Here is a 144,179-nt window from a genome sequence, read left to right on the forward strand (position 1 = left end):
GGAAAAGGATACGAAATTGAACGACGTGGCGTACCTTTTTTGACGCGGTCATCATGGCGGAGGTGAAGCGTCGCCTGCTTCGCCTGCCAAAGGTGTCGCATGTCCTGCCACAGAGTTAATGCGACAGGACGAGTGGTTCGCGGGGCAGCCGTTGTGCATGCGCGAACCATTCGAGGAACGGGCGTTTCGCCTTCGAGTTTTGAATTTCACGGCGGGTTCAGGCGAAATGTTGAATGGGTCTCGCCCGGGCCTTTATATATTCGGAAGAGGGACCGGTGGTGGTTCTTTACTCTGCTGCTCGCCTCCCGCTTAGGTTTCCGCGACCTGAGGGAATAGCCAGAGAAAGAAAACCGCACACCTTGTCTGCTCTGCCACCACCTCCTTTGCTTGGTGATGGCCGAATGGGTAACCGTCGTTCCGCCGCGCGACCCGTGGCCTTTCTCCACCGTCACGGTGGACGATCTAGAGGCCCTTGTTGCCGATGGTTTGCTTTGTCCCCTCTTCGGTGACCCGTAGCCGGAGTGGATGGCCCCTCCGAGCGGAGCCGCCCCGTCCCCGCCGTCGGGGTATGTGCTGAGTTTCGTCTCTTTCCATGAGCGGGGGTTCGGAGTGCCAGCAAGTCGCTTCATGTGGGCGATTCTGCATTTCTACGGGGTGGAGCTGCACAATCTCAGCCCCAACTCCATCGCGCAAGCAGCCATCTTCGCGGCGGTTTGCGAAGGGTTTTTGGGGATTGACCCCCACTGGGATCTGTGGACCCATCTCTTCTCCGTGGAGCCTTTTGCCTTGACGACGGGAGAAAGGAGAGTTCGCATGGCGGTGCGGGTCGGCGGCTGCATCCTCTAGTTGAGGCAGGCGCGTGCGCAACAGTACATCCACGCCATCCTTGTGTCTTCGAACAAGGGGTGGCAGCGCTGGTGGTTTTACCTTCGGAACGACGATGGGAGGCTCCCGTCGTTTTCTCAACGAGTGGTGACCGCCGCCAGCAGCAACTGGCGCTATGGGGCCCCGCGCGACAGACAGAAGAATCTCCAGCCTCTTCTGGAGGCCTTGCAGGAGTTGCGAGATGGAGGGCTTACCGCCACGGGGGTGGTCGCCGCCATCCATCGCCGGAGGGTGCTCCCCTTGACGGAGCGGCGGCTGCTGCTTTCGGAGATGACGCTGGGGGTCGGCTTGGAGGGTTCACAGATGTCCTCGGTCCCCCTCCCCACCGATGACCTCCACAAGCGGGTAGCCGGCACGGTAGGAAAGCTGGATGCCGGTGCTCTTACCCAGCCCTCGATGCGTCCCGAGCGCGGGTGCATATCCCTGGTGAGTGTCCGCTCCTTCTTCCTTCTTGTGTCAGATTGCCCTTGGTTCTCACAGCCGAGATTTCCGTCCGTCTCCAAGAGTTGGGGTTTCATAAACCTTTTCTGCCACCGGTCCCGGAGGACGCGGTGGACCGAGCCGCGCAGAGGGTTGCTGCGAAAAAGAAGAAGGAGAAGAAGGACGCAAAAAAGGCTCGGGCCCGCGAGCGGATGCGGGCTTGGGACGCCTTGGAGAGGCGTCGTCGGAAGTAGGAGAGGGACGGGCTCCCGAGGGAGCCGTTGCCGGAGACGCCTGACGACGACGACGACGATGACGATGACGACGAGGACGACGACATGGCGGCCCGCCTCGGCCTTAGCCCAGATCTGCGGCTAGGCCCGGGGTCGTCGAGCCAGCCCCCGAGTGGGCTGGCGCCGTCATTATCCAGGGCGGAGGCATCAGGGTCCCGGTCCGAAGAACAGGGGCAGACCAAGGGGGCACTTGACCCCTTGGCCAAGGTGGTTGAGGTGACCCCGGGGAGTTAGGCCGACCCGCCTGTCCCTGAAGAGCCGTTGCTCGTGCCGGCAGCACAGGAGGCTGATCCTCAGGTCGCCGTGTCTGCGCCTGGGCGGACCGTCCCTTCGGCGCCCCGGGCGCCCGAGGCAGGGATGGTGCCGAAGCCGGCAGCGGGGCAAACCTTGGTGGTGCCCACGGGGACCGAGGCTCGGGGGGCCTCCCCGCAGGCACGATTGGTCGTGGCCCAGAGTGGGTGAGTATCTGAGGATACCTCTGTCCCGGTTCCTTCTTCGTATGTCCTGATCCTGCCTTTCCTTTTTCCTCCTAGCAAATGGAGGCACGGCTCGACCGGTCTGGCTCCCCGGAAGGTCCTCAAGACGGCGTCGGCTTCCGCAGCCAGTGCCGCATCGGGCCTCGCCGACCGGCTGACCTCCTCACAAGATGCCCCAAAGCGGGGGGCTCAGGCGGTGCGAGTCGCCGTAGGGCGGGCTCCTCAGGTTGACCCCTCTTCTGAGGCGGCCGTCGTGCCGGGGGAGACTACTGGTGCGGCCGCGGCCTTCACACCACCCGACGTGTTGCCGACGCCGGCACCAGCCTCGGCCGAGGCTATTGCCGTTCTGCCCGTGGGGCCATCCGTCGCCGCTGATGCTGAGATGGCTGAGGCGTTGCTACCCGAGGCTGGTGATCGGAGGCCTGCCCCCTTAGTCGAGGAGGTACTTGATGTGCCAACCGCAGGGGGTGCCGACGCCTTGGAGGAGGGGGCACAGAACCACGGCCCGTCCTGGGGAGCGGTGACCTCATCCTCGTGTGGCGAGGTCCCAATGAATGGCGTGGGGAGAGGCTCCGGTTCTGGACCCGTGGTGCCTCGAAACCCCTCTTTGTTCTTGACGATGAGTGAGAGGAGCAGGCTTGGGACGAGCTTCGTGAGTGTGCCGAGGCAACGGTGGGGTCGCTTCGGTCGATCTTGGAGGTCCTTTCTAGGGACGTTCCCAGGATCCTCCAGGTAAGGATTCCAGGCATACCTTTCATGTGATCAAGGCATTCTTTGTGACGCCCTGCTTCCCTTCCTCAGGATCTGAGCACCGCCAAGTCGTCGTTTATCCGCCGCGAGGCCGACGTCTGGGGTTCGCTGCGGTTCCTGAGGACCACGCTTGCCGAGGCCACTGAGCGCCTCTCCCAACGGAGCGCCGAGGCGACGGACCTTCGGTTGCTCTGTGACGAGCTAGGGGCAGAGGCAGCGGCGGCGCGCGTAGAGGCGCAGCGGCGGCAGTTGGAGCTTGGCCAGGTCATCGGTGAGCGGGACCGATCTCGGGGCCGGGCCGCCGAGGCTGAAAGCCGTGCTGAGGCCCTTGGAGGCCAGCTAGCTGAGGCGTCTGCTTGGGCCGGAGCCCTTGCGGTGGACCTGGCCGTGGCCGTTGGGTCTGCTCAGTCCACCCAAGCCGCAGCCTCGGAGCAGCGTGCCCGGGCCGAAGGTATGTCTTGGCTGTTTTGAGATTTTGATTCAGCTTCATTCTTCAACTCGTGTTTGAAGACTTTGCTTTGGTTGTTTGCAGAGCTTGAGTCTGCCCTCAACGAGTCCGCCAAGGCACTTGCCCAGGCGGCTGAGCAGAAGGAGGCCGACCGCGTGTGTAATGCCCGAATTTCGAGTTGAATTTTTTCTTTTCTCTATCGCTCGCTAAATTCGGGTGTTACCCCTCCTTCCCATTTCTTTTCGCTAAAACCTCACCCGTCTTCAAAACTTTAAGTCATGTGATAATGGTAAACCCTAGAGTTAATTTCTTTGATTTGCTGCACCATGCCAAACCATGCATTTTTTGATTGTTGAAAATGTGAAAAAGGGAAAATAGATATCAAAAAAGGGAAAATCTTTTCTTTTCTCTCCCCTCCATCTCCTCCCCTTTTTGGCCCATCCGCCCCCCTGGGCGCGTGGCCCAGCTGGCCGGCCGGCCCAACCGACCACGCCCCCTCTCCCTTCCCCCCCCCCCTTCGCGTCGTGGGCCGGCGGTGTGGTGTACTGTTTGTTTCCTAATTTTTTCTATTCTATGCATGTTTAATCTACTTGTTCTCATGTATGGTGTACTGTTTGTTTCCTAATTTGAATGGATGGATGTATGTATGTCTGCACTTGCATAGAGAACGATCCGGTTGAAGAGCCCGAAGAACTCGCAGGAGAAGCCCCTGAGCAGCAGTCGGTTGGTGGAGGCAAGTGTCCCTTGACCTATCTTTGTCCTATACATTCTTTAATTCACCTCCCGCATTACACATTTATGCCTAAGGATTGACTAGCTTTGTTATCCATATCCTTGTTTACCTATTTGGGTTGGATTATTATTGCTTAGTCTTATGCTATTGCTCCACTCTAATCAATGAACATGATGAGAATGATCAATGATACGTTGTTTTCCCTCTTCTTATTATGATGTTATACTTGTGGCCTTTAAGGGGGCTCGAGCGGTTTCTCGAGTGCCTCTCCATAAGGACTTGTTCGTTGGATGACCGCCCGGGAAAACAGTGCAACCATGAGGGCGGAATGGGGCTCAGTGTATGTGGCTCGCTCTGCCAAGGTTGATTTGTCCCTTGGGGAGGAGTGCGGTACATTTAGGAAACCTAACGGGCGACTACAGCCCCGGGGAATCTTTGTAAAGGCTACGTAGTGAAACCCTGCTGGGTCACCTTGGTAGTGATCAATGGAGAGTCATGATCTCCGGGCAGAAAGGGAATCACGGCTTGTGGGTAAAGTGCACAACCTCTGCAGAGTGTTTGAAACTGATATATCAGTCGTGCTCGCGGTTATGAGCGGCCAAGGGAGCTCCAGTGATTAGTGGTACTTGATCAGAGATGGTCAGATTACAGGTGGCAACGAGGTTGATGGTTCTTGGTTTTGACTCTGGTAATGGTAAGTGGTACTCTTTCCGTTTGGAAAGGAGTACGTTTGGGTTAATAACGTGGGTTAACTCTAAAACTTGGCTTTCTCTACTAGTAATAATAATCTGACCAACTAAAAGCAACTGCTCGACTTACCCCCACATAAAGCTAGTCCACTACAACCAGACAGGACACTTGCTGAGTATGTTGATGTGTACTCACCCTTGCTCTACACACCAAACCCCCCCATCCCCAGGTTGTCAGCATTGCAACCCCTGCTCAGGAGAAGATGAAGCTGTGGAAGGAGACCATCAGGAGTTCCAAGACTACGACGAGTTCTAGGCGTGGGTTAGCGGCAACCCCCAGTCGGCTGCCTGTGAAGGCCGCGTTTATCTACGTTTCTTTTCCGCACTTTGATGATTTGTAAAGACTATGTGGATGTCTCAGACATATGATGTAATCGACTACTATTTCCCTTTTTAATACTATTTGAGCACTGTGTGATGATGTCCATGTTATGTAACTGCTGAGTACACGAATTGCTGATCCTGGCACGTACATGGTTCGCATTCGGTTTGCCTTCTAAAACCGGGTGTGACATAGGTGGTATCAAAGCCGTGCTGACTGTAGGACCGCTAACCTAGAGTAGAATGGTCGTTCTAAGGATTATAGACCTCTGCCCCTGCCTTGACTTTGGTATCCCTTCAAAAGTTGGTCATATCGACCAAAATCTACGCTCTACTGTATATTATACCTTGCTGAAAATTGTGTTTTATTCTAATCCTTCATTTATTTGTGGTTCATTACTTGCTGGTCATACTAGTTCTGTTCTCACTCTTTTGCTTGCGGTGTCTTTTGTAGATGACTTGTCTTAGACACACCGCACGGAAGTCTGTCATCCCCTTCTTACCCTCTCGTCTCGCGGAGCGTCCGCTTCGCCGTCCCGTGGCCGGTCAGTCCAGTCACTTGGAGAGGCTGCACCACCGCCTACATGAGGAGCAAGAGCGTCGACGACAGGAGCAGGGGCAGCAGGGCTCTTCTTTCTCACTCCAGCAGGAGATAGAGTCTGTGAGGAGTTGCTCCCCCGTGCTTCCTCTGGAGGCGCCCCCTGCACCACCACTGGGCGCCCCAGCCTTTGGAGTAGCTGCTGGAGGAGGCCCAGACGACAGAGGTGGCGACGACAGCTCGAGCCACGACACCGACTTTTCTGCTGACCAGGAGCCGGAATGATGGGTTGCTCGACCCATCACTCGCGACGCTGCTCGCGGGTGTCACTTCCACGATGCGCTCGACACCCTGCTACGTTGGGCACTTGACCGACGTATTTGGTCCATCGAGTATCGTTGTGTGGTCTACCAGCATAGTCGCGGGGTCTACCCGGACCGCTGGGAGGTGACCTGCTTGGTGCGCCGTCCGAAGAACAGTCTCCAGGGTGCGGAGGCCTGCTCAGAGCACTATTCTATCTCTGAGCGGGACTCAGCTGAGGCGGCCATGCATGATGCTGCACGGCGTGCGCTTTCGCACTACTGCTCGGTTCTCGGTGGGGTAGCTGACGGTCTCAACCTGAAGTATTACCCCCGCCGTCCATCTGGCAGCACAGGAGGCGTGATTGTTTCACCTGTCGGTGAGGACAATCCTAGGTTGAGCAGCACAGTCAACCTAGCCGTCGTGCTAAACACGGAGCTGGACCATGCGCTAGACGAGCTGAGTAGGGCTCGTGCTGAGATCGCCCTGCTGCGGGCTAAGCGCGCGGAGCATCGTCACCTGGATGATGGTTCCCCCGCTCCCGTTGGGACTCAGCGCCCGTACCGCTCACCTCGGCGTGGACACCAGCCTTATGGCAATCCCGACTGCAAGACCAAGATAGACTTGGAACCATAGATCGTCAGTGTGGAGTCTTGTGATAAATGCTTAATATAGAAGTTTTAGTCTTAGTCTTAATCTCAGTCTTAGCGTTAGTCTCGCTCTTAGTTAGTCTTAGTTAGACAGGGTAGTTTGCTATATCCTGTGCATTTATGGTTGTCATGATGAACTATGTTTGGTTTGGATCTTTGTAATGTCTGTCACCAGAGTGTGGGTATCCCCTGCATTTCGGTTTACCTGTTATGTTAATGGAGTTAGTTATCTAGTTGGGAAGCCTTTTATTCCACTTTCCTCTTTATCTGAGAAGCTGTGTGGTCTGTGTTGGAGATCAGTGAAGATGCTCATCTGTTCAGTGTTGTTGAAGAATTCTACTCTTTTCTTATGCTGCAAGATTCGCAAGATCAGTTCTGATGTGTGGTTGCATTCTGCAGATGTCAGAGAACAGGCGCAGAGGAGGAAGGCATGCTCAGCAGGAGCAAGCCGCTCAGCAGGATGAGGTGCCTCAGCAACAGCAACTGCCGCCCCCGCCCCCGATGTCCATCGAGCAGATGTTCCTAATGCAGACTCAGGCAGTTCAAGCCATCGGTCAGACTCTGGCCGCCATTCAGCAGCAGCAACAGCAGCAGGCCCCACCTCAGCCTCAGATGCCTTAGATGCCCAGGGACAAGCGTGCTGAATTCATGAGAGGTCATCCACCAACATTTGCTCATTCTTCTGACCCCATGGATGCTGAAGACTGGCTGCGCACTATGGAGCGGGAGTTGCATACCGCTCAGTGTGACGACAGGGAGAAAGTCATGTATGGTCCCCGTCTGTTGAGAGGAGCAGCTCAGTCATGGTGGGAGTCTTATCTCGCCACCCACGCCAACCCCGACACCATCACCTGGGAAGAGTTCAGAGGTAGCTTTCGTCAGTACCATGTTCCTGTAGGTCTGATGACAGTGAAGAAGGAGGAGTTCCTGGCCCTCAAGCAAGGGTCATCGTCTGTTAGTGAGTACTGGGACAGGATTCTGCAGTTGTCTCGCTATGCTCCTGAAGATGTCAACACCGACGCCAAGAGATAGTATCGTTTCCTGAGAGGCTTGGTTGACCCTCTTCAGTACCAACTGATGAATCACACCTTCCCGACATTCCAGCACTTGATTGACAGAGCAATCATGACAGAGAGGAAGCGTAAGGAGATGGAGGATCGTAAGCGCAAGATCAGTGGACCCCAGCCTGGAAGCAGCAATCGTCCTCGTTTCTCAGGCAATCAACCTCAGCAGTTCAGGCAGAACCAGCGTCCACCTCGGCAGCAGCAGTTTCAAAGGCAGTTTCCTCAGCACCAGTATCAGAATCGTTAGAACAATCAGTCAGGAGGAGGTCAGTTCCAGAGGCAGAATCAGCAGGCACCTCGTCTTCCTGCCCTAGCAAACCAGCAGAACAGTCAGGCAGCACCAGCTCAGGTTGGAAACAGAGCATGTTTCCACTGTGGAGAGCAAGGCCACTGGGTGATGCAATGTTCGAAGAAGGCAGCCCAGCAGCAATCAGGCCCCAATGCCCCGACAAAGCAGAATGTGTCTCAGCCTAGAGCAGGCAACCGCTCTATAATCACGGGAGACTGAACCACTTGGAGGCTGAAGCAGTTTAGGAGACCCCCGGCATGATAGTAGGTATGTTCCCAGTCGACTCCCATATTGCAGAAGTGTTATTTGATACTGGAGCAACGCATTCTTTCATTACTGCTTCATGAGTAGAAGCACATAATCTTCCAATTACTACCATGTCAACCCCCATTCAAATTGACTCAGCCGGTGGTAGAATTCGAGCCGACAGCATTTGTTTGAATGTAAGTGTGGAAATAAGGGGGATAGCGTTTCCCGCTAACCTTATAGTAATGGGTACTCAGGGAATAGATGTCATCCTAGGGATGAATTGGCTAGATAGGTATCAGGCAGTTATCAGTTGTGATAAGAGGACAATCAAGTTGGTGTCCCCACTAGGAGAGGAAGTGGTGACCGAGTTAGTCCCGCCTGAGCCGAAGAAAGGAAGTTGTTATCAGATGGCTGTCGTTAGCAGTGAAGCAGACCTAATTGAGAGTATCAAGGTTGTGTTCGAGTTCCCGGATGTGTTTCCAAAGGACTTACCGGGTATGCCACCAGAGCGGAAAGTTGAGTTTGCCATAGAGCTTCTTCCTGGCACCGCCTCTATCTTTAAGAGAGCTTACAAAATATCTGGGCCAGAGTTGGTTGAGCTTAAGAAGCAGATCGATGAGTTGCCAGAGAAAGGTTACATCTGGCCAAGCACCTCACCTTGGGCCGCCCCTGTCCTATTCGTGGAAAAGAAAGATGGCACCAAAAGGATGTGTATCGATTATCAAGCTCTAAATGAAGTCACAATCAAGAACAAGTACCCCTTGCCCAGAATAGAAGACTTGTTCGACCAGTTGAGAGGAGCTAGTGTGTTCTCCAAGATAGATCTGAGGTCAGGTTATCATCAGCTCAGGATCCGACCTTCAGACATCCCAAAGACGGCATTCATTACCAAGCATGGGTTGTATGAGTTCACAGTGATGTCTTTCGGTCTAACCAATGCACCGGCCTTCTTCATGAACCTGATGAACAGTATATTCATGGACTATCTCGATAAGTTTGTGGTGGTATTCATCGATGACATTCTGATTTATTCTCAAAGCAAAGAAGAGCATGCAAGTCATTTGAGGATGGTATTGCAGAGATTGCGAGAGCACCAGTTGTATGCAAAGTTGAGCAAGTGCGAGTTCTGGATCAGTGAAGTCCTGTTCTTGGGTCACATAATCAACAAAGAAGGATTGGCTGTGGATCCGAAGAAAGTGGCAGACATTCTGAACTGGAAGGCGTCAACAGATGCTCGAGGAATCAAGAGTTTCATTGGAATGGCTGGATATTATCGGCGGTGATTCATTGAAGGGTTTTTGAAGATTGCGAAACCAATGACAATGTTGCTAAGCAACAAGGTCGAGTTCAAGTGGACCCAGAAATGTCAAGAGGCCTTTGAAGCGCTGAAAGAGAAGTTGACTACAGCACCTGTCTTAGTCTTGCCTGATGTGCACAAGCCCTTCTCGGTGTTTTGTGATGCTTGTTACACTGGTTTGGGATGCGTGTTGATGCAAGAGGGAAGAGTTGTGGCTTACTCGTCCCGACAGCTGAAAGTTCATGAGAAGAATTACCCAATCCATGACCTAGAGTTGGCAGCAGTGGTTCACGCATTGAAGACATGGAGGCACTACCTGTATGGACAGAAATGCGATGTTTACACAGACCACAAGAGTCTGAAGTACATATTCACTCAGTCAGAGCTGAATATGAGGCAACAAAGATGGTTAGAGCTGATCAAAGACTACGAATTGGAGATTCATTACCATCCAGGCAAAGCGAACATGGTGGCAGATGCTTTGAGCAGGAAGAGTCAAGTCAATCTGATGGTCGCTCGTTCGATGCCTTATGAGTTGGCCAAAGAGTTTGACAGGTTGAGTCTTGGGTTTCTGAACAACACGCAAGGAGTCACAATTGAGTTGGAACCTACCCTGGAGCGGGAAATCAAAGAAGCGCAGAAGAACGATGAGAAGATCAGTGAGATCCGACGACTGATTCTAGATGGCAGAGGCAAAGATTTTCGGGAAGACGCAGGAGGTGTGATATGGTTCAAAGACCGCTTGTGTGTTCCCAATGTCCAGTCTATTCGGGAGTTGGTCCTCAAGGAAGCTCATGAGACAGCCTATTCGATTCACCCTGGTAGTGAGAAGATGTTTCAGGATCTGAAGAAGAAATTCTGGTGGTACGGAATGAAGAGAGAAATCGCAGAGTATGTGGCTATGTGTGATAGTTGTCGGCGGATCAAGGCAGAGCACCAGAGGCCAGCTGGATTGTTGCAACCGTTGCAAATCCCTCAGTGGAAATGGGATGAAATCGGCATGGATTTCATAGTCGGATTGCCTCGTACTCGAGCCGGCTACGATTCCATTTGGGTAGTGGTGGATTGCTTAACCAAGTCAGCCCACTTCATACCTGTCAAGACCAACTACAGCAGTGCAGTATTGGCAGAGTTGTACATGTCTCGGATCGTCTGTCTTCATGGTGTGCCAAAGAAGATAGTGTCAGACCGAGGAACGTAGTTCACCTCTCATTTCTGGCAGCAGTTGCATGAAGCCTTGGGCACACATCTGAATATCAGTTCAGCTTATCATACGTAGACAGATGGTCAGACCGAAAGGACCAATCAAATTCTTGAAGACATGTTGAGAGCCTGTGCGTTGCAAGATCAGTCCGGATGGGACAAGCGATTGCCTTATGCAGAGTTCTCCTATAACAACAGTTACCAGGCCAGTTTGAAGATGTCACCTTTTCAGGCGCTTTATGGAAGGAGTTGTAGAACTCCATTGCAATGGGATTAGCCTGGGGAAAAGCAAGTGTTTGGGCCAGACATTCTGCTTGAAGCCGAAGAGAACATCAAGATGGTCCGAGAGAATCTGAAGATAGCGCAATCAAGGCAGCGAAGCTATGCAGATACAAGAATAAGAGAGCTGAGTTTTGAAGTCGGAGATTTTGTCTATCTGAAAGTGTCACCGACCAGAGGAGTCAGAAGATTCGGAGTCAAGGGCAAGCTAGCACCCCGCTACATTGGTCCATATCAGATTCTCGCAAGGCGTGGAGAAGTGGCCTATCAGCTCAGCCTACCAGAAAATTTGTCTGTTGTGCATGATGTCTTTCATGTGTCTCAATTGAAGAAGTGCTTGCGTGTGCCAGAAGAGCAGTTGCCAGTTGAAGGTCTTGAAGTCCAGGAGGACTTGACCTACGTTGAGAAGCCAACGCAAATCCTTGAGACCGCAGACAGAGTCACCCGAAGGAAGACCATCAGAATGTGCAAGGTCAGATGGAATCATCACTCTGAGGAAGAGGCAACCTGGGAGCGTGAAGATGATCTGATGGCCAAATACCCTGAGCTCTTTGCTAGCCAACCCTGAATCTCGAGGGCGAGATTCTTTTAAGGGGGATAGGTTTGTAACGCCCCGAATTTCGAGTTGAATTTTTTCTTTTCTCTATCGCTCGCTAAATTCGGGCGTTACCCCTCCTTCCCATTTCTTTTCGTTAAAACCTCACCCGTCTTCAAAACTTTAAGTCATGTGATAATGGTAAACCCTAGAGTTAATTTCTTTGATTTGTTGCACCATGCCGAACCATGCATTTTTTGATTGTTGAAAATGTGAAAGCATTCATATAGAAAATAGATATCAAAAAAAGGGAAAATCTTTTCTTTTCTCTCCCCTCCCTATCCTCCCCTTTTTGGCCCAGCCGCCCCCTGGGCGCGCGGCCTAGCTGGCCGGCCGGCCCAACCGACCACGCCCCCTCTCCCTTCCCCCCCCCTTTGTGCCGTGGGCCGGCGGTGTGGCGGCCCAACCGGCCTCGCCCCCCCTCTCCCCCCCCGCTTTGGGCCCAGGAGCGGCCTAGTCGCGCCCCCTCCCCTCCCCCCAAATCTCTCTCCCCTCCCATGCGGGCCCCGCCTGTCATCCCCCTCCCCCCCAAATCTCTCTCCCCTCCCCTGCCCAGCCGCCCCAATCCCCTGCTCGCCCGAAACCGCCGTCGCCGCCGATCCCTGCCCGCGGTGAGCCCCTCCCTCCCCCTCTCTTCTTCCCTCTCCCCTCCCTCCTCCTTCCCCATGCCCGCCGGCGCTCTCCCCGCGGCGTGGCCGCGCCCGCACCGGCTGCGCCCCGTCCCGAGCTCGCCCGCCCTCGGCTCGCCGTCCCCGGCCGCGCCCGCCCCGAGCTCGCCGGCCATGGCGGCCCGGGGTCCCGGCGCGAGCGTCCCTGCCCCTCCCCTCGGCGTGGTCGGCCGCGGCGCCGCCCGTCCCGCCCCCCCTGGCGCCCCTCGACGCGTGCGCCCGCTCTGCTTCGGTCCCCTGCCCCGGCGTGGTGGTCGGTCGTGGCCTCGCCGGCCATGACGCCCGCACAGCGTGCCCCGCCCCGCCCGCACGCGCTCCCCTGCCCGTGGCGCCGCCCGTCCCGCCCCGGCATGCTCGCCCGCCCGCCCGCCCCGACGTGTCCTGCTCGCGTCGTGATGGCCCCGACGCGGTCTCGAGCTCGGCCCAGCGTGCCTTTGGCGCGCTGCCTTGAGCTCGGCCAGCGCGCGGCCCCGACGTGTGCACGGCTAGTTCGCGGCGCGTGTGTGCGGCCTTGCGCGTGCGCTGCTCGCGTGGTGCGCGCGGTGCCTTGGCACGGCTCGCCGTGCCCTCGTCTACCCCTTAGACGTGCCCGTCTACCCCCCCCCCGTATATTTTATGCGCGCTAATCACGTTGTTCATGTTAATGAAATAGGAAACTCAATTTGGAAATTGGTTACGTTAGTTAATTCATATAGTTAATCGTCTAGCTCATTTAATGTTGATCAACTAAAAGTGGTCATGTTTCTATTAGTGCATGTAGCTAATCCTTATTATTGGAGCTAAGTAGAACTAGAGCACGTAACGTCCAGTTATTCGTCTACCCGTAACGCGCCTCGAGCATAAGCTTTAACCCCTGCGAGACCTTCCCCCGTTTCTTTCTAACCATGGTAAATGTAATATCATATGTCATATTCTATGCATGTTTAATCTACTTGTTCTCTTGTATGGTGTACTGTTTGTTTCCTAATTTGAATGGATGGATGTATGTATGTCTGCACTCGCATAGAGAACGATCTGGTTGAAGAGCCCGAAGAACTCGCAGGAGAAGCCCCAGAGCAGCAGTCGGTTGGTGGAGGCAAGTGTCCCTTGACCTATCTTTGTCCTATACATTCTTTAATTCACCTCCCGCATTACACATTTATGCCTAAGGATTGACTAGCTTTGTTATCCATATCCTTGTTTACCTATTTGGGTTGGATTATTATTGCTTAGTCTTATGCTATTGCTCCACTCTAATCAATGAACATGATGAGAATGATCAATGATACGTTGTTTTCCCTCTTCTTATTATGATGTTATACTTGTGGCCTTTAAGGGGGCTCGAGCGGTTTCTCGAGTGCCTCTCCGTAAGGACTTGTTCGTTGGATGACCGCCCGGGAAAACAGTGCAACCATGAGGGCGGAATGGGGCGCCCTTAGCTGAATAATTAGAGGATCCGGGGTGTAGTTCGCTTCGCCGTCGTAACGTCAGTGGGGCTCGGTGTATGCGGCTCGCTCTGCCAAGGTTGATTTGTCCCTTGGGGAGGAGTGTGGTACATTTAGGAAACCTAATGGGCGACTACAGCCCTGGGGAATCTTTGTAAAGGCTACATAGTGAAACCCTGCTGGGTCACCTTGGTAGTGATCAATGGAGAGTCATGATCTCCGGGCAGAAAGGGAATCATGGCTTGTGGGTAAAGTGCACAACCTCTGCAGAGTGTTTGAAACTGATATATCAGCTGTGCTCGCGGTTATGAGCGGCCAAGGGAGCTCCAGTGATTAGTGGTACTTGATCAGAGATGGTCGGATTACAGGTGGCAACGAGGTTGATGGTTCTTGGTTTTGACTCTGGTAATGGTAAGTGGTACTCTTTCCGTTTGGAAAGGAGTACGTTTGGGTTAGTAACGTGGGTTAACTCTAAAACTTGGCTTTCTCTACTAGTAATAATAATCTGACCAACTAAAAGCAACTGCTCGACTTACCCCCACATAAAGCTAGTCCACTAAAACCAGACAGGACACTTGCTGAGTATGTTGATGTGTACTCACCCTTGCTCTACACACCAAACCCCCCCCCCCATCCCCAGGTTGTCAGCATTGCAACCCCTGCTCAGGAGAAGATGAAGCTGTGGAAGGAGACCATCAGGAGTTCCAAGACTACGACGAGTTCTAGGCGTGGGTTAGCGGCAACCCCCAGTCGGCTGCCTGTGAAGGCCGCGTTTATCTACGTTTCTTTTCTGCACTTTGATGATTTGTAAAGACTATGTGGATGTCTCAGACATATGATGTAATCGACTACTATTTCCCTTTTTAATACTATTTGAGCACTGTGTGATGATGTCCATGTTATGTAACTGTTGTGTACGTGAATTATTGATCCTGGCACGTACATGGTTCGCATTCGGTTTGCCTTCTCAAACCGGGTGTGACAGCGTGGCCATGTCCGAGGTTGTCTCGGCCTTCTGCCAGATCTTTGGACTTGACGACGTCCCCACGGGGAGCTCCCCCCAGAGTCGCCTGCAGGCCTTGGGTGACCACGCGCGCGACAGACTCCGCGAGGCGCTGCGTCACGGCGTTAGGCGGGCCTTCGCCGTGCTCGCTTCCCACTACGACGTGGATCTGGAGCGGGTCAGCGAGGGGTACTGCCTTCCCGACGAAGATGAAGCTGCCCTAGCCGAAGTTTAGAGGCTTGATGCAGTCGCCGCGGGCCCAAGCGTGGTGTTGGCGTCCACTTTCGAGGCGGAGATCCTTCCGCTTGCGCCACCGTCCGAGGGTGGGGTGGATCTCGCCGAGGGTGGAAACGAAGCCGAGGGTGCAGCTCCTCCCCCGGGCGATGCCTGATTCTGCCGGAGCAGTTTATTTCGAATATGTATGTGTCTTTCGTGGCCGCCGAGGCCTGAACACTTCGTCGTCGTGATATAAAGTTGTGTCTCTTTTCCTCCCATTTCGCGTATTCGGACTCGTTCGTCAGTAGCAGGATTGCTTACCCAAGTAAGAGTTATTTTTCGCGGTAGGTGACAAGTGAGGTATCCGTATCCCGGAGGCGTAGGAATCCCTCGGCTCGTTCGGCCTTGCCACTTACATGCACTCTTATTCGTTTCTCGGGGTTCTGTTACTGATATAGCCGGGAAACACGAAAGTCGCTTTGGTGGAAGACTTTTTTCGAAGAAAATTTTGACGCAGAGGGGGTTCCCCCCTTCTAGCCCCCGAGGGAGGGTCGGGCTTTGCTGAGGCAAGGCTGACCCTTCCTTGATGGTTAGACTTTATTTGTGTATGTAAACGAGGTGTATGAACGACTTGAAATCATCTTAAGGGTAGAAGCGACGTAGTTGTCGAATGTTCCAAGCGTTGCTGTAGACCTCGCCTTGACTGTTGGCCAGCTTGTATGTTCCGGGCTTCAAATTCTTGGCGATGATGAACGGCCCTTCCCAAGGAGGCGTGAGCTTGTGGCGCCCTCGGGCGTCTTGTCGTAGCCGAAGCACCAAGTCGCCCACCTGGAGGTTTCGGGACCGAACCCCTCGGGCATGGTAGCGTCGCAGGGACTGCTGATACCGTGTCGAGTGGAGTAAGGTCATGTCCCGAGCCTCTTCCAGCTGGTCCAGTGAGTCTTCTCGGTTGGTCCGGTTGCTTCGGTCGTCGTACGCCCTCGTCCTCGGGAATCCGTATTCTAAGTCTGTGGGCAATATAGCCTCGGCCCCATAGACTAGAAAGAACGGCGTGAAGCCCGTGGCTCGGCTTAGCGTCGTTCTCAGACTCCAGACCACCGAGGGGAGTTCCTTCATCCATCGCCTGCCGAACTTGTTGAGGTCGTTGTAGATCTGTGGCTTGAGTCCTTGCAGAATCATGCCGTTGGCACGCTCTACTTGCCCATTCGTCATGGGGTGAGCTACGGCGGCCCAGTCCACTCGGATGTGGTGGTCCTCGCAGAAGTCGAGGAACTTCCTGCCGGTGAACTGGGTGCCGTTGTCGGTGATGATGGAGTTCGGGACTCCAAAGCGATGGATGATGTTGGTGAAGAACGCCACCGCCTGTTCGGACCTGATGTTGTTTAGGGGTCTGACCTCGATCCACTTGGAGAACTTGTCGATGGTGACCAGCAGGTGCGTGTAGCCCCCGGGTGCCTTCTGTAAGGGATCGACGAGGTCCAGACTGAAAGGGAATCAGGCTTACACCTAGTCCCTAATTAATTTTTGGTGGTTGAATTGCCCAACACAAATATTTGGACTAACTAGTTTGCTCTAGTGCATAAGTTATATAGGTGCCAAAGGTTCACACTTAGCCAATAAAAAGACCAAGTATTGGGTTCAACCAAAGAGCAAAGGGACAACCGAAGGTACCTCCGGTCTGGCGCACCGGACTGTCCGGTGTGGCACCGGACATGTCCGGTGCACCAGAGGACTCCAACTCCGAACTGCTCACCTTCGGGAAATTCCAGAGGCAACTCCGCTATAATTCACCGGACTGTCCGGTGTACACCGGACATGTCCGGTGCTCCACGGAAGAGCTGCCTCCGGAACTCGCCAGCCTCGGGAATTCACTTCGGCCACTCCGCTATAATTCACCGGACTGTCCGGTGTACACCGGACTGTCCGGTGTAACAGCGGGGCAACGACTACTACGGCGCCAACGGCTACCTGCAGGCGCAATTAATGCGCGCCAGCGCGCGTAGAGGTCAGACACGCCCATGCTGGCGCACCGGACAGTCTACAGTACATGTCCGGTGCGCCACCGGACATCCAGGCGGGCCCAGAAGACAGAACTCCAACGGTCGAACCCAACGGCTTTTTGGTGACGTGGCTGTCGCACCGGACATGTCCGGTGTGCACCATACTGTCCGGTGCGCCATCGATCAGACAGCCTCACCAAACGGCTAGTTTGGTGGTTGGGGCTATAAATACCCCCAACCACCCCACATTCAATTCATCCAAGTTTTCCACTTCTCAACTACTTACAAGAGCTCTAGGATTCAATTCTAGACACACCAAAGAGATCAAATCCTCTCCAACTTCCACACAATGCCCTAGTGATTAGAGAGAGAGATTTGCTTGTGTTCTTTCGAGCTCTTGCGCTTGGATTGCTTTCTTCCTTCTTGATTCTTTCTTGCGATCAAACTCACTTGTAATTGAGGCAAGAGACTCCAATCTTGTGGTGGTCCTTGTAGGAACTTCGTGTTCCAAGTGATTGAGAAGAGAAAGCTCACTCGGTCCGAGGGACCGTTTGAGAGAGGGTAAGGGTTGAAAGAGACCCAGCCTTTGTGGCCTCCTCAACGGGGAGTAGGTTTGAGAGAACCGAACCTCGGTAAAACAAATCCGCGTGTCTCACTTCATTATTCGCTTGCGATTTGTTTTGCACCCTCTCTCGCGGACTCTATTATATTTCTAACGCTAACCCGGCTTGTAGTTGTGTTTATATTTGTAAATTTCAGTTTCGCCCTATTCACCCCCCCTCTAGGCGACTTTCAATTGGTATCAAAGCCTGGTGCTTCATTAGAGCCTAACCGCTCGAAGTGATGTCGGGAGATAACACCAAGAGGGAGATGGAGACCGGCGACAAGCCCACTACAAGCCAAGGGAGCACTTCATCGGAAGAGTCCCGCACCAAGAGGAAGGAGAAGAAGAAGGACTCCTCCAAACGGAAGGAGAAAAGATCTTCTTCCTCACACCACAAAGAGAAGAAAGAAAAATCTTCTTCCCACAAGTCGCATCGAAAAGGCGACAAGCACAAGAGGATGAGGAAGGTGGTCTACTACGAGACCGACACTTCATCAACATCGACCTCCGACTCCGATGCGCCGTCCGTAACTTCTAAGCGCCAAGAGCGCAAGAAGTTTAGTAAGATCCCCTTACACTATCCTCGTACATCTAGACATACTCCATTACTTTCCGTTCCATTAGGCAAACCGCCAACCTTTAATGGCGAAGATTATGCTATGTGGAGTGATTTAATGAAATTTCATCTAACCTCACTCCACAAAAGTATATGGAATGTTGTTGAGTTTGGAGCACAGGTACCATCCATAGGGGATGAAGATTATGACACGGACGAAGTGGCCCAAATCGAGCACTTCAACTCCCAAGCTACAACCATACTCCTCGCCTCTCTAAGCAAGGAGGAATATAACAAGGTGCAAGGGTTGAAGAATGCAAAGGAAATTTGGGACCTACTAAAGACCGCGCACAAAGGTGATGAACTCACCAAGATCACAAAGCGGGAAACGATCGAGGGGGAGCTCGGTCGCTTTCGTCTTCGCCAAGGGGAGGAGCCACAAGATATGTACAACCGGCTCAAAACCTTGGTGAACCAAGTGCGCAACCTCGGGAGCAAGAAGTGGGACGATCACGAGGTGGTTAAGGTTATTCTAAGATCTCTCATTTTCCTTAACCCCACTCAAGTTCAATTAATTCGTGGTAATCCTAGATACACACTAATGACCCCCGAGCAAGTAATCGGGAATTTTGTGAGCTTTGAATGTATGATCAAGGGCTCAAAGAAGATCAACGAGCTTGATGAACCCTCCACGTCCGAAGCACAACCGGTGGCATTCAAGGCAACGGAGGAGAAGAAGGAGGAGTCTACACCGAGTAGACAACCAATTGACGCCTCCAAGCTCGACAATGAGGAAATGGCTTTAATCATCAAAAGCTTTCGCCAAATCCTCAAGCAACGGAAGGGGAAGGATTACAAATCCCGTTCCAAGAAGGTTTGCTACAAGTGTGGTAAGCCCGGTCACTTCATTGCTAAATGTCCATTATCAAGTGACAGTGACAGGGATAACGACAAGAAGGGCAAGAGGAGAGAAAAGAAGAGGTACCACAAGAAGAGGGGCGGCGATGCCCATGTGTGCCGCGAGTGGAACTCCGACGAGAGCTCCACCGACTCCTCCTCCGACGACGAGGACGCCGCCAACATCGCCGTCACCAAGGGACTCCTCTTCCCCAACGTCGGCCACAAGTGCCTCATGGCAAAGGACGGCAAAAGGAAGAAGGTTAAATCTAAATCCTCCACTAAATATGAGTCCTCTAGTGATGATAATGCTAGTGATGAGGAAAATAATTTGTGTACTCTTTTTGCCAACCTTAACATGGAACAAAAGGAAAAATTGAATGAGCTAATTAGTGCCATCCATGAAAAGGATGATCTCTTGGACTCCCAAGAGGACTTCCTAATCAAGGAAAATAAGAAACATGTTAAGGTTAAGAATGCTTATGCTCTAGAGGTAGAAAAATGTGAAAATTTGTCTAGTGAGCTAAGCACTTGCCATGAGACCATTGACAACCTTAGAAATGAAAATGCTAGATTAATTGCTAAGGTTGATTCTCATGTATGTGATGTCTCAATTCCCAATCTTAGAAATGATAATGATTTGCTTGCTAAGATTAAGGAATTGAATGATTCTCTTGCTAGCCTTAGAGTAGAAAATGAAAATTTGATTGCTAAGGCTAAAGATTTTGATGTTTGCAATGTTACTATTTCTAATCTTAAAAATGAGAATGATATACTACATGCTAAGGTTGTAGAATTAAAATCTTGCAAACCCTCTACATCTACCGTTGAGCATGTTTCTATTTGCACTAGATGTAGAGATGTTGATATCAATGCTATTCATGATCACATGGCTTTAATTAAACAACAAAATGATCATATAGCAATATTAGATGCTAAAATTGCCGAGCATAACTTAGAAAATGAAAAGTTTAAATTTGCTAGAAGTATGCTCTATAATGGGAGACGCCCTGGCATCAAGGATGGCATTGGCTTCCAAAGGGGAGACAATGTCAAACTTAATGCCCCTCCTAAGAACTTGTCTAACTTTGTTAAGGGCAAGGCTCCCATGCCTCAGGATAACGAGGGTTACATTTTGTACCCTGCCGGCTATCCTGAGAACAAAATTAGGAGAGTTAATTCTAGGAAGTCTCACTCTGGCCCTAACCATGCTTTTATGTATAAGGGTGAGACATCTAGCTCTAGGCAACCAACCCGTGCCAAATTGCCTAGAAAGAAAACTCCTAATGCATCAAATGATCATAGCATTTCATTTAAAACTTTTGATGCATCTTATGTTTTGACTAACAAATCCGACAAGATAGTTGCCAAGTTTGTTGGGGGCAAACACAAGGGTTCCAAGACTTGTGTTTGGGTACCCAAAGTTCTTGTTTCTAATGCCAAAGGACCCAAAACCGTTTGGGTACCTAAAGTCAAGAACTAAAATTGTCTTGTAGGTTTATGCATCCAGGGGCTCAAGTTGGATACTCGACAGCGGGTGCACAAACCACATGACAGGGGAGAAGAAGATGTTCTCCTCATATGAGAAAAACCAAGATCCCCAACGAGCTATCACATTCGGGGATGGAAATCAAGGTTTGGTCAAAGGATTGGGTAAAATTGCTATATCACCTGACCATACTATTTCCAATGTTTTTCTTGTAGATTCTTTAGATTACAATTTGCTTTCTGTATCTCAATTATGTCAAATGGGCTACAACTGTCTCTTTACTGATGTAGGTGTCACTGTCTTTAGAAGAAGTGATGATTCAATAGCATTTAAGGGTGTGTTAGAGGGTCAGCTATACTTGGTGGATTTTGATAGAGCTGAACTCGACACATGCTTAATTGCTAAGACTAACATGGGTTGGCTCTGGCATCGCCGACTAGCCCACGTTGGGATGAAGAATCTTCATAAGCTTCTAAAGGGAGAGCACATTTTGGGACTAACAAATGTTCATTTTGAGAAAGACAGGATTTGTAGCGCATGCCAAGGAGGAAAGCAAGTTGGGTCTCATCATCCACACAAGAACATCATGACTAGTGACAGGCCACTGGAGCTCCTACACATGGACCTATTCGGCCCGATCGCTTACATAAGCATCGGCGGGAGTAAGTACTGTCTAGTTATTGTGGATGATTATTCTCGCTTCACTTGGGTATTCTTTTTACAGGAAAAATCTCATACCCAAGAAACCTTAAAGGGATTCTTGAGACGGGCTCAAAATAAGTTCGGCTTGAGGATCAAGAAAATTAGAAGCGACAACGGGACGGAGTTCAAGAACTCTCAAATTGAAGGCTTCCTTAAGGAGGAGGGCATCAAGCATGAGTTCTCCTCTCCCTACACGCCACAACAAAATGGTGTAGTGGAAAGGAAGAATCGAACTCTATTGGACATGGTAAGAACCATGCTTGATGAGTACAAAACACCGGATCGGTTTTGGGCCGAGGCGGTCAACACCGCTTGCTACGCCATCAACCGGTTATATCTACACCGAATCCTCAAGAAGACATCCTATGAACTCCTAACCGGTAAAAAGCCCAATATTTCATATTTTAGAGTTTTTGGTAGCAAATGCTTTATTCTTGTTAAAAGAGGTAGAAAATCTAAATTTGCTCCTAAAACTGTAGAAGGCTTTTTACTAGGATATGACTCAAACACAAGGGCATATAGAGTCTTTAACAAGTCCTCAGGACTTGTTGAAGTTTCTTGTGACGTTGTGTTTGATGAGACTAACGGCTCTCAAGTAGAGCAAGTTGATCTTGATGAGATAGGTGAAGAACAGGCTCCGTGCATCGCGCTAAGGAACATGTCCATTGGGGATGTGTGTCCTAAGGAATCCGAAGAGCCTCCACATGCACAAGATAAATCATCTTCCTCCACGCAAGCATCTCCACCAACCCAAAATGAGGACGAGGCTCAAGTTGATGAAGGAGAGGATCAAAGAGATGAGCCACCTCAAGATGACGACAATGATCAAGGGGGAGATGTGAATAATCAAGACAAGGAGGATGAACAACCAAGGCCGCCACACCCAAGAGTCCACCAAGCAATCCAACGAGATCACCCCGTCGACACCATCCTCGGCGACATTCATAAGGGGGTAACCACTCGATATTGGGTTGCACATTTTTGTGAGCATTACTCTTTTGTTTCCTCTATTGAGCCACACAGGGTAGAGGAAGCACTCCAAGATTCGGATTGGGTGATGGCGATGCAAGAGGAGCTCAACAACTTCACTAGGAACGAGGTGTGGCACTTAGTTCCACGTCCTAACCAAAATGTTGTAGGAACCAAGTGGGTCTTCCGCAACAAGCAAGACGAGCATGGTGTGGTGACTAGGAACAAAGCTCGACTCGTGGCCAAGGGGTACTCACAAATTGAAGGTTTGGATTTTGGTGAAACCTATGCACCCGTAGCTAGGCTTGAGTCAATTCGCATATTATTGGCCTATGCTACTTACCATGGCTTCAAGCTTTACCAAATGGACGTGAAGAGTGCCTTCCTCAACGGACCAATCAAGGAGGAGGTCTATGTTGAGCAACCTCCCGGCTTTGAAGATAGTAAGTACCCTAACCATGTCTATAGGCTCTCTAAGGCGCTTTATGGGCTCAAGCAAGCCCCAAGAGCATGGTATGAATGCCTTAGAGATTTCCTTATTGCTAATGGCTTCAAAGTCGGCAAGGCCGATCCTACTTTGTTCACTAAAACTCTTGACAATGATTTGTTCGTATGCCAAATTTATGTTGATGATATCATATTTGGGTCTACTAACGAATCTACATGTGAAGAATTTAGTAGGATCATGACACAAAAATTCGAGATGTCTATGATGGGGGAGTTGAAGTATTTTCTAGGATTCCAAGTCAAGCAACTCCAAGAGGGCACCTTCATTAGCCAAACGAAGTATACTCAAGACATTCTAAGCAAGTTTGGAATGAAGGATGCCAAGCCCATCAAGACACCCATGGGAACCAATGGGCATCTCGACCTCGACACGGGAGGTAAGTCCGTGGATCAAAAGGTATACCGGTCGATGATTGGTTCATTGCTTTATTTATGTGCATCTCGACCGGACATTATGCTTTCCGTATGCATGTGTGCAAGATTCCAAGCCGACCCTAAGGAATCACACCTTACGGCCGTAAAACGAATCTTGAGATATTTAGCTTATACACCTAAGTTTGGGCTTTGGTACCCTCGGGGATCCACATTTGATTTGATTGGTTATTCGGATGCCGATTGGGCGGGGTGTAAAATCAATAGAAAGAGCACATCGGGGACTTGCCAGTTCTTGGGAAGATCCTTGGTGTCTTGGGCTTCAAAAAGGCAAAATTCGGTTGCTCTTTCTACCGCCGAAGCCGAGTATATTGCCGCAGGCCACTGTTGCGCGCAATTGCTTTGGATGAGGCAAACCCTGCGGGACTACGGTTACAAACTAACCAAAGTTCCTCTTCTATGTGATAATGAGAGTGCAATCCGCATGGCGGAAAATCCCGTTGAGCATAGCCGCACTAAACACATAGCCATTCGGTATCATTTTCTTAGGGATCACCAACAAAAGGGGGATATCGAGATTTCATATATTAACACTAAAGATCAATTAGCCGATATCTTTACCAAGCCACTTGATGAACAATCTTTTACCAGACTTAGGCATGAGCTCAATATTCTTGATTCTAGGAATTTCTTTTGCTAATTTGCACGCATAGCACACAAGTATACCTTTGATCATGTCTCTTTTATATATGCTATGACTAATATGTTTTCAAGTGTATTTCAAACCAAGTCATAGGTATATTGAAAGGGAATTGGAGTCTTCGGCGAAGACAAAGGCTTCCACTCCACTCTACTACTCATTCTTCGCCGTCACTCCGAGCATCTCTCCAACTTTGGTATAATCTTCACTCATTTATTTTATGACCAAAGGAGGAGAAAGTACTTCGTTGGGCTCTAATGATTCCGTTTTTGGCGATTCATGCCGAAGGGGGAGAAAATATGAGCCCAAAGCAAAAGGACCGCACCACCACCTAATTTTTTAAATTTGGAGATTTTCAATTGGTCAATTTCAAATTGGTATCTTATTATGTTCTAAAGGGGGAGGAAGTAGTGTTTCAAAAAATGATAAATCAAAACCCTCTTGAACACTAAGAGGAGGATCTCATTTAGGGGGAGTTTTGTATAGTCAAAGGAAAAGCATTTGAAACAAGGGGAGAAAATTTTTAAACTAGAAAATGCTTTGCAAAAATCTTATTCATCTACCTTTGACTATGTTACAAAAAGAATTTGCAAAAACAAAACATGTGGTGCAAATGTGGTCCAATATGTTAAAAACAAAGAAACAATCCATGCACATCTAGTAAGTAACATTCATTGGCTCAATTCCAAGCAACCTTTGCACTTACATTATGCAAACTAGTTCAATTATGCACCTTTATATTTGCTTTGGTTTGTGTTGGCATCAATCACCAAAAAGGGGGAGATTGAAAGGGAATTAGGCTTACACCTAGTCCCTAATTAATTTTTGGTGGTTGAATTGCCCAACACAAATATTTGGACTAACTAGTTTGCTCTAGTGCATAAGTTATACAGGTGCCAAAGGTTCACACTTAGCCAATAAAAAGACCAAGTATTGGGTTCAACCAAAGAGCAAAGGGACAACCGAAGGTACCTCCGGTCTGGCGCACCGGACTGTCTGGTGTGGCACCGGACATGTCCGGTGCACTAGAGGACTCCAACTCCGAACTGCTCACCTTCGGGAAATTCCAGAGGCAACTCCGCTATAATTCACCGGACTGTCCGGTGTACACCGGACATGTCCGGTGCTCCACGGAAGAGCTGCCTCCGGAACTCGCCAGCCTCGGGAATTCACTTCGGCCACTCTGCTATAATTCACCGGACAGTCCGGTGTACACCGGACAGTCCGGTGTAACAGCGGGGCAACGGCTACTACGGCGCCAACGGCTACCTGCAGGCGCAATTAATGCGCGCCAGCGCGCGCAGAGGTCAGACACGCCCATGCTGGCGCACCGGACAGTCTACAGTACATGTCCGGTGCGCCACCGGACATCCAGGCGGGCCCAGAAGACAGAACTCCAACGGTCGAACCCAACGGCTTTTTGGTGACGTGGCTGTCGCACCGGACATGTCCGGTGTGCACCAGACTGTCCGATGCGCCATCGATCAGACAACCTCACCAAACGGCTAGTTTGGTGGTTGGGGCTATAAATACCCCCAACCACCCCACATTCAATTCATCCAAGTTTTCCACTTCTCAACTACTTACAAGAGCTCTAGGATTCAATTCTAGACACACCAAAGAGATCAAATCCTCTCCAACTTCCACACAACGCCCTAGTGATTAGAGAGAGAGATTTGCTTGTGTTCTTTCGAGCTCTTGCGCTTGGATTGCTTTCTTCCTTCTTGATTCTTTCTTGCGATCAAACTCACTTGTAATTGAGGCAAGAGACACCAATCTTGTGGTGGTCCTTGTAAGAACTTCGTGTTCCAAGTGATTGAGAAGAGAAAGCTCACTCGGTCCGAGGGACCGTTTGAGAGAGGGTAAGGGTTGAAAGAGACCCGGCCTTTGTGGCCTCCTCAACGGGGAGTAGGTTTGAGAGAACCGAACCTCGGTAAAACAAATCCGCGTGTCTCACTTCATTATTCGCTTGCGATTTGTTTTGCACCCTCTCTCGCGGACTCTATTATATTTCTAACGCTAACCCGGCTTGTAGTTGTGTTTATATTTGTAAATTTCAGTTTCGCCCTATTCACCCCCCCTCTAGGCGACTTTCACAGACCCCACACAGCAAATGCCCAGGTGATGGGTATTGTTTGCAAGGCCTGAGCGGGTAGGCGCGTCTGCCTTGCGTAGAATTGACACCCTTGGCAGGTGCGTACAATCCTAGTGGCGTCGGCCACCGCGGTTGGCCAGTAGAAACCCTGTCGGAAGGCGTTTCCAACAAGGGCTCGAGGCGCTGCGTGATGGCCGCAAGCCCCGAGTGTATTTCTTGCAATAACTCCTGACCTTCAGCGATGGATATGCATCGCTGGAGGATGCCTGAGGGGCTGCGGTGGTAGAGCTCCTTTCCGTCACCCAGCAAAACGAACGACTTGGCGTGCCGCGCCAGTCGCCGAGCTTTGGCTCTATCGAGGGGTAGCTCTCCTCGGTGGAGATATTGCAGGTACGGGGTCTGCCAGTTTCGATTAGGTGTGACCCCATTCCGCTCTTCCTCGACGCGCAGTGCCTCACCCTCAGGGGCCGAGGGTGCCTCAGGCCCAGCCGAGGGTGCCTCGGGCTGAACCGAGGCCTTCTCGGGCTCGGGCGTGTCGTCGGTCTTGACTGAGGGTTGATGTAGGTCTCGGGAGAAGATGTCCGGAGGAACCGTTGTCCGCCCTGAGGCTATCTTAGCCAGTTCGTCCGCAGTCTCGTTGTATCGTCGGGCGATGTGGTTGAGCTCAAGCCCGTAGAACTTGTCCTCCAGGCGCCGAACCTCATCGTAGTAGGCTTCCATCTTCGGGTCGCGGCAATGGGAGTTCTTCATGACTTGGTCGATGACAAGCTGCGAGTCGCCCCGAGCGTCGAGGCGCCGGACCCCTAGCTCGATGGCGATGCACAACCCGTTAACCAGAGCCTCGTACTCGGCCACGTTGTTGGACGCCGGGAAATGGAGGCGCAGCACGTAGTGGAGGTGCTTCCCGAGGGGTGAGATGAAGAGCAGGCCCCCTGTTTTCATCAACGATCCGTCGAAAAACATGGTCCAGAGTTCCGGTTGGATCGGGGCTGCTGGAAGCTGGGTGTCGACCCATTCAGCCACAAAGTCTGCCAAAACTTGGGACTTGATGGCCTTCCGAGGGGCGAACGAGATTGTCTCGCCCATGATCTCCACCGCCCACTTTGCAATCCTACCCGAGGCCTCTCGACACTGGATGATCTCCCCCAGAGGGAAGGATGACACCACAGTCACCGGATGAGACTCGAAGTAGTGTCGCAACTTTCGCCGCATCAGAATTACCGCGTACAGTAGCTTTTGAATTTGCGGGTAGCGGATTTTGGTTTCGGACAGTACTTCACTGATGAAGTAGACCGGCCTCTGGACGGGCAATGCGTGCCCCTCTTCTCGTCTCTCGACCACGATCGCGGCGCTGACCACCTGAGTGGTAGCGGCGACATAGATCAAGAGGGCTTCTCCGGCAGCGGGGGCACCAAGATGGGCGCGCTTGTAAGGAGCGCCTTTAGGTTCCCGAGGGCTTCCCCGGCCTCGGGGGTCCAAGTGAAGCGCTCGGTTTTCCTTAAGAGGCGGTACAGAGGTAGGCCTCTTTCGCCGAGGCGCGAGATGAAACGGCTCAGAGCCGCAAGGCATCCCATGACCCTCTATACTCCTTTCAAGTCCTTGATGGGGCCCACGTTGGTGATGGCCGCGATTTTCTCCGGGTTGGCCTCGATGCCCCGCTCGGAGACGATGAACCCTAAGAGCATGCCTCGGGGGACTCCGAAGACACACTTCTCAAGATTGAGTTTTACGCCTTTCGCCTTGAGACACTTGAATGTCGTTTCGAGGTCGGAGAGGAGGTCGGAGGCTTTCCTCGTCTTGACTACGATGTCATCGACGTAAGCCTCGACCGTTCGACCAATATGCTCTCCGACCACATGGTTCATGCACCTTTGGTATGTCGCACCCGCATTCCTCAAACCGAATGACATAGTAATGTAGCAGTACATGCCAAAAGGTGTGATGAAAGAAGTCGCGAGCTGGTCAGACTCTTTCATCCTGATTTGGTGATACCCTGAGTAGGCATCGAGGAAAGACAGGGTTTCGCACCCAGCAGTGGAATCCACGATTTGATCGATGCGAGGCAGAGGGTAGGGAACTTTCGGACATGCTTTGTTTAGACCAGTGTAGTCTACACACATCCGCCATTTCCCGCCTTTCTTTCTCACAAGCACAGGGTTGGCTAGCCATTCGGGATGGAATACCTCTTTGATGAACCCTGTAGCCATCAGCTTGTGGATCTCCTCGCCTATGGCTCTGCGCTTTTCTTCGTCGAATCGGCGCAGAGGCTGCTTCACGGGTTGGGCTCCAGCTCGGATATCCAGCGAGTGCTCGGCGACATCCCTCGGTATGCCAGGCATGTCCGAGGGACTCCACGCAAAAACCTCGGCGTTCACGCGGAGAAAGTCGACGAGCACTGCTTCCTATTTGGGGGTCGAGCTCGGAGCCGATCCGGACTTGCTTGGAGGCGTCGTTGCTGGGGTCGAGAAGGACGGACTTAACCGCCTCTGCTGGCTCGAAGTTGCCGGCGTGGCGCTTCGCATCTGGCGCCTCCTTGGAAAGGCTCTCCAGGTCGGCGATGAGGGCCTCAGATTCGGCAAGGGCCTCGGCGTACTCCACGCATTCCACGTCGCATTCGTACGCGTGTCGGTACGTGGAGCCGACGGTGATGACCCCGTTGGGGCCCGACATCTTGAGCTTGAGGTAGGTGTAGTTGGGGACGGCCATGAACTTGGCATAGCATGGTCTCCCCAACACTGCGTGGTAGGTTCCTCGGAACCCGACCACCTCGAACGTGAGGGTTTCCTTACGGAAGTTGGAGGGAGTCCCGAAGCAGACAGGCAGATCGAGTTGCCCAAGGGGCTGGACGCGCTTCCCGGGGATGATCCCGTGAAAGGGCGTCGCGCCGGCCCGAATCATGGACAGATCGATCTGCAGGAGCCCGAGGGTCTCGGCGTAGATGATGTTGAGGCTGCTGCCTCCGTCCATGAGGACCTTGGTAAGCCTGACGTTGCCGATGACGGGATCGACAACGAGCGGGTACTTTCCCGGGCTCGGCACGCGGTCGGGGTGGTCGCCCTGGTCGAAGGTGATGGGCTTGTCGGACCAGTCTAGGTAGACTGGCGCCGCCACCTTCACCGAGCAGACCTCCCGGCGCTCTTGCTTGCGGTGCCGAGCCGAGGCGTTCGCCACTTGCCCACCGTAGATCATAAAGCAGTCATGGACCTCGGGGAACTCTTCTGCCTTGTGGCCCTCCTTCTTGTCGTCATCGTGGGCTCTGCCACCTTCCGCCGGTGGCCCGTCCTTGTGGAAGTAGCGCCGAAGCATGACACACTCCTCAAGGGTGTGCTTGACAGGACCCTGATGATAGGGGCACGACTCCTTGAGCATCTTGTCGAACAGGTTGGCGCCTCCGGGAGGCTTCCGAGGGTTCCTGTGTTCGGCGGCGGCGACAAGGTCTGCGTCGGCGGCGTCGCGTTTCGCTTGCGACTTCTTCTTGCCCTTCTTCTTGGTGCCACGCTGAGCGGACGCCTCGGGGACGTCTTCCGGTTGGCGCCCCTGAGGCTGCTTGTCCTTCCGGAAGATGGCCTCGACCGCCTCCCGACCAGAGGCGAACTTGGTGGTGATGTCCATCAGCTCGCTCGCCTTGGTGGGAGTCTTGCGACCCAACTTGCTCACCAGGCCGCGGCAAGTGGTGCCGGCGAGGAACGCGCCGATGACATCCGAGTCGGTGATGTTGGGCAGTAGGGGTGAAAACGGGCAGGGTACCCGAAACGGGTACCGGATACGGGTACTGATTCGGGACCATTTTTCGGATACGGATACGGGTATTTTTATATTCGGGACGGATACGGGTAATACCCGGATAGTACAGCTTCGGATTCGGGTCGGATACGGAGCGAGTACTACCCGGTAAATACCCGGATATTCGGGTCGGATACGGGTACCCGGAATTCGGGTACCCGTTTTTTCTTTTTCTGCATAATAATATAGTTATAAAATCATAACTTTTACATATGAAATCGGATGAAGATAAAGTTTATATGAAAATTGTAGAGCTCGAAGAGATCTATAACTTTGTAGTACAACACATTTTTGTTTAAACATATATTTAGGCCAAAATTATTGAAATAATGTTTAAATTTATATCAAAATAATAGACTTTATCATTTTCTTGTGTGAACTTAAGATTATATTCATGTGGGAACTTAGGATTATCTTTTTATAAACTATTTATTAATATTGGTAACTTATTTGCAATTTTCGGTCGACGCTACAATGTTTTTATGAATTTAATTGTATTTTGATGATTTTCTACAATAAGAAATTAATAATACACCAAATAGCCTAAAAAAATCATGAATTTTTACGAGGACACAACATATATCCACATATAGTTCTCAAAAACATTTGGACTATAAAATCCACAAGATGTTGGTGTTTCTTCCATTCCACTCTCACTTATTGCGTGAGTTACACGTGAAATCATTTTATGTATCGAAGTTTCAACATAATTAATATTTCACTTATCATTTTCATGTGGCGACTTGAGGTTTTATTTGAATAGAATGTTTATTTGTTTTGGTAAGATTTTTGCAATTTTAGATCAAAACTAGTGTATTTATGAATTTTAATTATATTTTGATGATTTTATGTAGAAAGAAATTAATAATGTATAAATAGCCTCAGAAATCTATGAAATTATACGAAAATACAACATATGGCCACATATAGTCATAAAAAATAATGGGACCATAAAATCCACAGGATGTCAACGTTTTTTCTATTTTATTTTCACTTATTGCGTGAGTTACACGTGAAATCACTCTAAGTATCCAAGTTTCAACATAATCAATACTTCACTTTACCATTTTTATGTGGGAACTTGAGATTATCTTCTATTAAATGTTTATTAGTATTAATTTACTTGCAATTTCGTGGTCGAACAAGAATATTTTTTGATAACCAATTAATGCATTATCCGACAAGTATCCGATATCCGATCAAATAATATCCGTATCCGTCACTTATCCGCCCGGATAAGTATCCGGTCCCTGTATCCGTATCCGTCCCATTTCTAACTATCCGTATCCGATCCCGAATCCGTTTTAAATACATTAGGGTAGGATACAGGATGAGCTAATATCCGTCCGTATCCGCCCGTTTTCACCCCTATTGTGCAGCTCGGTGCGCTCCTTCGAGAATCGCCGGATGTAGTCCCGGAGGGATTCTCCCGGCTGCTGGCGGCAGCTTCGGAGATCCCAGGAGTTCCTAGGGCGCACGTATGTGCCCTGGAAGTTGCCGGCGAAAGCTTTGACCAGGTCGTCCCAGTTGGAGATCTGCGCAGGTGGCAGATGCTCCAGCCAGGCTCGGGCGGCGTCGGAGAGGAACAGGGGGAGGTTGCAGATGATGAGGTTGTCATCGTCCATTCCACCCAGCTGGCAGGCCAGCCGGTAGTCCGCGAGCCACAGTTTCGGCCTTGTCTCCCCCGAGTACTTGGTGATGGTAGTCGGGGTTCGGAACCGGGTCGGGAACGACGCTCGTCGTATGGCCCGGCTGAAGGCTTGCAGACCGAGTGGTTCGGGCGAGGGGCTCCGATCCTCCCTGCTGTCGTAGCGTCCCCCACGCCTGGGGTGGTAGCCTCGGTGCACCTTATCGTCGAGGTGGGTTTGACGGTCGCAGCGGTGGTGCTCGTTGCCGAGGCGACCCGGGGCCGTAGGCGCTGTGTTCCGCGTGCGCCCGGTGTGGACCGAGGCTTCCCGCATGAATCGGGAAGTCGCGGCGCGATGCTCCGGGGGGTACCACTGCCTTCGGGAGGCAGAGCTTTCGGCTCGTCGGACCACGGCATCCTCCAGGAGATTCTTGAGCTCTCCCTGGATACGCCGCCCCTCGGTGGTGGATGGTTCTGGCATCGCTCGGAGTAGTATTACTGATGCAGCCAGGTTCTGGCCGACCCCACTGGAAGCCGGGGGCAGCCTTGCCCTGGCATCGTCGGCGATGCGGTGCTGGACGTCCTGGGCCAGATGACGCGCTTCTCCGGCCGGTGCTCGGCCTGCCCCCTCCTGCCCGATATTTCGCCGAAGCTGCACAAGTTGTCCTGCTTCCTCGTCGAGCCTGGCCTGCATCTCGCAGATTTGCTCGAGCTATGCGTCCTGACCCCCCGCAGGGACTGGGACCACAGCTAGCTCCCGAAGGATGTCAACGCGAGGCGCAGGCCTAGGGGGATCGCCATCCTCCGGCATACCAAGATGGTTGCCTTCGTCGAGACCCCCTAGATCGACGTGGAAACATTCGCGACTTGGGCCACAGTCCTCGTCGCCGAGGCTGTGGCTGCTATCGGAGCAATCGGAGAGGCAGTAGTCACATGCGGTCATGAAGTCCCGCATGGCACTGGGGTTATCGAGCCCGGAGAAATCCCAACCAGAGTCGGGCTCGTCATTTTCCTCGGAACCCGGGGGCCCGTAGGTCGAGACGGTCGTCAGCCGGTCCCAGGTTGACCACATATGATACCCCGGAAGGTTCGGATATGCCTTTATGAAAGCTTCCACCGAAGCGGGGTCGCTTGGTTGTTCGAAGCTGAATCTAAAAGGCACAGGATGAAAAACGGACGGTACCTCTTGATCGACGGATGGTGACGAAGCCGTGTCAGGGACGGACTGCACCGTCATCTCAGGTACGAGGCTAACGCCCAGCAAGTCCTTCGCGAGTGTGCTGGCGTCGTCCGTCTGCTTGGGATTGGCGTGTTGCAGGGAAATGACGCCCGTCTTCGTCTCAGACGCGAGGTCAACGCCCGACGTGTCCCCCGCTGGGGCGCCGGCGCCGTCGACTCGCTCGACAGCCGACGAGGTGCCGCCTCCTGCTTGGCCATGCCTGCCTCGCCTCCTCCTCCGTCAGCGAGGAAGGTGACGGGACAGACCCGGATGTTGCTCTTCCGTCACGCGGGGAAGACTTCGTCGATTCCGCCGCTGGCGGGCGAGCTGACGGTCGCCATTGTCGTTGTCGCGCAGCGGAGGAAGGAGTATCATGTCGTAGCTGCCGTCGAGGGACATGAACTCAAGACTCCCGAAACGGAGCATCGTCCCGGGCTGGAGAGGTCGTTGGAGACTACCCATCTGGAGCTTGATGGGAAGCTGTTCGTCAACACGCAGCAGGCCCCTACCTGGCGCGCCAACTGTCGGCGTTTCGACCCCGGGGGGTCCCTGGACCGACGAGTAAATTGTTGCTGCATGTCCCAGCCCAGATGGGTCGGCGCGAGACGGAACACAAGGGGGGAAAACAGTAAGGGGAAACTGCGGCCTCGTGTTGTTCTGCGCCCAGGGCGGATGCGCTTGCAGTAGGGGGTTACAAGCGTTCGCGAGGGAGAGAGAGAGAGAGCGAGAGCCTCGTGCGTCGGCCCGTTCTCCCGCGTGGCCACCTTCTCGTATGAGGGCCCTGGACCTTCCTTTTATAGATGTAAGGAGAGGGTCCAGGTGTACAACGGGGAGCGTAGCAATGTGCTAACGTGTCTAGCGGGGAGGAGCCAGAGCCCTGTGTACATGCCGACGTGGCTGTTGGAGAGGTGTTGCTGCCCTGTTCATCTGATGTCGTGGCCGTCGGAGGAGTGCTTGAGCCCTGTGGAAGCATAGCTGTCGGGGCTGTCGGATCCTTGCTGACGTCTCCTTGCTTCCGTAAGGGGCTGAGAACCGCCGTCGTCATGGAGCACGCAGGGTGCCATCATTACTTGTTTTACCGGGGCGAGCCAGATGGGACGCCGGTCTTGTTCCCCGTAGCCTGAGCTAGCTAGGGGTAGGGCGAGGCGGAGACCGTCTTCCGAGGTCGAGGCTGAGTCTGAGCCCTAGGGTCGGGCGAGGCGGAGTCCGTCTTCCGAGGTCAAGGTTGAGTCTGAGCCCTGGGGGTCGGGCGAGGCGGAGTTCGTCTTCTGAGGTCGAGGCTGAGTCCGAGCCCTAGGGTCGGGCGAGGCGGAGACCGTCTTCCGAGGACGAGACGGGGGGCCGAGCCCTGGGGTCGGGCGAGGCGGAGCTTCCTATGGCGCCCGAGGTTGGACTTAGCTGCTGTCGGCCTCACTCTGGCGAGTGGCACAACAGTCGAAGCAGGGCAGGCGGCGCTGTTTTCCTGTCAGGTCAGTTAGTGGAGCGGCGAAGTGACTACGATCACTGCGGCCTTGTCGACTGAGGAGCGTGCGTCGGGATAAGGTGTCAGGCAATCCTTGCATTGATTGCTCCTGCGATACTGTCGGTTGGCATGGCGATCTGGCCAAGGTTGCTTCTCCGCGAAGCCTGCCCGAGTTGGGCCTCGGGCGAGTCGAAGGTGCGCCCGTTGCTTGAGGAGACCCTCGGGCGAGGCGTGAATCTGCCTTGGTCTACTGTTCCTGCCCGAGGCTGGGCTCGAGCGAGACGAGATCGTGTCCCTTGAGTGGACAGAGCCTTGACCGGAATCGCGCTCATCAGACCTTTGCAGCTTTGTGCTGATGGGGGTTACCAGCTGAGATTAGGAGTCTTGTGGGTACCCCTAATTATGGTCCCCGACAATGTGGCTCACGGTGAAGATACCCCTTCGCCCGTGGTCTTTTTCATAAGAGCCCATGTGTTTATTTAATATACACTCGTCGTCTTGTTTTATTAAAGGAGCCCTCAAGATTAACTTTTTACATTGCAAACAAGTCCCTGAACTTTTCATATAGATCCTTGGAAGCTATTTTAGCTATTATTCAGATATAATTGAATATTTGTTAAATAACGTTGCAATTATAATTGAATATGTGTATTATATATTATTACATTTTCTTTAGTAAATGTGTAGTTTTGACGAAGAAGCGAAGTCTTATAAGGATCCTAGCGTGATGGAGTTGGCAGAAACATTAAATAATTGGCCTCAAATGAATTATTACATCACTCTTTGCAAATTTGTAAGTCAGGATTTCGTTGATTTATATAGTTAAATGGTACAAACATATAATGTTAATGTTTCATGGGTTGTAGGTTCTAATGTCATGGAGATACTCTACACGATATGCACTTTTCGTTATTAATCATGCAAACAAATCTGTGTCTGTGTTTAATTTCACACCGACGCAAAGATATAGCACTAAAAAGATTTTGGAAAGCTATTCTTCTTATTTCGAAGAAATATAAGGTCGTATACAGTGTCAAACACACTAGATGGTCACATAACATTTATATGTGGCGACATTCAATTCGATCTGATGCTCCAATCGACTTAAAAGGGTAATTACTTAAAATTATTATGTCATATATATAAATGTTATGTTTATAATTTATAATATAACAAAGTTGGTAACTTTTTCAGTCTTAATATTGGCCATTTTGCTTTGCACATTATGGCGTGGTAGGACAGTGATTTAAAAGCGCAACTTAGTATGGTGAGAATAATAGCATATATATAATTTGTAGTTGAGGGTGATATTATTTATAGCATTTTTTACAGGATGGTGTGACTCTACGCAGGAATTTATTTATTGATCTATTGGCATACGAGGGGAACACATATCGATTTAATATTCTTGAAAATATACAAGAGTACCTTAACCATATTATGGAAAAAATAAATTAAATAGACATTTATGATTATGTTTATTTTATATTTATGATTTGAATGTCTAAACTAGACGTTCGAAAGATCATTCTTAATTTTTTGCCATTAAATTTTCTTGTTAAATCTTATATAATACACTACTAGGCGAGTGCTCGTGCGTCGCAGGCCCGAGTTTCTCTTCGACATCATCCCAGATAACTCGTGGATGTCGCCCTCCATCTCATAATAGTATAACATACATTTGTATATATAAGTTATCGAATATTTTCTGTTGCAACACACGGTCACTACCTAGTAAGCAGTAGAGATTTAGAGAGTGAAATTTAGAAAATAAACTCTTAGATATTCTATTACCCATATGGAGGTGTTTGAATGCACTAGAAATAATAGTTATCTAATTAGCTGATGGCATCCAAACAAGCTAGCTAATAGTTTTAGTAAATTAGCTAATATCTCGTTTGGATGTAGATATTGGAGTTCAGAATTGGGAATTAGAATCAACTTTTTGTTTGATTGCACATGGAATTGAGATTTGAATTAGAGCCCAATTTTCCAGAATTTGACTATAACTAGAAACCCCTCTCCCAAAACAAAGCCCCACCTCTCGGTATTGCGTGGAATTAGACCCCACAATTCCAAACTTCAATTTAGTGGTATTAAAAAAATGAAATTACATCTCATTTTGATACCATACTTGATTTGGTATTCAACACAATTAAATTCCATCATCTCTAATATCGACATCCAATGGAAGCACGATAGTTAGGCCCTGTTTCAATCCTACTAGATAAACTCTAACAGCTTTTTAGCTACTTTTAGCCATTTAGTGATCTAAACAGGAGAGCTAATGATGGTATGATAAAATTTAGCACCTATTATCTTATAAGCTACTTGTTAAAAGTAGCTAAACGTGGGCCAGAGAACCCTATTTTCCAACCATACCCTCCAACCTCATTCTCTCTCTCCGCATTAGGGGCATATGTGTCTTTTTATTCCAATGTGCTAAACTTTATTAGAGTAGTCCAAACACCCGAAGGAGCTAATCTTTAGCACTTCAATTTATATGGCTAAAGTTTAGCTGGAAGCTAAAAATTATCATGTGAGATTTAAACAGGGTCTTAGTTAGATATTTGGTAGCTAGCTAATTGTGTTATCAATTTTTTAGTTAATAACTATTGGATCTAGTGTATTAAACACCCGTAAGCTTGGCTCTGGCTCAAAATCCAGTCTTAGAATCGATAAAATGAAAAAAGTTGGGAAAGAAACCCAGAACCCTTTCCCCCCAACCTAGCCGGCACCCACCAATGGCGAGGCCGCCGCCTGCGGCGCCCGCCCCGGTGAGGCTTCGTCTGCTTTTCGAAAACAGTCGCCTCCTCCAGCGTGTACAGAGGGATGAAGGCCTTCGGCGCTGCTGGCTTCTCCTTAGCCCGGAGCTCGACACCGTCGCCGACCTTGCCGCTCATGTCGCAGCCCGTTTCCGCCTCCGCCGCACCTGCCCGCGCGGCGTTGTGCTCTCGGTATGTCGCCTGTTCATCTCCCCTCCTTCATTGTTCCCGTTTCTCTCTTTTATCCATCCCCACTTATGCATGGGATCCTTCCCCACTCCGAAACCTGATTAGTTCATCATTGCGGTTTCTCTCCAAAATCGATGGTTTCGTACCACAATGTTTGATGGTTGTCCGTGTGGACCATTAATGCTTCATTCCTGATTTTCCTTCCATTTTTTTGTTATTTATATCTATATTCTTTACAAATACAAGCTTTGTGCATAAATTATGAATGAATGGTCTCTTGTGTGCAGATGGACGGGTTTACCTTGCCACCATTCGAGTCAACCTGCATCTTCAGGGATAACGATATTATAAGGTAACTGTTGCCTTTGGTGAACTATTCTGGTCTTTCCATATCTTTTCTCATTCCTTTTTCCCACTATATTATTACCTTGATATTTCAGTACTTGGCTTAGAGGAAAGGTTGGGGTGTGGTATTGTGTCTACCCAGAGATTTATGTGAAATGCACTGTGCATGTGGGCTTCAAGCCCAGACAAGTTTGGCTTTGATGCGCATCCTCAGGTGTCTGATTTCGGTAGCCTGAGGTGCAGATCGATGCCTGCGAATCTATTTGCCTGAGTGCTCCAGGGTGCTAGGTTTCATTACCACGATTCTGTACCATTCACATCTTGGTAAATAAGTAACCAAACAGATATAAACGCTAGTGAATCTATTACTCCCTCCATTCTGGTATGTAAGGACTAAGGCGTAATCACTTTTTATTTTAGTCCCATAATATAAGGTACTCCCTCTCTATACGTGCGCACATCAATGCGGTAGTATAGAGAGAACTAAATACATTTCTTGGTCGTTGAACCAGAGATAGTTATGTCTTATATACTAGGGTGGAGGGAGTATGTCCCAGAATAATAGTTGCTTGGAAAATGAGGGACATCCATATGGCAAGCAATATTGTACATCGGATCATATGCTTAAAATCTACGTTATCACCTATAGCTCTGTTTTGGCTCCATTAGCTGCTAATAGTTAGCTTAGCTAGCTAGCTAGCTAGCTAACTATAAGCTGGTTTGGCTGAACTAGTGAGATAGTTGTTAGTTGTGTATTTAGCTAACAATTAGCTAGATTATTAACTGGACCCCTTTGGATCCAAAGGAGCTAATTATTAGGAGCTAACTATTAGCTCTATGGATTCAAACAGGGGCTTACATGAAGCCCACCTACTTGTACGGAAATGGTAGTAGGGTTGTCGAACCATTGTAGCGAGCGAGGTGCTGAGGTATGTTGATGGCGATTGTGTGTTAAAGTCGATGGCGAAGAAGAAAATGGCTTATTGGGAAGAGGGGATAGTATAGTAGGAGCTTAGGAGGTTTGATTGATTTCATTCTTGGCTATTATCTTGCATTCCGTCATTACTTGTAATGTGAGTCATTGTGTATTATAGAAGAGCAGATAATGTTTAGTGGTAACATAGAATTGCAGTATCGAATGAGTGATGGTATATTTGAATTAGCAATACTGTCTTGGCTTATAAAAAAGGTTACACTGAAAGGCCCTGTTACTTTTTAGCTAACAGAAAAATCCTCCCTTATATTTGATTTAATATTTCTTTGCATCATGCATCTCTTTAATACAGAGCAGTGGGCTACTTCTCACAGAAGTGATGACAACAATCCCCAATTTTCTTTTGTATTGCTAGGGTTAAACAAAAATCCTGCAGGAAGCAGGTAGGGCACAATGATGTGCACTGTATTCGAGATCATGATATAATAGAGAAGATGCCGCTTCCAGTTGATGACAAAATCCTTGCCATCCAGGATCAAAGGGATGGCCGTAAACACCAAGAAGAAGAGGCACATGATGATCACCAGCTTGAAGAAAATGTCACTGCTAGCCATAGCATAGAAAACAATGGTACAAGCTCTAAGAGGAAGTGGAACGATGGGGTTGCAGAAATACCTGAGAGCTCAAAGTATGCTTCTATATGTTTGTTGTAGAATTAGCATTTTTCTTTTCCAACTATGGAATATCACCTTGGTCGGATACTCGGATGTCTTCTCCATTTTTCTGGTTTAATGGGTTATATGAGTTTTTGAATCCCCCAAACCAGCTTTGCCCACCCAAATAATCTGACTTACAGTCTTATGAAAGTTTCCTGTTAGAATCATGAAGCAATTATTGATGTCTGAGCCTATGTTCTGTTAAGTGATATGTCTCCTTTTTTGTGCTTTGATGCAGGGGAAAAAGGCCGAAGGTGAAAAATTCTGGAAAACATATAGATTGCAGCAAGGAAGAACAGCGTGGATCTAAAAAGTTGAAGTTGTCAGTTATTGATATTGAAGATAAGAAAGCAACTCTAAATCATGAAACTACCACTACCTTGGTGGATCAGCAAAAAGCAGAGGGGTATTATCTCAAGGCATATGCTAGTTACTGCTTTTAAATTTTAAGGCACTTTGGTTTGAGAAATAGTTCTAGTTTTGTTCCCAATGACCATAACCAATTTGAATTGTATTCCCGTGCTGTTTACCTTTATGTTGTTATGTCATGTACGGTAAGCCGTACACAAGGCACAGGCGCGCACGCGACATCCGGCGGGCAGCAGAGCGCGCCAAAAGTGCAGCAGCGCCACAGATGGCAGGCACTCAAGTTTAGGAAAGCAGCAGCCACTTATGGCAAGGGATAAATAGGAAAGTATCAATTTAGCTCTTATGGCAAGGAATAAGTAGGAAAGTAGCAATTTGGCACTTATGGCAAGGAATAAGTAGGAAAGTAGTATTTTGGCAGGGAGGATAATTAGGGAGCTTGCTCCATTTGTGTGGCCGCCGGCCCTATATATCCCCAGGTGCGCAGCACTGTTGAGGGCAATAAAGTATCAAGTCATTTCCCACCTCTCTCTCTCAAGCCTGCGGTTAGGAGGAATACTCCTACCGGAGAAGACGGCCGAAGGCTACGAGTTACGTAGCCGAGGCCCGACGAGTCAAGGGTTCGACGCTCTTGACAGCTTGGTATCCCGAGTCCGGAGATCCTTGCCTCACCTAGTCCCGCCCACCGATCCACTCACCACACCACCATCCCCGACCACGCCCACTAGCGGTTCGCCATCCTCCATCCACATGGCCGAGCCCACTTTAGCCGACGTCATCGAGATGATGAAGGCCATGCAGGCCGACATCACCAGGCTGAAGGAGAAGTCCGATTCCTCCTCCTCAAGCGGCGCCCAGCCCGAGCGTCATCGCGACATCGATCGCCCGCCAAGGTTCCAGAAATGGGACTTTCCACGGTTTGATGGCAAGACCGATCCACTCCTCTTCATCAACAAATGTGAGTCGTATTTTCGACAGCAGCGTACGATGGTGGAGGAGCAAGTGTGGATGGCCTCGTATAACCTCGAGGGCATCGCACAGCACTGGTACATACAACTACAGGAAGACGAGGGCACCCCATCCTGGAGCAGATTCAGGGAACTGCTCAACCTGCGCTTCGGGCCAGCCCTCCGTTCAGCGCCGTTCTTCGAGCTCACCGAGTGCCGACGCACCGGCACGGTCGAGGAGTACTCCAACCGATTCCAGGAGCTCCTACCCCGTGCTGGCAGGATGGCGGAGGAGCAACGCGTCCAACTCTACACCGGCGGCCTGCTGCCACCGCTCAGCCACGCAGTACGGATACTCAACCCCGGCAACCTCAACACTGCTATGAGCCTAGCGCGGCAGGTGGAGCAGATGGAGCTAGCCAAGATCCCGGCACCAGCCAAGACAGTGCCGCGCGGCATCCTACCGCCGCCACCACCGCGGCCAGCGACCCAGGCGCTACCGGCGCCACAGGCCCCCTTGGCGCTGCCAGCACCGCCACTGGGCGCAGCAACGGGCCGTGGCGACGGCTCCAGGCGCTTATCTCCAGAGGAGATGGCGGATCGGCGCCGCCAAGGCCTGTGTTTTAATTGTAACGAGAAATATTCTCGTGGCCACAACCGTTTTTGCAGGCGCATTTTCTTCTTGGATGGCGTCGAAATTGAGGAGGCCGAGGCGGAAACGGGTGCCGCGGAGACCGACGCTCCCTGTTTCTCCCTCCAGGCCGTGGCCGGGGTCGCGCCAGGGGACACCATGCAGATCGCCGTCACCCTCGGTTCGGTCTCCCTGGTGGCACTGCTCGACTCGGGAAGCACCCACAATTTTATATCCGCAGCGGCGGCGCACCAGTCGGGCATCCCCATCCAGCGCCGACCCCGCCTCACGGCCATGGTGGCCAATGGCGAACAGATCACCTGCGCGGGCGTCCTTCGCAATGCGCCGCTCCACGTCAAGGGCGAAATCTACCCGGCTGACCTCTTCGTCATGCCATTGGCCGGGTACGACGTCGTCCTCGGCACACGATGGCTTGGGGCATTGGGGCCAATCGTGTGGAACCTCGCCAATCGCCGCATGACGTTCCAGCGCCAGGGGCGCTCCATCTTTTGGACGGGCACGCCCAGCCCCAAGGAGCCCGCGCTGTGCGCCACCAACGGGACGGACGCCCTACTGGAGGCCCTTCTCGCCTCGTTCGGGGGGCTCTTCGCAGCTCCGATGGGTTTGCCCCCCAAGCGCGCCCACGATCATCGCATCCTCCTCAAGCCCGATGCGTCACCGGTGGCTGTCCGGCCGTACCGCTACCCGGCTGCCCACAAGGACGAGCTGGAGCGGCAGTGCAACGCCATGATTGACCAGGGGATCGTGCGACGCAGCGACTCCCCATTCTCATCGCCCGTGCTCCTGGTCAAGAAGCCCGATGGCTCGTGGCGCTTCTGCGTCGACTACCGGGCCCTGAACGCCCTCACCATCAAAGACGCGTTCCCCATCCCGGTCGTGGAGGAGCTTCTCGACGAGCTCCACGGCGCCAAATTCTTCACCAAACTGGATCTACGGTCGGGCTATCACCAGGTCCGGATGCGGCCAGAAGACGTGCACAAGACCGCGTTCCGCACACACGATGGCTTGTACGAGTTCCTCGTGATGGCGTTCGGGCTCTGCAACGCCCCCGCCACGTTCCAGGCACTGATGAATGACGTGCTCCGGCCATTCCTCCGAAGGTTCGTCCTGGTATTCTTTGATGACATCCTAATTTACAGCAGCACGTGGGCCGATCACCTCCGCCATCTACGGGCCGTCCTCGATGAGCTACAACGCCATCAGTTGTTCATCAAGCGTTCGAAGTGTTCTTTCGGAGCACCATCTGTCGCCTACCTCGGCCACATCATCTCGGGCTCTCGGCCGCAGGGGTGGCTATGGACCCAGCCAAGGTGGCTGCCATTCACGACTGGCCGCCGCCGCGCACGGTCCGGGCCGTTCGAGGGTTCCTCGGCCTCACCGGGTACTACCGCCGCTTCGTCCACAACTACGGCACGGTGGCTGCCCCCTTAACGGCCCTCCTCAAAAAGGATGGCTTCGTCTGGGATGACGCGGCCATGGCTGCCTTTACGGCGCTCAAGGCAGCCGTGTCGTCCGCCCCTGTCCTCGCCATGCCAGACTTCGGCAAGCGGTTCGTGGTGGAGTGCGATGCGTCCTCCGCAGGTTTCGGTGGGGTGCTCGTCCAGGAGGGACACCCGGTCGCGTTCTTCAGCCGACCTATTGCACCCCGCCACCGCGACCTCGCCGCCTACGAGCGCGAACTTATCGGCCTGGTCCAGGCCGTCCGGCACTGGCGGCCGTACCTATGGGGACGGCACTTCATCGTCAAGACGGATCACTTCAGTCTCAAGTATCTCCTCGACCAGCGGTTGGCCACGATTCCCCAACACCATTGGGTGGGCAAACTTCTGGGAGTCGACTTTACGGTCGAATACCGCTCGGGCGCCACGAACACCGTCGCCGACGCACTATCCAGGAGGGACCCCGACGAGGGCACGCTGATGGCCATTTCAGCACCCCGTTTCGACTTCATCGAGCGCCTGCGCCAGGCACAGGCTACGGATCCGGCCCTCGTCGCCATCTACGAAGAGATCCGCGCAGGCACGCGCGCAGCACCATGGTCCATCATCGGTGGGATGGTCGCCATGGAGGGGCGCCTCTATATCCCAGCCACTTCACCCCTACTACGGGAGATCGTGGCCACTGTACACGATGACGGCCACGAAGGCGTCCACCGCACCCTGCATCGACTACGGCGCGACTTTCATTTTCCCAACATGCGTCGTATTGTGCAGGAATTCGTCAGGGCGTGCGGAACGTGCCAAACATACAAGTCAGATCACCTACGTCCGGCTGGTCTCCTACAACCCCTGCCAATCCCAGATGGGGTGTGGTCGGACATCGGCATAGACTTCATCGAAGCTCTGCCCCGCGTGCAAGGCAAGACGGTCATTCTCACCGTCGTCGACCGTTTCAGCAAGTACTGCCACTTCATCCCGCTGGCGCACCCATACACGGCGGAGCCAGGCGACCCACCGACCATCCGGTCCTACGAGCCGGGTGACGCACGCGTGCCCGCGGTGGCGCAGGAGATGGACGAACGGGCCGCCTTCCTCGACGACGTTCGCTACCGTCTCCATCAGGCGCAAGTATCCCAGAAACGCGCCTACGATCAACATCACAGGCAGGTCGTCTACAACGTCGGTGACTGGGCCCTTCTTCGTCTCCGTCAACGACCATCGGCATCCCTGCCACGTTCCACCACAGGCAAGTTGAAGCCCCGTTATGTCGGCCCCTACCGTGTCAAGGAGATCATCAACGAGGCGGCCGTACGCCTACAGCTTCCATCCGACGCCAAAATCCACGACGTCTTCCATGTGGGCATCCTTAAGAAGTTCGTTGGGGCGCCACCAACGGAACCACCTGCGCTCCCGGCCACACTCAACGGCGCAGTGGTGTCCACACCTTCCCGTGTCTTGGCGGGTCGCCTGGCTCGCGGCATTCGGCAAATTTTGATACAGTGGCACGGTGAACCAGTGACGTCTGCGACCTGGGAGGATTTCGAGGATTTCCGGGCAACCTTCCCCACTTTCCAGCTCGAGGACGAGCTGACTTTCGAGGCCGGGAGAGATGTCATGTACGGTAAGCCGTACACAAGGCGCAGGCGCGCACGCGACATCCGGCGGGCAGCAGAGCGCGCCAAAAGTGCAGCAGCGCCACAGATGGCAGGCACTCAAGTTTAGGAAAGCAGCAGCCACTTATGGCAAGGGATAAATAGGAAAGTATCAATTTAGCTCTTATGGCAAGGAATAAGTAGGAAAGTAGCAATTTGGCACTTATGGCAAGGAATAAGTAGGAAAGTAGTATTTTGGCAGGGAGGATAATTAGGGAGCTTGCTCCATTTGTGTGGCCGTCGGCCCTATATATCCCCAGGTGCGCAGCACTGTTGAGGGCAATAAAGTATCAAGTCATTTCCCACCTCTCTCTCTCAAGCCTGCGGTTAGGAGGAATACTCCTACCGGAGAAGACGGCCGAAGGCTACGAGTTACGTAGCCGAGGCCCGACGAGTCAAGGGTTCGACGCTCTTGACATGTTATGTGTTGTTTTTAAAACATGTAGCAATTTGTTTGTAGCGAGTTTAACCCTAGTCCCTACTAATATAAAGGAGTTTCTCCATGCGTCTTTGGTAATTTTGAGAACCCTCCTCAATTTTTCTTCATTCAACCCGTGGTTCTCTGCTCCGCTTGCCTTGTGCCGATCTGTCGTTCCCCTTCCTATCTCCTCCCAGTGCCTCCTTCTCTCGCCCTCTTCTTGCAGGATTGAGAGCACCTAGAGGGGGTGGGGGTGAATAGGTGATCCTGCAAAATATGACTTAAGACACACAAACTTGGTCTAAAAGTTAGAGTTAGTGCAAATTAAACCAAGTTTGAGAGGAGAGAAGAGAGAGGTTCCCTTCACTTGATTGCTCTATCAAGATATGAATTAGACTTAGAGCAATATCACAAGTGAGAATAGAGAACTTTAGGAAGATGGAAAATCACAGTAAAGTAATTGACACAAGAGACACGACGATTTTTATCCCGTAGTTTGGTCAAGCGTAATATGCTTGCCTACTGCACGTTGTGGTGTCCCAATGGACGAGTGTTGCACTCAACCCCTCTCAAGTGATCCAAGATCAAACTTGAGTACCACAGTTCTTCCTTATATCTCAAAATCCTGTTTGTGAGGAATCTCTAGAATCTGGAGTCTCTCACAGCCTTACACAATGATCACAATCAAAACCGGAGTAAGGAAGGGAGAGATAACACACACAAGAGCAAATCACAACAACACACACAAGAGATGCAATGACAAGAGCGCAAGAACAGACTGACGGAGTTAGAACTCAAAAATAGCGCTCAAATACCTCTAGAATCACTTGGAGGCGTGGTGTTGTGCAACTCTTGAGGTGCTTGGTACTGCTCCAAGGCGCCTAGGGGTCCCTTTTATAGCCCCAAGTGGCCTAGGAGCCATTGGCTTCTCCAAATGGAAGCCACAAACTTGCCTTGTCTGCGGGCGCACCGGACAGTCCGACAGTAACGGTCGGCTGACGATCTGATTGTTCCGGGCGCAGCACCGGACAGTCCGGTGTGCACCGGACACCCGCCATGTCAGCTAGCCGTTGGCGCGCGTTGGGGGGGGGCAACCGTTGGAGCCGATGTCCGGTGCACCGGTAGTGCACTGTTCACTGTCCGGTGAATTTTATAATTAAAATTCCCGAGACCAGCGAGTTCGTCCGTACGCGGCACTGGACAGTCCGGTGGGTCCCAGACTGGCCTCCAACTTCTTTTGACTCTTCTTGAGAGGTTCCCTAGCACTTAGACAAACATAGTTAGCACATAAAACAATTGACTAAGTGTTGGGACCATACCTTTTTCACTCATTTCCTCTAGGATTTGTAATATACCTCAACCAAGCCTAAAAAGCACTTTTCTTGCAAAACTGAGTTAGTAGCCAAAACAAAGTGCTAGAAATATATAGTAGGGTATGTGTAACTTATCCAAACACTTAAACCTCATGTTTATGTTGGTTTGCTCAAAGTTGCACTTTTGGCCCTCCAATTCAACTCATTTGGAATTGGTGTCTTCAATTTGCCTTTTCTAAACCTGTGCTCATGCTCATATAAATGGAGTTAGCTCAAGGTGGTGTGTTGAGCATTTAATCACCAAAACAACTAGAAATGGCCCAAGGGCACATTTCCCTTTCAAGGATACGATCGCCATGGCCCTCCTCGGCGGTGATCTCGAATGCGGTCTCAGTCTTCCTAGCCATGTCGCGCACCATGGCCGTGCTGGCCACACCGTGCGATACGAGACCCGCGACCGCCTCGTTGTCGTGCCACGCCACGACGTGGAGTGCGGTGGCACCGTCGTGCCGCACCTTGCGTTGGCCCTCGCACCCCCCGTTAGAAGCGCCTTGACTGTGTCTTGCTGCCCCGCCTCCGCCTCTACCCGTAGAGGAGTCTTGTCGTCCCTCCTTGCCACGTCGATACATGTTAAAGAAGACAAAAAGGACGCAGATGTGGACGAGGCGGGAGAAGCAGAGGCGGGCTTGCCAAGAAGTAGCTTCATGATGTCATTGTGGCTGGCGGCAGTGGCCACGTGGATGGCGTTGGAGCCGACGGGCATCGCGCCGTTGGCGAGGAGCTGAACGATGAGGCACTCGCCAGAGGCGGTGGCGGTCTCGAGGGGTGTCCGACTATGACTCGGTTTGTTAGCATCGACACCGTACTCAAGTAGCACCTGAACGATGTCGGCACGGCCCAGACTGGCGGCTAGGTCGAACAGTGTGTGGCCAGACTCGTTCGTGGCGTCCACAGCATGCCACTCGGGCTCATTGAGCGCCTCGACCGTGCCGACCTCAACAAGCCACGCGGCCATGGATGTTCCCACGAAGCTCGCCCTGATTCTCCTGTCCACGAACACCTGCTTCCTCCTCGCAGAGAACCATTTCGGGTTGATCGAGTCCAGTGCCTTCACAGGCTCCTTCACCGCGACGTCGGGCGCGACCACGATGTGTAGCAGACACGCGTCCTCGTCCTAGCTCGCTCCTGACCTGTTGGGCTTCTATGGAGGCGCGGAGGCCAGGTACAACACCTCCATGGTGAGCGCCGTGAGCAGCGCCATGGGCTTCTATGTGGGCGAACCACTAAGCGCCCACACACCACTGGGCAATGGCTACAGCCTGAATGCCACCGACATGGTGTGCATCACATTCCTCAGCATCAGCTCCCCCCTCGCCTGCCTCCTGGGCTCCACTCGAACCATCACCTCGTTCACGGCTCAGGTATGACCAACCGATCCATGCCGTCCTGCTTTGTTGTCTTCTTGTCTTCTCACGCCAAAGCTTGCCGAGCGAGAGTCCCAACAGCTGAGCAAAGTGCCCGGACATCTGCGCCAACGTCATCACCAGCTACTCTCCCACCATCCTTTGCATCTAGCAAGGTAACTGGTGGTGATATAAATCATGGGATTCTGGGATATCGCGTCTGTTATACTCAATTGATTGGTAGGAAAGCGCAAGTAACTGCTGATTTTGTGTGTTTTCTTGTTAGATGTAAGTAGCTAATGGTTACAACAGGAATATGTCGACTTATGATTGCAACTAAAATATGTTGACTTATCTTCAGGTTAATAGTTTGTTGGGTTGGTTACTTCCTACTTTGTTCCAGTGGCTCTCCTTTAATGTTTTCTTTCTTCTAAATTCTGGTTCAAAACTTGATATTTCTGTTTTTGAAATGCAAATTAGTAGCAAGTTTCCAGCACCAGAAACATGTGGCGATACACTTTGTTGGTTATACTTGTATCTACAAGATCCTTGATTGTAACTGTTTTAATATAAACACGGTTTTAATGGAAAGCCACGCCAACATAATATATTTTTATCTTGCAAATCACATAGTTGATCTCAGTGACACACTGGTACTTTTATCATGATTTTGCATTGTATTTGATTCTATTTTGATCATCAACCTTGTTAATCTTAAGAACAATTCGATAAACCACAGTATTGTTCAAAAAATTGGCATAACAATAAGTAAAATTTGTGTAAATTAGAATGTTGTAAATCAGTAAACCTTTTTAAATTGTGGGTCTCATGGCTTCCCAGTATAGCTTCAGAAAAGCTATTGCCTGCTATATGCAGAAGTTTAGAAATTTAGGGTTCCTGTTGTTTTTCCCGCTTCACAAGGACCGTAAAAATCTATAGATGGCTGCTTAGAACCCTGTTTATAAGTCCCTGCTTAGAACCCTGGTTCATGGGTGAACTTTGCCAAGTTCAAATTAAGACAGGTTTGACTTTTTTAGGCAGCGGCCCACTGTTATATCTGTAGCAATCCTACGCACTAGAGGCTTCTTTTTCCGCTCTAAAAAAGTGTAAAAGGTTCCAGTTTATTTCTCAAATTTGCATCGATTGCCGTGATGATTTCTTTGCTTCAAAAGTGTTTTGCGCTGTGCTCGTTAAGTATAGTGGTTGTAAGATCAGTCTTGAACCAGACATGCTCATGAAAAAAAGACAACATGCAGGATAGTCTTCAAAGTAACACAAGGTCATGTCAGGAGTGAGTGAATATGACAGGGGTGGCAAATAAAATCGCATGTGAAGTTTTTTTTGTCATTTTATTGAGTTGGAGAGTGTTTGTACATGGCGTGGTCCATAAACAAAAATGAGGATGTACTGACCACAACAAAGATCTATAAGGGCTTATATAATGTATCGGTCCTTGTTTGATCTATCATATAACTGCATGCATTGCATATTATGTTTTGTAGGAACAATAAAACCGAATTGAAATGTGAGGCAAATGTGGCAGACTACAATGCTCAAAGTGATACAAAAAAGGTATGCATGACTCATAATGCGTCTCTTGATATGTTGAGTATTTGATTCTGCTTGATCATATCTAGTTTCTTGATTGTGCGCTATGCTCACTAATTTGTATTCATGGATGGTGATTATCCTGAGATATAATCCATTGTGATGCTGATGGCTAATCTATTTTACCTCATTGCAACAGTTGTATCATGTCAACTATCTTTAATGTCTACCTTTCAATGCTATCTTTTCATGTGTGCCTTTTTTTTCTCGTATCGAGTAGTTCGGTATTTTTTTCATTCTGCTGTTTTATTTAGAAAACGAAATGCAAGCAATGGGCAGCTCCTGCCGGAGTCCTACTTTTCTGGGCTTGTCAAGCAGGTCTGCTTGATATACTGGTATAAATGGTGTCCCAAATGTGTGCATAATAGGAATTAGGAATGAACATTATATTATACTAATAATAAAACATGTTTTGGGCCTTTTTATTAGGCTTTCAATCCTTTTATATTTGTTGCCTTCATTTATATCAAAAGTTTGTTGCTAGTATGCCCTTTCTTAATCAGGGTGAAAACTAACATTGAAGGGCGGGCCTGGTGCAGTGGTAGAGCCTACCGTCTGTAACCGGAAGGTCCCGGGTTCGAGCCCCAGCCTCTGCATATTATGCGGGTAAGGCTTGACGCTTAAAGATACCCTTCCCCAGACCCCGCACAGTGCGGGAAGCCTACGGCACTGGCTACGCCCAACTGTTTGTTGGTCTGCTGGGATTAGTTCATTAAAAGAGGTTTTCACTTAGCAGAAGTACAAAATGAAGTACAACAGATGTTCTTGAAAATTGTCGGAGAAACATCAAGTCCGTCTTTGTTTTACAATTAGTTTAGTGAAACACAGTTATATTAATATTACTTTAAAAAATGTAGTGGAACTGTGTGCATGTAATCTATGAGGTAGTCGTAGTCTGCTATTGCTAACTATCCAATACCTCCAAAAAGACTGCCATAAATGTGTTTCTAATTAAGCTAATATAAAACGCGATGCCAGACAAAACTAAGTTAGTAGTCATGTGTTACTGCAATAATTCTTGAATCTGCTCTTAGCCCATGTCTTTTAACACTTAAGATGTTACCTATCTATGCACTATGCACTTCTGTTGTTCCAGAACCCTTTCACATATACTTGATTCAGGTTATCCTTTGTGGTTTTGTTTATTGTATTGGTAAGGCTAAGAATTTGGTTATCTTTTGTAGTTATGTTTATTGTATTTGTAAGGCTAAGTTTTTTCTTCTCATAGTCCTATCTTGTTCATTCCTGCATGCTGAACCCCATGTGTCCAGCTTCACTAAGATTTGATTCTGGGCTTACCTCTGTTCACAGTTGTGCCAAAATATTTTAATTTTGTTAACATATGCATCTCTCTTTGCTTTGTATTTTTTCCTTGTCAGTTGGAGAGTAGAAGTGCTCGTCGCAAGAAAATTAAAAGGCTGATGAGACAGAGAGGAAAATTACAAACAGATAAGGTATTTTTTCCTCGAACGGCGCAGGAGAGTTTTGTCCTTTTGTCAAGGAATACTGATTCATTTTGTCAATAAATACTGAAATGCACTACACTCAAAACACACACAACCCACACCGAAGTAAGTTCACTTTAATAATACCAATGGTACACAATTTCGTTGGGACAAGGTTCCAAAAAGCGCTAGGTGCTAATCAAGCGGTGACCTTCTGCCTAGAGCTTAAGTGTGCTTGGGTGTTCCTAGGCCCACGACCTAAGTGTTTTGTACCATAACACAAGTTCAGAACTCAAAGCATTCTGTCAAAAGATATTAGACAGTTTTTGGTGGACAAGGTGGGATGTGACGTGACTGGTTCTGTCCTAGTTTTCTGGGTTAGGATGATCCCATCTGTGCTTGGTTGAGGGATGGAGAGTGCGAGGATGGATGGACCGTTTTGGATTCGTTGGTTGCCGTCAATGTGGGCCGCAGATATCAGCCACCTTTTACTTCTTCCTCCCTTCCTTTGTTCGTACACACCAGCCCGCCTCCATCTGCTATGGGCGTCTCAGCCTGCCCTAGCTGCTTCCACCTGGTGGTGCACCTCCCACCCACCTGCCCATAGTGACGACGGCCCTCCTCAGCATTGACCTGTATCTGTGCTGTTCGCTGCCCCTGCCTAGGCGCCACCTCCCTACTGCGCCACTGCATTGCCCACCTGCTCCCTGTTCACATGTCTAGAGGATGCCCAATTGCCCACACAGATGGACTCAAAGAGCATCGGGAGTGGACACACGCGTCCTCTAGATTTTGAGGTACAGGGATGTTCCCCATCTGGATGGAGTTTTCTCTTTGCTGGTGTCCCCCTAGGCCCCTACATACCTTATTCCCTTAGCGAAGGAGACACTATGGTGGGGTGTCTGATGATTGGTGAAGTTGTAGGAGTTGCACATGTGGACATGCAGGGGTTGAGGTTTAGAATCTTGGTTTATGTGAAAATCTTGGTGGAAAAAATTACTGCTGTTTATGGCAAAACATTATTCTCTATTGTATTCCGGTTGTTGGATGCATTGACTTTCATGGTTTGCACTTGGGACACCATTCCAATAGCCGACCGAATGTCCCTTTTTTTTGCAATTTAGCCCTTTTGCAAAAGATTTTTACAAATATACCCTTTTTGGTTTGAATTTAGGAAATGGACCCTTACCTCGGCGCTGTGATCATTGGCGCCAAGGTTACATGGCTCGACACCAATATCTGTGGCGCCGAGGTCTCGGTCCCGTGCGCTGATCTGGCGCTTACGTGGCAGGGGTCGCCGCCGTGATTATTGGCGCTGAGCTCGGCGCCGAGGTCGGCGTCAAAGATCTTGGCGCCGTCGAGAGAACGAATGAAGAAGTACGACCGAGCTAATACATACGTAGCTCATGCCCATATAGATATATTTAGATACAATTTGTTAACGAATATTTATCTTGTGAAGATAGAACAATTTATTTTGATGAGTAGATGCAATGTTCTAGATTTAGGAAACCCTGTTTTACCTCCAAAAGAAATATATTCTCAGTTCGTGAGAACAATTTGTATTATAATATTTGTGAAAATAGAAGAGTACATCATATGCATACTACGTTAAGGTCACATGTATATCATATAATATAGAAAATAAAAGGAAAACAGAATCAAAGAAAACGAATAATTAAAATAATTATTTAGAGAAAACAAAGAACAAGAGGGGAAACAAAAAAGAATAACAAATGCTATTAAATACATAGAAAATTAAACAAACTAAAATACAATACTGAACAAAACATAAGGGAAAAATGATAAAAAGAGAACACTTCTGGGCAATGCATCTGTTGACATGAAGAGACATTAGCAGTGTGACGGCTGGGATGCAGGCACAGGCGTGCACATGCAGGTGCAGGCTAATAAATGCTAAGATACGGATCTCGTGAGCACATGCAGGCGCATGCGTGCATCACAGTTTACACACGTACCAACGCAAGCCATCGTTGCTCGGCGCCGAGATCTGTGACACTGACCTCAGAGTTGAGATTCGTGGTGCCGAGGTCGGTGTCATGACCATTGGCGCCTAGGTCGTGCCACGTAGGCGCCGGTTCAGCGAGCGGAAACGAGCTCTCGACGCCAATATAATTAGTGCCGAGACATGTTACCTCTGCATCAATGATGATGGCGCCGAGGTGAGGGTTCATTTCCTGAAATAAAACAAAAAAGACGTATTTGTTAAAGACTTTCGTGAAAAGGGCCAAAATGCAAAAAAGACGGACCGAATGCTATATTACTGTTAGGGGGTGAAAACGATCGGAAACAGTCGAAAATGATATTGTCTATACGGAAACGATTTCTGGTCGGTCGGAAATTTACCCGGTTTCATAATTAATCTAGGATGTGTTTGGTTTGAGGTCAAAGTGGGACGAGGCGGGGGCGACACCGTTCCCTCGATTTTTTGGGATCACGCCGTCACCAAAAACTACTCCGTGGTTTATCTCGCCCCTACGTGACTCTCATCCAAACACTATAGAAACTGTGGCCGCCCCCTTCCATCCCTTCATGTACATCCAACCAAACACACTCCTACTTGTTGGTGACTACAATACGTTGTTGATAGATATTTTGAAATTCAAATTTTGAAAACGGTAATTTTCGGAAACGATATTATCTTTACGAAAACGATACGATTACGAGGTCCCGATTACGGTTTTCAGCCCTAACTGTTGTGCACTTGTGCTGATCAATATATTCATGTATGTATACTGCAGAATGTGCATGAAGATTCACTAATAGCTCCTGATTTTCCATCATCAAGCAATCAAGATGGCTTGCCTGTCCCATCAAGCAATCAAAATGGATCACATGTTCATTTTTCAAGCATCAAAGCAGATGAGGAAGAATCTGATACATCGGATGAGATTGTCCCAGTTGTGGTTCGGCCTGGTCACATTCGCTTTGAACCAGCAGGTAATAACTCTACCCATAAAGAATCTCTGAACTCTGATAGTACAGGAATTTGCCAACTTCTTGGGCTGCATCATTATCTTCCATTCTTTCTTTATCTTGATAGAATTAACCTTTCCCTCTTTGTTTTTATGTTAATTCAAGTCTATGCATTACTTGGCTGGGTTTACCCCATGGTAAATCTGTTTATGGCTTGTTAGAGGGGGAAATGGAGATCAGATAGTCCTGAATGCTTGCTTGTGTATACTTTGATTAACTGCATCATGTTTCTTCATATTTGTATGTGCGCACATGCTTATATTTCCATATGCACATCTGTGGCTGTCTGGCTGATATTAATTAAGTGCAATGTTATTTGTGTTTTTGTCAATAGTTGGAAACACAAAATGTTGCTAACCCTACATTCTATTTTTCTCGAAAGCGCAAGAGAACCGCGCGAATATATATTGAATATATATTAAGAAGGAGAAAAAGGTCCAATAGGACCCCAAGATACAGATAAGGGCCCCCGCTACGGCAGCCAGTAACAAGCATAAATGAACCCATCCATGACAAAAAATACTGCTACAAAACAACACTACAGCTATCTAGCTAGCAGGGAGACCTGGGATGGGGGCAGTAAGCAAGGACACCTTCTTTGCACCAGCCAAAACCCAAAGATCGATCTCCAAACCAACACTTCTAATAGCAACAGCAACCCTACATTCTATCTTCATAACATTTTTTTCAATCCTGAATTTCATTACTTTACAACAATGGAATTACAAGAATTGTATGAAACAAAATTTAAAGGACACTAAACAACAAGCACACACATTTAAGTGCAAAGGGAGCTTAACATTTGTGGAAAACCAACCACTACTATCTGACCAACAACATGCTTTTAGACAACATGCCATGCTGAAACTATTCTGCTTCTGAACGGCATGCTTCCATAACGTTTAACACAAGTACACTTTGAGGAGGAAAAGAAAAATTATGTTCTGGCGCAAAAGATGATCATATAGGGAAGGCAACACGTAAATTTAGCAGTTCAATGAGTTTGACAATTAAAACTGGCACAAAGCAGTGTTTTTTGTTTTCTGTTGGCAAAGAAAAATACAGCACCACTGATAGCAGGTAAATTGTAAATACAATATCATAGTCACTTTCTTAACAATTCCCCTTGAGACTATCGTAAGGCCTCTAATTTTCCTACATATTGCATTACTCTGGTGTTGTGAGCTGCTGATTTGTTTGCTGTAACTGTAAGAATTATCACTATTGATAAATAACTATGTGTGCATTTGTCATGCATCTATTTCAGCTGAAATTAAGAAATAAGAAGTTTGATTTTTTGGTAGTGCCCTGTATGAAACCTATGCATTTTGGATGGAGGTTGGAAGTCTTTGCCTTCTGGCTTGGGGAAGAGTCTGTCGGTGTTATGGTTGCTAGATCGGTGAGGGAATTCGATGGTTGGAGATGCTGGTGGAGGTGGCACGGTACTGTTCATGTGTGAACAGTAGTCGCGGTTGCCAGGATGACGTGCCGAAGGTGGCATGCGACGCAGCCCATGGCGATTGGGACGCCGGTTGCCAGGACGGCGTGACGAAGGTGGCATGCGGCGCAACCCATGGAGATGGGGACGCCGGTTGCTAGGACGGTGTGACGAAGGTGACATGCGGCGCAGTCCATTGAGATGGGGACGCCGGTTGCCCGGACGATGCCGCGAAATTGGCAGCAAAAGCCATGTGATCGGATCGAAAACCCAAGCTAGCCGATACAAATATTATGGTTGCTAGATCGGTGAGGGATTGGAGAGGGAATTCGATGGTTGGAGCTGCTGGTGAAGGCGGTGTGGTACTGTTCATTCGTGAACAGTCTCGCGGTTACTGTTCATAGGGCGCCGACCGGGGGCCTCTGCCCACGGCCGAGCAACCGTTTTTTCCCTTCTAGTTCTTGCTTAATCCAAATGATGTGCCGGCTGGCCCTTTAAATAGGCCAGCCAGATCTAACAACCTTATCTAAACCTCTGACTTATCTAATCAACTAATCCTATCCTTGCTGCTTATCTAATCAAGGGGATAAAGATGCTTGCTTCCTAATCTTATCAAATATCAACTAATCCTATCCTTGTTGCTTATCTATGTTACTAACCTTGATTAGGCGAGACAATCACCCCCTCAGGTACTGTAGCATATATATAGGCAGACAAGAATATATGGGCTTTATGGGCCTTAACACCCCCTGTCAAACTCAAGGCGGAAGTGGAGGATTTGAAGCATTGAGTTTGATTAGATGAAACTGATGTTGTGCCCTAGTTTGTGCTTTTGTGAAGAAATTTGCAAGCTGTAATTCTGAGGGCACATATTGAAGATCAATGGTCTTCTGATGACAATGAGATCTAGTGAATGACACATCAACACCAATGTGTTTTGTGAGTTCACGCTTCACTGGATCATGATAAATTTGTATAGCTCTAGTGTTGTCACAGTGAAGAAGCGTAGGCGAGTCACAAGAAACGCCTAGATCAGCCAAGAGCCAACGAATCCAGATAATCTCAGCACTAGTAGTAGGCAGAGCTCGAAGTTCTGCTTCAGTACTAGTGGTACGACTGGTACTGCGCAGGTTGTACTGGTGGGAAACTGGAGGGCGGGGCGTGGTGGCTCGTCGCCTGGAAGATGGTCCAGGCCCCGTGGCTGCCCGAGAGGAGAGGCTGGTAGGTGAACAAGGGGCAGGGAGCAATAATATCTTTATTACTTCTTGCCTATCTGGCAGATTACAAAAGTCCTACTTATATAGGCCTATAGCCAATTGAAATCTCCTAACAAATAGGCTGATCTAAACAACTTGAACCAACTGAAATCTCCTAACAAATAGGCTGATCTAAACAGCTTGAATCTCTATCTTAACAAACTCCCCTATAGCAGACTTATCCCTTCAGGCGGCCTAGGACTCGCCATCCTTATCCCTTCTCTTGTATGTCTGCCCGACCATAACATCTCTCCCCGCCTTCAAGAACAGCTCGTCCTCGAGCTGATGATCTGGGTACTGGTCCTTGAACTTCTGCAGTGGTTCCCATGTAGCCTGCTCGGTAGTCATGCCTCCCCACTGGACGAGAACATGCCAAATGCCTCGCCGAAGACTGGCCTGTAGGACCTTGTCTGGTACTGGCAATAAGCGACCCTGTGCTGTTGGGGGCAATTGTGGAATCTCTGTTGGCGGAGTGCCGTGAAATGCCTTTAAGAGTCCCACATGAAAAACATCATGTAAACGAGCGCCGGCTGGGAGCTGAAGTTTGTAGGCTACTAACCCGACTCGTTCCAAAACTTGGAAAGGACCTGCATACTTTGGTGCCAGCTTGCTGTGTGCTTTGTCAACCAGGGAGCGCATTGGCCTATGTAGGAGTCGAAGCCAGACCCAGTCTCCTACCTCAAAAGTCACTTCCCGGTGATGGTTGTCATACCAACGCTTGGCATGCTGCTGTGCTTGAAGAAGGCGGTCCCGCACCTCTGCCAGGAAATTGTCTCGGTCTTGTAGCAGGTCTTCCACGGTTTGGGATTGCGCCGTGCCCTGTTGGTATGGTACCAGTGCCGGAGGCTCACGTCCGTATACCAATTTGAATGGTGTAGTCTGCAGCGCTGAGTGGAAGGATGTATTATAGCAATATTCCGCCCATGGAAGCCAGTCCAGCCAGGAACGAGGTCGATCTCCTGTGATGCATCGCAAGTACATAGCAATTGTGCGATTGACGACTTCTGATTGACCATCCGTTTGGGGGGGGTTTTGAGCTGGTTAACTGCTCTGAAACTGATGTTCCCGTAGCTGCAGGGCGAGGTGTGGACCGTGGCTGCCTCTGTCCTGCTGGCATGTGACCCCATGGCAAGCTCTGTGATCGGCGCTCGTATGCCCGTGCTGTTGCGAGTGCCGTATTGAGGTCTGGCGGATTGAGCAGCTCCACATCGATGCGAATCAGGTCAGGGAGTCCCGCAGTAAACAGCTGCACCTGCTGTTCTGGTGCTAGGGGAGCCACATGGCAGAGCAGCGCCATGAAGCGATCTTGGTAGTCTTCCACCGTCGTCCGAAAAGATAGCCGGGCCAACTCGCCGAGGGCATTCTGTCGGAGGGGAGGACCAAACCGCTGGTGGCACAAATTCTTGAAACGTGGCCAGGACAGGGAAGGCTCCTCGCGCTCCAACAGATGGTACCATTGCTGTGCTGCGCCCGTTAGGTGGTAGGAGGCTAACCAGACCTTATCTTCTTCAACCGTGCGCTGACCGCGAAAGTATTGTTCGCATCGATTGAGCCATCCGAGCGGATCCTCTTTGCCGTCGAAGAGGGACAGTTCCAGATTGTGGAATCTTGGAATATGGGGCGGCGGCGGCGCATGGTAGTCGATCGTGGAAGTGCGAGGGGGTGTGGAGAAGGTGGGCAGCGGTGAAGGTGATGGCGGAAAGTTGATCTGGTGGATGGGGACGGAGGATGTGGCCGGGGCTGCAAGGGCGGTGGTTGGCGGCGAGGTGGTTCTTGGCGGGATGCCGCCGAATCCTGGCATCCCGTACGGAAAACCTGGAGGGTTGGGAACCGACGGCGTTGAAGATGAGGCCCCTTCCATTGCAGCCATCCGAGCTGTTAGGGATGACATCTGTTGCACCATCTGACGATGGAAATCCATCATCATCCGCTTCAAATCCGCCATCTCGCTGGTCTGGACAGCCGCCGGTGGAAGATCTCCGGCTTCTGTGTCCCCGACGGTGGCTGCTGGTGACACTTCTGAGCCCGGCATCTCCGATACCAGGTTGGTACGGCCGGTACTGCGCAGGTTGTACTGGTGGGAAACTGGAGGGCGGGGCGTGGTGGCTCGTCGCCTGGAAGATGGTCCAGGCGCCGTGGCTGCCCGAGAGGAGAGGCTGGTAGGTGAACAAGGGGCAGGGAGCAATAATATCTTTATTACTTCTTGCCTATCTGGCAGATTACAAAAGTCCTACTTATATAGGCCTATAGCCAACTGAAATCTCCTAACAAATAGGCTGATCTAAACAGCTTGAACCAACTGAAATCTCCTAACAAATAGGCTGATCTAAACAGCTTGAATCTCTATCTTAACAAACTCCCCTATAGCAGACTTATCCCTTCAGGCGGCCTAGGACTCGCCATCCTTATCCCTTCTCTTGTATGTCTGCCCGACCATAACAACTAGATCTAGATACAGCAGCTTGCTTCTTGGATTTCCAAGCAACAGGGGATGATCCAAGAAGAATACAGTAACCAGTAATGGAGCGACGATCTGTAGGATCACTGGCCCAGGTAGCATCAGAGTAAGCATGAAGCTGAAGTGGGGAAGTTGAGTCATAAAATAAACATTGTGTTTTTTGTCCCCCGTAAATATCTAAGCACACAAAGTAAGTGCCCATAATGAACTGATGTAGGAGCAGAGACAAACTGATTCAAGATGTGAACCACATGAGCAATATCTGGCCTGGTGACAGTAAGATAAACTAAGCTGCCAACAAGATGTCTATATCGAGATGGATCCTCCAAAGGTGTCCCATCAGCCGGACGAAGAGATAAGTGAAGATCCATAGGCGTGGCAACAACGCGAGTATCACTAAGACCAGAACGATCAAGAAGGTCTTGTATGTATTTGGCCTGAGAAAGATAAATACCATTTTGAGTCTGCAAAACCTCAATGCCCAAGAAATAACTGAGTGCCCCCAAGTCAGACATTTGAAATTCCTTACTCAGATACGCCTTCACATGAGCAATATGGTCTGGATCATCGCCTGTAATCAACATGTCATCAACATATAATAATAGCAACGTGCATCCTCGTGAAGAAACATGAATGAACAATGCAGGATCATGATCACTAGAATAGAAACCACAAGCCTTGATGACAGAAACAAATCTCTCAAACCAAGCACGAGGAGCTTGTTTGAGACCATACAAGGCTCGACGGAGACGACATACATGCCCTGAGGGAACCTCTATCCCAGGAGGTGGGTGCATATAGACTTCCTCATGTAGATCACCATGAAGAAAAGCATTTTTGACATCCATCTGAGAGATAGTCCAAGAAGATGAGGCTACAACAGCAAGTAAAGCTCGGACAGTAGTCAGATGGGCCACAGGTGCAAAAGTCTCATCATAGTCAATACCCCGAGTCTATTGAAAACCTCTGGCCACAAGACGAGCTTTATATCGCTCAATAGACCCATCAGATTTGGTTTAACCTTGAAGACCCATTTGCACGTGATAGGTACAACCAATGATTTTAAGTCGCCTAGTCGCCTGGTCGAACCCTGGGACTGACCAGGCGACTAGTCGCGATTAGGCGACGACTAGGGCGACTAGTCGACCCCTAGTCGGTCCTAGTCGGTCCCTGGTCGTCCTAGACTAGTAGCTATACTTATATAGGTATATATATAAATATACCTGTATACATTATATAAATTAGAACAAACAACTAGGATAAACAAAGTAACATATTGCTTCATTGTGATTTGTGACTTACCTGAACCTGATGGGCTAAAAAAGGCCCAATAATTGAACCCTAGCCAGGACGACCAGGTCACACAAGTCGGACGACTAGTCGCCCTAGTCAACGATTAGTCGGACGACCAGGACGACTAGGTTGTCTAGTCGAGTCGTCCACCAAATCGTGCACTAAATACCGACCAGCCCGACTAATCGCGATTAATCGCGATTAGTCGGACGACTTGAAATCATTGGGTACAGCACCAGCAGGTAACAGAACAACATCCCATGTACATGTGCGATGAAGGGCATTCAATTTATCAGTCATAGCAAGCTGCCACTCAGGTATACTAGAAGCCTCTTTATAAGATGATGATTCAACAATGACTGCACCAGCACGGGGAAACCCATAACGTTCTGGAGCTGCAATAGTGCCACTGTCATGAAGATGATACCCCTGAGTAAAAACAACATGAGAGTCATCATTGTTAGTACAAGTATCAGCAACAGGATCATCATCAGGACTAGCCGTGGGAGTAGAGCGAGGACGACGAATGTAAGTCTGAGTGACAGGTGGTTTGGAAGAGTAAGAAGGTGGTTTGGAAGAGTAAGACTGAGGTGGTGTGGAAGTGGAAGGTGGTGTGATGGGAATAAGAACATCTGGGGTAGAAACAGTAGATGGTGGTGGTACTGCTGAAGTTTCAGAAATGGGAGGAAGGCTCATGAAGGAGGTAGACTCTGTGGAATAAAAAGAAGAATGAGTGGAAGAGTTGTAAAAGAAGGGTCAGTTTTCATTAAAGCTCACATCTCGGGAAATACGCATGCGACGAGAAGATGGATCATAACACCGATAACCTTTATGTTCAGGGCTGTATCCAAGAAAAACACACTCAACAGATTGAGCAGTCAATTTAGTTCGTTCACGAGGAGATAACAAAACATAACACGTACATCCAAAAACTCGAAGGTGGTCATATCGTGGAGGAGTTCCAAAAAGAACTTCACCAGATGTTTTGCCAGAGAGTTTGGATGACGATTGTCTATTGATGAGATAAACCGCAGTAGAAACTGCTTCACCCCAAAAATGTGAAAGGACAAAAGAAGATATCAACAAAGTGCGACTAGTTTCTATAATGTGACGGTGTTTGCGTTCAGCCACACCGTTCTGTGCATGAGCACTAGGGCAAGAAAGCTGAGCAAGAGTACCCTCTGAAGTCAAAAACTGGCGGAAATTATCAGATAAATATTCACCACCAGAATCAGAACGAAAGGTTTTAATATGAGTAGAAAATTGAGTGTGAATCATGCGAGCAAAGGATTTATAAATAGAAATCAGCTCAGAGCGGCGTTTCATGAAATAAATCCAAGTGTAGCGAGAATGATCATCAATAAAAATGACATAGTATCTATATCCACCTTTTGACACAAAAGGTGCAAGACCCCAAACATCAGAGTGAACCAAATCAAAGGGTTTAACAGAATGAGAATCACTAGTAAAATATGGAAGTTGTATTTGTTTTCCAAGGTGACAACCCTTACAATGAAAATCAGACTCAACCGAAGTATTGTAGGGTCGAGATGGCGGACTAGAGGGGGGGGGGGTGAATAGTCCTTTCTAAAACTAATTACAATGGCTAACACAAATAAATACAGAATTAAAACTATTTTGGTTTAGCCAAGACTACACTCCTCTAACTATTACAAACACCTGACAAAAGATTCTAATTGAAACAACTAAGATGCCAAGATAGTGAAAGAGCTCTCCCATACATATCTAGTTAGCAACGACATACAAATTATGCAAATGTAATTTTAAGCACAACGATAGCTCCTAAACATACTAGTAAGCAAAGAGCACAAAGCATAAGCACTACTAGAGAGAAACAACTACTTAGCTACACAAGCTAAGTAAAACAGATTAGCTACACAAGCTAACAACAAGTGAGCAACTATTTTATTATAGGTATGACTAGATATACAAGAGCATACACGAGCAACAAATACTCACTAGCATAAGTATATGAACAAGTAAATACAAGCTAGTGAGGAAAGTTGCAAACCAACGGGAAGATGATGACACGTGGCACAATGATTTTTTCCCGTGGTGTCGATGACTTGCCGGTCACCCCTAGTCCACGTTGAGGTAGATTCAAAGCTCCCAACCGCTCCTCTATCAAGTCTCCACTTGATCTCTTGAGCTAGATTGGTCAATGAACCCTCAAACCTCGATTCCACTAGAGTTGCTTTTCACCGCTCCGGCGAGGCAAGCACAACGCCTCTCACAATCACCACCGTGGCCTCTTCACAATCTCCTTTGAAGAGCTCACGGGGAACCACCACCAAGCCGTCTAGGAAGCGGCAACCTCCAAGAGTAACAAGCCAACGACCTCACTTGATGATCTCCCTAGTGCCTCAAAGATCAACAACTTGATGCAATGCACTAGATGGCTCTCAATCTCACTAGAATGCAATCCCAACCAATATGAGTGAGAGAGAGGGAGAGGAAAGGCTCCAATATGCTCACAAGTGTTCCAAATGGCCTCCTACTAGCTTTCAACCCGGGCAACACAAGGATATATAGCCCCCTCTCCAAAACTAGCCGTTATGGGTCAATTGCCCCTTTTCTGCGCACATGCGGACGGTCTGCAATACAAGCCCGGACTGTCCGCACAAGAATCCCAACGACTATAAACGGTTATAAAAATGTCAGAGCATTCAAAAATGACTTGCGGACGGTCTGCCTCTCAAGGTCGGACGGTCCGCGATACATAAAACTGAGCCAAAACGAAGTTTTGCTGACTCTGCACATTTGCTGAAATTTGTACTGCGAACGGTCCGCACCTGGACCCCGGACGGTCCGCAATACAAAATATTTGTACTGTGGACGGTCCGCACCTGGACCCTGGACGGTCCGCAATACAAAATATTTGTACTGTGGACGGTCCGCACTCAGGCCCCGGACGGTCCGCAGTTCAAAAAATAAAACCAAAACAGAACTACTCGAGTTCTGTCCAAACACCAGTCCTTCAACTACGGACGGTCTGCCACCTGGGACCAGACGGTCCGCAGTACAAAAACTTGCCCATCATCTCAAGTTAGACCTGCAGACGGTCCGCCATGCTGGCCCGGACGGTCTGCGGTACCTCAATTCAGCCCACATTCAAGAAATCGCTTTTGAATAAGTTTCTTTCACGAACCAAAACGTTGTTAGCCCTCATGCAAATGCACCAACTATATGAGCAATGAGGCACTAAAGACATGTCAAGTAAGATAATTGACCCCTCTTGATAGTACGGCTATCTAGCCTACTATGGTCAATTATCAACCTCTAAGCACCTTTTGACCGATAAAACAAAAACCTATTGTTATACCTTTGCCTTGAGCATTCAATTCCATCTCCTTAAATGATGAACAATGGGCATCCATAAGTGTAGCCAACCATGATACCTTTTACCATTTGTCCATAGCATGAAGTTCCTCCACCATCATCATCAAGCCACTTGATCAAAAAGCCCAGATCAACATATGTCTTGATAATTCTATAATGATATGATCCACTCCATGTTATCACATGGCCTTCTTGGTTCATCAATCTCAACATAGCTTGCTCTTCACCATTGCTTCATGTCCATCGGTGCTAAGTCCTTGCTCTTGCTTCACCGCGACGTGGTCCCTCACACATGAGCCTTTGACTTGCCCTTCACACTAGCCACTTGGTCCATCGAAGCCAAGCCATATCTCTTGATCTTCTCCATATAGCCACATGACACCATGTCATGTCTTCATATGCAATGAGATCCTTTATCACACTAGTTGAGCATCTCAATATCATCAAGCCACATCACCACCATGGCTAAAATAACTCACACTAGTGTACCTGTGGACTAATCACCTGTGTATCTCAACATAAACACTTATTAGTCCATATAAGTTGTCAATCAATTACCAAAACCAAACAGGGTCTCACAATCTCCCCCTTTTTGGTAATTGATGACAACTCTACAAAGATTTGTCGTTTTTGTTCTTTTTCCAAGCTAGCTTTTCACACAAGTGTAAATTGCTAGTTTGGCAAAGTTCTTATGTTCCTTATCCAACTTTAAGCTCATTTGTTAAGATTTGGATAAGCACCATAAAAACGGTTTGGTAGTGATATCCTCGCCTACATGTGTGCTTGGATGGTTTGGTTTCAAGCTTACACACATGCAAAGATATGAAAATTGAGGGGACATTATCACTACCACATGATGCTAAAGTATACAAAATAGAAATGTACCTTTGTAGCGTGTTTACTACTTTTCATTTCATCCTTAGCATCATCTTGCTAGAAACAAGTGAAACTAGATACCACATGAGATCATAATAAATAGGATTCTAGTTACTCCTTTCACACTAAGACTAGTCTTATAAATATCACTAAATCAATCATCATCCAAGTCTTAGTTCTAGCAAACACTTACTCACAAGTATGTAGGAATATAAGACAAATGTGATGCAAGCAAGAAATGTTGTGCACAAACAAATGCATCAAACATATATTCACGAGCTTGCTCCCCCTACTTGTGTGCATCTCTTGTTCAATAAAATATCATACCATTATACTTTGCTCTTGATCCATTCGTATTCATTCTAACTCAATTAATCAAAAGCTCCCCCTGAGTTCATGTCCAATTTTCTCTTGTGCATATTTCCATATCTTTGTTCCAACTTGCACATTTACATATCTTTGTTCCAACCTCTCCCCCTTTGTCATTAATTGCCATAAAAGGGTTGTTCTAAGGCTCTGGGAAAATGTACTTGTGAATATTATACCAACTTGAAAGTACTCAATAAGTTTTTGATGGACACCATATGCATGATAAAATCCTTGACATCACTTGCATGAACTTATTTTAGGAGAGAGTTGCTCTCTTGAGTTGATGATCACTTAAGGTTGTGGATCACTTGAAGTCTTGTACCACTCAAAGGATATCAATTGTATGATTGATCTAGACACCACTTAGTGAATACCATTTGAAGGAATAATATTGCTTGGACATTTCTCTGTAGATATTGATGCCACTTGAAGGTTTTGATATTCATTTGCATTGGTATCTTCTTCATAAGTCATCCTCATGAGCAGCTCAATATGTGACTTAACCAAATAGATTTGCTTAAGCTTCCAAGTTCGGGTTTAACCCTCTTTAAGCTTCTTCACACGCATTAAGCGGTTATCTTATCGAGGTTGTTCTTGTAGCTTGTTGCAATCCAAAATAGATTAAGTACATGGGTTCACTTTGCTCATGAACAAACTCATATGCTACCACTAGTTTCAATCAACAAAAATAACCAATAGTGGTAGAACATGAATTTACATCTTTCATTTAATATGCATGATACTATTAAGTATGTACTATGTGCACTAACCACATACTAGTAGGGGATGATATGATCATGCACATCACAATGATACCTTTGCTTTGTTGGAGTAGAGGATAGTCAAGATTCTTTTGATTTAGCTCTCCAATAGCAATGTGAAGTCCAATTGAATAGCTTGGTGAAGACCAATTATCAATAAGAAATCCATTCTTCATCAGTATGAATTTGAGAACCCATTTAAGATCAAGTGCACAATATGAATGTTGTAGTTCACATGCATTTGTTCCTTCAATACCACTTGTATATGAGAGAATTATGAGTTTGCATGAAATATAGGAATATCACTTATAAGGATGATACCACTTGTTGAGATATTGGTACAGAAAATTCCTTTGTTTATGCAAGACTGCTACTCACGGACGGTCCGCAGTGGGAGCTCGGACGGTCCGTGGCCTGATCTCTCGGACTGTCCGTGGCCTAGGACCGGACGGTCTGAGACCTGGAACTTGCACTCCATTGAGCTGACTGTTAATTTCTCAATAGTTGAATTTTAAAATAGGATCATTGCTCATTTATGAACTTTATGACTGCACCAAGCTTTAGCATTCAACCATATATAAATAATTTGCATGAAAGCACATGATTTGAGTATAAGTGATCATGAATTGATGTCAAACCAAAAATACTTGGAAAATACTCAAAATCAATCCATGTTTGAAACATCAATCATATATGCTTGATTTGCCTTTGAATGTGTTGCTTGTTCTCTTTCCTGATCAATCTTTTGATTGCTCCAATTAAGTACCACTTTGCCTCTAGCGATTCTTTTCTTACTTTTTGGTGAGGTGTAACCAATTTGAACATACGAAATCTCTTTTCTTGAATTTCATGAACAAGCTCAAAAGAGATGTCGTTAGTAATATAAGCACCAATGTCCCTTTTATAACACTTTGAATATATAAAGTAGGCAGTTACTAAAACAAGGAAACCTTATTATATAAACTAAATTTCTCTTAATCTTCAATGCTTAATTTTAACAAATTAAACATGAATGATTAATTGATTAAGTTCAAAGGCTAATTTTAAATCATATCATGGTGAGTATTTAATGTAGAAGAAATAAATCCAAATGTACAAGAGAGAATACATCACATAGTTTTGGATTGTTCTTCTTTATACGTTTAATTGCATAGTCCATTTGAGAAACTCATTCTCATGCTGTGAAACTACATAGATCACTTAGGTAAAAACATTAGTTTCACAACTCTACACATATAGAGAATTCCCCTTTTGATAAGTGCTTTAAGAATTTGAATGTCTTACTTAGCACCTTATTCATTCATGAACACGGGGTTTTTCTCTTTTATGTCTAGATCATGGCAATAATAGAGTAATCAAATTGAAATGTGCCAAGAAATACTTACAACCAATTTAAGCATTTGGATTGCCATATGTAAGAACGAAGATTATGCAATCTGTTATATGATAACCTCAATTTTGATCATCTTTGGTCTTCATCTTCAACTTGGAGTACCAAGATAAGTGCCAAAATATTTCTCAACAAATATCCTTGTACCCCTTCACTTTTCATGATTATAGTTCAATTAAAAACCAAACTATGGTCTCTCAAACAACTTATGTGATTTATCCTATATGAGAGCCTTCCAATCAAAGTGACTTTCAATATTTCCAATATTTGTCACTTATGACAGATTCTGTATACTCTAAAGAAACATTCATAAATTTTGATGTACAGATCCTATGACCACGAAAATTGGTGGAGATGTGCTTTAATAAGTCTGCTAACAGCTGTAAAAAGTTGATACTCATTTGACTTCATATGTGCTGCCAGCCATAATATCTCCCACAGTAGGTACATGCTGAAAACTGCTGTGTTTGTGCTGACAAGATTGACTTAATCAAGAAGTTTCACTTATCCAATGATTATGAAATTTGCACAGACTTTGCTATCATATGTATAGAGCAAGTAAACTGAATTTCAAGCCAATCCAAATAGATTTGATCACTCAAACATGGTTATGAGCACAGCCTTGTCAGATTTTCAATGTTGGCCAGATTTCAGTAAATTGAGTCACTCTTCTTCAAGTTGAATCAAATCTGAAATGAACTACTTTCAAAAGACAAATATCCATTCAAACCACTTACTAAATGAAGTCTCTTGAATTTATTCAACATAAATCAATCCAAACTTGATTATTTAGCAAATTGTCCATTCAATCATCTTATAGCAAGCAACATATGCATATATATCCAATTCAATCAACTCATATGCATTCAAATGAATTTGATCAACAAATATTATACTTTATATACCTCATGATCATCCAATACAAGTTTGAACTTAACTTATTTGCAATCCATTCATAATTTAACCAACTTGAATAAAACACTTGTATTTGGTAGAATTTGGACTTCACTTATTATTGACTTGGCATTGGGATAGAATTTTATTAGTCTTCAACACTTAATTCAATAGATGATGATTAAATGAATATTATTGAATCAAGCCTCCAATGCCCAAGGTACCTGTTTATGATCATCCATGTTTTGATGGTACCCAAACTAAGTTGGGTCCTCTTAAGTTAGGAGCAACATACTTAGACATTGCCTTAGTATGAATAGCGGGATGTTTTGCAATTGCAACAAATGAGGTGCCATTGCCATCCTTTCTAAGCATAATATTCTTATGAATTAAAATAGGCTTCGAATTGTTACCTAAGGGACATGAATTTGCCATGTGTCCCCTTTCCCGACATGTGTAGCAAGTCTCTTTGTTTGAGCCTTCTCTTTCTTTCTCAAATTTTGCTTCACATAGTCTTGCCTCTTCTCATTTGCTTGAGCCTTCTTCTCAAGATTGTCGGGACACCTTGAGGCAAAGTGACCCATATCATCACACATGTAGCACTTGATTTGAGCCAAACCATCCTTCTTCTTTTGATTTGTGCTCATCATGTTATCTTGATTATATATTGAATGTCTTCTTCTTGTTTTCTTTTTCTTCCCCACATCACCATTATATTCATGGTTAATCTTGATTTGCTTTTGGGGATCCTTCCTTTGCTCAACTCGTGGCTTTGGTTGAGGCTTCACTTGTGGCTTCACTAATTTCTTGGTTGGGCACATTGAGGTGAGGTGACCCCAAGTGTGGCACTTGAAGCACTTGTCATGCTTTAGCCTCCTTTCTTCCTTCTTCAACTTGAGCTTCCTTTTATTGGGGCATGCCTTTGCAAGATGACCCATCTCATGGCATTTATAGCACATGAAGTGAGATAGCTCATTTCCTTTTAATTTGAATTGTCTGCCTTTGATATTACTCTTGTTGAAACCAAGGCCACTCTTGTCATCATATCTTCTTTGATTTTTCAATATAAGATCATGAGTGACTTTTGATTTATGCCATCTCTCAAACATGTTGCTTAAATTCTTCACTTTGTTTTTGAGCTTATTATTTTCCTTCAAAAGGTTAGTCTCACAAGACAAGGAAGAATAGTAATAATCTATACTTGAAGAACATGGCATAGCTAATAAATCATCACAAGAGGTGGATACATGCTTCTTGTCTTCATCACATGGATTAGCAACATTTTTCAATTGATCATATAATTCATGGGATGAATTATCACTAGTTTTATTTTCTTTACTAGAAAACTCGTTAGTGAGAAAAACATGCTCTTGTATCAAATTTTCATGAGCAACACTAAGTTCCTCATGACTCAATTTTAGCTCCTCATGTGAACAAGTAACAACATAAAGTAGATGCTTTTGTTGTTCACATGAATACTTTAGAAATGAGTTTTCATTTTCCAAGTTTCTTGTTTTATCTTTCTCAATTTCTAAAGCAATGTTCATGCTTGCAAGTATACCAACAAGCTCATCATATGAATATGAATGATTAGTCACATTAGCATTATATACCTTCGTATTACCTTGTGACATGAAGCAATGTGATGTAATGGATGGGCTTGTAGTAGCGATATCATTGTCCGAGCATGAACAATCACCATAATCATCAAGTATGCTTGAGATAGAACCATAATTTGCATTACTTGAGTTAGAGCCAACACAATCATTATTATCAAGTGAACTTGTGGTGTGTCTTTCATCATCATCACTTGACCATGAGGTGAAGCAATCTTTCACAACCACCGTGTTGTGGATGTGCTCAACATTCTCGCTAGAGATCCTCCCATATATGTCATCAAGATATGTCCAAATATCATGAGCGGTCTCCATATACATAATTTCCTTAAACACCTTATCACTTATCCATTGATATAAAATGTTAGTAGCTCGATGTTCAAGATGTAAGCATTTCTTTTTGGCTTGGGTGAGATCTTTTGTGTTCTCATCAAAAGGTTCATAAAAGCCTACACTTATGATCCACCACAATTTTACATCAATTGTATGAAAATAATGGCTCATGCAAGTTTTCCACTGTGCAAAATGTGTGCCATCAAAAATATGTGGTTCACAAGTAACCTCTAGCCCTTTAGTCGCCATCCAGCTTACTCTCGGGTCGGTTAAGACCACCAAATGAGAGAACCAGGCTCTGATACCACTTGTAGGGTCGAGATGGCGGACTAGAGGGGGGTGAATAGTCCTTTCTAAAACTAATTACAATGGCTAACACAAATAAATACAGAATTAAAACTATTTTGGTTTAGCCAAGACTACACTCCTCTAACTATTACAAACACCTGACAAAAGATTCTAATTGAAACAACTAAGGTGCCAAGATAGTGAAAGAGCTCTCCCATACATATCTAGTTAGCAACGACATACAAATTATGCAAATGTAATTTTAAGCACAACGATAGCTCCTAAACATACTAGTAAGCAAAGAGCACAAAGCATAAGCACTACTAGAGAGAAACAACTACTTAGCTACACAAGCTAAGTAAAACAGATTAGCTACACAAGCTAACAACAAGTGAGCAACTATTTTATTATAGGTATGACTAGATATACAAGAGCATACACGAGCAACAAATACTCACTAGCATAAGTATATGAACAAGTAAATACAAGCTAGTGAGGAAAGTTGCAAACCAACGGGAAGATGATGACACGTGGCACAATGATTTTTTCCCGTGGTGTCGATGACTTGCCGGTCACCCCTAGTCCACGTTGAGGTAGATTCAAAGCTCCCAACCGCTCCTCTATCAAGTCTCCACTTGATCTCTTGAGCTAGATTGGTCAATGAACCCTCAAACCTCGATTCCACTAGAGTTGCTTTTCACCGCTCCGGCGAGGCAAGCACAACGCCTCTCACAATCACCACCGTGGCCTCTTCACAATCTCCTTTGAAGAGCTCACGGGGAACCACCACCAAGCCGTCTAGGAAGCGGCAACCTCCAAGAGTAACAAGCCAACGACCTCACTTGATGATCTCCCTAGTGCCTCAAAGATCAACAACTTGATGCAATGCACTAGATGGCTCTCAATCTCACTAGAATGCAATCCCAACCAATATGAGTGAGAGAGAGGGAGAGGAAAGGCTCCAATATGCTCACAAGTGTTCCAAATGGCCTCCTACTAGCTTTCAACCCGGGCAACACAAGGATATATAGCCCCCTCTCCAAAACTAGCCGTTATGGGTCAATTGCCCCTTTTCTGCGCACATGCGGACGGTCTGCAATACAAGCCCGGACTGTCCGCACAAGAATCCCAACGACTATAAACGGTTATAAAAATGTCAGAGCATTCAAAAATGACTTGCGGACGATCTGCCTCTCAAGGTCGGACGGTCCGCGATACATAAAACTGAGCCAAAACGAAGTTTTGCTGACTCTGCACATTTGCTGAAATTTGTACTGCGAACGGTCCGCACCTGGACCCCGGACGGTCCGCAATACAAAATATTTGTACTGTGGACGGTCCGCACCTGGACCCTGGACGGTCCGCAATACAAAATATTTGTACTGTGGACAGTCCGCACTCAGGCCCCGGACGGTCCGCAGTTCAAAAAATAAAACCAAAACAGAACTACTCGAGTTCTGTCCAAACACCAGTCCTTCAACTACGGACGGTCTGCCACCTGGGACCAGACGGTCCGCAGTACAAAAACTTCACGAAACACAGAAACTCTGTGTTTCTGCCCATCATCTCAAGTTAGACCTGCGGACGGTCCGCCATGCTGGCCCGGACGGTCCGCGGTACCTCAATTCAGCCCACATTCAAGAAATCGCTTTTGAATAAGTTTCTTTCACGAACCAAAGCGTTGTTAGCCCTCATGCAAATGCACCAACTATATGAGCAATGAGGCACTAAAGACATGTCAAGTAAGATAATTGACCCCTCTTGATAGTACGGCTATCTAGCCTACTAACCCGGTCAATTATCAACCTCTAAGCACCTTTTGACCGATAAAACAAAAACCTATTGTTATACCTTTGCCTTGAGCATTCAATTCCATCTCCTTAAATGATGAACAATGGGCATCCATAAGTGTAGCCAACCATGATACCTTTTACCATTTGGCCATAGCATGAAGTTCCTCCACCATCATCATCAAGCCACTTGATCAAAAAGCCCAGATCAACATATGTCTTGATAATTCTATAATGATATGATCCACTCCATGTTATCACATGGCCTTCTTGGTTCATCAATCTCAACATAGCTTGCTCTTCACCATTGCTTCATGTCCATCGGTGCTAAGTCCTTGCTCTTGCTTCACCGCGACGTGGTCCCTCACACATGAGCCTTTGACTTGCCCTTCACACTAGCCACTTGGTCCATCGAAGCCAAGCCATATCTCTTGATCTTCTCCATATAGCCACATGACACCATGTCATGTCTTCATATGCAATGAGATCCTTTATCACACTAGTTGAGCATCTCAATATCATCAAGCCACATCACCACCATGGCTAAAATAACTCACACTAGTGTACCTGTGGACTAATCACCTGTGTATCTCAACATAAACACTTATTAGTCCATATAAGTTGTCAATCAATTACCAAAACCAAACAGGGTCTCACAATCTCCCCCTTTTTGGTAATTGATGACAACTCTACAAAGATTTGTCGTTTTTGTTCTTTTTCCAAGCTAGCTTTTCACACAAGTGTAAATTGCTAGTTTGGCAAAGTTCTTATGTTCCTTATCCAACTTTAAGCTCATTTGTTAAGATTTGGATAAGCACCATAAAAACGGTTTGGTAGTGATATCCTCGCCTACATGTGTGCTTGGATGGTTTGGTTTCAAGCTTACACACATGCAAAGATATGAAAATTGAGGGGACATTATCACTACCACATGATGCTAAAGTATACAAAATAGAAATGTACCTTTGTAGCGTGTTTACTACTTTTCATTTCATCCTTAGCATCATCTTGCTAGAAACAAGTGAAACTAGATACCACATGAGATCATAATAAATAGGATTCTAGTTACTCCTTTCACACTAAGACTAGTCTTATAAATATCACTAAATCAATCATCATCCAAGTCTTAGTTCTAGCAAACACTTACTCACAAGTATGTAGGAATATAAGACAAATGTGATGCAAGCAAGAAATGTTGTGCACAAACAAATGCATCAAACATATATTCACGAGCTTGCTCCCCCTACTTGTGTGCATCTCTTGTTCAATAAAATATCATACCATTATACTTTGCTCTTGATCCATTCGTATTCATTCTAACTCAATTAATCAAAAGCTCCCCCTGAGTTCATGTCCAATTTTCTCTTGTGCATATTTCCATATCTTTGTTCCAACTTGCACATTTACATATCTTTGTTCCAACCTCTCCCCCTTTGTCATTAATTGCCATAAAAGGGTTGTTCTAAGGCTCTGGGAAAATGTACTTGTGAATATTATACCAACTTGAAAGTACTCAATAAGTTTTTGATGGACACCATATGCATGATAAAATCCTTGACATCACTTGCATGAACTTATTTTAGGAGAGAGTTGCTCTCTTGAGTTGATGATCACTTAAGGTTGTGGATCACTTGAAGTCTTGTACCACTCAAAGGATATCAATTGTATGATTGATCTAGACACCACTTAGTGAATACCATTTGAAGGAATAATATTGCTTGGACATTTCTCTGTAGATATTGATGCCACTTGAAGGTTTTGATATTCATTTGCATTGGTATCTTCTTCATAAGTCATCCTCATGAGCAGCTCAATATGTGACTTAACCAAATAGATTTGCTTAAGCTTCCAAGTTCGGGTTTAACCCTCTTTAAGCTTCTTCACACGCATTAAGCGGTTATCTTATCGAGGTTGTTCTTGTAGCTTGTTGCAATCCAAAATAGATTAAGTACATGGGTTCACTTTGCTCATGAACAAACTCATATGCTACCACTAGTTTCAATCAACAAAAATAACCAATAGTGGTAGAACATGAATTTACATCTTTCATTTAATATGCATGATACTATTAAGTATGTACTATGTGCACTAACCACATACTAGTAGGGGATGATATGATCATGCACATCACAATGATACCTTTGCTTTGTTGGAGTAGAGGATAGTCAAGATTCTTTTGATTTAGCTCTCCAATAGCAATGTGAAGTCCAATTGAATAGCTTGGTGAAGACCAATTATCAATAAGAAATCCATTCTTCATCAGTATGAATTTGAGAACCCATTTAAGATCAAGTGCACAATATGAATGTTGTAGTTCACATGCATTTGTTCCTTCAATACCACTTGTATATGAGAGAATTATGAGTTTGCATGAAATATAGGAATATCACTTATAAGGATGATACCACTTGTTGAGATATTGGTACAGAAAATTCCTTTGTTTATGCAAGACTGCTACTCACGGACGGTCCGCAGTGGGAGCTCGGACGGTCCGTGGCCTGATCTCTCGGACTGTCCGTGGCCTAGGACCGGACGGTCTGAGACCTGGAACTTGCACTCCATTGAGCTGACTGTTAATTTCTCAATAGTTGAATTTTAAAATAGGATCATTGCTCATTTATGAACTTTATGACTGCACCAAGCTTTAGCATTCAACCATATATAAATAATTTGCATGAAAGCACATGATTTGAGTATAAGTGATCATGAATTGATGTCAAACCAAAAATACTTGGAAAATACTCAAAATCAATCCATGTTTGAAACATCAATCATATATGCTTGATTTGCCTTTGAATGTGTTGCTTGTTCTCTTTCCTGATCAATCTTTTGATTGCTCCAATTAAGTACCACTTTGCCTCTAGCGATTCTTTTCTTACTTTTTGGTGAGGTGTAACCAATTTGAACATACGAAATCTCTTTTCTTGAATTTCATGAACAAGCTCAAAAGAGATGTCGTTAGTAATATAAGCACCAATGTCCCTTTTATAACACTTTGAATATATAAAGTAGGCAGTTACTAAAACAAGGAAACCTTATTATATAAACTAAATTTCTCTTAATCTTCAATGCTTAATTTTAACAAATTAAACATGAATGATTAATTGATTAAGTTCAAAGGCTAATTTTAAATCATATCATGGTGAGTATTTAATGTAGAAGAAATAAATCCAAATGTACAAGAGAGAATACATCACATAGTTTTGGATTGTTCTTCTTTATACGTTTAATTGCATAGTCCATTTGAGAAACTCATTCTCATGCTGTGAAACTACATAGATCACTTAGGTAAAAACATTAGTTTCACAACTCTACACATATAGAGAATTCCCCTTTTGATAAGTGCTTTAAGAATTTGAATGTCTTACTTAGCACCTTATTCATTCATGAACACGGGGTTTTTCTCTTTTATGTCTAGATCATGGCAATAATAGAGTAATCAAATTGAAATGTGCCAAGAAATACTTACAACCAATTTAAGCATTTGGATTGCCATATGTAAGAACGAAGATTATGCAATCTGTTATATGATAACCTCAATTTTGATCATCTTTGGTCTTCATCTTCAACTTGGAGTACCAAGATAAGTGCCAAAATATTTCTCAACAAATATCCTTGTACCCCTTCACTTTTCATGATTATAGTTCAATTAAAAACCAAACTATGGTCTCTCAAACAACTTATGTGATTTATCCTATATGAGAGCCTTCCAATCAAAGTGACTTTCAATATTTCCAATATTTGTCACTTATGACAGATTCTGTATACTCTAAAGAAACATTCATAAATTTTGATGTACAGATCCTATGACCACGAAAATTGGTGGAGATGTGCTTTAATAAGTCTGCTAACAGCTGTAAAAAGTTGATACTCATTTGACTTCATATGTGCTGCCAGCCATAATATCTCCCACAGTAGGTACATGCTGAAAACTGCTGTGTTTGTGCTGACAAGATTGACTTAATCAAGAAGTTTCACTTATCCAATGATTATGAAATTTGCACAGACTTTGCTATCATATGTATAGAGCAAGTAAACTGAATTTCAAGCCAATCCAAATAGATTTGATCACTCAAACATGGTTATGAGCACAGCCTTGTCAGATTTTCAATGTTGGCCAGATTTCAGTAAATTGAGTCACTCTTCTTCAAGTTGAATCAAATCTGAAATGAACTACTTTCAAAAGACAAATATCCATTCAAACCACTTACTAAATGAAGTCTCTTGAATTTATTCAACATAAATCAATCCAAACTTGATTATTTAGCAAATTGTCCATTCAATCATCTTATAGCAAGCAACATATGCATATATATCCAATTCAATCAACTCATATGCATTCAAATGAATTTGATCAACAAATATTATACTTTATATACCTCATGATCATCCAATACAAGTTTGAACTTAACTTATTTGCAATCCATTCATAATTTAACCAACTTGAATAAAACACTTGTATTTGGTAGAATTTGGACTTCACTTATTATTGACTTGGCATTGGGATAGAATTTTATTAGTCTTCAACACTTAATTCAATAGATGATGATTAAATGAATATTATTGAATCAAGCCTCCAATGCCCAAGGTACCTGTTTATGATCATCCATGTTTTGATGGTACCCAAACTAAGTTGGGTCCTCTTAAGTTAGGAGCAACATACTTAGACATTGCCTTAGTATGAATAGCGGGATGTTTTGCAATTGCAACAAATGAGGTGCCATTGCCATCCTTTCTAAGCATAATATTCTTATGAATTAAAATAGGCTTCGAATTGTTACCTAAGGGACATGAATTTGCCATGTGTCCCCTTTCCCGACATGTGTAGCAAGTCTCTTTGTTTGAGCCTTCTCTTTCTTTCTCAAATTTTGCTTCACATAGTCTTGCCTCTTCTCATTTGCTTGAGCCTTCTTCTCAAGATTGTCGGGACACCTTGAGGCAAAGTGACCCATATCATCACACATGTAGCACTTGATTTGAGCCAAACCATCCTTCTTCTTTTGATTTGTGCTCATCATGTTATCTTGATTATATATTGAATGTCTTCTTCTTGTTTTCTTTTTCTTCCCCACATCACCATTATATTCATGGTTAATCTTGATTTGCTTTTGGGGATCCTTCCTTTGCTCAACTCGTGGCTTTGGTTGAGGCTTCACTTGTGGCTTCACTAATTTCTTGGTTGGGCACATTGAGGTGAGGTGACCCCAAGTGTGGCACTTGAAGCACTTGTCATGCTTTAGCCTCCTTTCTTCCTTCTTCAACTTGAGCTTCCTTTTATTGGGGCATGCCTTTGCAAGATGACCCATCTCATGGCATTTATAGCACATGAAGTGAGATAGCTCATTTCCTTTTAATTTGAATTGTCTGCCTTTGATATTACTCTTGTTGAAACCAAGGCCACTCTTGTCATCATATCTTCTTTGATTTTTCAATATAAGATCATGAGTGACTTTTGATTTATGCCATCTCTCAAACATGTTGCTTAAATTCTTCACTTTGTTTTTGAGCTTATTATTTTCCTTCAAAAGGTTAGTCTCACAAGACAAGGAAGAATAGTAATAATCTATACTTGAAGAACATGGCATAGCTAATAAATCATCACAAGAGGTGGATACATGCTTCTTGTCTTCATCACATGGATTAGCAACATTTTTCAATTGATCATATAATTCATGGGATGAATTATCACTAGTTTTATTTTCTTTACTAGAAAACTCGTTAGTGAGAAAAACATGCTCTTGTATCAAATTTTCATGAGCAACACTAAGTTCCTCATGACTCAATTTTAGCTCCTCATGTGAACAAGTAACAACATAAAGTAGATGCTTTTGTTGTTCACATGAATACTTTAGAAATGAGTTTTCATTTTCCAAGTTTCTTGTTTTATCTTTCTCAATTTCTAAAGCAATGTTCATGCTTGCAAGTATACCAACAAGCTCATCATATGAATATGAATGATTAGTCACATTAGCATTATATACCTTCGTATTACCTTGTGACATGAAGCAATGTGATGTAATGGATGGGCTTGTAGTAGCGATATCATTGTCCGAGCATGAACAATCACCATAATCATCAAGTATGCTTGAGATAGAACCATAATTTGCATTACTTGAGTTAGAGCCAACACAATCATTATTATCAAGTGAACTTGTGGTGTGTCTTTCATCATCATCACTTGACCATGAGGTGAAGCAATCTTTCACAACCACCGTGTTGTGGATGTGCTCAACATTCTCGCTAGAGATCCTCCCATATATGTCATCAAGATATGTCCAAATATCATGAGCGGTCTCCATATACATAATTTCCTTAAACACCTTATCACTTATCCATTGATATAAAATGTTAGTAGCTCGATGTTCAAGATGTAAGCATTTCTTTTTGGCTTGGGTGAGATCTTTTGTGTTCTCATCAAAAGGTTCATAAAAGCCTACACTTATGATCCACCACAATTTTACATCAATTGTATGAAAATAATGGCTCATGCAAGTTTTCCACTGTGCAAAATGTGTGCCATCAAAAATATGTGGTTCACAAGTAACCTCTAGCCCTTTAGTCGCCATCCAGCTTACTCTCGGGTCGGTTAAGACCACCAAATGAGAGAACCAGGCTCTGATACCACTTGTAGGGTCGAGATGGCGGACTAGAGGGGGGTGAATAGTCCTTTCTAAAACTAATTACAATGGCTAACACAAATAAATACGGAATTAAAACTATTTTGGTTTAGCCAAGACTACACTCCTCTAACTATTACAAACACCTGACAAAAGATTCTAATTGAAACAACTAAGGTGCCAAGATAGTGAAAGAGCTCTCCCATACATATCTAGTTAGCAACGACATACAAATTATGCAAATGTAATTTTAAGCACAACGATAGCTCCTAAACATACTAGTAAGCAAAGAGCACAAAGCATAAGCACTACTAGAGAGAAACAACTACTTAGCTACACAAGCTAAGTAAAACAGATTAGCTACACAAGCTAACAACAAGTGAGCAACTATTTTATTATAGGTATGACTAGATATACAAGAGCATACACGAGCAACAAATACTCACTAGCATAAGTATATGAACAAGTAAATACAAGCTAGTGAGGAAAGTTGCAAACCAACGGGAAGATGATGACACGTGGCACAATGATTTTTTCCCGTGGTGTCGATGACTTGCCGGTCACCCCTAGTCCACGTTGAGGTAGATTCAAAGCTCCCAACCGCTCCTCTATCAAGTCTCCACTTGATCTCTTGAGCTAGATTGGTCAATGAACCCTCAAACCTCGATTCCACTAGAGTTGCTTTTCACCGCTCCGGCGAGGCAAGCACAACGCCTCTCACAATCACCACCGTGGCCTCTTCACAATCTCCTTTGAAGAGCTCACGGGGAACCACCACCAAGCCGTCTAGGAAGCGGCAACCTCCAAGAGTAACAAGCCAACGACCTCACTTGATGATCTCCCTAGTGCCTCAAAGATCAACAACTTGATGCAATGCACTAGATGGCTCTCAATCTCACTAGAATGCAATCCCAACCAATATGAGTGAGAGAGAGGGAGAGGAAAGGCTCCAATATGCTCACAAGTGTTCCAAATGGCCTCCTACTAGCTTTCAACCCGGGCAACACAAGGATATATAGCCCCCTCTCCAAAACTAGCCGTTATGGGTCAATTGCCCCTTTTCTGCGCACATGCGGACGGTCTGCAATACAAGCCCGGACTGTCCGCACAAGAATCCCAACGACTATAAACGGTTATAAAAATGTCAGAGCATTCAAAAATGACTTGCGGACGATCTGCCTCTCAAGGTCGGACGGTCCGCGATACATAAAACTGAGCCAAAACGAAGTTTTGCTGACTCTGCACATTTGCTGAAATTTGTACTGCGAACGGTCCGCACCTGGACCCCGGACGGTCCGCAATACAAAATATTTGTACTGTGGACGGTCCGCACCTGGACCCTGGACGGTCCGCAATACAAAATATTTGTACTGTGGACGGTCCGCACTCAGGCCCCGGACGGTCCGCAGTTCAAAAAATAAAACCAAAACAGAACTACTCGAGTTCTGTCCAAACACCAGTCCTTCAACTACGGACGGTCTGCCACCTGGGACCAGACGGTCCGCAGTACAAAAACTTCACGAAACACAGAAACTCTGTGTTTCTGCCCATCATCTCAAGTTAGACCTGCGGACGGTCCGCCATGCTGGCCCGGACGGTCCGCGGTACCTCAATTCAGCCCACATTCAAGAAATCGCTTTTGAATAAGTTTCTTTCACGAACCAAAGCGTTGTTAGCCCTCATGCAAATGCACCAACTATATGAGCAATGAGGCACTAAAGACATGTCAAGTAAGATAATTGACCCCTCTTGATAGTACGGCTATCTAGCCTACTAACCCGGTCAATTATCAACCTCTAAGCACCTTTTGACCGATAAAACAAAAACCTATTGTTATACCTTTGCCTTGAGCATTCAATTCCATCTCCTTAAATGATGAACAATGGGCATCCATAAGTGTAGCCAACCATGATACCTTTTACCATTTGGCCATAGCATGAAGTTCCTCCACCATCATCATCAAGCCACTTGATCAAAAAGCCCAGATCAACATATGTCTTGATAATTCTATAATGATATGATCCACTCCATGTTATCACATGGCCTTCTTGGTTCATCAATCTCAACATAGCTTGCTCTTCACCATTGCTTCATGTCCATCGGTGCTAAGTCCTTGCTCTTGCTTCACCGCGACGTGGTCCCTCACACATGAGCCTTTGACTTGCCCTTCACACTAGCCACTTGGTCCATCGAAGCCAAGCCATATCTCTTGATCTTCTCCATATAGCCACATGACACCATGTCATGTCTTCATATGCAATGAGATCCTTTATCACACTAGTTGAGCATCTCAATACCATCAAGCCACATCACCACCATGGCTAAAATAACTCACACTAGTGTACCTGTGGACTAATCACCTGTGTATCTCAACATAAACACTTATTAGTCCATATAAGTTGTCAATCAATTACCAAAACCAAACAGGGTCTCACAAGTATGACCTAAGCAACCTGACTTTATTAGAGTAGACAATCTAGATCCACACAAATGACCTAGACGATGATGCCACTGTGCAAAAGACGCAACAGAAGCAAGGGTAGCTGAAAGCACATGCGCTGTAGATGTAGCCAAGGAAGGAAGCCGCAAAGAGTCCAAGATGTAGAGGCGAGGAGCAGCTCTACGGCGACGGCCAGTCCCAATCACTTCCCCTGTGCGAAGGTCCTGTACAAAACAAGATGAGTCATCAAATCCGACAAAGCAATTATGATCCGTAATTTGACCTACTGAAAGAAGGTTTATAGATAGCTCAGGAGCAAAGAAAATATTAGGTACTGTGAAGTGTGGGTCACAAAGAGAACCCTTATGAGTAATGTGGCATACAGTACCATCAGCTGTCTGCACTGAAGCACCATCTGTGACAGGTGTAGTAGAAGCCAACTTTGACTGATCAGATGTGACATGAAAGGAGGCTCCTGAATCAAGTACCCAGGCCGACTCTGAAGTACAAGATGACGAAGTGGCAGCAACAGCAACTGAGCCTCTAGGAGGTGGTCCTGTACCACGACCACGAGCAGCACGTCGTGCACGGAAATCAGTCAACTTCTCAGGGAACTTGACAAAGCAAAGCTCAGATCGATGATTGGTCTTGCCACAATGATCACAAGGCTTAAAAACACTCTAAGGCTTCTGGGCAGTAGCCAACACACTGTGAGTATTACCACCAGTAGAAGACAGAGAATTAAGACAAGTCTCTTCAGCAAGTAAATCAGACAACGCCTTAGCCATTGTGAGAGTGTCAGAACCCTGAAGTAAACGAGCACGAAGAGAATCAAACTCGACCCGAACGTCCATAACAAATCTGTAAGTGAAGAACTTGTCAATAAACTTATGAGTCAGACACGGATCAGCAGTACAAGCATGTCATGTACGGCCGCACTTACAGGCGCCGTCGTGACGCCAGGAGGGCTGCAGATCGCGCAGCCAAGGCAGGCGCCACAATCAGTGGCTAAGTTTAGAAAGATAAGGATTAGTTTCCCTCTTGCATGCCTTAATAATAGGAGGGATTGGTTAAGATTAGTTTCCTTTTCATATGCCTTAATAATAGGAGAGATTGGTTAAGATTAGTTTCCTTTTCATATGCCTTAATCATAGGAAAGGTTGGTTGAACCAGAGGCTATATATATGCCGTGTAATAGGCTGGGAAATAATCAAGAAAGATCAATTATCCAAAACTGCTCTTCTCCCTTGCCTCTCTCAAGCCACCGTGAGGAATCCCTCACGGTGAAGGTCTGGAGCGCGACTACGAACTGCGTAGCCGCGGTCCAGCGACGTTGGGCGTCGAGGCGCTTGACAACCTGGTATCAGCGTCACGTCGATCCTCACCCACCCGCCCTTGCCCTCCACCATCCCCTTCCACGCCCACCGCCTCCACCGACCACTCCATCACCATGGCTGAGCCCACCATCAAGGACCTCATGGAGCTGATGCAGTTTTTCCAAACCGAGTTGGCTGCCGTGAAAGCCACCATAAAGGACAAGTCGTCCTCGTCGTCCACCGACGGCGGCGGCGAGCGCGAGGATCCCCCTCGTGTGGATCGGCCCCCCAGGTTCCAGAAGCTCGATTTTCCCCGGTTCGATGGCACCACCGACCCGATGCTCTTCATCAACAAATGCGAATCCTATTTTCGCCAACAGCGCACCATGGCGGAGGAACGCGTGTGGATGGCCTCTTATAATCTGGAGGACGTCGCGCAGCTGTGGTTCATCCAGCTGCAGGACGACGAGGGCACACCATCCTGGGGCGGTTCAAGGACCTCCTCAATCTTCGCTTCGGGCCACCACTCCGCTCAGCGCCCCTGTTCGAGTTGGCGGAGTGTCGCCGCACCGGGACCGTGGAGGAATACTCCAACCGGTTCCAGGCCCTGCTGCCGCGCGCGGGTCGCCTCACGGAGGGCCAGCGCGTCCAACTCTACACAGGCGGTCTCCTTCCCCCGTTGAGCCACGTCGTTCGCATCCACAACCCGGAGACACTTGATGGGGCCATGAGTCTCGCCCGTCAGGCCGAGCAGCTGGAGTTGGCACGGGGACCGCCACCGGCCGCCAGGGGAGCCCCTCGCGCTCTTCCCCCAGCGTCGGCGCCCAAGCAGCCGCTGCTCGCCCTCCCTGCACCACCCGCGGGCGCGCCCCAGCCGCGACCAGAGGGTCCGCCCTTGAAGCGGCTGTCACCGGAGGAACAGGCGGAACGGCGCCGCCTCGGCCTCTGCTTCAACTGCAATGAGCCGTACACCCGCGGCCACAACCGTGTCTGCCGCCGCATCTTCTACCTCCATGGCGTCGAGCTCACGGCCGCTGCCGAGGAACTCGCAGGGGACGACCCGCAGGACGGCGCCCCTGTCTTCTCCCTCAGGGCAGTCACTGGCATGCCCATCTGCAATTCCATGCAGGTGCGGGCAACCCTAGGCGCCACCACCCTCCTCGCGCTCCTGGACACCGGCTCCACGCATAACTTCATTGGGGAGGATGCCGCCCGCCGCACCGGCCTGCCGATCCAGCCGCGGCCGCACCTCACGGCCACTGTGGCCAACGGTGAACGCGTCACCTGCCCAGGAGTCATTCGTCGCGCCCAGGTCATCATCGAGGGCGAGCCATTCTTCATCGACCTCTTCGTCATGCCGCTCGCAGGGTACGACCTCGTCCTGGGGACTCAATGGATGGTCACCCTTGGTCGCATGGTGTGGGACTTCGTCGACCGCTCTGTCTCCTTCCTGCACCAAGGCCGCCAGGTCTCCTGGTCGGACGTCGCCGACCGGCAGCATCCCCTGCTCGCCGCTACCACGACACCGAGCGCCCTCCTTGAGGAGCTCTTGCACTCCTTCGACGGGGTGTTTGCTGAGCCGGCGGGTCTGCCCCCGCAGCGAGCTCGGGACCACGCCATCGCCCTCAAGCCAGGCTCTACACCTGTGGCGGTCCGGCCGTACCGCTACCCGGTGGCGCACAAGGATGAGTTGGAGCGGCAATGCGCCGCCATGTTGGCCCAAGGCATCGTACGCCGCAGCGACTCGGCGTTCTCCTCACCGGTTCTGCTGGTCAAGAAGCAGGACGGGGCTTGGCGGTTTTGCGTGGACTACCGCGCCCTTAATGCCCTCACCGTCAAAGATGCCTTCCCCATCCCCATCGTCGACGAGCTCCTTGACGAGCTGCATGGTGCGCAGTTCTTCACGAAGCTGGACCTTCGCTCCGGTTATCACCAAGTCCGGATGCGGCCGGCTGACGTGCACAAGACGGCGTTCCGCACCCACGACGGCTTCTACGAGTTCCTGGTGATGCCGTTCGGATTATGCAACGCCCCGGCAACCTTCCAGGCGCTCATGAACGACGTGCTCCGGCCATTCCTCCGTCGGTTCGTTCTTGTCTTTTTTGATGACATTTTGATTTATAGCAAGACCTGGGCAGATCACTTGCGCCACATCCGCGCCGTCCTCGACGAACTTCTCCGCCATGTCCTCTTCATCAAGCGATCCAAGTGCATCTTTGGGTCCCCATCGGTGGCGTACCTAGGCCACGTCATCTCCGCCCACGGTGTGGCCATGGACCCGACCAAGGTGCAGGCCATTCACGACTGGCCGACACCTCGGTCGGCGCGCGCGGTGCGTGGGTTTTTGGGCCTCGCTGGGTACTACCGCAAGTTCGTCCATGACTACGGCAAGATTGCAGCACCCCTCACCGCGCTGATGAAGAAGGAGGGCTTCTCCTGGAGCGACGAGGCCCAGGCAGCCTTCCAGGACCTCAAGATGGCCGTGACCTCGGCTCCGGTTTTGGCGCTGCCGGATTTCACCAAGGCCTTCATCGTTGAGTGTGACGCATCCACACATGGCTTTGGGGCGGTCTTACTGCAAGAACATCATCCGATCGCCTACTTCAGCAGGCCAGTCGCCCCCCGTCACCGCGCGCTGGCAGCTTATGAGCGGGAGCTCATCGGGCTGGTGCACGCCGTGCGACACTGGCGGCCGTACCTGTGGGGGCGCGCGTTCCTCGTCCGCACCGACCACTACAGCCTCAAGTTCCTCCTCGACCAGCGCCTTTCGACAATCCCGCAGCACCATTGGGTGGGCAAGCTCCTCGGCTTCGACTTCTCGGTGGAGTACAAGCCGGGCACCACGAACACCGTCGCCGACGCGCTGTCTCGGCGCGACACCGACGCGGAAGGCTCGGTCTTGGTGCTGTCCGCGCCCCGCTTCGACTTCGTCGACCGTCTCCGTCAGGCTCAACTTCAGGATCCGGCCCTAGTCGCCATCCGGGATGAACTCGCGGCCGACACAAGGGGCGCACCATGGTCGCTGCTCGACGGCATGGTGGCATACGCAGACCGGCTGTACATCCCGCCGGACTCCCCACTGCTGCTAGAAGTGGTGGCCGCTACGCACGACGACGGTCATGAAGGGGTGCAGCGCACTCTCCATCGCCTCCGCCGCGATTTCTTCTTCCCCGCCATGCGCCGTGTGGTCCAAGACTTCGTCCGCGCCTGCGCTACGTGCCAGCGCAACAAGTCTGAGCACCTACACCCGGCGGGCCTGCTGCTGCCCCTGCCCGTTCCCCAGGCCGTGTGGTCCGACATCGGCTTGGATTTCATCGAGGCGCTGCCCCGCGTTGGGGGTAAATCAGTGATCCTCACCGTGGTCGACAGGTTCAGCAAATATTGTCATTTTCTTCCTCTGGCTCACCCCTACAGTGCTGAGTCTGTGGCCCAGGCATTCTTCGGCGAGATCGTTCGCCTCCATGGGATTCCTCAGTCCATGGTGTCGGACCGGGACTCCGTGTTCACCTCGGCGTTCTGGAAGGAGTTAATGCGCCTCACAGGCACCAAGCTGCACATGACGTCCGCCTTCCACCCGCAGTCCGATGGCCAGACGGAGGCGGCCAACAAAGTCATCGTCATGTACCTCCGGTGCTTCACTGGGGACCGGCCCCGTCAGTGGCTACGTTGGCTACCGTGGGCGGAGTACGTCTACAACACGGCGTACCAATCATCACTCAGGGACACTCCTTTCAAGGTGGTTTACGGCAGGGATCCTCCCTCCATCCGTTCTTATGAGCCTGGCGATACCCGGGTGGCGGCGGTGGCCAAGACAATGGCTGAACGCGAGGAGCTCCTAGCGGATGTTCACTACCGTCTGGAACAAGCCCAGGCCGTCCAGAAGAAGTTCTACGACCGCCTGCACCGACCGGTCTCCTATATCGTGGGCGACTGGGTGCTGCTACGCCTGCGTCATCGGGCAGCCTCCTCCCTTCCCCACGCGCCCAAGGGCAAGCTGAAGCCGCGCTTCGTCGGGCCGTATCAAGTCACAGAGCTCATCAATCCGGTGGCAGTTCGCCTAGCGCTACCTCCGCGTGCCAAGTTGCACAATGTCTTCCACGTCGGCCTTCTCAAGAAGTTCGTCGGCGCCCCACCAGCTACACCACCTCCTCTTCCACCCACTCACAATGGGGCGGTGATCCCAGAACCGGAGCAGGCTGTTCGGTACAGGTTGGCCAGGGGTATTCAGCAGGTGCTCATCCGCTGGAAAGGGCAGGCCACTACTGATGCTACATGGGAAGATGTCGCCGACTTCCGCGACAAATTTCCCCATTTTCAGCTCGAGGACGAGCTGATCGTCGAGGGGGGGAGAGATGTCATGTACGGCCGCACTTACAGGCGCCGTCGTGACGCCAGGAGGGCTGCAGATCGCGCAGCCAAGGCAGGCGCCACAATCAGTGGCTAAGTTTAGAAAGATAAGGATTAGTTTCCCTCTTGCATGCCTTAATAATAGGAGGGATTGGTTAAGATTAGTTTCCTTTTCATATGCCTTAATAATAGGAGAGATTGGTTAAGATTAGTTTCCTTTTCATATGCCTTAATCATAGGAAAGGTTGGTTGAACCAGAGGCTATATATATGCCGTGTAATAGGCTGGGAAATAATCAAGAAAGATCAATTATCCAAAACTGCTCTTCTCCCTTGCCTCTCTCAAGCCACCGGTGAGGAATCCCTCACGGTGAAGGTCTGGAGCGCGACTACGAACTGCGTAGCCGCGGTCCAGCGACGTTGGGCGTCGAGGCGCTTGACAAAGCAGGCACCATAGATGTCAAAGCACTCATCAGGCGATCAAAGGCTGAGTAGTACTCATCAATACTCATATCATTTTGCTCAATAACATGTGTCTGCTGCATGAGAGTGTGTAATAGAGCACCACTGTCCTGAACAAAACGCTCCTTCAAATGAGACCAGATGGCTTTAGCAGTTTTAAATTTAGACAAACTCATAATCATAGACGGTTTGACGCTATTCACCATAGCAGACATCACTTTACCATCATTAAGCTGCCATGTTTTGATATTAGCAGCATTGCGACGATCATCAGCAAGAACGGGTGCCACATTAGTCAAATGGAAGAGTAATCCATGTCCCCGGAGTGCAGTCTCAACACAAAAAGCCCACTCCGGATAATTTTGACCATCAAGAGTGATATTGACCACAATAGCATTTGTCGCCATATTGAATTCAATGAAAATCAGGGAGAACAGGAGACCTGAAACCCAGCAGCCCGACTTGGAAGAGTTGACGAAGGTCCTGGGCGCGGAAGCCGAGTTGGACAGCGGCTGCCGCCCTGATGCAGTTAACCAAGGTCACCGCGACTCTGCCCGCAATGGCAGCGACCGACGCAGTGTCCGAAGTCCGGCGGAAGCAGCGACGGCGTAGATCCGCGGCAGGCAGCGGCAGGCGCAGATTTCCGGCGGGAGCAGCGGGCTAGCGAAGATGACCCGCGGCCCGCGCAGACGACCCAAGGCGGCGCAACGAGGTGACAAGGGCGCGGCCCACGCAGGGAAGATGGCGGACGGCGGCGCGGCCTGCACACAGAAGAAGCGGACGGCGGAGCGGCCCGCACACAGAGAAAGCGGACGGCTGCGTGGCCCGGGCACAGCCCGCACACGGAAGACGGCGGCGAGGCCCGCACACAGATGAAGCAGAGATGAAGACGGTGTGGCGACGGCGGTCCGCGACGGCGGCTGAGGCGCCACCCGCGCATGGAAGACAACACGGCAGCAGCGGTCCGCGACGGCTAGGATGGGGGAGATCCGTGCCAGCTGCGACGGCGGCTAGGGTGGGGAACAGCCGCGACGGCGGCTAAGAAATTAGGGTTTCGTAACCTGCTCTGTTACCATGTTACTAACCTTGATTAGGCAAGACAATCACCCCCTCGGGTACTGTAGCATATATATAGGCAGACGAGAATATATGGGCTTTATGGGCCTTAACATTCTAATCAAAGGGGATAAGGATGCTTGATGCCTAATCTTATCCTTGCTGCTGCTCCTTGCCGCAGCCCATCTTGGGCCCTGACAGTCGGCCTCTTAAATTGGGAGGTCTGGGCATCTCCAGTTTATCCGAGATGTGCTGGGCTCTTCAGATGAGACAGTTATGGCTGCATAAAACTGATCCAGCATGTCCCTGGGCAAAACTCTCCTTTCATGTTCCTAACAAAGTTCGGGCTTTCTTCTCCACTGTTCTAATTTTAGAAGTTGGAAATGGGGCCAACACCCTGTTCTAGACAGATAAATGGCTCTCAGGGTAGAGAATCTGTGATATCGCTCTCAGGCTATTTCAAAGCAATGAAGCATTCCAAGGAGGATTACAAAAAGAAGAACCGTTCAGGAGGCTCTTCTGAATTGAAGATGGATCTCTGACATCAAAGGAGCTCTTTCTGTGGGAGCTTTGGTGGATTATCTACAGCTTTGGGACCTTCTTTCTGATGTAGAGTTACAACCTGCATTTGAAGACAAACATGTTTTTAGTATAGCCTCTGATGGTAACTATTGAGCTAAAAGTGGCATATGAAGGGCTCTTCAAGAGATCAATTTATTAGCCACTATACCAGGGTGTGGAAAACCTGGGCCCCACCTAAATGCAAATTTTTTCTTTGGCTCCCTGCTCATAACAGGTGCTGGATTGCTGACAGGTTGGCTAAAAGAGGGCTTGATCACCCACCAAAATGCCCTTATGTGATCAAAAGGATGAAACCTTAGACCATCTCCTAGTTTCTTGTGTCTTGACAAGGGATTTCTGGTTTCAGCTGCTGAGGAGATTTGATCTACAAGTGCTTGCCCCTCAGCCTGGCTTGTCTTCCTTCATGAGCTCGTGGGAAGAAGCCTCAGGTTCAGTCACTGGACCTATTAGAAAGGGGCTCAATTCTCGCATTGCCTTGGGGGCCTGGATTATTTGGAAGCATCACAACAAATGTGTCTTTGATAATTGGACCCCTAATAATTTTAGCTATTTTTTTTTCTCGAAAGCGCAAGAGAACTGCACATCTTTGTATATTAAGAAGAAAAGGTTGAAAGGGCCTTAGAAATGCCCAGATACAAAAGAACCCCATTACGGGGGCCAGTAACAAGCATACAAGAAATAATCCATAAGGAAAAAATCACCCCTAGAAGGTCGCTCTCACAGCAGCCATCAAGAATCTGGCAGCGGGGCAACAAGGTGAGATATCCCCTTGGCCCCAGCAATTTCCCACTTTCTCCCTTCATCATTAGCAAGCCTAAGGAGCAGAGTTAGGCTGGGTGTCAAGTGGTAAAAAACACATCTATTACGGTGATTCCAGAGCATCCAGGCACCTAAGATAATTAGGATAAATCCACTCCTTGATGAGCCCATTTACTGCATCCGAAGCATCTTCCCACCAATCCAGAAAGTGAATAATCCCTGGCTGAGGAGCTAGGGAATGTATTCCATACTTTCTCAGCAGCTTGTACCAGAAGAGACGTGCAAAACACATGACACCAGCAGATGATTTATTGTTTCAGCTTCCTGGTCACAAAAAGGACATCTGTTTGGGTGGTTCAGGCCTCTCTTGGCTAACCTGTCAGCTGTCCAACATCTGTTTTGGGCCACAAGCCAGATGAAGAACTTGCACTTTGATGGGGCCCAAGTTTTCCACACCCTTCTATAGTGACCAAAGGTACTTGATCCCAGGAAGGAAGAGACCCTTATAAGCACTCTTTGCTGAGTATATGCCATCAGATGCAACACTGAATATATGTTTATCTTCCCTTCCAGGTTGCAGTTCAAACTCTGAGTGAACTTCCCATAAATGAAGATAATCTATTAGAGCACCAACAATGAGTGCACCTTTAATATCTGAAATCCAACTCCTATTTGATAAAACCTCTTGGACAGTTCTCTTTTTCACATATTTCTTTGGGATTATTTGAAACAGACGAGGAGCCAAGTCAGAGATCCTTCTCCAATGTAGCCATTTGTCTGTCCAGAACAGTTTTTGAACCATCTCCCACCTCAGAAATCAGAACTTTGGAAAAGAAAGCTCGAGCTTTACCAGATACCTGAATAGCTAACCCTGACCAAGAGCGATGCCGATCAGTTTTCTTCAGCCAAAGCCATCTCATTTTTAGAGCCCAACAAAGTTCCTTAAGATTTTTTAGCTATTAGAATGGCTGCAGATGAAAGAATGATGTGGGAAATGGCTGGGGCCAAGGGCCTTTCCTACCTGTCTGCCCCTCTCCTTGAGGCTTTAGTCTTGGAGGTGGTTGGGCTAGTAGTTCGGTTGCTGTCCTCTGGTGATTTTTTTGGGTTTTTGGTTTTTAGACCTCCGTAAGGAAGTCTTGTCCTTTTTTGCACTGGTCTTTTTAGACCCTTTTATCTCCTTAATACATTGGGGCGCAGTTTTCCTGTGCTTTTCTAGAAAAAAGCTGTTCTTAGGACTAGCATGATGGACCAATGTTAAAATCTTCAGTTCCTACTTGATGCCCATGTGTTAAAGGTAACTTTAACATATATACTCTATTTGTAGGTGGAGAACCCGACAAATCGCCAGCACAGGAGTTACAGGTTCATCACAGTTTCTCTTGTTCTCTTTGTTGTAGTTCCATGCCTTTCCTAATCCTAACAATAGCTATCAATTTTTAAGCCTTCGGATGTCATTATTAAATTGACCTCTTACTTTTTGGTACAGTTTTTTTTATTCCGTTGAGATTGTCATCTTCTCTTATAGAGGAAAATACCAAGTGCATAAGTGCATTAGTGAATATATGTGCAAAAAGAATTCTTGTATGTAGAATCTGATTTTGAGTGTGTTTTGGGAGTTTCATCATCCCTCTCGAGCTGACTTAGAGCAACTCCGGTAATTGTCCTTAAAACAAGGCTTCTACTTTCTTTGAGGGTGCCATGTTTTCCAGGCTCAAATTCAGCAAGGGCCCGTAATTTTTCTCTCCATTTCCACATACTCTATGTATTCTATTGTTTTTACACAACATCAATTGAAACTATAATATTGGTAGTTCATACAAATTGTACATATTTAAATTCATAATTTCATCTTACGATAATCCATATTTTTCAAAATCTCAAACAAATTGCCATCTCAAGGCTAGTCTCATAGAAAACTTCCTGCTTTTTTTTTCTATTCTATTGAGATACCAAAATTCTTTCTATTCTACTGACATGACAAAGAAGAAAAAGTGGATTTCTAGTAGCAGGCTGCAAAATTTAGAACATCACAACCATAGTAATACAAACAAAATGCATAAATGTGAACAAACATAAAAACAAAAGTAGTCCACATAGTTCATGACATTAATAAAACTAACTAGAGTTTATAGACCACAAATGCTCGACAAGATCTTCTCATGTGCTTGCCTACCTTCAATCTCATGTATCTTTAGGAACTCCCACAACACAAGTTGATTTGTCTTGCTCAATTAAATCTTCATCCTTCATCAATGCCATCTATAGAGCAATGTATAGTTTTCAAAACTCAAATACATTCCAGTGTTCTTAAGGCGAGCAAGGCGACCAGTTTTGCCCAAGCGCCTGGACGCGTAGGCGACGCCTTAAGAACACTGATACATTCACAATGGCTTGCTTGAATTCGCCCTCGATGCTCCACATCTTCACAACATCCATATAAAAACATATTGACCTAGTTTGCACTTTGCACAAAATTTGATACAAATTTACGGCTGGGATTGAGCAGGTGTCCAGGGTCCTGTTAGGGTCAAGCATGAGGCTAAGAAAGGAACCGATGGTTGGGCTAGAAGTTGAGCTCAATGGTAGGCGCACATGCATGTGTGGTCGACAATGGGCTTGGTAAGCCAGTCCTCGGGGGTAGGCATAGGGGTGGGAAAAATACCAGACACCCAAACCACAAACCTGGATCCAAAGTACCCGAACCCGAAATACCCAATCACAATTGTAAAAACTCGACTTAGCCGAAATACAAAGACATGAAGTGGTTCGATGCAATATAAATCTATTATTTGGAACAAATTAATATAGATTTATGCTAACTTAGTAATTTGTTTGTTGTTTTAAATATGAAGACATGATGTGATTTGAAAAACATTGTTCATGATGTTGAGGCAACACTTGGTCTAGCTTGAGGCGGTCCTTCGTCGCCCTTAATGACCTCCATGATCGACATCATCATGCTGTTGAGGAGTGTCTCGATGGAGAGCACAATTTGTGCGAACTTGGACGACACAACACGTAAGTACTTGGCTATGACCTTGTCGTCATCGACTGGATCATTGGGGACCTCAATTGGTGGACAATCCTACAGAGGTGCGTGGCGAAGTTGTTGATTGATTTGACACCGTGGAAAGAGATCATTTCATACTCTTCCCTCAGTCCCTGGGCACTTGCCTTGTGGCATGATCAGAGTCCATGCACATTGTCTTGATTGCGTTCCTGTCCTGCTTCATTGTCTTCTTCGCAATGATACACAATATATGACGGTACAGACCAAAGGACGGCCTCATCTTGCCATCGAAGTTGTTCACATCGTCTGAATCTATAGCCTCCCAAAAATCGCATGCTTGGAGCATCAGCTCCATCATTAGCATTGCCCATTCAACATAGTTGTACTTGATGAGCATCAGGTACACCCCTCCCACATCCTGCACCACTCGATGTGCCACTACCTCAATGGCCTCCTGGAGCACTTAGGTAGGACAAGATTATTTGCAATAGGCCTTAGGGATGGGGAGAACTTTGGATTGACTTGAGGGCCTATGTGAGTTTTGCCAGACATGGTTTTGTCCCTCAACCCTCAAAAGTAGGATTGAGTGCCCCCATGTAAGGACATTGTCGGAGTTGCTCTTAGGACTTATTAGTTCTAGGAATAAGTCTATAGTTTTGGATATAAGGCGAAGAGGAAACGTCCAAAAAATGTGAAGAGGAAACGTCCAAAGAAAATGCCAACAATCATCAAGAATAGTAAGATAATATTTGTAACCGGACACACTGGAAATGGGAGAGGTCCATAGATCACAATGGATTAAATCAAAATTCTTGAGAGCTCGCGAAGTAGAGTTTGCAAAAGGTAGGCGAGTGTGACGCTCAACTTGACAAGCATGACAGATGGAATCACTAGTAATTTTATTACAATCGATGGCAGAAGTACTAGTGAGTTTGGACAGAGCCTCATGTCTAGGATGGCCAAGGCGGCGATGCCAAGTATTGGAGGAGACAGGGGCAACAAGGGCACGGGACACTGGGGAACATGTTGGAGCACCGAGGGTGTAGAGGGGCCCGGAGCTATTGTACCTGGCGATCACGCTCCTGGAATGAAGATCCTTCACAAAAAGGCCAAGAGGGTCAAATTCGACAGAAGAGTTGTTATCAGAAGTAAACCAACGAACTGAAATGAGGCTTTGAACAATATCGCGGGCAACAAGAATGTTATTAAGATAAAAGGGACCCGGTATGATGGAGTGGCGAGATGTTGTGACAGGTAAAGTGGATCCGTTTCCAACCATGATGGAAGTGGAGCGCGGAGGACGAAATAGAGAGATGTTACCACTGTCGGGAGTCATGTGACTGGAAGCATCGGAATCCATGACCCAGTCCGTGGCGCCAGGAGGACTGAGGGTCATGGTGCTGAAGTTGCTGGCGAGAGACTGTTGATCCTAGGATCTAGTCCACGGAGTCCATGCCACAGTCGGGGAGGCAGGAACCGGAGGAGGCTGCTACGGAGTCCCGAGCTGATGCTGAACCAGCCCGACAGGCTAGATAAAGTGACACGACGGAGGGGTGTACTGGGTCGGAGCAGCGAAGAGTGCCTGCTGTGGTGCGCCCTGGAGTGCAAGCGGACGTCCGCCGCGCTGCTGTCCAGTGGGCCTGGGCCACATCGTGATTTGCCTGGTCCATGGATTGTACAACGAAGGCCAGGGCGACTGAGCCTTGCCTCCTCCACTGTTGTTGGGGCGACGTCGTCGACGACCACTAGCAGAGGAGCCCCCATCATGGGTGTTGCTAGTGGGTGGGCTGGTACCACCAACGGGCGCCGTGACACCTCCAGGGGGAGGGGCGATAGAGGAAGTAGTGGTACTGGCGGTGGCCGGAGGCTGAAGTGGCGCGCTGGAGTTGATCTCCTCGAGGATGAGTTCATTGCGGACATCGACGATGGAGGGGAACGGCTTCGAGCGCTTGAAGTGGACCTTCATGTGGGCGAACTTCTCATTCAGGCTACACAACACGTTTAGGACGAGGGTACGGTCGTGGATGACCTCTCCAAGATCACCAAGGGCCTCGGCCATCCCCTTAATCTTGCGACAATAGTCGTCGACGGAGAGACTGCCTTGCATGAAAACACGAAACTCGGTGTCGAGGCGAAGTGCGCGAGCTTCACGATTGTCGAGGAATTGCTCTTCGATGGCCAGCCAGGTACGACGCATAGTGCCACCAGAGGTGCGAGCAGACTCCATCAGCTCAGGAGAGAGTGTGCCCAGCACTCAGGACAGCACGACGACATTCACGCGCCGCTAGGATGGCGTGGCGGGGCAGGCGTCAGAGAGGACATGGTCGGTGAGGGCGTACCGCTCGAGGGCAAGCAGAACGAGATCGCGCCAGCGATTGTAGTGGGGGGATAAAGGGGATCCAAACCCACGAGCATAAGGGCACACTTGTTCTGGATACTCGCCACCTGCGCGTGAAGGTTGGTGATTAGGGCGGCCTCGTAGTCGGGGTCTTCAACAACATCGGGGTCGTTGTTCGGGACGCCGCCCTTGGGTGGTGGGAAGGCGGCGTTGTGGGTTACAGCCACAACACACTTAAGGTTGGAGGTGGCCTGGCGTTTCCTAGCAAGGGCGTCCTGAGCGGCGCGGACCTGTTCTTGGGTGGTGGTGACTGCCTTGGCTGCTGCATCAGCGGCGGCGACCAGGGCTTGGCGAGCTGTCTCCTGCGTAGCGTCGACGTCGGCGACGGGTGGAGGCTCTGCAGAGGCCTTGGTGGCGTAACACAGGCAGCGTAGGCAAGGAAGAGTTTAGCGGAAGCGATAGGTCACATGATTGTGACTGTCTCGTGATACCATGATAGTGTGGAACATTGTGTGTTGTATTGCACTTAGTAGCAGGATTACAATGTATAGACCTCTACCAGATTGTGCTCTATCTGATTTATAGAAACAATGATCAGGGAGTCAATCAGGGAGATCTCACACTAAATAGGAAATAGCCATATAGGAAAGAATCACCCATTAGCACCTAATCAGGGGCAATCAGCCAACGCCTGATAGGGAAGGGTATCACCTAATTAGGGGCAATCAGCCAACACCTAATAGGGAAGGAAACCTCCTAAACATGGAAGGAAATAGGCTGTCTAACAATCACAATTAAAGATACCATCAATCCATCATTTTGTTTCAGAAGATGCTTTAGGGGATCACTAGCTTTGGTGAGTTTTTAATGATTGGTAGGGATCCAAATAATAGGAAACGTTGTAGTTTCTTCCTAACCTGAAAACGTGGAAACATGGTCAGCAGTTTGTTGGACTTCTCCATTGATGTTTTCTTGTGCAGGGCACGTTCCAATGGAGTGCAACAATGAGCAAAAAGAAGGGCCAGAAGTGGGGAATGAATAGCTCAAACAAGAAAAATGCTGATATCGGCTATCATGCAGGAATAGCTGGATGCAGCACAGAAGTTAACAATCATGTCATGGACATTAAGGTTACTGAAAATGGCTTTTGTGCTGTCAATAATCGAAGGAACAATGAAGGCAGTAACATTGAGATGTCCAGTGTGCAAAATATTGCTAATGAAGAAAAGTCTAGCGAACCTTTCAATTTTGAGAGCTTGTACCCCCTAACACGACTTCCAAAGGTATTTCATTTGTTTTAATTGGGATGGGAGGCTACTGATTACATCACATGTTCTGGAATTAAATAGGATAATGTATCAATATATATACCCAGAAAGAGGATGATGTCTTGCAAAAACATGAATATAGATAGGCTTTCTTGTTCTACCTCCGTTCTCGAATATTTGTGGCCCGCTAGTTCATTTTCGAACTAAACTGCGACAAATATAAAAGAATGGAGGAAGTATTATATATACGAGGGAATAAGGGATAATGTTGCTACAAGGGTAGAAGATACAATTCTGTGTCCATTCTAACATTTGCCAGTATATAAGAGGATGATGTCATGCAAAAACATGGATATAGATAGGCTTTTCTTGTATAGATATGTGAGGGAATAAGGGATAGTCTTGCTACAAGGGTAGAAGCTACAATTCTGTGTTCATTCTAACATTTGCTATGATACAATTGAACATGTCTACCGTATGTAGATCCGTTGAAATTAACTTATCTGTTACCATACATGCAATTGGTTGATAATTTGTATCTTACCCCGAATCAAATATGCTATGTAATAAAATGAATATAATAATGGCTGAAAATGGATAACTAACACTTTGGAGATTAATCCTCTAATTGGCTCTATTCTTGTGCTTGAAGTTGTAGAAGTTTTGTGGTATATCAAGACATAGGGTCACGACAATGGCAAACTTGTTAATACATAATTTTGGGGGTTAAATATTCTATCATAGATGTAATTGTGAGATATCATTACTTTGAACCAATCAGTACATTAAGTACTACAAAATTAGTGTTTTTGTTTTTCTATTGGAAGGAAGGACTAGAGTATTCGACTGTATCTTTCCTATCTAAATGTAAGCAGAAGGGTTTTTAGGGTCACTACAAAATTAGTATTCGACTGTATCTTGTGAGATATCATAGATGTATTGTTTCAACAAACCAGAAGCCATATATTTCTTATCCCCATTAGAGCCATCATCAACCACAATCTCTAGTACCTCTAGAATAGCATCCCACATGAGAACAATACGACATAAAGTTTTATGATGTGAACCCCATCGAGTATCCCCAGGTCATGCTAGGTTGGTTTCTTGATTTTTCCCTCTACCTGAAAAAATTTCCCTCCTTTCCAACATGTTCACAAGTTTCTCATGGTGTTGTTGAGCCAATTGATCCCTTCTCTTACAAGAAGCATTAACACTATTCACAATCAAGTTGCACGTTTGGAAGAAATCAAATACTGAAGCGCAACACTTAGCAATTGAAACAACCACTAATTGCAATTGGTGTGCAAAGCAATGTATGTAAAAAGCATATGGACTCTCATCTAATATTCTTCTTTGCAACCCATGAAATTCACCCCTCATGGTTGATGCCTCATCATAACCTTGTCCTCGTAATCTATCCATTGACAACCCATAGAAAGAAAGCATACCATCCAAAGCAATTTTTAGAGCGGATGATGCAGTGTCGGGTACCTCTTGTAACCCAAGAAATCTCTCAATCACTTCGCCTCGTTCGTTGACATACCTAAAGAAAAGAATAGGTGCATGGTTAAAAATTTGACATTGACAAAAAAATAGCAACCATTCAATTATAGACTAACCTCAAAACAACCGCCATTTGCTTAGAGGCATCTCGAGCCTCATCAACAAGAATGGAAAAGTTTCTATTCCAATATCTGAAATAATAGCTTTGGTGGTCTGCTCTGCACAAGCTGTACAAATGTCTTTTTGGATATCAAGTGAAGTCATCTGATTAGTACGAAGCAAATTTGCTACATTTTTATCCCTTATTGCTTGAGGTGGAGGATTCATCATGTCTACGAAAAGCAAGTGCTTGCAATAAAAGGAATCTTACAACTCCCAATATAACAAGCAAACGACCTTTATATTCCTCTTCCATCTTTTTACCCCCTCGATTCATCACATGAGACACACTTTGCCTCTGATTTTTGTAGTCCTCATAGGACCTTCTAGACTTATTGTGATCTATGCCATACCATGAGCTCCAATGGTTTCACGTCCATCGACGAAACCCAACAACCGTGACCATAATTTTAAGCTCTTGGTTGTTTAAAAAGATAGCAATAAAAACAAAAGGCCACATCCTTAGCAATGCTATACTCCAACCATGGATTATTTACATACCATTCATCATGAAAAGACCTATTGCGATTGCCTATCATTCTTTTAGGATACTTATGACCTTTTGGTTGGCATGGACCCTTCGCAATATATGCTCTTCTGACAGCATCCCTAATGTTTGCATCAATTTGCTCAATTGGCATGCGAAGACCAGGATCGACTATAACTTGATCGACATTATTGGTATTGCTATCTCTTAAACCCACCGATTCATTTACATTGCTACCTTCTGTCTCTAATGTTGCTTGTCCCTCCTCAACACCTAATGTTTTTGATTCTATAACAGGTTCTTCTAGGGAAGGTTGGTTTGGGGTTGATGCAGTTCGTATCAAAGGTGTAGGAGCCGGACAATAAAACGATCTCAATGTTTTTGTCCTCTTCATTCTTTGATTTTGATGTCAATCTACCATCAGTCACAAAACATTTAACAATCTAGTATTTAGCTCGTTGTTCACTAGTAACAAAAAAGAAGCTGAGAAAATGAGAAGCGCTTACAGACTGCTGGCGCTAGCGGCTGGCCGACATGGCACATGGCACTGGCCGTCGGCCGAGAGCCCGAGTGGCCGTGGCCGAGCCGCAGGGGCGAGCGGCGCCTGACGCTGGCACGCTGCCCCTGGCTGGCTGGCACGACACGCCTAGGGTTGGCGCCCGACGCTGGCACGCCTAGACCTGGCAGGCTGGCACGGCATGCTGGGCGTCGCTGGCCTACCCTTGGCGGCTAGCGGCCTGGCGGCTGCGGGCCTGCAGCACTGCTGCTCGCCTGCTCGGTGCTCGCTGCCCTAGCGGCTGGCGCCTTGGCACACGGACGCAGAAAGAACGGACGCAGAAAGCAGAATGGACGCAGGACTGTTAGGGTTTTTTTGAGCCAAAATCTCTACTACATATATAAAATTGTTTTTGGGCTACGACTCGTGCCACGACCCAGGTGGCCCAGGCCCAATATCCGCCCTGGTGACGGGCAAGTGGATCTGTACAGATACACAGAAGGCTGATGGCTCTCTAGATCGGTATAAGGCCCATTGGGTTTTCTTGGGCTTCACTCAACGTCTTGGGGTTGACTAGGATGAGGCATTTAGTTCAGTGGTGAAACCTGTTGCTGTCCGTGCTATTCTATCACTGGCTCTCTCGTTCTTGGTTAGTTCATCAGTTGGACGTCAAGAATGCCTTCCTCCATGGGACTCTCACCGAGACCATCTACTATAGTTAGCCTACCGATTTTGTTGACTCTGCTCACCCTAACATGGTTTGCAAGCTCAACGAGTGCCTCTATGGTCTGAAGCAGCCCCCCATGCTTGGTACAACAATTTTGCTACATATCTTCTCTCCCTGAATTTTATTGAGGCCAAGTCAGAAACCTCCCTTTTCATTTACCAGCGTGACAGTGACATTGTATACTTCCTCCTGTACTTTGATGATACTGTGCTCACTGCTGCTTCCTCAGGCCTGCTATACCAGATCATTACCGCTCTTTAGCATGGGTTTGCATTGAAAGATTTGGGCCCTCTTCATCAATTTCCAAGGATTGTTGTTGAGCGTTGTCTGGATGGCCTATTCTTCAGCAACATATGTACACCCTGGATATCCTGGAGCACGCTGGAATGCTGGAATGCAAGCCATGCACGAGACTCATGCACACATAGGCCAAGGTCAATGGCGATGGTTCCCCTGTCAGTGATCCCACTGCCTGCCGCAGTCTTGCCGACGCTCTTTAGTATCTCACCTTCACCCGATCCAAAATCGTGTATGTTGTCCAACATGTTTGTCTTTAGATGCATGATCCCTGGGAACCACACTTGACCGCTGTCAAGTGGATCCTTTGGTACCTCCAGGTACTGTCGACTACGAGCACCATCTTTGGCACTCCTCTACACCTGAGCTAGTCGTCTAAATGTTGATTGGGCCAGGTGCAGGGACAACCATCGGTCTACCTCCGTCTATGTGGTGTTTCTCGGGGCCAACCTCATCTCTTGGCCTTCTAAACGTCAGTCCGTGATCTCCCGCTCTAGTGCTGAGGCGGAGTACCGGGCTGTTGCTAATGAGGTGGCTGAGGCGCGTCAGCTCGCCTCTAGGAGCTCCACAACCCCCTAACTAGGAGCATGCTTGTCTACTGCGATAATGTCAGCGCCGTCTACCTCTGTGTCAACCCCGTCTACCACCAACGCATGAAACATGTTGATATCGGTCTTCACATCGTCTATGAGTGTGTTGCTATTGAGGATGTCTGCGTTCATCATTCCCCACGAGCTCATATATCTCTCCTAACGCCATGTTCGGTTCTATCCCACTCCGTATGGATTGAGGGGGTTTCAATCCTTAGTAAGTCAAAATCTCTTCCAATCCATATGGATTGAAAATAACTGAACAAGCCCTAAGGGTTTTCCCTCGTTCTCAGAGTTTCGGTCCAGTCTCATGTTTGTCGTGGCTAGAGTTTCGCCTGTGGGAGTGTTACTATATCTTTCCTGTCTAGATGTAATGGGCCTGGAGCATAATCTGATATATATGTATTGCTGAGCCCACTCAAGGGTTAAGTTTTTCTACACCATTCAATATAGAGGCTCCAAGATGGCTATCTGTTCTCATGTTTGCATTCAAAGAAGTGTCGGTAGAATCTAGATTAAAGCACGAGGCTATCCGTTGTTTTTTTTTGACATTTTTTGGGACAGGTTATATCCTTAAGAAACTGAATAATGGGGCACCATCACAGTTCCCTTTTTTCCCCCCTCATTCAAGCGTTTACCTGTCTTTTGGACCTTGCAGGAGGGAGATCTGATTGCCTACCGATTGGTTGAGCTGTCTTCCATGTTGTGTCCGGAGCTCTCTTCGTACCGTGTATGACATAATTTCATTTGCATTGTCTAAGTACCTTTTTTTTTCTCAGGGTTGTTTGAAACGGAAGTGATATTAATGCAAACAGACTGAGCAACTTTTGCATGCTTGGGGCTTGGGAAAACTTGTAATAGAAAAGCATGGGACGCAGGGTTGAATTTTGGCAAAACTAAGTTGTCTCACCCTGCTATTTCCAGGTGGGAAAAGTTCTGGTATATGATCCCGTATCATTGCGTATCATTCTCGTACCCGTTCAAGAGTATCCAATCACCACCGAGGAAAAAGAAAACAAGGACGAGTCAGATATGCTTGTGGATTTGTCACCGTACAAGGAAGATGGCTCCTTGGAGGTAATCAAATCGATATTTCTCTACTTACTAGCCTTTATTACCAGCTAGTCTCACCTGGAATGCGTCACGATCGATATCTTCTGCAGATCGAGTACTCTTCACTTGTTGATGTAAGGCTACTGAAGGGTATCGAAACATGCAACGAAGTTGGATCAGCACCGGCCGGAAGGCCAGTTACCTTGCACAAAAACGAAGGCAATATTGAGAGCCAGAAATCACCCTTGGTGTCAAACAACACTAAAGGCGAAGAACGCGCACTAGGTACAATGATTCATACCGATCACTGCCTCTTGAAGGATTTTGTTCTCATACAAGGCATTTCTGTTATACAATAATTTGGATACGTTATGCAGGAAAGTCAGAAAGTACGGTCTGGGAAAAAAATGGTGAGCCCAGTGATAAGGTTGATCTTCTGCAAAATGGCTGGGCAACATGGAAACAAAATGCTAGTACGTCAGCTTGGTCTTACAGAGCCCTCAGGAGCAGCGCCCTTGGCCCGACGATGGCAATTCTACGAGGGAAGAACAGCCAGAGTAAACCACCCAATCGAAAGAACTCCAAGTGATGCCTAAGTATTTAATAACTTCAGTGATACCTATGTAATCCAAAGTTGATCCGATCCTTTGGAGAAGGTCAAGCAAGTCGATGTAGTTGGTCTTATATATGTAACTGCAATTACTGCCCTGCCTATTTTGAAAATTCCAAAGTGGTGACTGATGCAAAGGGAACTTTTTAGACCAGTCAAGACTCGTTACTATGCAATGTCAGCTTATTTAATGTTGATGAAAATTCACTAAAATTGATCTTTATTGTACATCACTCAGATCTTCAGCTTTGGAATTGCTTGATTTATTACAGGAGGGTCAATAGAACGTTATCATTTGCTTGAACCATTGGGCTTGGATTTGCATGTCACTTGATCGGACTTGAGTTGAACTTCAACTTAAATTTAAGCATCTCTAGGCTTTAATGTCTCAACATTTTTTTTTGTTTATTCGAACTGCACATCATCCAAATTTTGATTTTCAATTTGATAGCCATTGGTTTTTATTAAACTCTACATCATGTATATCCTCAACAATGCCAAGAGTTTTTTTTTTACATTACATGCTTCGCTATTTGACGAGTAAGCAAGTAGAGATCACTCATCACATTTCTTTCCAAACCTTATTATTCTTGTGTCTTTCTTCAAGATATACAATTTACATCCAAGCATTCTAAAGTATGAAACTTTGGTCTTGTTGACGCCTTTTTGGAGCGCCAAACACTCAACAAGAACCGTGGCGGTGTCCTCTGCACAGGGCCGGACGGTCCGCGGCCTGGTGCGAGGCGCGGTGGTGCTCTCTGCACAGGGGCGGAATGTTCGCGTGCAGGGGCCGGACGATCCGCGGCCTGGTGCGAGGCTAGGGCTCCTACCTGACGGCCGGACGGTCCGCGTCCTGGGGCCGGATGGTCCGCGCGTACAGGGGCGACGGAAGGTCGCCGATGGCGTCTGGATCTCGCTCCCGGAAGGGACCTCGTCGGGGAGGAGAGATCCTAGGAGTTGTCTAGGCTCGGGCCGACCGACTTAGACTTCTCTAATCGACGTAGAGTCGAAGAGAAGTGGAGAATTTGGGGATCGAGAGGCTAAACTAGAACTAGACTAGAACTACTCCTAATTGTACTGGAAATAAATGCGAAATAGAAGTTGTATTGATTCGATTGATGATTACAAATCGGTCGTATACCTCTCTATTTATAGAGGAGAGGGGCTGGACCCTTTATAAACAAACTTCCCGAGCTAATTCCGAGAATCTAGCCAACAAACACAGCAAAAACTTGGAACCCTAATCTGTTCTGCGCACACGCGGACCGTCCGGCCCACAGGCGCGGACCGTCCGCCCTCTCTTTTTGGTGTCGAACATATGCCCTCTGCCTTTTGGTGGAGCTGAGCGAACAAAAAGCAACTAACTCGATGTATCACATCGGTTTTCTTAGGCATCTTGCCACTTACTAGGATGGTACGCAGTGGCCTTGGTCCTGATGGTTGACTCAACGGACGTGACCCCTTTAGCTTTGATCGAATTGTCAGTCCCAACACCGCCGAGCGTCATACTGGTCCTGACCAATTCGTCACCTTACTTTCCTAATTTTCTAAATGTTCTGGCGTAGCCTCGTAGTCGACCAGGTCTTCTCCTTGCAGGTCGTCTTCCTCCATGGGTGTTGGTACGTCGTTGCAGGTGTCATGGTGTATTGCGGATGATTCGGCCTCAGGGGTCGGACGGTCCGCGTCTTGTACGGTTGGTCCGGTCTTTATAGCCTGACTGTCTGCCATACCTGTAAAGAGCTGCACAGTTGTTGCTTTATTTTCTATCTTTGTGGCCGTTTGATTTTCCTCAACGGCCTTTGGTCTCCATCTCTTTTGCAGTGGTGGATACTGCAGATGCGTGTCATTGAATATTTTTTCCGCCTCCTTCTCCTGATTCTCCTTTGCTCTAAGGCGCTGTAATTTTCGCTTTTGCGATCGCGTCAATCCCGATGGGCACCATCGGGGCATGAAATATTTTGGATCGACTGTTTTGTCGATAGCAGTTCCTTCTTTTTTGTTTGTGTTGGCCGATTCACCAAAAATCATTGGCCCTTTGTTATTTTGTTGTACGACGACATCTGTCGTTCCTATTTTAATGACGTCTCCTTTTTTCGTACTGTTGGAGGTTGTAGCTGTATGTCCCCCTGCCGGATTAGTCAGCCTTTGGGGCCGAGTTGTTCGACAATCTTGCTGGGCCTGTGCTCGTGGACCAGATTGAGGGGCTCTCCATCGGTCTTGTACTGGAGGTGTCAACCTATTGAATACAGATGTTTGGGGTGCCCCCCCAAGCGGGTACTGTGGCATCCCAAATGGGTATGGTGGCATGCCCCACATTTGATTTGGGACATATGGTGGAGGTATGTATGTGTATGGATGTGGCATAGGTGGATATGGTGGTGGAGGTGTCCATGCCGGTACGTTAGGTCTTAACTGAACATTATGACCTCCCATCCTTTCCGATTGGTGTGGTAGTCCAATTAGCCTAACCTGCTGTCGCACCTGGGTGGGTAAGCGAGGTCGCTTTGGTGGCTGATCGCTAAGGCCAGCCTTCTTTTGCACATATTTAGACAATAATTGATCAAAGGTCGGGCTGGATTTTACCAACTGTCTAGTTGCCTTGAACATGTTAGTTTTCCATGTACCTATTTCTGGTCGTCGTGGTTTGAAGGTACGTGGTCGCCGCGGCTCTTCGGCGTTGCCGGACCGTCCGCTGGAACGCTCCGGACCATCCAGTGATGTTACGGACCGTCCGCGCCTGGGCACCGGACCGTCCGCGATGCGTAGTATGGGTTCTCGCGCATATCCCCTCGTCTGCGCTTGCCCCCCAGTGCCGGAGTTTGTGATGGTCACTTTCAGTGTCTCTCCTCCATCAGGAGTCTTCTCGGCCACCACTTTCTTGCAAGAGATTTTGTTGTTTCCATCGGCCTCCCGTGCGTTGCCAATGATGACTTCTTTGTCTTTGCCCTTATCGGCTGTGCTGGGCCGAATTAGGACCTTTTTTGCCATTGAAGTCGATCATATTCATTGGAAAGGGCTCCGTGTCCTCCTGAAATTTCAATCGTCCCTCATTAATGACCGATTGGATTTGTCGTCGGAACACATTACAATCATTAGTGGCATGGGAAAATGAGTTGTGCCACTTGCAGTATGCGCGACGCTTTAGTTCATCGGCAGGTGGAACGATATAATCAATTTTAATGTTACCATTTTTAGTAATTCATCGAATATCTTATCACATTTGTCAACATCAAATGTAAACTTAATCTCCTCCTGCCGTTTCTTTTGAACTGGCTGCAAGGAGCAAGCCGAAGATTTGGCCTGCTCAGGCCAAACTATTTCGGCAGTGTAAATTTCCTTTGGTTCACCGTCCGAACTACTTTGATTGTGTTCTACTATATGGACACTATGATGAACCGTTTTGACTAGTTCTTTGCTTCGGCTTTCACAAGCCAAAGCTTTTTGATGTAATTGTGCTAGCGTAAAGAACTGTATGCCTTCTAATTTTTCTTTTAAATAATAGCGCAATCCATCAAAGGCTATTCCCGCCAGTTGTTTATCTGTTAAATGAATTTGAAAGCATCGGTTTCTCGTATCCCGGAATCTCCGGATGTAATCACTAACCGATTCATCCTTTTCTTGTCGTAGGGCCACTAAGTCTACTAAATCTAGCTCATAATTGCCAGAGAAGAAATGTTCATGAAATTTTTGTTCTAAATCTCCCCACGACAAAATGGAATTAGGAGGGAGCGTGGCATACCATGTGAATGCAGTCCCTGTTAAAGATAATGAAAATAAACGTACACGGAATGCTTCAGTGTCGGCCAATTCTCCTAACTGTGCTAAGAACTGGTCTATGTGCTCATGCGTGCTCTTTTCTTCGTCACACGAAAACTTTACGAATTCGGGTATTCTGGTCCCCTGTGGGTATGGGAGCCGGTCAAACTAGCTGTCATAAGGTCTCTGATATGACTGTCCCCCGGGGACTATACTAACTCCGAGCTTATCTCGGAACACCCCAGCTATTTCCTCCCTTACTATATCGATGGCAGCCAGTGGGAGACCACCGACTCTTTGACCCAATATGGGTGAGTTTGTTTGGATGTTGGTATGTTGTTTTTCTCCCCATTGGTTTGGGTTTTGCGGCGCGTTAATGCATGCCCTATGAGGCTCATAGGACTGGCCATTCCTTTCTGGCCTTCTAGGGGCCGGAAAGTACTCACTCTCACGGGTTTGATAGATTATATTATGGTGCTGGTGTGTCGTATGGTGAGATGGGGAGTCTAGCTGGGACGGATACGAAGTTGGATATCCATCCTCCTTAAAGAACTCTGTGCCGGACCGTCCGGTTAAATACGCGGATCGTCCGGCTCCGTGCGAGGACTGTCCGGCCATGTGGTCGGACCGTCCGACATTATATTCGGACTGTCTGGCGCCATACGCAGACAGTCCAAATGGGTTATCTAGGGTTTGCACGACATGTGGCGGCTTGGGTGCAGGTCTTGGCAATTCGCTTCTAAAAATGGGATCAGCCGCCGCTGGTCCGGACAGTCCGCGCTCATGTGCGGACGGTCCGGACACGCGCAGATCGGCAAATTTATCACCGATGTGCGTGGGAGGCTGTCGTTGCCCAGGGTACATGTCCATCGGCATCCAATAAAGGGGTTGTGACTGGTCGTGACAACCTGTAGCCGATGAATTATGTGTGTATTCACTCAATTCAACCTCGTGTGAAGGAAGATTTGCCATAGTAGACTTATCAAGCGCATGCACTAGCCTTTTATGATCATTTTGTATATCCCCTACGATACGTTGCAACTGTTCTCGCTGTTCGTCTATGTAAGCTTTAAGAGATTGGAGTTCATTGGTGCTACTTGCATTGGGGATATTTGGTGTGGGTCGGAACGAAGCCGGATCCGTCGCTCGATGTCGGACGACCTTGTTGTTCCTGTCCACTTTGAAGTTGGCCAAGAACTTTGCTTTTGCTTCTTGGATCAGCTACTCCTGGCGCTCCTCGAACAGGAGTTGTTCTTCAGCCGGCAAGGTCTCCCATGTAGGTGTGATGATATTGCCAGTGGAAACTTCAGAGCTATCTTTTGAACCGGCCATTGAGGGCCGATTTGATAGGTCTATATGTGTTTTCCCCAGCGGAGTCGTCAAAAAGTATGTTGACGCCTTTTTGGAGCGTCAAACACTCAACAAGAACCGTGGCGGTGCCCTCTGCACAGGGGCGGACGGTCCGCGCGCAGAGGCCAGACGGTCCGCGGCCTGGTGCGAGGCGCAGTGGTGCTCTCTGCACAGGGGCGGAATGTCCGCGCGCAGGGGCCAGACGGTCCGCGACCTGGTGCGAGGCTAGGGCTCCTGCCTGACGGCAGGACGGTCCACGCCTGGGGCCGGACGGTCCGCGCGTGTACAGGGGCGGCGGAAGGTCGCCGACGGCGCTTGGATCTCGCTCCCAGGAGGGACCCCGTCGGGGAGGAGAGATCCTAGGAGTTGTCTAGGCTCGGGCCGGCCGACCTAGACTCCTCTAATCGACGTAGAGTCGAAGAGAAGCGGAGAATTTGGGGATCGAGAGGCTAAACTAGAACTAGACTAGAACTACTCCTAATTGTACTGGAAATAAATGCGAAATAGAAGTTGTATTGATTCGATTGATGATTACAAATCGGCCGTATACCTCTCTATTTATAGAGGAGGGGGGCTAGATCCTTTACAAACAAACTTCCCGAGCTAATTCCGAGAATCTAGCCAACAAACATAGCAAAAACTCGGAACCCTAATTTGTTCTGCGCACGCGCGGACCGCCCGGCCCACAGGCGCGGACCGTCCGACCTCAGGGCCGGACCGTTCGGACCGCGGACCGTCCGACCTCAGGGTCGGACCGTCCGCCCTCTCTTTTTGGTGTCGAACAGGTCTCTTTTACAATCAAGAGCACATAAGATGTCTTATTTAGCAACTAATGATAATAGAGACTATTTGAAGCATGACAAGACGTGTTATTGCTTTTGCCAAGAATGTACCAGCCACATTCTATTCACTAAGTATAGACCTTGTTATATCAATTAGAGTCTTATCTCATCACATAGCTCATCAATTCTTGTGTTCTCGAATTCACTTTCATCGTTAGCTATTATTTTTGTGATCCTTAGTTCAAATATAATTTTCATCCCTCTCGACAAATAACTTAAATATGTTGAATACTTTAAAAGGAATGTGGACGTCTAATAGAGGGTTGAATTAATTATATTTTTCGTTCTAAACTAGCTCTCTAAATTTTATCTCAAACAAAACCTAAACTAGCTCTCTAAATTTTATCTCAAGCAAGCTAATGCAGTTAAGGTTTTGTCCAAGTGTTGCTATTTCTACCGCTAAATAGAGTAATGTAACCTAGGTTCCACTCCTATAAATTAGCCTATATTCTAAGCTAGAAAAGGTAAAGCACACATTCAAAGGAAGAAATATAAATGTGGAAGCTTAAGGGCTGATTTGGTGATCAGGGATCACGGGGGGATTGGAGGGGATTGAGGGGGAAATTAGTTATTCCCCCTCAATTCTAATCCCCCGTGATCTCCTTGTCACCAAATCAACCCTAAGTGAGAAGACACTAATTGAAGACATCCACTCTAGCAGCTTTGGTAACCATATAGGGGTTATAGGGGTTGTGACAATGGTGGGAAAGGCTTACCGATAGGGGTCCTTTTGGCCAGCAGTGGTGACTGATGCAAAGGGAGTTAGGTGCACTTGTAAATGCTATCAATTCTTCGCAAATCAAGCTCATGTCCCTACAACTTAGCTACAAACAATCCTTATCACATGGTGTAACACCCTGAATTTGGGGGTATATTTTTTTTCTAATATCCACCAAATTCAGATGTTACCTTATTTCTCTCTTTCTTCTTAGCTCCTTTCTCTCCTTCTCAAAGTAAAATAGAGGTTTATGCCCATGCTACGTGTAAAGTGAAATCCTAGAATAGTTTTGGTTGTTGCATCATGCTGATGCATACTTTTATTTCGTATTGAAATGTGATCTTGTGAAGCATGTGCTCAAATAAGAATTTCAATATGAAAAGAATAGAAAAAGGGAAAACCCAACACACACCCCTCTCCCTTCCCAGCCTGCTCGGCCGAGCGGCCCAGCCGCGGCCGTGGCCGCTCCAGCGCGAGCGACCTAGCCGCGACCGTGGCCCGCTCCAGCACGAGCGGCCTAGCGCGCGACCCAGCCGCGGCTGCGGCCCGCTCTAGCGCGCGCGCCGTAGTGCACGAGTGAGCCGCTTGGCGCTGCCCCACGAGCGTGGGCGGTTCCAGCCGTCGCGCCTGCTGCCTGCTCGGGCCCACCGGACAGCAGCACACCCCTCCCTTCTTCCCCAACCGCCTCCCCCGCCCACGTCGCCCTCAAACTAGGGGAGTCCACGTCCAGGCCTCCATTCTCGCCAATCGCCTCGACGGCCTCCTCCCCACTTCTCCTTCTCACCCAACCAGAGCTCTCCACTCACCACTTCACTTTCATTATTGCTCTATGAAAGGGAAATTAGGCTTACACCTAGTCCCTAATTAATTTTGGTGGTTGAATTGCCCAACACAAATCTTTGGACTAACTAGTTTGCCCAAGTGTATAGATTATACAGGTGTAAAAGGTTCACACTCAGCCAATATAAAGACCAAGTTTTGGATTCAACAAAGGAGCAAAGGGGCAACCGAAGGCACCCCTGGTCTGGCGCACCGGACTGTCCGGTGCGCCACCGGACATGTCCGGTGCACCAGGGGGACTCAAACTCAAACTCCCCACCTTCGGGAATTCCCAGAGGAGACTCGGCTATAATTCACCGGACTGTCCGGTGTACACCGGACAGTGTCCGGTGCGCCAAGGGAGGTTGGCCTCAGGAACTCGCCAGCTTCGGGAAAAGCCAACGACCCGTCCACTATAATTCACCGGACTGTCCGGTGTGCACCGGACTGTCCGGTGCGACTCCGGTGCAACGGCTATCTCCGCGCCAACGGCTCTCTGCCGCGCAATAAATGCGCGCTCTGCGCGCACAGATGGCAGGCGTGCCCATACTGGCACACCGGACAAGGAACAGTACATGTCCGGTGTGCACCGGACACCCAGGCGGGCCCACAAGTCAGAAGCTCCAACGGTCAGAATCCAACGGCAGTGATGACGTGGCAGGGGGCACCGGACTGTCCGGTGTGCACCGGACTGTCCGGTGTGCACCGGACTGTCCGGTGTGCCATCGAGCAGACAGCTTCCCAACAGCCACTTTTGGTGGTTGGGGCTATAAATACCCCAACCACCCCACCATTCATTGCATCCAAGTTTTCCACTTCTCAACTACTACAAGAGCTCTAGCATTCAATTCAAGACACACCAAAGAGATCAAATCCTCTCCAATTTCCACACAACGCCATAGTGCTTAGAGAGAGTGATTTGCTTGTGTTCTTTTGAGCTCTTGCGCTTGGATTGCTTTCTTCCTTCTTGATCCTTCTTTGCAATCAAACTCACTTGTAATTGAGGCAAGAGACACCAAACTTGTGGTGGTCCTTGTGGGAACTTTGTGTTCCAAGTGATTGAGAAAAGAAAGCTCACTCGATCCGTGGATCGTTTGAGAGAGGGAAGGGTTGAAAGAGACCCGGCCTTTGTGGCCTCCTCAACGGGGAGTAGGTTTGCAAGAACCGAACCTCGGTAAAACAAATCTCCGTGTCTCACTGGCTTATTCGCTTGGGATTTGTTTTGCGCCCTCTCTCGCGGACTCGTTTCTTTATTACTAACGCTAACCCCGGCTTGTAGTTGTGTTTATATTTGTAAATTTCAGTTTCGCCCTATTCACCCCCCCTCTAGGCGACTATCAATTGGTATCGGAGCCCGGTGCTTCATTAGAGCCTAACCGCTCGAAGTGATGTCGAGAGATCACGCCAAGAAGGAGATGGAGACCGGCGAAAAGCCCACTACAAGCCACGGGAGCACTTCATCGGAAGAGTCCCGCACCAAGAGGAAGGAGAAGAAGAAGGACTCCTCCAAACGGAAGGAGAAAAAGTCTTCCTCTTCTCACCACAAAGAGAAGAAGGAAAAATCTTCTTCCCACAAGCCGCATCGGAAAAGCGACAAGCACAAGAGGATGAGGAAAGTGGTCTACTACGAGACCGACACTTCATCAACATCAACCTCGGACTCCGATGCGCCCTCCGTCACTTCTAAGCGCCAAGAGCGCAAGAAGTATAGTAAGATCCCCCTACACTACGCTCGCATTTCCAAACATACGCCTTTACTTTCCGTCCCATTAGGCAAACCACCAACTTTTGATGGTGAAGATTACGCTAGGTGGAGCGATTTAATGCGATTTCATCTAACCTCGCTCCACAAAAGCATATGGGATGTTGTTGAGTTTGGTGCACAGGTACCGTCAGTAGGGGATGAGGACTATGATGAGGATGAGGTGGCCCAAATCGAGCACTTCAACTCTCAAGCAACAACAATACTCCTCGCCTCTCTAAGTAGAGAGGAGTATAACAAAGTACAAGGGTTGAAGAGCGCCAAGGAGATTTGGGATGTGCTCAAAACCGCGCACGAGGGAGACGAGCTCACCAAGATCACCAAGCGGGAAACGATCGAGGGGGAGCTCGGTCGGTTCCGGCTTCGCAAAGGGGAAGAGCCACAACACATGTACAACCGGCTCAAGACCTTGGTGAATCAAGTACGCAACCTCGGGAGCGTAAAATGGGATGACCACGAGATGGTTAAGGTTATTCTAAGATCTCTTATTTTCCTTAACCCTACTCAAGTTCAATTAATCCGTGGTAATCCTAGATATACTAAAATGACCCCCGAGGAAGTTATCGGGAATTTTGTGAGTTTTGAGTGCATGATCGAAGGCTCGAGGAAGATCAACGAGCTTGATGATGCCACCACATCCGAAGCTCAACCCGTTGCATTCAAGGCAACGGAGGAGAAGAAGGAGGAGTCTACACCAAGTCGACAACCAATAGACGCCTCCAAGCTCGACAATGAGGAAATGGCGCTCGTCATCAAGAGCTTCCGCCAAATCCTCAAGCAAAGGAGGGGGAAGGATTACAAGTCCCGCTCCAAGAAGGTTTGCTACAAGTGTGGTAAGCCCGGTCATTTTATTGCTAAATGTCCTATATCTAGTGACAGTGACCGAGGTGACGACAAGAAGGGGAGGCGAAAGGAGAAGAAGAGATACTACAAGAAGAAGGGCGGCGATGCCCATGTTTGTCGGGAGTGGGACTCCGACGAAAGCTCAAGCGACTCCTCCGACGACGAGGACGCCGCCAACATCGCCGTCACCAAGGGACTTCTCTTCCCCAACGTCGGCCACAAGTGCCTCATGGCAAAGGACGGCAAAAAGAAGAAGGTTAAATCCAACTCCTCCACTAAATATGAGTCTTCCAGTGATGATAATGCTAGTGGTGAGGAAGATAATTTGCGTACTCTTTTTGCCAACCTTAACATGGAACAAAAGGAGAAATTAAATGAACTAATTAGTGCCATCCATGAGAAGGATGATCTCTTGGACTCCCAAGAGGACTTCCTAATCAAGGAAAATAAAAAACACATTAAGGTTAAAAATGCTTACGCTCTACAAGTTGAAAAATGTGAAAAATTGTCTAGTGAGCTAAGCACTTGCCGTGAGATGATTGACAACCTTAGAAATGAAAATGCTAGTTTAAATGCTAAGGTTGATTCTCATGTTTGTAATGTTTCAATTCCCAATCCTAGAGATAATAATGATGATTTGCTTGCTAGGATTGAAGAATTAAACATTTCTCTTGCTAGCCTTAGATTAGAGAATGAAAATTTGATTGCTAAGGCTAAAGATTTTGATGTTTGCAAAGTTACAATTGCCGATCTTAGAGATAAGAATGATATACTTCGTGCTAAGATTGTTGAACTTAATTCTTGCAAACCATCTACATCTACCATTGAGCATGTCACCATCTGTACTAGATGTAGAAATGTTGATATTGATGCTATTCATGATCATATGGCTTTAATTAAACAACAAAATGATCATATAGCAAAACTAGATGCTAAAATTGCCGAGCACAACTTAGAAAATGAAAAATTTAAATTTGCTCGTAGCATGCTTTATAATGGGAGACGCCCTGGCATCAAGGATGACATTGGCTTCCAAAGGGGAGACAATGTCAAACTTAATGCCCCTCCAAAGAACTTATCTAACTTTGTTAAGGGCAAGGCTCCCATGCCTCAGGATAACGAGGGTTACATTTTATACCCTGCCGGTTATCCCGAGAGCAAAATTAGGAAAATTCATTCTAGGAAGTCTCACTCTGGCCCTAATCATGCTTTTATGTATAAGAGTGAGACATCTAGCTCTAGGCAACCAACTCATGCCAAATTGCCTAAAAAGAAAACTCCTAATGCATCAAATGATCATGCTATTTCATTTAAAACTTTTGATGCATCCTATGTTTTGACTAACAAATCCGGCAAGGTCGTTGCCAAGTTTGTTGGGGGCAAACACAAGGGATCAAAGACTTGTGTTTGGGTACCCAAAGTTCTTGTTTCTAATGCCAAAGGACCCAAAACAGTTTGGGTACCTAAAGTCAAGAACTAAAATTGTTTTGTAGGTTTATGCATCCGGGGGCTCAAGTTGGATACTCGACAGCGGGTGCACAAACCACATGACCGGGGAGAAACAGATGTTCTCCTCATATGAGAAAAACCAAGATCCCCAACGAGCTATCACATTCGGGGATGGAAATCAAGGTTTGGTCAAAGGACTTGGTAAAATTGCTATATCTCCTGACCATTCTATTTCCAATGTTTTTCTTGTAGATTCTTTAGATTACAATTTGCTTTCCGTTTCTCAATTATGTCAAATGGGCTACAACTGTCTATTCACTGATTTAGGTGTCACTGTCTTTAGAAGAAGTAATGATTCAATAGCATTTAAGGGAGTGTTAGAGGGTCAGCTATACTTGGTAGATTTTGATAGAGCTGAACTCGACACTTGCTTAATTGCTAAGACTAACATGGGTTGGCTCTGGCACCGCCGACTAGCCCATGTTGGGATGAAGAATCTTCATAAGCTTCTAAAGGGAGAACACATTTTAGGATTAACAAATGTTCATTTTGAGAAAGACAGGATTTGTAGCGCATGTCAAGCCGGGAAGCAAGTTGGAACCCAACATCCACACAAGAACATCATGACGACCGACAGGCCGCTTGAGCTACTCCACATGGATCTATTTGGCCCGATTGCTTACATAAGCATCGGCGGGAGTAAGTATTGTCTTGTAATAGTGGATGATTATTCTCGCTTCACTTGGGTGTTCTTTTTGCAGGAAAAATCTCAAACCCAAGAGACCTTAAAGGGATTCTTAAGACGGGCTCAAAATGAGTTCGGCTTAAGGATCAAGAAAATTAGAAGCGACAACGGGACGGAGTTCAAGAACTCTCAAATTGAAGGCTTCCTTGAGGAGGAGGGCATCAAGCATGAGTTCTCTTCTCCCTACACTCCACAACAAAATGGTGTAGTGGAGAGGAAGAATCGAACTCTATTGGACATGGCAAGAACCATGCTTGATGAGTACAAGACTTCGGATCGGTTTTGGGCGGAGGCAGTCAACACCACCTGCTACGCCATCAACCGGTTATATCTACACCGAATCCTCAAGAAGACATCATATGAACTCCTAACCGGTAAAAAGCCCAACATTTCATATTTTAGAGTCTTTGGTAGCAAATGCTTTATTCTTGTTAAAAGAGGTAGAAAATCTAAATTTGCTCCTAAGACTGTAGAAGGCTTTTTACTTGGTTATGACTCAAACACAAGGGCATATAGGGTCTTTAACAAGTCCACTGGACTAGTTGAAGTCTCATGTGACGTTGTGTTTGATGAAACTAACGGCTCTCAAGTAGAGCAAGTTGATCTTGATGAGATAGGTGATGAAGAGGCTCCATGCATAGCGCTAAGGAACATGTCCATTGGGGATGTGTGTCCTAAGGAATCCGAAGAGCCTCCAACTACACAAGATCAACCATCCTCCTCCACGCAAGCATCTCCACCGACTCAAAATAAGGATGAAGCTCAAGTTGATGAAGAAGAAGATCAATCAAATGAGACACCTCAAGATGACGGCATAGATCAAGGGGGAGATGCAAATGATCAAGACAAGGAGGATGAAGAGCAAAGGCCGCCACACCCAAGAGTCCACCAAGCAATACAACGAGATCACCCCGTCGACACCATCCTCGGCGACATTCATAAGGGGGTAACTACTAGATCTCGGGTTGCTCATTTTTGTGAACATTACTCTTTTGTTTCCTCTATTGAGCCACACAGGGTAGAGGAAGCTCTCCAAGATTCGGATTGGGTGGTGGCGATGCAAGAGGAGCTCAACAATTTCACAAGGAACGAGGTATGGCACTTGGTTCCACGTCCTAACCAAAATGTTGTAGGAACCAAATGGGTCTTCCGCAACAAACAAGATGAGCATGGTGTGGTGACAAGGAACAAAGCTCGACTTGTGGCCAAAGGATACTCCCAAGTCGAAGGTCTGGATTTTGGTGAAACCTATGCACCCGTAGCTAGGCTTGAATCAATTCGCATATTATTGGCCTATGCTACTTACCATGGCTTTAAGCTTTATCAAATGGACGTGAAAAGTGCCTTCCTCAACGGACCAATCAAGGAAGAGGTCTACGTTGAGCAACCTCCCGGCTTTGAAGACAGTGAGTACCCTAACCATGTCTATAGGCTCTCTAAGGCGCTTTATGGGCTCAAGCAAGCCCCAAGAGCATGGTATGAATGTCTTAGAGATTTCCTCATTGCTAATGGCTTCAAAGTCGGAAAAGCCGATCCTACACTCTTTACTAAAACTCTTGAAAATGACTTGTTTGTATGCCAAATTTATGTTGATGATATTATATTTGGGTCTACTAACGAGTCTACATGTGAAGAGTTTAGTAGGATAATGACACAGAAATTCGAGATGTCTATGATGGGGGAGTTGAAGTATTTCTTAGGATTCCAAGTAAAGCAACTCCAAGAGGGCACCTTCATTAGCCAAACGAAGTACACTCAAGACATCCTAAGCAAGTTTGGAATGAAGGATGCCAAGCCTATCAAGACACCCATGGGAACCAATGGGCATCTCGACCTCGACACGGGAGGTAAGTCCGTGGATCAAAAGGTATACCGGTCGATGATTGGGTCATTGCTTTACTTATGTGCATCTCGACCGGACATTATGCTTTCCGTTTGCATGTGTGCAAGATTCCAATCCGACCCTAAGGAATCCCACCTTACGGCCGTAAAACGAATCTTGAGATATTTGGCTTATACACCTAAGTTTGGGCTTTGGTACCCTCAGGGATCCACATTTGATTTGATTGGTTATTCGGATGCCGATTGGGCAGGGTGTAAGATTAATAGAAAGAGCACATCGGGGACTTGCCAGTTCTTGGGAAGATCCTTGGTGTCTTGGGCTTCAAAGAAGCAAAATTCGGTCGCTCTTTCCACTGCCGAAGCCGAGTACATTGCCGCAGGCCATTGTTGCGCGCAATTGCTTTGGATGAGGCAAACCCTGCGGGACTATGGTTACAAATTAACCAAAGTCCCTTTGCTATGTGATAATGAGAGTGCAATCAAGATGGCCGACAATCCCGTCGAGCATAGCCGCACTAAGCACATAGCCATTCGGTATCATTTTCTTAGGGATCACCAACAAAAGGGAGATATCGAGATTTCTTATATTAACACTAAAGATCAATTAGCCGATATCTTTACCAAGCCTCTTGATGAACAAACTTTTACCAAACTTAGGCATGAGCTCAATATTCTTGATTCGCGCAATTTCTTTTGCTAGATTGCACACGTAGCTCATTTATATACTTTTGATCATATCTCTTTCATATGCTATGACTAATGTGTTTTTCAAGTCCATTTCACACCAAGTCATAGGTATATTGAAAGGGAATTGGAGTCTTCGGCGAAGACAAGGCTTCCACTCCACTCTACTACTCATCCTTCGCCATCGCTCCAAGAAAAGGACCTTGTCTTTGGGGGAGAGAGTAAAAGCCCAAAGCAAAAGGACCGGACTTCGTCTTTGGTATAATCTTAACTCACTCGTTTTTGACCAAAGGGGAAGAAATTACTTCGAGGGCTCTAATGATTCCGTTTTTGGCGATTAATGCCAAAGGGGGAGAAAGTATGAGCCCAAAGCAACAGGACCGCACCACCACCAATTTCAAAAACTTAGTGCTTTCCAAAAGTATTTATCAATTGGTATCCTATTGTGTTCAAAAGGGGGAGAAAATAGTATTTTAAAATGATATATCAAAACCCTCTTGAACACTAAGAGGAGGATCTCATTTAGGGGGAGTTTTGTTTAGTCAAAGGAGAAGCATTTGAAACAGGGGAGAAAATTTCAAAACTTGAAAATGCTTTGCAAAATCGTATTCATTACCTTTGACTATTTGCAAAAGAACTCTGAAAAGAATTTACAAAAGAATTTTGCAAAAACAAAACATGTGGTGCAAAAGTGGTCCAAAATGTTTTATTGAAAGAAACAATCCATTCATATCTTATAAGTATTTATATTGGCTCAATTCCAAGCAACCTTTGCACTTACATTATGCAAACTAGTTCAATTATGCACTTCTATATTTGCTTTGGTTTGTGTTGGCATCAATCACCAAAAAGGGGGAGATTGAAAGGGAAATTAGGCTTACACCTAGTCCCTAATTAATTTTGGTGGTTGAATTGCCCAACACAAATCTTTGGACTAACTAGTTTGCCCAAGTGTATAGATTATACAGGTGTAAAAGGTTCACACTCAGCCAATATAAAGACCAAGTTTTGGATTCAACAAAGGAGCAAAGGGGCAACCGAAGGCACCCCTGGTCTGGCGCACCGGACTGTCCGGTGCGCCACCGGACATGTCCGGTGCACCAGGGGGACTCAAACTCAAACTCCCCACATTCGGGAATTCCCAGAGGAGACTCGGCTATAATTCACCGGACTGTCCGGTGTACACCGGACAGTGTCCGGTGCGCCAAGGGAGGTCGGCCTCAGGAACTCGCCAGCTTCGGGAAAAGCCAACGACCCGTCCACTATAATTCACCGGACTGTCCGGTGTGCACCGGACTGTCCGGTGTGCACCGGACTGTCCGGTGCGACTCCGGTGCAACGGCTATCTCCGCGCCAACGGCTCTCTGCCGCGCAATAAATGCGCGCTCTGCGCGCACAGATGGCAGGCGTGCCCATACTGGCACACCGGACAAGGAACAGTACATGTCCGGTGTGCACCGGACACCCAGGCGGGCCCACAAGTCAGAAGCTCCAACGGTCAGAATCCAACGGCAGTGATGACGTGGCAGGGGGCACCGGACTGTCCGGTGTGCACCGGACTGTCCGGTGTGCCATCGAGCAGACAGCTTCCCAACGGCCACTTTTGGTGGTTGGGGCTATAAATACCCCAACCACCCCACCATTCATTGCATCCAAGTTTTCCACTTCTCAACTACTACAAGAGCTCTAGCATTCAATTCAAGACACACCAAAGAGATCAAATCCTCTCCAACTTCCACACAACGCCATAGTGCTTAGAGAGAGTGATTTGCTTGTGTTCTTTTGAGCTCTTGCGCTTGGATTGCTTTCTTCCTTCTTGATCCTTCTTTGCAATCAAACTCACTTGTAATTGAGGCAAGAGACACCAAACTTGTGGTGGTCCTTGTGGGAACTTTGTGTTCCAAGTGATTGAGAAAAGAAAGCTCACTCGATCCGTGGATCGTTTGAGAGAGGGAAGGGTTGAAAGAGACCCGGCCTTTGTGGCCTCCTCAACGGGGAGTAGGTTTGCAAGAACCGAACCTCGGTAAAACAAATCTCCGTGTCTCACTGGCTTATTCGCTTGGGATTTGTTTTGCGCCCTCTCTCGCGGACTCGTTTCTTTATTACTAACGCTAACCCCGGCTTGTAGTTGTGTTTATATTTGTAAATTTCAGTTTCGCCCTATTCACCCCCCCTCTAGGCGACTATCACTCTAGTTTCAATACACATCTTGTGAGAGCAATTAAGTGAGGAAATCCTCCTATTCTCAATTGAACTTGGTTTTATATTTCACTAACCCCATTTATAGACCAAGTTTGTTGTTTTAGTTAAGTTTTTTCAGGATCACCTACTCACCCCCTCTAGGCGCTCTCAGCGTGGGCACGGTCATGGGCCGTGGCTTGGAATGTTGGGCCGGCACAGAGGAAAATTTAGGTTGGACCGGGTGAGGCTTCGGCCCAGGCGCACTAAAGACTTCCTTTTCTCTTTTCTTTTCTTTTTTCTTTTTCTTTTTCTTTTCTGTTTTCTATTTTGTTTTCTTTTACTTCAAATCAAATTCAAATCTAAGTTTAGCAAATCAAATGGAACAAACAAAGGATACCAGTATATGATGCATATATATATATTATTTAGTATTGATTGAAAAGAACCATGTCTCAATAAAAGATATCACATACTAAAATAAATTCTAATATTATTTCTTATAACAGACATAAAAGAACTACATAAACTTTTATCCGTTCATGGTCATATGTGCCATTATCTATGCATTTGCATAATTTAAGATTTTCTAGCTGATATAAATATTTGTTAGTGTTATATCGGATCCTACACTTAGAAAAATTCTGGCTCCGCCACTGTTTGTAAGTGGCAAACAACGTGCATGAAGCCCACGGGTTGGCTGTAAAATACTACTACCCGATTTGGTAAGAGAGAGCTATGGAGCTAAATATTCTGTTTGGTTCCGTGTCTAATTTATCATATTTTACTTAGGGATGGCAATGGGTACCCGAAACCCGAAACCCGATGGGTAAAAACCCTATTAGGGCATGGGTATGGCGGATTTTGATACCCATGGGTATTTTATTGGGTCATTTGTTATGCCCATCGGGTACGGTGGGCGTGGGTATGTTCTCTGTTGCCCCATACCCGCTACCCGATGGGGAACCCGCTAATATATGATACGTGGGTCCGGATTTATATGTCTCATATAAAATGAATTTGCTCTCGCTATTTGCTAACCCTAAGAATCAATGCTATGTTTTGTGTGATTTGAAGGCATAATGTTGTCATTTAATGTTGAATATTGTTGAACCTGTGATAAAATTATGTTGGGTTCAATACATTTGTTATGGTGGTACTTATTATTGCGATTCAAATGATCATGTCTATCGTAATGTTAATGGGTATGGGTACCCGATGGGTACCCGCTACCCATGGTGGGTATGGGTATGGCGTAATTTTGTACCCATGATGGGTAGTGGGTATGGGTCAATTTTTTCCTAGTGGGTATGGGTATGGCTTCGTGTGCCCACTGGGTACCTTACCCACTGCCATCCCTAATTTTACTTAACTTTTCTGTCTAAGATTAGTCTTTCAATTCGAATAAACTAACTTTAGTCAAAGTATGGCGTAGTTAGCGACGCAACTCGGGTCATCCGTCTGCTCCGCATGCTTCGATATGCACACACCAGTTGCACTCATATGTTTGTCGCTGTCTTCCGCCGTCGCTTTTTTTGCTTTGCGGCTGTCCCTTACCGAGATGTTGCTCGCTCGATCGCTTCAGCCTGCATACTATCTGCATAGATATAGACTATATAGCTAGAGAGACCAAGACTCACTATTTAGACCAGCTCCATAATACTATATGCTAACAGAGTGTGTCCTGTTTCCTTGCGTCGTTCGCGTAAATAGAATTCTCGATTCTTTTACGAAGAAATCTTAAATTAAAGGCTTATTCACATGCATGAGCGCAGATAGAGCATGAGCGCAGATAGAAGAGGTGACGAACTATTTAATTTCATCTTGCTCATAGGGGTAGAGCGCAGATAGAAGAGGTGACTACATCTTCACTTTCTACAAAATCTAGTCTCAGGAGAAATAAGAAAGTCTATACGCGCGCGTGTGCTGGCTCGCTTCGTCATAATTTACATTCTAGTTTTAGTTTTAAAATTATCCGTTTTTAACATGTTGACCCCAGAACATCCGTCTAACATAAAAAAACTGCCCGATAGTTGTGTCAATAATATATGCTGGAAGCCTGATACTATTATTAACATTAAAAAAATATTTCGGAGCGTTCAATCTCCGGATCTCCTTTTTGTTTGAGGCTTGTGCTTTTTACTCTAGTTTTAAAGTCTTAATTACTCCGTCCGTTTCAATTTATAATTCATTTGACTTTTTACTCCAATTTTTGACCGACTTGTCTTATTTAAAATAAAATTCATAATTGTTATTAGTTTTTATTATAATATCGTTTAGCATATAATATATTTTAAGTATGACTTTAAGTTTTTTTCTAGTAATTGAATATGACAAGTCGGTCAAACTTAACACAAAAACGTAAAACGATTATAAATTAGGACATATAAAGTATAGTTTTCTCACTGACTCGTTTAGAGGGATTAAAATATGTAGTCCTTTTTCTCAACATTTTTCGAGGTCATTTTTATGTTATCATTAGGACATGCATGTGTTGTCTTTACGTTTCATATTCTATACTTAAACATAAAATGAAACGGTAGTGACATACGAGTATTTTGCTAGTCTCTACTATATAAACACTAGTTTGCACGGTTCTACCATCGTCGTACGTTTTCATGCTCTCTATCTCCCCATGTAATGGGCTGGCACAATTGGCTCGAGCAGCCCACACGCCGCATACTATTCTCTATCTCTACTATATAAACACCATCCACTGTCATATGTTTGTTCTCTCTCTTCCACGTAATGGACCGACATAATTGGCTTGAGTAGCCCACACACGCCGTATGTCTCTCCTTCCCTTAGAGCATCTCCAACAGCGTGACCTATAAAAATATCCTATAATTTAAAAATAGTATATTGTATAGGATTTAGGATACCAACAAAATATTCTACTTCAACAATAAAGCCTCAAATCTAGATTATAGGGTAGACCACTACGGTGTAGTATATTTGAGGCACTTAAGAGTGTGCCTTATATTTTTTTGACCAAATTTTATAAAATGAGGCGCTGTTGATGTATTTTTCTATGTAGAGCCCTATAATTTTTTTGACCAAATTTTATAAACTGAGACATTGTTGATGTGTTTTTTCTACGTAGAACCCTATATTTCAATTTGAGGCACCGGTTTGAGACATTGTTGGATATGCTCTTAGGCCGCGCAAACTTGTGACACAAAATAGCATTTGCATCGACGATCATATATCCCATGTTAATATCGTAATCATTGTGGTCTAACATTTTATTGAACAATTTGTGCGGCGTTGCAACGCACACGCATTGTGCTGGTATTATTAGGCCACCACTTTCCATCTTCTATCTTTTTTTCCTTTAGGGCTAAAGTGCAAATTCTTGTCACGAGAACAGATGCAAAACTTTGCGATCGTTACCTTTGTCATCACTTTCTCAAGTGGGGATGAGGATCATCAATCCTCATCATAGATTTTGATTCATGGAAGTTTCCTGGTAATTTCCTGGAAATTTCCTAGGACCTTGTAGTGGGTGAACCCTAATCCAAAATAAGGAGCCGATAGAGGCACAATGCACCCTTCTTTCTTCTTTCTAGCTTGAGATCTAGACGTACGATACCATGCAAACCTAACAAATGCCAGATCAAAAAGGCGAGGTGTACTAGAAAGCTTCAACGGTAAATATAGATCATGGAACCATGTTCTAAATCCTGTTCATATTTTCTACAACATAGATTCAGGTCTATTGGAGTAGAGTACTCCGCTGAAAATGTAACAGATCTCCCTCATAAGATCCAACGAAATTTCTAGGTTGAAGGTTGCGGATCCTTTCGATTTCTAAGCTTTCTTGTGTGCTCCTATCTTCGTCTCTAAATAATTAATTTCAAGTAGATGTTCTAAACCATCTTTTATTTTAATTTTGTTTTTCCCGCAAAGAGTAGTAATATTGAAAAAATATAGCAGATATATTCTATGTTTATATATACTAATTATTTGATATATATATATATATATATATATATATATATATATATATATATATATATATATATATATATATATATATAGGGACGAGGTAATGGAAGCCCTGGGCTTCCATTAGTACCAGGAAGCCCCAGCCAGGTATAGCTACGTCCCGTACCAGCATGCGTCCCATCGGGCATGAGTTCTTACTTGAACATATTTTAGCGTAAAACTTGAACAAAAACAGCGTAAATGATTACGAATTTTAGCGTAAATCGTAGATCTGTTTTGAAACGGCGAATGCGACCCGAAAATTACGGCGTAAAAATCTCGCGCGTCCCATCGTGATCGGGTTCTGACTCGGATAGATTTTAGCGTAAAACATGAACCAAAACAGCGTAAATGAGTATGAAATTTAGCGTAAATCTTATATCTGTTTCGTAACCGTAAATGGGTCCCGAAATTACGGCGTAATAATCGCGTGCGTCCGAACGTGCGCGGGTTTTGCTCAAATAGATTTTAGCGTAAAACGTGAGCTAAAACAGCGTAAATGAGTACACAATTTAGCGTAAATCGTATACCTGTTTCGTATACCAAATTTACGGCGTGAAAATCGCGCGCCATCGGTCGTGCGCGGGTTCTGGCTCGGACGGATTTAAGTGTAAATCGTGAACCAAAACAACGTAAATGAGTATGAATTTTAGCGTAAATCGTCCATCTGTTTCATAATAACGAATGTAGACCGAATGTATCTCTCAGCGCATGAGGTTGTCATAAAACACATCAAGAAATGTCGTAAATTGGTGTAAGATACAACAAGAAGTGATCTGGGCTAATTTTAGTGTAAAATGCAAGCTAACCATCTACAGGAGAACTGTTTCAGATTTTACAATATGATATAAGAGATAATTAATCCTGTTCATGTTGCCCTTATATTTTGTGTAGAGGTCCTTCAAGTCCGTTTTCTCATAATCTGACCCTCTATATTTAGCTTCAAATTCTTCAATGTCAGCCTCCGTGACCTGGGAATAAAGATTAAATTAAGTACCATTATATATAAAAATATACAACTTGTCCCCAAAATACTGTCACTCTGGCTATACATCTGAACAAGCCAAAAGGGTATTCTTTTAGAGACAGAGCAACAGAGCTAGTTTTATGCCACAACAGAGTTCTTGCTACTGTATTTCCCTAAAAAATATCATTGTAAATTAATAGACATCATTAGCCTACAATTAATATAGAAGCAACCATACTTTCTTGTACATTGTTCTGAAGTACTCCTGAAGATTGTTTGCTGCTTCTCCCACCAAGATTGTTTTTAATGTTATGTACTTAAATAATATATATACACTAAAAACCAATATATATGCATAACCAAAAATATATATATATATATATAAATATAAAATGTCTCATAATTGTACAGAATGAAGCAACAAATATCATTAGCACGAGTATATATATGAAAAATTGACAAACAACACTAGCTAATTATGATAAGATTATTACTTGCCATTAACCAAAAGTGGATAACACAACCCCAGGCTCATGACTATTGATTTATAGAGAACCCAGTTGATTTATTTGTACTGTGTAGCTAGCAACCAACCATATAGCCTAATTACGTAATGGGAATCACCTATATACAATGTTTTATGCATGTTTGCATAGCATACAAGTAATCACCTTGGCATTCCGCCGTTGCATCTCATCAACTCCTCGACCTGCAAGCAATACTGGAAGTAGCACTCCAGCCCTGCGCGAAGTCCCAGCTGTGTTCTTCAATAAGAGGCGGTGGCCAATCAAAACCGTCGTCACTGCCTCTGCTTCTTCCCTTTCCGTGGCTAGCTCCTACCTCGAGTCTGTCAAACAGCAAGTGCTTGAGTTGCTCCCCTGCTCTCTCCCCTTCACCAGCGTCGGTCGTCCTCCAGTGACTACAGCCACCTGGTCGGCGGCGTCGACGAGGCAGTCGATGGGCGGCTTGGACTGGGCGAGGAGCCAGTTCAGGGTCTTGCTGGCCTTGTCGAACCCGAGGCGGTCCTGCAGCGCCAAGAACTCTCACGCGACCCCGACCGAGAGCCGCATCCGGCGGTCGCGGAGGCCCTGCGCGTGCGGATCTTGCTGTGCTGAAGCGTCCGGAACGACCGCTTCCGTAGTACAGCCGCGACCTGGACGCTGGCGTCATCCACCACCGGCGGCGACCCGTTGCTCGGCAACTCCCTCTCCCCCGCCGGTGCCTGCATAAAAGAAAGCAGAAGCGGAGGCTGTGAGATCTGGTAGCCACGGCCGTGCTGCGCTAGGTGGATCCGGATCTGGGCGGGGTGGTTGTCTGGATCGGGGAGTGGGGCTCGGAGGCGATGGCAGCGTGAGTGGAGGTAAAACTGCCGCCACTGAAACCCTATTTTTCTTGCAAACAGCCGCCGTCGGGAAGGCTGGATAGTGTGATCCGTTTTATACGATGGTGTTACAGCAAAATAAGCGTAAAACTTATGTACAACAAAGCGTAAAGATGATGTTAGGTCGACCGATTGAGTGGGGGTCAGGGCTTTCTCTAATTAGAGTGAGCCCAGGGCTCCTAATACTATAACTATATATATATATATATATCAAATAACTAGTCGGTTGCCCGTACGTTGCGACGGCTCACAATAATAACTACGTAAACTATCTACCAAAAAGATCTTAAGATTTTTTTTATTGTCTCTGCTCTTCGCATAATTTTTTTGATTTGACTAAGCGAGTCGACATCGTGGTAAAGGAAAGGGCATGTAGACAGGCGATGTCGTGCCATCGAATGAGTACCATGGGCAACAAAACAGGGACCCTATCCCTCGCCTCCCCCACTTCCAAGGTTTCGTAGACCAGGAAGGGAAGGAAAGAGGCAGACATACCTGTTCGTTGTCGGAGAAGGACACGACGAAGACATAGACATCTAGAGGCGACATAGGTAGTATATCGCTAGATACATACAAGGAGAGAGCACACAAGCGGAGAAAGAAGCCCAGCCAGAGCAGCTCCAAACCGAGAGGCACCCGCACTAGGCGTTAGTCCGAAAAGGGCGAGAGAATGCGAGTGTCTTCCAGCCCTGAACCCGCCGAGGCGACACAACACCACCACCAACTATGTAGCATATGCTGACTGCTGCCGCGCTACAGGCTTTGGTTGTCCAATATCTCAGATCTGGACTCGTCATCGCCAAGATAACCTAAGCGTGGCAGGCACCATCGTGTCCCCTCGGTGACACGTACGAAGAAAAGCTAGGAGCAAGATCGACTCGCCCGTACCCGCGTTGACGAGCGTCGGTCGGCTCGCGGCTGCGACCGTGGGTAGGGGCAACAGATTGGGGAGGAAGAACAGGGCGAAGGCCGCGAAGACGAATGGGACGTCCGACGACAGCGAAAATGATGGTGCGTGTATGCTGTGAAACACCCTGGTGGACGTACTGCGCTGGTCAGTGTCGAGGCTGATGTCGGACGAATACGGAGAGGATGCGCCTGCTCCCACGCCCTCTGCCGAGAATGCGTGGCGCAGATGCGGAGGCATGAGTGGAGAGAGAAAAGAAGCAGGATGACGAACGAGGTGGCAGCAACTAAGACAAGGACCATCATTATCGTGCGGAGGTATAGATGGCCAAATGAGTCGTGTCTGGCGGGCTGGTCCGGGGCACGACCCATTTAATAGTGTCTAGGCCAGCCAGACACGATCGTCGTGTCGTGTTTGGGCCGTAGCCTCGGTCCGTAGTGCTGATCCGGCCCGACACGATTATATTTTTTTTATTTTACAAAATTCGTATATACATATGTACTATTTATATTCAATATTAAAAACAATTGACCATGATGTTCTACTGGTTAGACGACTTCACTCAGTATCACCCGCCCTTCTTCAATCAGTGTCACCCGCCCTTATTCAATCAAGGTTTGGGTTCGAACCCCACCTCCTACACCACTTTTTGTATAGAGAGATGGAGGGCTAATTTGAGATAGATGTAAGGGGTTATTTGTAAAAATTTGACGCATGACGACCGTTGAAACTGATGCTTTAAGTATAGTATAGTACAATATAGTACAGTACAGTACAATACAATACAATATAATATTATATATATATATATAAGGGTTTATAAAATCTAGTCAAATTTTAAAAAGCTTGACTTAGAATAAATTCATAAGTTCGTTCATTTATCTCGGATAAAAACAGTATGTCATGACTCAGGATCAGGTGGTAGCTTCGAGGGATGTGTAGAAGAAAGTAGAAAATGGTAGCAAATGGCCAAGATTTTGATAAAACGTAAAGATGCGTCGATCCGTCTGGCTTGTCTTGTCGGCAGTTCCGAGAGGGTGTGTGCGCTTACGGTCCCGAACGAGAGGTAGCAAACTGGTTTTAAATTTATAATGACATCCGTTTGGATCTTTGGATGTTGTGGTTACCACTAGTTTAGGCTATACGACCAACATGAGCAACTTGAAAAAAACAATGCAACTTGATCATACTATAAGTTGCGGTCTAGTTTTCACAATGATATAAGATTTAAATGTACACATCACTTTCAAATCTATGAAAAGATTTCATAGTCATTAAAGAAGATTTCATATAGTCATTTAAAAAAAACAAGATTTCGTACTCTGAAGGGTACCGATCAAATAATGCATAATTTCAACTTGTTCTCTGTTGCATATGCTTTACTAAATGTAGACTGCAATTTACAAGCAAATGATGGTTGATATGTGCTCATGTGAATCAATAGTAAACCTATGGCTCTCAGCAGTGAAAAAAATCCGTCAGATATAAGGCGAGTCATATTTAACAGCCTACATGATAACCGCCAGATATAAGGCGAGTCATATTTGACGGCATGCATGACAACCGTCATATTCGGCGGCTATTTTCGTCGGTATGCCGACGAAAATAATCTATTTTCGTCGGTTTAAGCTTATTTTCGTGGGTTTTTGGCCCATGAAAATTTAGGCGTTTCCTGTAGTGTGTTATGTCCGATGGCTCTATGTGGACGTCAGACCTTCCATGCTTATGTCCAACAACTTATAATAGGCCATCGGAAATAATCAATTCCAGGGTCAAAATCTCTCCTCTCTGATTTTTATTAATTTCTCACATTTAAAAAATAACAGATTTCATCAAATTATCACATACACATTCTCAACCCTCAACAAACACATTCATCCACATTATTCTCGTGTACACATTCTCAAACATCAATTCACAATCATAAAACATATTCTCACTGAGGTTGTCCAATAAAGGGACAATTCCGGCCCAACACACCTCACATATGTTGCATGTGAGCTGTGTTGGACCAAAACGGATGACGCCTAAATTCCATTGTTTACACTATGATACACTAGAATCGTCGTGCATTACTACATAATTTGCCATAATAAACCACTAATACAAAATTATATATTAAATAATATTATTTTGGGTGACAAATCATATGAAATGACCTTATTTCCGAGGGCTTAATAATTATCCACGAAAATTATAAATTTAAATTATCTACACACCTAGATAAACTAAAACAAGCTAATTTAATTAGATAACCACAATTCGGTCGTAGGACATAACAAACTAAACAATATTTAACATACAAATCATTTAATTCTATACAAAATAATTACAATCAAACAACATATGCATACTTAAAATTATACCAAATCAAGAATACTCACGTAGCGGCGAGACGACGTGGGCACGGTCGATGGAGGCACCAGGCGCAGGCGTGGGTGAGGCCGGGGCAGAGACTGACAACGTCAAGCGAGGACGCGGGCTTGGCCTTATCGGAGAGGCTGGCAGCGCTCCGTGGGGCAGGCGGTGATGGCGCTAGCCGAGCCGAGGCGGCCGTCAAAGATGGCGGCGACGGCGAGGTGCGGCGGCGGCGACAACGGAGGTGGCAGCACAGAGAAAACTGAGTGAGAGTGAGCGCGTGGACAGAATATTGAAATGACGGTGACAAATGTAATCGCCGATTGATGACTATTCTGACAGCTATCAGACAAAAGCTTTAATCACCAATGACTGTCAGTATAGCCGTTGGACGTCAGGTATACTTCTGACGGCTCTTAGAGGCCGTCGGACATAACGTAACCTCCGACGGTGTCTACAGTTGCCGTCGGAAGTACCAAGGCTGATGAGGACATCGCTGTCATTGGTGCGACCATAGTGACAACCCTTCACAAGTGTTTGGGAGTTGAACCTTTTTGAAGTGAATAGACAACAAGACAATAAAAGCTGTTGCACCTGAGTGGATCTCGTAACTGCAGCAAGTACAAGTTCAAATGGGGCATAACTTTCAACTCCCATGTCCCTTTAATACGAATAAGTACACATTGAAAAGGTCTCTTCATCTACTTTCTAGTAGATCAAGAATTGATGAGAGATTACACCCGAAGCGTCCCGGAATTGTCGAGTGAACTTCTGCTTTGTAACTGCAGCATGTACCAGATTAAATGGAGCATATATTTCATCTCCCTAGGTTGTTTAATGCAAATAAGTAGTTGTTGGAAAGGCCTCTTTGTCTAATTTCTAGTAGGTGAAGAGTCAAGGAGAGAACGCATCCAAGGCGTCCAGGAACGGCCGAGACAACTTCATGACTCCACCAGCCCGAGGGATTTCGTAACTGCAACAAGCACTAAATTAAATGGAGCATATATTTCAACTCCCAAGTTTGTTTAATGCAAATAAGTACTTGATGGAAAGCTCTCTTCGTCTTCTTTCTGGCGGATCAAGAATCAATGCGAGATACTAACTAAGGCATCCAAGAACTGCTGAGAGAGCTTCGTTACTCCACCAGAACTCCTTTTCTATTCCTCTATTTAAGCAAGTAGCAACCACCAAAGAACTTGGGTTTTTGTTTGATATAAGTTTAGCCTTTGCTACTTCCTTGTAAACGCGTGTGTCGGCTAGACCACCCGATTACTTGAAACAGGACCCCAACTTCATCAGATCCATGAGTGTCTGCTTGTTATCTTGTTCTTGCTTGTTCTCGGTTGCTTGCAGGTTCAAGGCTGTTCTTGGCACGACAAGAGCAGCAACAACAGGAGTCGGTGTAACTATCGCTAAGGCGCAACACCCTTGTGGTTGTTGTAGTCGGATAGCACAACATAAACCTCCACCCCAAATCGTAGTTATCAGGAGACGGTGTACCTGTCGCTCAAGGCACCACACCATCTTGGTTGTGGTAGTCGGACAGCCAATGTCGTTTTCCAACAATTTTCCACCTCCATCAACTTAGTCTCCCTTCTACCCGTTGGGTTTATCAAGTGGTATTAGAATTCAGGTTGCTCGGTGAGAGATCTCCATCTTTCTTGTTTTATTTACCTATAGTCCACTTTTGCCCAAAAATATATTTAGAGCAGAAAATCACCTAACAACATTTTGAGCCTTTGCTTTACTACTTAGTTTTCGACTTGTTGAATTCACGGTTTCTACATTTGTGTCAAGTTGCTGGTCTAAAGTTTTCTTACCGCTAGAGTTTCGAGTTCGCACCACCTTGTTTCAATCACCAGTTTAGACCTCTTGCTACAATTCAACCAAAAAGAAGAGAAAGCAAAAGGCGAGTGCATAAAAAAGCCGCACTAATCAACAAAACGAAATAGACACGTGCAAAAAAAAGAGAGAAACTCCAGTTCTGAATTTTGGTAGATAAAATCTCTAAGTGCAACAAAACAAAAGGCAGTTTGTGTGCCTTCTTTTTCTAGTTTTAGAAATCAGATTGCTGTTCTGAGCTTTTTGTGATACTATTTGTGTAACGACTCATGTCTCTATTACGGTTTGGACTAGGACCAACACAACACCATTGTGGAACGTTTATTCAACTTGTTGTGGCTAATGTGGTACTAGTTATTCCTTGGAACTATTGAAATTGCAGCTACCTATAAATCCACAAGTTTTTCTACAACACCACCAGGTTGTGCTAGCTGCCACCATTGTTGTTGTTCTTGCTGTTTGCCAGCGCCTCCCACTTTGCATGGTGAGAACTTGTACGAACTTGTTTGACCAGTTTGATAATGGGAGATTACAGTAATGGTTCGAAGTAGTTTATAGGATCCGAGATATTATTTTGTTTGTTTCTTGTTTTTACTGAACATGGCAGGTGATGCGGAGATTTTTGAGCCAACCGATGTTTATATTCAAGACACCATTCAACAATTGCCTTCATATGCTGGTAAATTCGATCCTCATGCATACATTGATTGAGAGCTTAAAATAGATAAGTAATTTGATAAGCATGATCTATCTCAGAAACAGAAGATTTATATTGCCTCTAATGTGTCAACTGAGCATGCATTGATGGAATGGAAACACATTTGTAGGCACAACAAAGTTCCACAGTCATAGGAAGAATTCAAACTTCATTTTAGAGATGCATTCATTCCTGCATACTATGCTGATCACTTGCTTTCTAAATTAGACACCTTAAAGCAGGGTGCTAGGACTGTGAACGATTATTTTCATGATTTTAAAATTTGTACCATGTTTGCTAGTTTAGATGAATGCATGGAAGATGTAATGACTAGGTTCATGAAAGGACTCAATTCTGAAATTCAGATTTTGGTCATGCATGATGTTTATGGACACATTTCTCACTTGTTTTTGCTTGCATGTAAAGCTGAAAAGGAGATTGCATTATCAAAAAAATCCCGCTTTTTCATCTGATCTGCATGTTGATCAAGAGCACAAAATAGTGAAACTTGATGTTGTTTTTCCGTCATCACAAGAAGAATTGATTGTTGAACCTTGTGATAGCGAAGAGTTATGGAAAAATGATTCACATGAACTAAGGCAACAAGTAGTAAATGACCATGTTACATCTGTTATTGAACCAAATGTTTTGGCTAAAAAAGGACATGTCATTTGTATTGCAAACGAAACTGAAGAACTGAAGTTGCTCTCTTCTTTATATACATGGGGCTATATTGAGTTTAATGATCTTTGTGAGCTCAGTAATATGGAAAATATTTTATTTGCTAGATCCACTATAGCTTGTCCTTCTCATGCTATATTTTACATTATTGGCAACTGCAACAACACATGACAATTTTTAGTGTATAGAGTTTATATTTTGTAAATATATGTTGTTTCTTCAAACTGTGAAAACAAGATATTAGTATGTTCTCAATAAGAGGAGAAATTGTTTCCATAAACTTTATTAGAAGTTTTAGGTTTATATTTAAAAGACCTTGATAAAACCTTAGTCATGAACATCAATCATAATGCAAAACCGAGGATGTTTGGTGTCAAGAAGGGAAGAATGATGATAACATTACCGGCTCAGATATGACCATGTCAATGGCTCTTGTTACAAAGGTGAAACTCTTACAAATTGTAACTACTTTTGATATATTTGAAGAATTGATATTGCGTTGTAAAGTGCGTATGTTTTTATTTGTAGAACTTCTTACATGGATCAAGCGAAGTGATGAGTATACAAGGAAGGCATTGAGGAACAAAGAAGTTGATTGGGGACCAAGTAATGACATTTCTAACATCCCCAACCATGTCACCAAATTAGAAGCCATACTTGAGTGAGGAGTACACACTAGAGTCGAGGACGACTCTACTACAAGAAGGGGAGGATGATGAGGACATCACTGTCATTGGTACAACCATAGTGACAACCCTTCACAAGTGTTTTGGAGTTGAACCTTTTAGAAGTGAATAGATAGCAAGACAATAAAAGCTGCTGCACCTGAGTGGATCTCGTAACTACAGCAAGTAAAAGTCAAATGGGGCATAACTTTCAACTCCCAAGTCCCTTTAATGCGAATAAGTACACATTGGAAAGGTCTCTTCATCTGCTTTCTAGTAGATCAAGAATTGATGAGAGATCACACCCGAAGCATCCCTGAATTGTCGAGTGAACTTCTGCTTCGTAACTGTAGCATGCACCAGATTAAATGGAGCATATATTTCATCTCCCAAGGTTGTTTAATGTAAATAAGTACTTGTTGGAAATGCTTCTTTGTCTACTTTATAGTAGATCAAGAGTCAAGGAGAGAACACGTCCAAGGCGTCCAGGAACGACCGAGACAACTTCATGACTCCACCAGCCCGAGGGATTTCGTAACTGCAACAAGCACTAAATTAAATGGAGCATATATTTCAACTCCCAAGGTCGTTTATTGCAAATAAGTACTTGATGGAAAGCTCTCTTCGTCTTCTTTCTGGTGGATCAAGAATCAATGCGAGATACTAACCGAGGCGTCCAAGAACTGTCGAGAGAGGTTCGTTACTCGACTAGAACTCTTTTTCTATTCCTCTATTTAAGCAACTAGCAACCAACAAAGAACTTGGGTTATTGTTTGATGTAAGTTTAACCTTTGCTACTTCCTTGTAAACGCGTGTGTCGGCTAGACCACCCGGTTACTTGAAACATGATCCCAACTTCATCAGATCTGTGAGTGTCTGCTTGTTATCTTATTCTTGCTTGTTCTCGATTGCTTGCAGGTTCAAGGATGTTCTTGGCACGACAAGAGCAACAACAATAGGAGTCGGTGTAACTATCACTAAGGTGCAGCACCGTTGTGGTTGTTGTAGTCGGATAGCTCAACGTCGACCTCCACCCTAAATCGTAGTTATCAGGAGACGATGTACCTGTCGCTCAAGGCGCCACACCATCTTGGTAGTGGTAGTTGGGCAGCCAACTTTGTTCTCCAACAATTTTCCACCTCCATCAACTCTCATCGAAAGATCAGGCTCCCTTCTACCCGTTGGGTTTATCAAATGCCATCGGACTTTTGAAAGTTTCTTGTTGTGACTGTAAATGTAGGCCTAAACCCTCTAAGTTCAAGTTCTCCTCCAAATAGATTTGGGTGCTCATTTTATTTTTAATATTAATATAAAGCTACCTAGTTTTTCCTAGGTTCATCTGTTGTATTATACTTTGAGTATGTTGCTCTGCAAGGGCAGCATGGTCGATAGTAAGGGTCTTGTTTAAGAGTGCTCAAGCACCAGATAATCATAGATTTAGTGGAGTAGTTCTAAAAACATATTTTCTAAGGCAGCCACGAACAATTTAAAACTATTTCATTTGTTTAGTGGAGCATTGCACTTTGTGAATTCTATTTCTTGGTGAAGCCAACCCAATGTGGCTTTTATGTAGGAGAGGGTAGAGCCACAAAAGGAAAACTAAAAATTTCGCCGGCCACAATAATTTTCCTTATTATTTAGGTAAGCTGGCAAAAAGTAGCTAATTTGGGTTGGCCTATGCTCAGTTGATGAAAGTTATGTATTTAGGTTATACTTGATGTAAAACTCATGTTGCATATCAAATAATGATGCCAATATTTCATAGCTAATCCAATGGCTAAATACACTTTCTCATATATTGATAGATCATGGTCCCCGTGGTCATGTCCCTGCCACCGCACAATCACATCCCCACCACTACGTTGCACCGCTCGCCCCCAACCTAGCCCCTTCTATTGACAAGGTAACACATGTTCTCAACTTTTTACATTATGTGCATATAGATGTTTAATTCCTATCGTCCATCCAATGCAGTTTATGCATGAGGGATGACAAAGGTTATGCATCGATACCTATTGCTTATGGCTATAGCATGATTATGGATGAGGATTGTTGATGGTTGTATATTGGTTAGAATAAGTGTGGAGCTCACTCTCATGAGTGGATGGTGAGCATTTAGGAATTTGTTGACATCATCGTTAGTTTGTCAGCAAGCACAACGAGTACTGATGTGTTACACCCATGTATAAATTGCCGCAACTATAGTTGCAAGAATAAATGAATGATGGCACTCCACATTTGTACCTATGATTTTATACTAAGCTTCGAGATAAGGTCACATCACGGCGAGTTACACCATCAACATGAGGTATGAGCTGCAACACAAGCAACATAGGATGATATGGCTGGTGATAATAGGATGGACAAGATGTTTAATTGCCGGTATTCCCAAATAAAACCTAACACTTAATGAAGAAATATCCTTAAGCAGATCTTGGGAGGTTATTTTGTGAACAAACTGGAAGCAAAAGTCTTAAACTACATATACATGCTGAAGAATGTATGTATGTAAAAAATAATCCTTGTGTCGCCTCTAGTAGTGACTCGAGTGGTCACTCCATCCCAACGATATTGAAAAATAGGGAAATTCAGGTATACTTTAATCCAGAAAAATATTAATGATGTATTTGTGACATTACACACATGCACTTGTGAGTTAATCGCAAACAAGTTAACGACCATCATCAGGAATTAGTTAGTGATGCCATTAACAAAAAGCCAATGGGTAGTGGAAGTAGTTGATTACTGTCATCTTGTACTCAAACACCAGGAAGACCATACTGGAACACTAGAAATAAGAGCATGATGAAGCAAGCAGCCACACTGATGCACTACTAAAAAAACTTGATCGCCTGCTTATTTTTCTAGTACAGAAGCATACACAATTTTGGAGGCCTACTGTTCTGACAACCTATGTGTGTAGTTGGCTAGAACGAAGGTGACTAAGAGAAGCACATCATCGAAGTGGTGAGGTGTGATTGTGTGTCATTCCCTTGTGGATAGGAGGGACACATCTTAGGTAACCTTCTAGGAACATTAAGGGACAAGCTTAGTGATTGATAATAGCCATGAAAACTATGTATGTTGTTAGTAACTACCAAGTCCATTGTACGTTACAAAACCCCTTAATCAACAACTAGCGTACTTAAATCATTCCACTAATATTTATGAACAATGCATGCATTTCACCTAACATTATCTTTAGCCTTGAAATTTCCTTTGGATTAGTTGTTATGTGAAATTAGTCAATTTCTTTTCAATCCAACAAGCAAAAAACTACCTCCCACCAACATATAGTCTTGTTGTTCAGTCTCCTTGCCATTTCCTAAGCCTTCTATCAGAAGACCATGTAGTGAAGATGAAGGTGGCAGTGAGGCCTTAGTGCTTAGGCATTTTCATGGCACTAGGGTCTAGGCGGTTTTGAACCCAAGGCTGCCTGGGCTGCAGCCCCGGTCATGGTGCAGGGGCAACATGGCACGACAGTAGGATGCAACAGCAAACAGGTGCTCTGCCGCGCTTTGCCGCGGGCGCCCTCAGCTAACCACGTGCCTCCGCGGCTCCGCCCTCGCCTCTCAGCCATGTCGCATGTAACCGACACAACAGCGCCCGTAGCTCCATGGCCTTAGCCACACTGCATGTCGGCACGAACCGTGGCTTTGCCCTCGGCCACACCGCGTGGCCTCAGCCACATCACTGCTCCATGCATGCGTCTCTGCTGTCGAGCTCACCCATGCCTCGCTCGCCAAGTACCTCCCCCATGCTCTTGTTGCTGCCGCCTGCCGAAGCTTCAGGTGCTTCCTTACAACCGCCTCTCGGGGCAGATCCTGTAACATCCCAAAATTTCAACCCGAGGTTTGGAACCCTAATCTCCTAACCCCCCCTTTTTATCTCTCCTTAAACTCCACCCCATAGGTCTTCTCATCATTTGCATTCACTATGATTGTTAGAAGCACCTCACATAGAATATATTTTTAGCACCTAAGATTATCTAGCTAATTTTTTTGTTCAAAAGAAAAAGAGATAAAAGAAATAGAAGTAAGAAATAGAAATAGGAAATAGGAAATAGAAAAAAAAGAAAAAAAAAGAAAAAGGAAACCCCCCCTCGGCTGGGCCGCTTCCGGCCCAGGCCTCCTCTCTCTCTCGCGCGCGCCCGCCTTACCCTCCCTTCGAGGCCCAAGCGGCCCATCGCCACGCGCCCGCGCCCGCCACTGACATCCTGCCCCCACCCGTCAGCTGCCCCCCTCTCTCGTCGCTCTTCCGCTGGCGATCCGGGCCCGCCCGTCAGACCCGTCGTCCCCACCCGTGACTTCACCAGCGCAATCCCCGTCGATCACCCCTCGCCCCGTCTCCTCGCCATAACTCTGTGCCAGTGAAGTTAGGCACCGCTCCTCAGCTCACTATGCTCGTAGCCTGCCCGTGCGGTCTCATCCCCAGCGCTGTGCACCCCCCATCGCCGCCGTGGCGTCCCTCACCGGTGCCAGCTAGCGTTTGGCCGCTTCCTGCCTCGGGCTCCTATAAAAAGGACCGCCCGAGCTCCGCTTCTCCCACACCATCCTCGGCCACCCCCTTCCTCCTTTCCCGAGCTCGATTGAGCCAGCGCCGCCGCGTCCTTCCCCTACTCCGGTGAGTCTCGCCCTCCTCCCTTTGCTAAGTTCCAGTCTAATTCATATAGTTCTTGAGCTTCGCCATTCTCTCACAAACACAATGCACCCATCCCCGCCTCCTATCGCGCTCGGCAGCCTCGCCGGTGACCTCACCGCCGAGAGCGCTCGCCACCTCACCATGGTCCGGCCACCCCGAGCACCCTCCGGCCTAATTGGCCCCTCCATTATGATTCCCTATCCCCGCCCGTGCCTCGCCACCCTTTTACCATTGCAGAACCGGGACCCCGACGGAGAACTGCCGCGGGGCCTCACCGGCGGTCGAGCCCGGCCGGTTCGCCCGCCCCCCCCATCGTCCGCTCCACGCCGTCAGCCTCCCCTTTCTCTGGCACGTGGGCCTGCGCCACGGCGCCGTCCCCGCGCCATCCCCGCGCTGTTTTTCCCGCTGGCGGGCCGAGTGGGCCGCCTGCCCACGTGGCCGCGCGCTCGCCCGCGCTCGCTGGGCCAAAAATCCCACCCAGCCCAGTTAGCTCGGAATTCCTTTTTCTTTTTTCCTTTTTTCCATTTCTTTTTCCTATTTTCATATATATATATATTCATATATTGATATTTTATGCACCAAAAATAGTTTAAATAAATTATAGGGCACAAAAATAATAATTGGCACACCCCATCAAGTCACCATGATTGATGTATTGTTACTTATCTGTGTTTGCTAGCGGAAGAGGGATCCGATCCTCCGGAATTTGTAGCTCCGGAAGAAGGGCAGGAACCCGACCCCTCTGAAATAGAACTTTTGTGCCAGGAAAGCTTCGACGAAGGCAAGTCCATTCTTCCCTTGATGCATAAATTACCTATTCTTTCTACCACTACCTAAGCCAGGATTAAGGGATGGATCATTGCATTGTGAGCAGAGAGATAGTCCGTATTAACGAACATCTTTTGAGTACAAAATGTGGGATGGGAAAAAGGGGCCATGTTTTTACTAAGCGATGTTTTCAAAAAGTGTATGATGAAGGGTACTCACCCTCATCACCTTATGAGTGGGATGATCAGGGACTCCCTGGTTTAGGGGAGGGCCTAAGGTGATGGCTCAGCTGGTTTAGGCGTGAGCAGAAGGATCATCCCATCATATAAGGACCAGTTTGTCATCCTTCACTACCTGTACTCATCATAAGTACAACCACTCGAGACTGTATGGGCAGTCGCTCAATCTGAACTCGTACGGTCCAAACCCCAGGGTTATGAAGGCTGGGGAGCACCGGGAGGATAAGGAGGGGGAATGTTTTGTTCGGTTTGGACATGGCAGTGGCCTGACTCCTTCCGGTATAACCGTTAAGGTAAGGACGTGCGAGGAAAGAAAGAGATTCAGATTCAGATCTCATTGGCCATGAGATCGCAGAGCCGGACTAGTGGGTAAAGTGTACCCCTCTGCGTAGAGTTCAAACCTATTCGAATAGTCCGTGTCCACTGGTATGGACGAGTCTGGTGTGGTATGACAATTAGTGTTTTACAACCTCCGTGAACAGGGAAATGTGTGTGTGAGTGTGTTTTTGGAAATGAAAACGATGCCACAGGAGCGGGAAGCTCAGTGGTGGTTGAGTATTGTGTTATTTTTACTTCTTTGGGAAAACCCCTCAAAGTACTGCCTTTCTCTGAGGAAAAGAAGAGTGACTTCAACTCCACCATATAAAGCATGTATGATATAGGTCCCTTTCTCTTTACGGGAGCGGGATGGGCTTGCGAAATACCTAGCATATTCACCCAGATTTATTTATGTTTTTCAGCACCTGAAGACTTCTTTTCTGCTATGCTTGATTGAGGGGGCTGAGTCTGCACCCAGTTCTGCCTGTGGCTTGGGCTAGTTTATCTTCTACCGCACTTTGTATTTCTGGCTCTCTCGAGCTTGTACTCTGGTATTGTAATAACTTTTATTCGAACTCTGTACTATTTGAAGTAAGGAATGTGGTTACTAGCCTCCTGGGACTAGTAATTGTATCACATTTGAGTCCCAAAGGATCGGGACACTTTAGATCCCGACGGCCATGGCTGTGCTGCAGAGGCCATGGCCCTAAGCCATGTCACCACGCTCGCCACAGTTGCTGAGTCACACCACGTGCACCCACCGGCGGTTGGCCTTAGTAGCCCCCCTTTGATGCAATCATGGATCTGCCATTGACTAGGGTGCATGGACATCATCTTCTTCTTTGGTTGGGGTAACCTACAACTAGATCTAGGGCTGCTATAATGGCGTGTGTTGTGGACTCTGGTGCTCATCACCCTTCTAAATCTATAGCAGGAACTATGTGTAGTGGCGCTAGAGCGAACTAGCACAACTTCTGCAACTATCCACAATTATTACACTAGTGTTGCATGTTGATGCATGGTCAATGCCTAGATTTAGGTTGCAGAACTTGCGACTGGTTAGTGCACAAGTGCATTATGCAGATACACACTATGGGTTAGTGCCACCACCAACTATGGTATTATGATAGCATTTGAGAGTGATGCTACCTAAGAGGGGTGGGTGGCGGGGGTGTTGAAAGATATTTTGTTAAGCTTGGTAACATTTGTAGATCTCGTTTCCTTTCTATGAGACAATATTGTGGAGAGGGTTCGTGCACATGTTTGTTAGGACCTAGATGGCTAGATAGAACATGGTAACATTTGTGGATCTCATTTCCTTTCTATTAGGCACTATTGTGGAGATCATTTATGCACATGTTTGTTAGGACCTAGGTGACTAGATCGGAGGTGAATAGCCTATAAACAATTTCTTACAAACTCATATTTATAACTAGAGCAATTTTAATTAGTATAAAAGGTGGCGCGAAATCGAATATTTGATCTATCTCTACTTTTTAATATACAAGCCTTTCTAACAATTATAGTTGCTAAGTTTCTAGATAGATATAACACAACTTAGCAAGTACTCAAATTTACTATAAAAATTGCTACAAATATACGCTTCTCTATAGATACTTAAGCAATTAAGACACGATGCAAGAATATGAATGCAAATGTGGGTGTGATAGCTTATAAAACCAAACTGAGCAATAGAATGAACATAATGATTTATCCCAAGGTTCAATTACTTGCCTACAATGCCAACCCTATAATAAAGGCGTCTTAAGAACAACACTAGAGAGCACTCCAACAAGCCACTATTTCACTAGACTTGCTCTTTGTAAATCTCTCGTGGGGAATGAGCGCAAGAGCCTCTCACAATTAATTGATGATCGAAGCCTACGACAATCTTCAATTGCCGCTCAACAATCCCATGAGCTTCAAGCCACCTAATTGATGACAATCATCAAGAGTAATAGAAGTATAACCAGCCCAAGTCTCTCTACTAGCACCACAAGATACAAGAATTGTATGTGATGCACCAGGAGCTCTGTAGTCTCACCCAAATAATGATATACAATATGTAGAACTGTATGCGATGCACTAGGAGATCTCTAGTCTCACTCAAATATTTATCTAAATATGTAAGTGAGTAGAGTGTATTTCTCTAATCTCAAAACGTGTTCACAAGTATTTACATTGCAAGGATGCTAGCCATGGCTGGCCAATGGGTCTATTTGTAGCCCCATATTGAAATCCAACCATCACATCTTGATGGGATGGACTCGGTGGCATCGGATGTGCCTGGTGCACCATTCATTTCTGCATCGGATTCGTCTAGTACCTTTCTAATGTCTATAATTCCATTGGCTATAAACTAGCTGTTATCCTCTATCAGGTATTCGATGCACACACTGGACACAAAACCGAATATGTGGTGCATGTTAGATCTGAGTGCATAGGTTACATGATTTTGAGTGCTCTATGGTGTGATGTCTAGTGCTATACTGGACACTTCATATGAGTGTTAGAGCAGCGTACAAGTTTGCAAGCTTTCTGAATTTCATGTTCAGTGTGCCATCATGTGCTGCACTAAACATGTTCAATGAGTCATATCTAATGCACACCGAACTTCACTTTGCTTTGCTGAAAATGATGTAGCTTGTGTTATCTCGTGTTCAGTTCATATATCCGGTGCACCACAGGACACATCTAGTGTATGCTAAAAACTTCATCGAGAGCACTTTCTCATCTCTTCTCAAGCATGCTAACTCTTAAATCTATAACCAAACACATTAGATCATAGTTAGTATTTTTCAAAATGTTTTCAATAAACATTTTCACTTGCTTATACGCAATATGCATTATTTTGGCACCTAGTAGCAATAGATGACCTAATTGTCTAATTAAGCTTCCCTCTTAATAGTACACCCATCTATCCTAGATCCTATCACTCACTCTATTGTGTATTTACCAACAATATAAAATGACATACCTATACTTTTGCCTGGAGTCTTTTCATTTTGCTTTCCTTCTTCCTCTCTGCATGTTGAGCACTTGATTATTCTGTGTTCATCACCATCCTTTCTATGGTTGCCATTATTGTTTAATCTTGTATATGGAACTAACCAAGCCCATTGACAACACTAGAGTAGAGGTAAGTCAACTTAGTTGTCTCAATTACCAAAACCACTCATAGAGCTTTCAATATTGCTATGGTTAGTGGTTATCTTATTATTGCTAACATTGTGGTTGGTTATTGTTATGGTTCTGATATATGTTGTTTCTTCTCTATTAATAACTTTTGCTACTTTTTCCTATAAAAAGAATGACTAAGGAATCCAATCACAAGTTCTATAATTAATTTTGAGATCAATAATTGGTCCAGTTTATAATGAGTGCTCTAATATGTAATCTATGACACTGACCTTGACTCCCAAGAATCTTAGGTTGGTACTTCATGTCTAGGGACAATAAAAATTCAATTGATATACGTGGAATCCAATTAAAAGAATTTGCAAGTTGAAGCCATCTCTTTCCTTGTAATGCGGCCAAACATATGTTCTGTCTTGACTTGGCAAAATTGTGCCCAAGGTCTTGTGCTCACAAAAGATTACTATTGATTATATGCACAAGAGACAATCATTATCCCTTAGCAACGAATGGGCTAGGACGAGGGTGAGACTTCCCATGACCTAAAGATTGTTGTGTTTCTCTGTAAAGTTGCGGGTTATCACCGTCCTTCCTCTTGTTGTACGTCAACTAGCACACGGGTGCCTTGGCGTTCCATCCTGATATATCGATACCGTTGGAGACATTACATTCTTGATCAGCGATGGACATGAGACGAATCTGTCGTTGTTGCCGATGTTCGAGGATGTACGAATACTTTCACTACATCCACACATGATGTTTGGTTGTCAGACTTCTTTTTGCATTGTGTTATTATGCATCGAGTAATGACAAATCATAATCATCTACTTGCATGGTATCTTAGTTAAACATAATAGACCTATTAGCATAGCGTATCCATTTTCTATAGTTGCCAGCAAAAAGAAACTTTGCTGCCAAATAGGCAGTCAAAGTTAATATTTATCTTTCATAGAGAAAAATGTCGATATCAACGTATCCATATGTAAACATGTTTCTGAGGAAATTGGGTACGTTGGCTGGTAGCTTGAAGCAATCATGTATAGGATGATGAGAACCATGAACAGTTGTTGAGCCCAGTGGTTTTTGTTGGTTCGAACTATTATATTGATGTGATTGAGGATTCAGTTCCTAAAATCTGAACTGCCTAGTAATTATTGGTAGGCTGGCAGCGATAATTCTCGGACAAATGTTGGCAGTGTTCACTTGCTCACACGAGGCTGGAACAATATTTCAGATTTGGAATAACTTTCTTATTTATGGTTTGTTTAATAAGTTAAGACTAAATGTTAGAGGTAATTAATAGTCGCCTCAAATTAGCTTGTTTAATACATAAGCTAATAGTTTGCTGCCGACTTAGTTATTTTTAGCATCGTCCTCCCCCAATACTAAGAGGGATGTTTGGTTTCTAAGGACTAACTTTTAGTCCCTTCATTTTAGTCCATAAATTACGAAAATTAAAAATCTATTTTATTCTGTATCTAGTAATTTAAGGACTAAAATAGATAGACTAAAAATTAGTCCCTGTAAACCAAACACACTCTAAGAAGGTTTCTAAAGGGCTATGTGCTATGCTGTTGTGTATGGAAAGGACATGGTTCAAAGGTTTTTCCGACCTACATGAGTGTATATTTTTAATATAATACTCGAGGTCTGTCTTATTTCTCACGGGTCGATTTTTTTATTAGCTTACTCTTGGTTATTTTTAGCATGTAGTTGGATGAAATTGAAACTCTCCAGCCCGAAGGTCAATTTTAATGTGTTTCTTGCTAGTCTTTTAGCTGTCTGTTTTGCCTCTTTGTAAATTTCTTTCCACATTATTATTTGTGCCTATGTATCATCTCATTTAAAATGAGATTGAAATCTCTATTGGGAAGGACAATAGAAGAACTAGAGATGGAACGTAGGTTGTGCCATTTTAGGACCGCACATGACACATGCTTTTGGCACAACACGATAGATTTTGGGATACGTGCCACACTGCACAAGACTACGCAGGCGGCGTGACCATGATGTCGGCTCCACGAATGTCAGTGAGTCTATTTGGGTCGTATGGACCAAAAACCCGCCCGCGATCACACCTATAAACTCTATCTAAACCCACCCGCGATCGCACTTGTGAGTGTAATTTTAAACCTGCACCCAAACTCGTCGGGTTTTACTCATTATACACTTTTAAACAAAAATTCAGCTATAAGCAATTAAATACCACCAATAATTGAGCTATACCAATGGATTTTATGTCTTCTCATATTGAGAAGCAACAAAACATTTCCTGAATCATTAACCAAGTCACTTATTGAAAAATAATTAATCATTATTGCACAAAATAACGAATAAACCAAATTTCGGGATGGGTGCGGGTCACACGCGGGTTGAAATAGAAACACACACCCACACCCGCAAAACTTCGAGTCGGGTGCGGGTTGCACCCGCGGGTCAAAATCTTCACCCGTACCTGCACCTGTCGGGTTTCGGGTTTCAGGTTTGCGGGTTAAATTGCCATCCCTAGTCGGCACAACCAATACTACCCACTATTTAAGTCACGTACAACTCATTTAATACATCGTCTCTTAAGTGATCTATAAATAGGTTAAATGAAAAAAATGCAAGAGACGGTCTCTTCACTAAGAGTTCGTCTCTACACGACTCTGCATACATAATGTCTCTTCGCTAAGAGTTCATCTCTACAAGTCCCAAATAAGCACACAAGGTCTCAAAATGAGTATTTTTGAATTCTATGACATTGTCACTGTGTATAGCTCTCATGGCATTCTTAGGATACTCACATTAGTGGTTGTTCCAAGGGACAATGATAACTCTATCTTGCCCAATGGGAATGTTTCCTTACCTCCGAAGCCATACAAGGGTTGTATTAGCCTCGTAGTGTTACCCTGCCTCGCTTCCTTGGTAGATGTGTATGAGATTCATAGCCCCTTGGTACATGGGTAACACGACTTGTGGGTAAAGATGCGTAACCTTTGCAGAGTGTAAAACTGGTATGTATATCAGCCGTGCTCATGGTCATGAGCAGCAGACACTCACATGAGTAATTTATGGAAATAACTTAAATTGTCATATGCATTGCATTGTGGGTGTTCTTATCAATTTGATCTATTACTTATTTGGGTTGGTATCTACTTACACTTAGTAACTGCTAATAAAATTTTGTCCAACTTTAAAAGCAATGCTCAGCTTTAACCATCATCTTTGGTAAGCTTTACACTTCACATGAGCTCCCACCTTTGGTGAGTTCATGCACATTATTCCCCACAACTTGTTGAGCGATGAATGTATGTGAGCTCACCCTTGCTATCTCACACCCCCACAGGTCAAGAACAGGTACCGC

The 144,179-nt window shown here is 46.5% G+C and overlaps 2 protein-coding genes and 2 pseudogenes across 6 annotated transcripts; 2 read left to right on the forward strand and 2 right to left on the reverse strand.

The window, feature by feature from the left end:
- The first annotated feature begins 36,495 nt into the window (after positions 1 to 36,495).
- LOC100384247 (uncharacterized) lies at positions 36,496 to 101,563 on the forward strand. 5 transcript variants are annotated; one of them, NM_001362333.2, is made up of 14 exons: positions 36,525 to 36,789; positions 37,074 to 37,138; positions 38,481 to 38,508; positions 38,599 to 38,753; positions 39,020 to 39,187; positions 48,474 to 48,543; positions 49,959 to 50,033; positions 52,787 to 52,985; positions 90,046 to 90,083; positions 95,050 to 95,352; positions 100,255 to 100,326; positions 100,521 to 100,673; positions 100,760 to 100,934; positions 101,027 to 101,472. In NM_001362333.2, exons 1-14 carry the CDS (start codon positions 36,577 to 36,579, stop codon positions 101,236 to 101,238), a joined length of 1,926 nt encoding a protein of 641 aa, NP_001349262.2. In that variant the 5' UTR covers positions 36,525 to 36,576; the 3' UTR covers positions 101,239 to 101,472. The 5 variants fall into 5 exon arrangements, with proteins under 5 accessions (XP_020400783.1, XP_020400786.1, XP_020400784.1 ...); XM_020545194.1 differs by having other exon boundaries at positions 36,496 to 36,789; positions 38,481 to 38,753; positions 101,027 to 101,563; NM_001176813.2 differs by lacking the exon at positions 95,050 to 95,352 and having other exon boundaries at positions 36,510 to 36,789; positions 101,027 to 101,412.
- LOC109943108 (uncharacterized) lies at positions 39,194 to 47,148 on the forward strand. Its single transcript, XM_020545940.2, has one exon. The coding sequence runs from the start codon at positions 39,898 to 39,900 to the stop codon at positions 42,175 to 42,177; it is 2,280 nt and encodes a 759-aa protein (XP_020401529.1). The 5' UTR covers positions 39,194 to 39,897; the 3' UTR covers positions 42,178 to 47,148.
- On the reverse strand, positions 45,843 to 47,008 carry LOC118473582 (protein VAPYRIN-like; annotated as a pseudogene).
- Positions 101,564 to 123,868: 22,305 nt separating the features above from the next.
- On the reverse strand, positions 123,869 to 125,791 carry LOC103642722 (transcription factor TB1-like; annotated as a pseudogene).
- Positions 125,792 to 144,179: the final 18,388 nt, after the last annotated feature.

This window comes from Zea mays, chromosome 10, assembly GCF_902167145.1.
Source record: "Zea mays cultivar B73 chromosome 10, Zm-B73-REFERENCE-NAM-5.0, whole genome shotgun sequence".
Taxonomy (NCBI): Eukaryota; Viridiplantae; Streptophyta; class Magnoliopsida; order Poales; family Poaceae; genus Zea; species Zea mays.

What these genes read in the sequence shown, in the direction of transcription:
- LOC109943108 (XM_020545940.2), top strand. Translation starts at nt 39,898, where the DNA reads ATGGCCGAGCCCACTTTAGCCGACGTCATCGAGATGATGAAGGCCATG.
- LOC100384247 (XM_020545194.1), top strand. Translation starts at nt 36,577, where the DNA reads ATGGCGAGGCCGCCGCCTGCGGCGCCCGCCCCGGTGAGGCTTCGTCTG. An exon ending in CCCTAACACGACTTCCAAAG is followed by an intron (nt 95,353 to 100,254) that starts GTATTTCATTTG and finishes TGGACCTTGCAG; the next exon opens with GAGGGAGATCTGATTGCCTA. An exon ending in AGGAAGATGGCTCCTTGGAG is followed by an intron (nt 100,674 to 100,759) that starts GTAATCAAATCG and finishes TATCTTCTGCAG; the next exon opens with ATCGAGTACTCTTCACTTGT.